General features: G+C 36.8%; 6 protein-coding genes and 2 long non-coding RNA genes across 14 annotated transcripts; 4 read left to right on the top strand and 4 right to left on the bottom strand.

Annotated features, from left to right (window-relative positions):
- The first annotated feature begins 34,461 nt into the window (after positions 1 to 34,461).
- On the top strand, positions 34,462 to 48,448 carry arsa (arylsulfatase A). Its single transcript, XM_073853774.1, has 7 exons — positions 34,462 to 34,877; positions 36,018 to 36,258; positions 36,375 to 36,593; positions 42,286 to 42,580; positions 43,102 to 43,229; positions 44,524 to 44,626; positions 44,736 to 48,448. The coding sequence occupies exons 1-7, from the start codon at positions 34,654 to 34,656 to the stop codon at positions 45,029 to 45,031; spliced, it is 1,506 nt and encodes a 501-aa protein (XP_073709875.1). The 5' UTR covers positions 34,462 to 34,653; the 3' UTR covers positions 45,032 to 48,448.
- A 1,422-nt stretch (positions 48,449 to 49,870) lies between these two features.
- Positions 49,871 to 52,575, bottom strand: LOC141349742 (uncharacterized). Its single transcript, XR_012357750.1, has 2 exons — positions 51,815 to 52,575; positions 49,871 to 51,757 (listed from the first exon to the last, which is right to left on the bottom strand). It is a non-coding gene; the product is annotated as an uncharacterized lncRNA (long non-coding RNA).
- A 1,970-nt stretch (positions 52,576 to 54,545) lies between these two features.
- Positions 54,546 to 103,577, bottom strand: mapk8ip2 (mitogen-activated protein kinase 8 interacting protein 2). 3 transcript variants are annotated; one of them, XM_055174485.2, is made up of 14 exons: positions 103,489 to 103,573; positions 103,176 to 103,372; positions 79,087 to 79,192; positions 67,257 to 67,487; positions 67,091 to 67,169; positions 66,796 to 66,981; positions 64,214 to 66,574; positions 61,033 to 61,108; positions 60,654 to 60,826; positions 58,685 to 58,794; positions 58,479 to 58,601; positions 58,301 to 58,371; positions 58,125 to 58,223; positions 54,546 to 55,620 (listed from the first exon to the last, which is right to left on the bottom strand). In XM_055174485.2, the coding sequence occupies exons 2-14, from the start codon at positions 103,238 to 103,240 to the stop codon at positions 55,548 to 55,550; spliced, it is 3,753 nt and encodes a 1,250-aa protein (XP_055030460.2). In that variant the 5' UTR covers positions 103,241 to 103,372; positions 103,489 to 103,573; the 3' UTR covers positions 54,546 to 55,547. The 3 variants fall into 3 exon arrangements, with proteins under 3 accessions (XP_055030460.2, XP_055030459.2, XP_055030461.2); XM_055174484.2 differs by having other exon boundaries at positions 103,176 to 103,577; XM_055174486.2 differs by having other exon boundaries at positions 66,889 to 66,981; positions 103,176 to 103,577.
- A 3,211-nt stretch (positions 103,578 to 106,788) lies between these two features.
- Positions 106,789 to 116,718, top strand: chkb (choline kinase beta). Its single transcript, XM_055173663.2, has 11 exons — positions 106,789 to 107,455; positions 107,726 to 107,834; positions 108,022 to 108,135; positions 108,263 to 108,396; positions 110,501 to 110,605; positions 111,745 to 111,803; positions 113,366 to 113,450; positions 113,551 to 113,659; positions 114,592 to 114,686; positions 114,799 to 114,880; positions 115,187 to 116,718. Exons 1-11 carry the CDS (start codon positions 107,034 to 107,036, stop codon positions 115,241 to 115,243), a joined length of 1,371 nt encoding a protein of 456 aa, XP_055029638.2. The 5' UTR covers positions 106,789 to 107,033; the 3' UTR covers positions 115,244 to 116,718.
- Positions 116,719 to 117,457: 739 nt separating this feature from the next.
- Positions 117,458 to 121,847, top strand: LOC129418785 (kelch repeat and BTB domain-containing protein 11). Of its 2 annotated transcripts, none has more exons than XM_055173662.2 (4): positions 117,458 to 117,685; positions 117,797 to 118,522; positions 119,906 to 120,206; positions 120,468 to 121,847. In XM_055173662.2, the coding sequence occupies exons 1-4, from the start codon at positions 117,458 to 117,460 to the stop codon at positions 120,809 to 120,811; spliced, it is 1,599 nt and encodes a 532-aa protein (XP_055029637.1). In that variant the 3' UTR covers positions 120,812 to 121,847. The 2 variants fall into 2 exon arrangements, with proteins under 2 accessions (XP_055029637.1, XP_055029636.1); XM_055173661.2 differs by having other exon boundaries at positions 117,458 to 117,718.
- Positions 121,848 to 123,174: 1,327 nt separating this feature from the next.
- Positions 123,175 to 135,328, top strand: cpt1b (carnitine palmitoyltransferase 1B (muscle)). The gene is made up of 19 exons (XM_073853773.1): positions 123,175 to 123,455; positions 124,468 to 124,629; positions 125,510 to 125,649; positions 126,015 to 126,186; positions 126,402 to 126,503; positions 127,784 to 127,921; positions 128,003 to 128,080; positions 128,464 to 128,571; positions 128,682 to 128,766; positions 129,385 to 129,580; positions 129,752 to 129,937; positions 130,767 to 130,872; positions 130,974 to 131,090; positions 131,558 to 131,723; positions 133,325 to 133,458; positions 133,893 to 134,045; positions 134,133 to 134,246; positions 134,367 to 134,459; positions 134,783 to 135,328. Exons 2-19 carry the CDS (start codon positions 124,489 to 124,491, stop codon positions 134,864 to 134,866), a joined length of 2,313 nt encoding a protein of 770 aa, XP_073709874.1. The 5' UTR covers positions 123,175 to 123,455; positions 124,468 to 124,488; the 3' UTR covers positions 134,867 to 135,328.
- LOC129418789 (uncharacterized) lies at positions 125,795 to 134,191 on the bottom strand. The gene is made up of 2 exons (XR_008636238.2): positions 134,083 to 134,191; positions 125,795 to 126,208 (listed from the first exon to the last, which is right to left on the bottom strand). It is a non-coding gene; the product is annotated as an uncharacterized lncRNA (long non-coding RNA).
- Positions 135,329 to 137,114: 1,786 nt separating the features above from the next.
- sephs1 (selenophosphate synthetase 1) lies at positions 137,115 to 143,215 on the bottom strand. Of its 4 annotated transcripts, none has more exons than XM_055173664.2 (9): positions 142,900 to 143,215; positions 141,459 to 141,721; positions 141,251 to 141,354; positions 141,019 to 141,126; positions 139,472 to 139,626; positions 139,005 to 139,095; positions 138,696 to 138,795; positions 138,409 to 138,621; positions 137,115 to 138,116 (listed from the first exon to the last, which is right to left on the bottom strand). In XM_055173664.2, exons 2-9 carry the CDS (start codon positions 141,649 to 141,651, stop codon positions 137,902 to 137,904), a joined length of 1,179 nt encoding a protein of 392 aa, XP_055029639.1. In that variant the 5' UTR covers positions 141,652 to 141,721; positions 142,900 to 143,215; the 3' UTR covers positions 137,115 to 137,901. The 4 variants fall into 4 exon arrangements, with proteins under 4 accessions (XP_055029639.1, XP_055029642.1, XP_055029640.1 ...); XM_055173667.2 differs by having other exon boundaries at positions 142,828 to 142,913; XM_055173665.2 differs by lacking the exon at positions 142,900 to 143,215 and adding an exon at positions 142,002 to 142,440.
- Positions 143,216 to 144,179: the final 964 nt, after the last annotated feature.

Below are 144,179 nucleotides of genomic sequence, written 5' to 3'. Positions count from 1 at the left end.
TGGATTGCAGTAAAAACTCATCATTGGCAGGGAAGTGCTTTCTCTTATTTAACAAGATAACTCGTCAAAGGCGGGAAAGAGTTAAGAGTCTAGACAGTTTCAGCAGTAACAACATAAACAAGCGGCTTTCGTGGTCAACACGTAACTTCCAGTAAACTCCGCTAAGAATAAATAACAACAAAGTACTTAACAAGCAAGCAAGTTTATATAACAAGCAAAATAAACAACATGCAGATTACCTAGGAAACCAAAACATTTGTTATTTTCGACGAGGTATTTGTTCAGTTAAGCAACTAGTCAGAGCATTAAAACCGGAAGTAAAGTTCGGACCAGGCGCGTATCGCGTCACCGCACGTGCGTCCAATGAAACTGTCTATAAGGCCACGTTTACATTGCATGTTTGAAGTGACTTTAATTCAATTTTTTTTCTTTTATATGGCACAGATCGGATATGACCCACGAACGTATTAGCAGGAAAAAAGCGCATCGATTATGATATTCTCAGATCAGTTTCAGGCCTCCTTCATATGTGGAAATAAATCGGATATGAATTGGATACATGCATTCACGTTCGCAATGTAAGCATACAGATTGGATATTCCCATCCATCTCAAGACATGTCGTACCGTACGTCATTATTAAAGCAACGTTTGGCAAATGACGGTCACATGACACTTCTTAGTATCGCAATGCAGAGTGACAGCTCCGCTTAGTGGAGTAATGCTGAAGTTTCATGTCTTGTCACAAAAATAAAGCAGCATAATCTTGTATTTAAACATTGTATAATAATTTGGTCTATGTCTATTGCATATGACAATGTTTTACTTCCTAAAAGTGGTTTAAGCTGTTCTGAGTCAGTATGTCTACCTTGAATTGTTTGCCAAATGTTAAGTGTAAATGTACTTGGATACGAGTCGCTTTAAAAATATGATGTAAGCAGGTCGTCAAAAAAAAAAAAAAACTGATAAAGGCAACAATTGGAAATTTGCCATCAAGATTTGCAGCCAATAGTCACTTAAAATACTAACCACTGCCAATATCAGGATGGCTGGAAATCACACAAAATAATTGTCCAAAAATATTAAATGTCCAAAAAAGCTTTTCACCATATAAATCTTCTATGAATGACTTCATGGTAACAGTCAAAAGGCTTTACAAGATAATCTTATGAAGTACCGTAGTACTTTGTGAAGCATACCTGCTGAAGACCTCCTGTGGTTGACTCAGAAATCTCAAAGCTGGTTTTCTCCCTCAGGACAGCATGTTTATCCATTCAGGAAACATGCTGCGAGTGTGAATGAGGTACTATGAGAAAGATAAACGTGTATTAAACACTATTTACTTTATAGGGAGTTACACACCCAGACACTCTCATCTCAAGAATCCCGTGTGTACAAAAACACACGCATCCAATCCTCAGTCAATCAAATGTTAATCTTTGGTAATCTTTTCATTTAACACACCCTAGGTGTTCAAAAACATGCACGCTCACACACACACACTAGTATTTGTGGTTTACAGGGACTCCCCACAGACATGACTTTTATGCTGTACAAACTGTTTATACTGTTTATTCTAACCCCTTACGCTAATCCAATCCCTAAACAGTCCTTTTGTTACGAGCAAAAATCCTTGATCTTGCGACACGTTTTCTTAAAAAATACGATGGCATATTTATGCAATTTTATGCGGTGAAATTGCAAGAACTTGCCAAAATTGCGCAAACTTGCAAAAACTGAGCTTTTCATTGATGTTCGCCTCGCGTAATTATGTCACTTGCTAACATTCCCATGGCAACAGGGCACATGGCTGTGCATGTGTTAAGTAAATGCAACATTTTTCAACTTTCTGCCAAGATATATATGACTTTTGCTACAAAAATGCTGGGATTATGAAATCATGCATCAAAAATCTGCAATTTATGCAGCGAAAGTGCGGCGTATTTAAAAAAATGCAGCCCCCGCATAAATATGGACTACAGCTGATTATGCATTTAATCATGCGATCGCATAATCACGTTTTTCTAGAGGGACTGCCTAAATCTAACCACACAGAAAACATTTGGCCTATTTTTAAAAGTGCTATAGAATGTAAACTGTATTTACCTAGGCATGGATTAATAATATATGGTAATGATATATTTAGGGTGGCCATTCGTGCCAGTTCCGCCGGACACGTCCCGAACATGTTTTCGGGTTCGTTCTCCGGAAGTCGCGTTGCTCGACCGCATACGTCATCGAGGTTCTCACATTTCTGTTAAAATAAGATTTATTTGTTTTAAGACATACAATCATTGTAGTTTCATTGTTACCTTGAAATGTAACGGTTGCTTTTCTGAAATTAAACCCGAAATATTGATGACGTATGCGTTCGACCAACGCGACTTCCAAAGAACGAACCCGAAAACATGTTCGGGACATGTCCGGCGGAACTGGCACGAATGGCCACCCTGGATATATTGTGAGCCTCAAACACGATTGTTTCCTCCTCCTTATGTAAACCTTGTGCATGCAAAAGACCGCTGGAAAACAGGCCAATCTCAACATAACACCAACTGTGACTTTAGAGTAGAGATGTATGCCCCCAACATTAAATTACACATTAAATTAACTACAATGCTGAAAACAAAGCTGTGACTGCTAAGTTAGCGCTACATGCTAATTAATGCTATATTCTAACCATTAAGCTGAAGTTCTACTATTGACATTACAATTACGTTTTGCAGGTCCATACTGAAAAAAACCACAAACTTACATTTAATTATTTCTTAATTTTCATATATTCATCTGATATAGGCTCAAACATAAGATCTGAACATTCAGACGCACACAGAGCTACTGAAAGGAGCTGCTCTATGAAACAGCCAATCAGAGCAGAGCTCAACATTATTATTCATGACCCTTTTAAATAAGGTAATAATAGACCATTTTATTCTAAAGACAAATCCTAGGGTTGTAAATGAACATGTAAAACCATATCTGGATCATTTTTGGACTTTATAGAGCCCCATACATTTTATGTAGATATCAGAGAGCAGTTTAACATTTTTTCAATGCATTCTTGGGCACCTTTCATTTATTCATCGATTGATGACCAGTAGGCGGCAAGAATCATGCTGTGCAAATGCTGTGCAAATCACAAAGAAATTGATTAACGTTTTACAATATCCCTAAAACCCTGAGCATCGTCAAAAATGAATTACTGCTATCAAGAGGATATGGGTCATTCTACAAAAAAGGTGGAAATGCTTGTCCCTTGCTTTTGCAGACCCCTTAATCATTTAATTTGACCCAATAATCCCATAATGATATATATTTAATAAATATAGACTGTCCTTAACATGATGAGAGAGCTTATTTATTTAAAAAAAATCATTTTTTAAACTTTTTTTTTAATGTCTGGTCCTGAAAATTGCCCTGTCCCTTTGATCATACATGGAAGTTGAACTGTGTACTTATTATGTAAAACCATGTTTTTTTATAAAACAAATCTAATTTACATTTACCTTTAACCTTGTATGAATTTACTACAACACCGAAATGGTAAAAATACACTATTAATATGAATAACATCAAATAAAGATTTGTCCCCCAAATTTATGTCATTGGTGTTACCCTACCCAAAGCACCTTTATTTTGAAACAATGCATCAGATCTTTGAAGTTTTTCTTGGGTCAAGAGGTCAGTGGAAGAAGTGCAGTGGAGGAAGGCAAAAGGTTTGTGAGATGTCTTACCTTATTTGTCTAAAATATCATGATATATCTAGGAATTTTGAGATAAGATTTTTTGGATGTCATTAGTGTTACTCTTTTTATAGCTGGGAGTGTTAAGATCTTTACATAAAAATTAGTGCTGGGCAAAGATTAATCGCAATTAATCGCATACAAAATAAAAGTGATTTTTTTGCATAATATATGAGTGTGTGCTGTGTGTAATTATTATGTATATAAATACACACACATTCATCTATGTATTTAAGAAAAAATTACATGTGTATATATATTTATTTATATTTTTATATATTCTATATGATATATAAATAAATAAATAATAATATATAAATTAAAAATTTCTGAAATGAATATATGTATGTGTGTGTGGTTAAATGTACATAATAATTTCATACTGTACACACACATATATTATGCAAAAAATCACTTTTATTTTGTATGCGATTAATCGCGATTAGTCTTTGCCCGGCACTAACAAAAATACATTATATTGAATAAGTATGTGATTGTTACATCTATGATGAAATAGCACATGGCTTATTGCAGCCATTTTGTTAAAATGTTAGTTTTTCCTGTAAATTTTCATTGGTGTCATTGGTGTTACCATAATTGTTGTTACCGTCATTGGTGTTACTTCTCTAATGATTACTTCCTAAGCACTATTCCTTTAACTGACCAACATAAAAGACTTAAAAACAAAACAAGATGGAAAAAAATTTTAGTTTACAAGTTTTATCATATTCATTATCTATTATTATATTCTCATTTTGTCAGGTATTGAAGATACAACGTCATGGATTCTTCATTAAAATGTATTAAAAGTTAATCATAGATTAAGCTCCCCGTTTTGCAGATTCATAGATTTGACAAGTTAAAGGAATAGTCTACTTATTTTCAATATTAAAATATGTTATTACCTTAACTAAGAACTGTTGATACATACCTCTATCATCTGTGTGCGTGCACGTAAGCGCTGGAGCGCGCTGCGACGCTTCGATAGCATTTAGCTTAGCCCCATTCATTCAATTGTACCATTTAGAGACAAAGCCAGAAGCGACCAAACACATCAACGCCCCTCCTATTTAAGACGAGTAGTTATACGAGCAAGTTTGGTGGTACAAAATAAAATGTAGCGCTTTTCCAAGCGGATCCAAAAGAGGAACTATATTTTATGGCGTAATAGCACTTTTGGGAGCACCTCGACTCGCCTGAAAAGTCCGCTCCCCTTCTCACTCTCATAATGGGAGAGGGAGGGTGTTACTGCGCCGAGTCGAAGTACTCACAAAAGTGCCACCACGCCACAAAATACAGTTCCTCCCCCAAATCCGCTCAGAAAAGCGCTACGCTTTTATTTTGTACCACCAAACTTGCTTGTATAACTACTCTTAAATAGGAAAAACGTTGATGTGTTTGGTCACTTCTAACTTTATCTCTAAATGGTACAATTGAATGAATGGGGCTAAGCTAAATGCTATCGAAGCGTCGCAGCGCGCTCCAGCGCTTACGTGCACGCACACAGATGATAGAGGGATGTATCAACAGTTCTTAGTTAAGGTAATAACATATTTTAATATTGAAAATGAGTAATTAATTTAATTAATGCCTTTATAGAAGTTTTTGGTATTTTGAAAGAAGTTCCTTTAAGCAGATTTCCATCCCCCAAATTCCACCTTTTCTGTAGAATGACCCATATATACTTGGCTGCATTTACATTAGTTACCTGTCACCTACATTTTGTAAAAGTGCTGCTATGTAATATTGTATACTGTTAGTGACAGAGCTAGTATGTGCACAGCTGTAAACATCTAAGAAACTTTCACACTCGTATAATCACAAACACAATCCAATCTTGCCTTGTAAAAGCAGTGTTTGTTTTTCTCAACAAGGGCTCCCTTGAGAAGCACGTTTTTATTCCACTGTTGAAGAATTCAGCACCCATCAGAGAATACACACTTCCTTCACGTCCCCATGCACGTGGCCCTGTCTCAACATCATGCTAACCTGCCAACAGAGAAGTTAAACAGCAGTAGCAACACTACCAATTTATAAAATCATGCTGCTATGCTTACATTTACAGAAATGCTTGAATCATTCATACCAACATCTGAAGATGAAGTGAATGAGAAATTGGTTGAAAGGGGCGGGATGTTGAACAGCAAGGAGAAAGGGGCAAAGGGAACTAGAATACGATTGCTGTTATCAAGTTGGACAGGTAGAAATTGAATCAGCACTGCTACCGCTGGAGGGGTAATTGATTCTTAGATGAGGCCGCTTTGGGATATAGTGCGTGTGTGAGAGAGGATGAGAATTGGGAAAAGTTGACTAAGATAGATTAAACGTGGAAGATTTTTGTAAAAGATACCGCAATCATTTGGAGCTACGAGCGTATTATGTGTGAATATAATAAGGGGTGGGTGGATAAAAGAATATGCATGAAAGTCATCACGATGGGTGCGTGTGTGTTTACATCTTTTGCCTTCTTGCTGGACTGTAGAGACTCGTATACCCGAGTTCTGCTCAGCTGCTCTTAATGAGCTTATAATGTTGCTTAAATCTCTTAAACATAAACAAATGCACACAGGATGAGAGTCAGATATGGATAAAGGAGAAGAGGGCCATTTGTTCATCTAAAATGAAATTAACAGCCACGTTTTCTGTTTCATAATTCACGTGTCTGGTTTTAATTTGCATTTACAGTAAAGAGACTGAATGATATTTGTTCATATTCTCAAATCCTTTTCTTCTGCATCTTGGTTTTATCTGAGGGATATTCATGAATGTTAGGGATGGGACGATTACCGGTTTCACGATTAACCATGATAAAATGTCCTGACGGTTAGTATTATCGTTTAAAATTTCATTATCATTACAACCGTGTTTGATTACCGTGATTTTGAAAACTTGCGATAAATCCTGTCCAGACAGAATCAGTTTGACACAGGCGCGCACATGCAACATAGTTTTTTGCTCAAGAAGGCTTTAAGCGATAATGTATTGTATTCATTCAAGGTAAACTTATTAGACAGATTCGTTTATTTTTTACCACAGAAATAATTTCAGGGACATGAAATATTAAATTGTGATTTTCAAAAATAAAACATGTTTAAATGTTTACAGTGTGTGTATCAGTTCTTTTTGAACATTTCCATCTCATTTTAACAAAACCATGATCAAATTGATAACCGTGATAACTTTAGTCACTATAACCATGATATGAAATTTTCATACGTCCCATCCCTAATGCTTATTTTTATTTAAGCCCGACCGATTTATAATTTTGCCGATTTTATTTGCGGATATGAGCCTGTCGCAGATATAATTTTGTATATGCCACAAATATGCCGCAGATATAAGTTTATTTTACAGAAAACAATAAAATGCTTGTAAATGGTACTTGTTTGTCCAGCACAGGCGCACCATTGTTTGCTCCTGGCGACCCAGATCACTGGGTAGTGACGCCAGCCCTTCACTTTAATCAGTGAGTCTCTTGTTAAGGCGACAGAAGTCAAGTGGTGTCTTCACGACATTTTACACGACAATTTTGGTTGATCGGATCACATTTTAATCCGTCTCTTTCGTCTACTTTTTTCGACCACTTCTGCCCTGAATACTTTGAGGGGATGGAAGTAATAAAGTGGTAAAAACTAGTGCAACGGGTTTCCTCGCAAATTTCTATTGTCAACTAATCTGGGTTAACAGTCCAAGAATATTTGAAGAAATTAAAACACTAAGGGCTCTATCATACACAGGCCCAGCGCCACGAGGGGGCAAAAGGGGGCATTGCCCCCTTAGATCTGATTTGTGCCCCCTCTGTTTTATTTTTGTTTTTATGGTTACAAATAAAATTTTCATCCTTTTGAGTTAAATAATAATTTAACCTTATCCCCATACGGGATTTTGAATGTTCAGTGACTTGACATTACTGCCAGATTCAAACGTCTTTCGCGTTGGTTGACGCTGAGCCAGACGGACGAGCTCAGCGCTGTCATATATCAACAGTGTTTTCAACCTCATAATGTTTATTTTAGATTTCAGACATTTAAATACACAAGCACTGGTAAAACAATAGCCTATAGTTTGTAAATACACCCTGATGTCTGTGGAAGCAGCAATAAAAATCTATTTAAATAAGATCATAATTTGCAAATAATAAATAAAAATTGTTTTCAAATAATAATATTTTGCCGACGCGAATATTTTGCCGACGCGTGTTATTCATATCAGACAAACACAGTGGAAGCAACTATAAAGTTTACTCTATTATTATAAAGGTTACAATTATACCTGTTTGAAAGACGAGGATGCGCACCTGTCAAGCAGCTATTACATAACAGAGCGAGGCCAGAGACAAACGTGCAGGAAATAATAGGCTATATGGAATAATTTGTGCATCTTTGAATAACTGTAAGAATACATTTCCTTTAAATATCATTTTTGTCATATAAAGCTTAATATGACAAAAATATAATAATGTTTTATCCACTTTTATTTAAACTTGCGGTTAACAGTGTGTGTTTGGCGCATTTAGCCTACCTCAAGAGTTTATTTCAGTAATATTGCTGTTTTTCCGGTAATAATAATACAATTCACATGTCAATCCTGCTTCCTTCTCTGTTTATTCATTTTATTATGCTGTTATGTTAAGTTATAGCCTATGTGGATATTTATATGAGACGTCCATTGCCGTTATATAAATTCTCTCGTCTAATAATCAAATCATATCCGGAATATTTAAAGTTTTGAGAAATAATGTAGTTAGGATATTTATTGCAGACGTTTATTGCCGTTGAATACTCCCGTCTATATGGAAATCACATAGGACATATAATGTGGTATACTGCACAGTTACCCTGCTAATTTTAATGCTGATTTGATCCATTCATGTCCTGACCACCAGGCTAGAGATTTTAAACATTCTTAATCCACACTTACTAGCAGGGCTTGCCATTAACACCCGCCAAATGCGGGTAGATTTCGTCTGTGGCGGGTAAGACAGCCAATCCCACTAGCCACTTTGGCAGGTTGAATATAATTTTTTAATTGGAGTTTTCTTAAAAGTTATGCGAAATGATAAACAATGCGCAATGCGACACCCGAAACTACAACTCCCATGAGCACTCTGCACCCAGCGCAACAAATAGAGACCGTTGGTTGAGACGCGCGCGCGATCAGCGGAGCGTTGCGGACCAAAGCGCCACCTTCCAGAGCGCGCACGCGAGCTGATGGATTTGCAAATGCACAAGAGGACGCAGTCTGAGCGCATAAACACTTCGGGAAAGATAAAACAAGTGCATGGAAGTGATTGAAGAGATATAAATTGCGTGCGGAGAGAAATTCATAGCGCATACCTGAATGCACACGAAATCAAAGGAAACCCGCCAGCTAAGAGGTTCGAGCATCATTTTAATGTAGGCTACTTTGGACAACAATAATTCACTCTCGACATTTGTCATTAAAAGGCTTAAATCACTTTTAACAGAAACCATGATCAAGCATATAAAATACAATCTGCATAAACAAGTTGAGAGTAAAAATCATATACATTTCTTGACAGTATTTACTGCTGTTAATAAATATTTAAAGTAGTTGTCGAGGGGTTTTGTGTTCATTTTTTCAGTTAATCTTCTACACCCCTGCTCCACTTTTAATATATTCATTTAAAGCTAACCTATTTATGCCTTACTAGCATGTTTTTCATGGACCTAAATATATGATATGATCTATACTAATATACCTGGTATATACCAGCTAATAAATGTAGTCTTAATTTGGGTGGGCACACTGCATTTGAAATTCAATCTGCATCTAATATAGCTAAACCAAGTAAATTTGCTCGAATTAAAGTCATTTTATGATTAAGTCAAGTTTAATCATAAAAAATGTATTTTACCAGCAACAAAATTGTGGACAGTGAAAATGCTGAGTGGCTAGTAGCTTTGGAAAACAACTAGCCACTTTGGCTGGTGAGCAAAAAGTTAATGTCAAGCCCTGCTTACTAGTCTATCAAATAATATCTCATGCTCTATCATCATTAGTAAGTTTCTGGTTACCTGTGCTGTGCAGTTGCATATGGAGTGTTTTATTGACTGCTGCATTTAAATATGTCTTTTCAAAGCAAGATCTCAGTGTATCATTGATGGTATAAAGTTAAGCCCCCTCAACAATTTCACATGCCCCCTCAGTCATTTCATCCTGCAGCCGGGCCTGATCATACACGCGGCACAATGCAGCGCAATGCGCGACGCAAGTGTCATTTGCTATCTGTAACCCTGCACAATGATTATTTTTACGTTTAGCGCCATGTTGTTTAAATAGCAAATGCATTTGCGCCCATGGGCGTTCTGGTCTGAAAAGGAGATGTGTTTAGGTGCATTGTTGGCGCGTTGCTATTTTGAGGCAACTAAAATAGACTACGACATTGGCCGACAAAAACCTGGTCTAAAGTCTAAAGTCAATGGCGCAATATTGTTTTTGTTATTTAAAGAGCGCAGTAAATTATGCGCATATAAACGGGACGACAACGCGAGTTTGCTTATCACACACATGAATGCGCAGCAGCACAAAAACGCTTTTAAATATGAAAGATTAAAGGATTGAATGTAAAAGATTATTATTGAGTCTCTTGGACATAAACGAGGATCAATTATGAGATGTTAGAAGGCTTAAAGAGCTGCTTCACCTGTAGCAAGGTAAGTAATTAAATGCTTTGCCTTAAAAAATTCATCTATTTTTAAATGTTCCATAAATCCATATCAGTCCGGCTTTCATTTTTACAATATCATGGAGGGAGGCTGACATGACATCCGTATCCAATTCTATGCAGACATGTACTTTGACTTTAGGGAGGACTAAGGGCAGAACCTAAATCACACGGGTATGAATAATAGAGGACAAGTAAAGAAAAAACACATCCTTGAACTAAAAAAGGTCCTTCTCTGCTGTGTCCTGGCACTGTCGTACTAATGAAGTGATGAACAGATGACGGGGAAGGAGAACAATGAGAGAGCTGAGACAAAATACACAGGGTACATCATGACAGTATCCATTACAAGTACAGCTCACACCAGGCTTACCTTGCCACAGTATGATAAAGCTGGGTAATACAATATATGTTTCCATTAATATGGAAATGGAACAAAGGATTACTTTGGCAGACGAGGAGAATGACAAACAGTTAAAAATAATAGATGCTGGCATTCAAGATAATAGACGCTGGCAGAGTTATTTACAAGATGGGTGAATGAGTTTAATCATATTCAACTCTACTGGACCTGCTGAACTAAGGTTGTCCATCCAAATGCGTGTCTTTAATTCAGACAGAAATAAAAACTGTGAACATTTACTCAGCCTCATAACCTTTAAAATCTCAAAAATTAGAATGTTTGAGGAATCGTCACGCCTATGTTTTACATGCATTGAAAGAGAAAGTCTGCCATGGCCTGCAGGGTTCAAAAAATTGATATATCATAAACAAAAGATAAAAAACACATACAATATTCCAAATTCAAACCAGCCTGTGAAAACCCAGCTAAAGTCATTTATTGGGATTTACTGTTTTCTACATAAAATCTGATGAAATAATGTAAAGAAAATTTAACATTGAATAAGTAATTTCATGTCAAAGATTGAAATAAATGATTGATATTAAACTTTAATGCTCCTAATTTCAACATTAGATTATGAGACTTTAGACTTAATTTCACAGACAAGGTCACATTTATTTTCATTGCATAGGACTTACACTGCCAAAATTATTCTCAAGAAAAAACTTTTAAAATAGTTTTCAGTAAAAATATCTTAAAATTATTTGATGAGCAAAACGACCCAAGAAAGTAAATCTAGTTTTAAGACCAAACATATCAAATTTAAGTGATTTGTGCATAAAACAAGCAATCTTGAAAATGTTTCTTAAACACTAAATTCAAGAAAAATGTAAGAAAAATTTGCATACCCCATTGGCAGATGTTTTATGCACAAAATCACTTACATTTGATATTTATGGTCTAGAAACTTGACTTATTTTCTTGGGTCGTTTTGCTCATCAAAAAATCATCTTAATTTAAGAATTTTTAGATATTTTAACTGAAAACAAGACAAAAATACTAAGACATTTTTGACTTAAAAATCATTTTTTTGCAGTGTGGGCACTGAAGTATTTTTAGACAGTGCAAGTGGTTTTCACTTAAAAAAATGACTTTCTTACTTAGTATTTTTGTCTTCTTTTCAGTAAAAAAATATCAAAAAATTCTTAAATTAAGATTTTCTTAATAAGCAAAATGACCTAGAAAAATAAGTCTAGTTTTTAGATAAAAAAAATATACAATTTAAGTAAATTAGTGCTTAAAACAAGCAAAAAAAATCTGCCAATGGAATAAGAAACATTTTCTTGAAATTGTACTTTTTTCATAAACACTAAATTCAAGAAAAAATTATTATTCCATTGGCAGATTTTTTGCTTGTTTTAAGCACAAATTCGCTTAAATATTATATTTTTTGTCTAAAATCTAGACTTATTTTCTTAGGTAATTTTGCCCATCAAAAAAATACATCTTAATATAAGAATATTTAGATATTTTTAATCAAAACAAGACAAAAATACTAAGTAAGAAAGACATTTTTTCCACACTGCAAAAAATGATTTTCAAGAAAAAAAGTCTTAATTTTTTTGTCTTGTTTTCAGTAAAAATATCTAAAAAATTAAGATGCTTTTTCTTGATGAGCAAAACGACCCAAGAAAATAAGTCTCGTTGTCAGACCAAAAATATCAAATGTAAGTGATTTTGTGCAAGCAAAAAAATCTGCCAATAGGATAAGCAAATTTTTCTTGAATTTTTCTTGAATTTAGTGTTTAAGAAACATGTTCAAGATTTTTTTGCTTACCCCATTGGCAGATTTTTTGCTTGTTTTATGCACAAAATCACTTACATTTGATATTTTTGGTCTAAAAACTACACTTATTTTCTTGGGTTGTTTTGCTCATCAAGAAAAATCATCTTAATTTAAGAATTTGTAGATATTTTTATTGTAGATATTTAACTGAAAACAAGACAAAAATACTAAGAATTTTTTGCAGTGCAGTATTCAGTTTGGACAGCTCCTACATTTATTTTAGTCTAGGACTAGTCTAGTATAATCCAGTCCTGTCCGGGAAACCGCCCCAAAGTGTTTAACATGATCTGCAGTCTATTATAAATAATACATTGATTTAAGAAGGCAAGTAAATCATTTTCATTTTTTTATTTCTCGATTGCTTTAAATAACATGCTGAATAAAAGCAGCAGGTGTGTGTGATATGCAATAGTGTATATCCTGTATAAATTGTTCTTGGATTTCACAGCAGTTTAAAATTTGAAAAAACTAGACCCAGGAAAGCCACTCATAACTGAACCAATGCATCTCTTTGCACCCCCACCCCAAACAAATCATGGCATATCACGATCTTAAACTTAGAATGAAACAAAACATATTAGATTAACCAATGTCATAAAACTGGGCCTGCCTTGCACCTTACTGCTCCCGCAAGGGGGCCTGCCCTACAGTTTGAGAACCACAGCCTTACTGCTTAGTCCAATTTGTGTTGTCAAAATAAGTGAAGGACCCAAAGACTGACCCTGTAACAGCTGAAACCCACAAGTGCAAAGGAACACCTATTACACTCCAAACTGACTGTGTGGGTGGCTTTAAAGCTTAAAAGATCTCCTGTAAGAGAAACGAGTTTGTTATGGGATGAAGCTAATGCTGTTTCACACTTCTTTACTCTTCTGTATGCTAAAAGCCTCTCTGTGGATTTGTTGTGCTTTGACAGAGAAACTAAGCTCATCTCTTTTACATCAGTCTCTACCTAAACTTACCTGAGTTTTACATTTTGTAATTGGTGCTCTCCAATGCAATTCTAGACAGGGAAGGATTGTGGGTGATCGTGGCTTGACGTTGTTATGTCTGCTGCACGGTGTGGAATGAGATAGGTGACAAAGTGTAATAAAGGGGCCATGGCATGAAAATCTGACTTTTTCCACGTTTAAGTGCTATAATTGGGTTTCCAGTGCTTCTATCAACCAAGAAAATGTGAAAAAGATCAACCCAGTAACTTTGTTTTGGTAAACCATTCTCTGCAAGCAAGTGAAAAAATAGGTCATTGAAATTTGGCTCTCCTTAAAATGTCATAAGGAGATCTTATTATAATAGTACTTCCCCTTAATCTGCACTATCCAACCACAGCACAGCCATTAAGTGCAAAGAGAAAGAAAAAATAATTGACGGCACAACTGAGTTTTAATTGCATCAAAACACCATCATTGTGATCAGTGTTTGGACTTCATCCGCACTTTTGCATTTTAAATGACACACCCAAAACGGCACATTTTTGCACACACTTACAAAGTGTCAATTTAAACATATTATAATACATTATCTATATGGTATTTTGAGCTAAAACGTCACATATGTGCTCTGGGCACACCAAAGATTTATTTGACATCTTAAAAAATTATTGTGACCCTTTAAGAGTATTTGAACAAATCCCTAACCCTACATACAAGGAGTAAGAGACATGCTTGCCTTAGTAAACTTTACTAACCAAATTACACCAATATTAAAAGTTCAATGCTGTCCTTGCATATATTTGGTACTATGGTAAAGTGACTGCTTTTTGAAACAGCAGTATTATTGCATGGTAAAAAGTAGGTACCGTGGTATGTGCTGCGCGGTATTATGGTATACAATTGCAGATTTTTCTATTCCATATATGGTATGTAAATAAATGGGCTTGTTCACATGCAGTGCTCGTGTACATTTGGCCAAGTGAGATGATGCACGAGACTGAATGTTGAAAAAGAAACATGAAAAAGTCAATTATACAGATCAAAAAACCCAACAAACCAATCCAGAGCCAGAGGAGGGGCTTATTTTAGAAGGGGTGTGGCGTCATACCATGAAACAGATCAGGGCTCAATAGTGCGACCAATTTGTTAAATGCAGTGCAGTCAAAAAAATTGGGTGCACCTAAATTTTGTGCTGGTGCACCTAAGAAAAAAAGTCAGCCGCACCAGTGCAAAAATTAGTGTAGAGCCCTGCAGATTATTGGTCATAGCGCCCACCCTTACACTATAGTACATGTCAAAGTCGAAATAAAAAAACAGTCTAAATAATATTAGTCTAGAGACACGTGCCATACCCTGATGAGACCTACAAACTTCTAAATGTTATTTGACTAAAAAAAAAGTTTGGTAATCAAGACAGCAGTAGCAAACATCTAACATGGGGAATCGACTTTTCCACCATCCAGTAAATTAATGAAGTTGTCTGTACAGGCAGATGGTAGGTTAATTTGGATGATAGCTGATGTTGGACATGAGGTAACATCTGGAGTTAGGTCATGGATTAAGCGTTGTACCCTTTCCAAAGCCCCCCATAGGAAGTCAAAGAGGTCACAACATCTCCCCCTCTTTTCAGACACTGCTGGTCAGATATTTCAAAGATATTTAAGGTGTTGCATAATTACATTTGGACACAAAAAATTACACAACATTAGCTGTATCCTGAGTGCCTCTTGCTTCACACCTGTACATAAAAGATAGCTCGCTCGCTCTCTCATGCACGCACATATAAATCCTAGCTTCACGGCACACCAGAGTCAGATTGAGAAAATGATCCATGTTAAGTGTCAGGAACTGAAGTTAGCTGAAATTGCTCTTGCTACCCAAATGACTCTTTAAACATTAACAAGAGCGTGCTATTGGGCTTGCTTGCATAAGCCCGCTCCGAGCGCCAGAACCAGCCAATTATAACCAAAAATTACACTAATGGATCTATGCCACGATATGACGATGCACTGTGCAGCGGAGAAAATCACATCTCATTCCTAAAACAAATAACATCAGTATGAAGCCTACCCGTGCAGAATAATGTAACTGTATAAAATCACATAACAATTGCATTTCTTGTTGCATGTTTAAATACCTAAAAGAAGAAATATGTCAGTATTAACAATATTTGTTCAGGTTAAAGTGATCGCCTGGGACATTTTGCATGATTGTTTGGTTTTATGAAAGCAGCACTGGGTAGAAAGTTTCAATGTTATTAAAAGGATGTCATGCAGTCGAGCGGTCTGATATCTGTTTCTCAAAAGATACACTTTTTGATAGATGACTGTGATTGAGAAACATTGCCATTTTTGATTATGTCCCCTCATCTATATCCGTCACATCTTGATCTGATGAAGCAGCTCCATCTAGTGATCCAACATACATATACAATTATCTGCCACTGCCAAATGGATATTTTCATTTCTAGCAATGATGGAACCAACAACCTCCCTAGACGACTCAAGATAATACAAAACATTAATAATAAACATGATGTACATTACATATAGTGTCCAAGTTAACATACCATTTACAGAACCATTTCCAAAAAAAAAACATTTCCATAAGTGTTGGGTTATTTGCAAAAAAACTACAGCTTACATATAATAAATAAAAAATACAATGATGCTTTTTAAAACACTCTCAAAAAAGATTCAAAAGCTGCCAGTGAGGCTGTACCCATTCTAAACGTACACCTTTGTCCCTAAAGGGTGCATATTAGTACCTCAAAGGTACATATTGGTAACTCCAGGGTACATATCTACACCAGTGGTTCTCAAACTGGGGGCCGCGAGATGGTGCCAGGGGGGCCCCGGTTTTATGACATTTTATAAAATAATTTATCATGAATTCTGTCCAATTAAACCTATAAAAATTAGGCTACTAACCAACAGCACTACTTTCTATCATTTAATATGTTTTGTTTAATTAAAAGTTGAGTTTTAGAACAGTTTTTTGGGTTGCCGGTAAAAGCTAGGCAAAATCACGTTCATAATTGTGGAAAGTCGTCTTCGATTATGAACGCGATTTTGTAGATCTTGGTGAAATACAGCTCTGTGTAGTAAATGCCGCTCCATCTGAAAGCAGGTGATGGCGATTTACTACTAATCACCGAACCGGCTTTACTGATGAGACACGCATGAGAATCACAGGCAATTTTTTGCCCAGCTCTATAACTCAGTGTCATTTTTTATATGTTTTAGCTATGAAATATGAAATAAGGTAATCTACTTGTTTGTTTTGCTTGTTATCACAAATAAACTACTCTAAAAGGACTTTTGTTGTTGTTAGCGGAGTTTACCGGAACTTACGTTTGTTACACAAAAGTGTATTTTGTAAAGATCTTTGAAGTAAAAATGTTCAATTGGAAATTGCCACTCTTTTTCTGATTTGTGCCACCAAATGTCTGGCGTTTGAGATATTAAAAAGTGGCCATTAAATTCCTTCTCTTTAATCTAGCCTCTTCATTTTTAATCTTTTGGCGATACAGACTGTCCCGCTATTCCTCCTGGTAAGCATTAGGAAGAAGAGCAAAAGGGAAAGTGTTCAGGTCTTATCACACTTTTACTACAAGAAATAAACTCTCTCCCCGGTGTCGGGTTGGAGAGAGAACCATTTCCTGATGCGCTCAGAGAGCAAGATTGACTCCGCTAATGTAAACCCATCCGTTACAATGCCATGAGGGAATCGCCAACAGGAAGTTAATTTTTCAACACACCACCACACCCTTGCAAGCGAGAGAGGGAGAATGTGTGTGTGCGTGTGATTCTCAAAGGACAGATCTAGACAGATTGGTCTATTCCTGCGGACACACACCCCCAACTGCGAAACATGAGTCAGACACGACTAAACTGTGATAACAACATAGAAAACCCCTTGAAGTCTCGCACACAAACACCACACATAATAATTAGCACCGCAGCATGCACACACAAACATTTGTGCATTGCCACTATAATAACTACACTTTAACATTTTATGTAGAAAATATGGATCGTGCTTGCCTGTGAAAAAGTGTTTATTTACTAGACACATGCATTGCAATGCGGTTGCTATGGTATTCTTTACAGTTAATATGTGTTAATGTAGTGCAACTAGTAGGGCATTGCACTTGCAATGGAAAGGTTATGGGTTCGAACCCATAGAACATGCATAATAAAGGTCTTCACGGGTCCACTTAGAACCGAAAACCTGAGGTCCGACCCGAGCGGGTTCGGGTCTAAAACTGTTGTGTGCCTCAGACATGTGTTCGGGTATAATAATTCCACCGGTTTGGGTATTTTAAAATTAATGTGTTTTTGCTGAACGGACTCGAGACCACCCAAACTATCTCCTGTGTGTGCATGAGTCCTTTTTCAACCAGCCCCCACTCCCGTTTGCCAAGAGCGCGACATCGTGTGGCTGGCTGGTGGTAGGTTAATTTTCATTGAGACAGACCTGTCAATCAATTTTGAATGCACATTTTAGCGGTGACACTGCAAAAAAATTACTTTCTAATTCAGTATTTTTGTCTTGTTGAGATGCTTTTCCTTGATGAGCAAAATAAGAAAATAAGTCTAGTTTTTAGACCAAAAATATCAAATTCAAGTGATTTTGTGCATAAAACAAGCAAAAAATCTGCCAATGGGGTAAACAAAAAATGGTTGCACTTTATTTTACAATACGTGTACTTACCTTGTACATATATGGTAAATAAGTTGTACTTACCGACAAATGTGTGGTACTTACTTTTAGGTATCTACATGGTAATTAATTTGTATCATTACTGTACTTACCAGTAGTACATACTTGGTAGTTATTATGTAACTCTAGGTAAGTATTGGGTAATAACATATACATACTTATAGTGTAAGTATACTGTAACTTAGAAAACATTACTGTACTTAACTACTGGGTACATTCACTAGTATGTCCATGGTAACTGCATGGAAACAGGACTGTAAAATAAAGTGTTGCTTTTTACACAGTTATTACATAGGACCTAACACCTAAGATATAGCATCATATACATGTTGTTACTGTGAGGCAAACCCAACCATTGACTGTCATACGCATAAACTACTGGGTACATTCACTAGTTCACACTTATTGTATATACAATTTGTAAGTACAGAACTGTTTGATATTAGTTATCATATATGTACATTATAAATACCTGTCATTAACCCTAACTTGCCTGTAAATACTAAATACTTATATTGTACATTTATTTGTAAGTACAGTAATGTTTCTCGTTAGTTACAGTATACCTACACTATAAGTATGTATCTGTTATTACTCAGTACTTATCCAGAGTTACATAATAACTATGTATGTATGTACCACTGGTAAGTACAGTAATGATACCAGTTATTACCATGTAGATACCTAAAAGTATACCACACATTTGTCGGTAAGTACAACTTATTTACTATATATGTAGAAAGTAAGTACACGTACTGTAAAATAAAGTGCTACCCAAAAAATCTTGGACATTTTTCTTAAACACTAAATTTAAGAAAAATTCAAGAAAAATTAGCTTACCCCATTGGCAGATTTTTTTGCTTGTTTTATGTACAAAATCACTTCAATTTGATATTTTTGGTCTAAAAACTAGACTTATTTTCTTGGGTTGTTTTGCTCATCAAGAAAAAGCATCTTAATTTAAGATTTTTTTTGATATTTCTACTGAAAACAAGACAAAAATACTAAGAAAACTTTTTCTTGAAAATAATTTTTTCCAGTATGACTGGTGCATGTGGAGATGCAAACTGTGCACACATTGGTGCCGTTTACATTCGGGGCCAGTCGAGTCAAAAAAACTGCCAGTGGTTCGGACTTGGGTCTAATTTTCTCGGGTTTGTCTCAGGCCGAGTCTTTCTTTAAAAAAATGTGATTTGGGTCATTTCGGGTCAGGTACATTTCTTTGGACCCGATAAGACATCTAATGCATACTGATTAAATGTATGGCTTGAATGCACTGTAAGTTGCTTAAGATAAAGTCAAATGCATAAATGTAAATGTATGTGGTTGCTGGCATTTTCTGGAACTTTGCTTATTGGAACCCACTCCAAGTCTCTATCTAGGGCACTCGGAGTCCCCAAATTAGGCTTAAGGCTCCTCTCTTTCGATGTACAGTAAGTTTATGAAATGTCTTTGCTCATTCATCATCCGCTAGGCAATAATTGTCATGCACTTGGAAAGTAACAGTACATCTCCCCTTAACAAGCCATGCAATATTCGATTCGAGGTGTTATTCATATCTGTAACATAATACTGTGTAGCACTTAATAATAATAGTGGCGGTTGCCTTAGCAACACTCCATTAAATACAATTATGAAGAACATTTTGTCCACATGTAAGGACGCAGATACGCACAAAAATAGTCTGTCAAAGTAAAGATCTACCGCTCGGCACCGAACACTTAATATAGCTGTCCCAAGTACAAAGCCTTAGGGATGACCGGGCAAGTTACTACGGTAATAACACACAGTGACCTTAAAGTCTCCCTGCTTTTAAAATAATCAGTTATGACTTTATTTCCCATGTCTGACACGATCCACACGAAGCCCAAGCATGTCACTAACTGCCTTTATTTTAAGGCAGTCGAGTGATGGGTATTCCCAAACAGCGATTTTATCCGTCAATGTCCTCATATATACATCTTTAAAAGGTCAGTGTTGTAGTTTTTGTCACACGGCCCTGAAGAATACCATCCGGACTGTTATTCGCCCCTATCATACCTGTCGCAGACCCTGTTCAATCGCTCTCTTTCTGGTCTCCGAGTCACCGTGACATTTTATCACTGTCATGTCAATGTGCCACTTCATGTCTTGCTCATAGCCGAACAGTTTTTTCCTTCCTGAATCATTTTGTCATTTCTGGGTCACTCCAATGCGTCACTCGGACATCAAAGTGAGCATTGTTGGTGCCTGTAACAGAGGCACAAAGACACATCTATGTCCAGCGATAAAACCGGCCCAAATGTGTGTCACAATGACAGCGAGTGAATTAGCATTTGTATAATACACATACGCGTGTCGCTGCAGGCCAGCTCATTTCTTTAGGCATGTGTCATGTTTAATGTACCTTTCTTTCTTCTGCTTGAATTCAGATGTTATTAGTGAGGTTGAATAGGTGGCATAACTAACAAATGGAAAGCGTGTGACATCATATGAGAGCATTGCGACAGTCGTGGATGGTGAAAGAACCGTCTTATATATGGATAGCTAGATGTTTCAGTGGAATAGATGAGATGGGAGTTTAGGCTGAATCCTGAACCAAAGAACCAAACCAAAAGATTTTTAAGAGACCACAAACATGATGAAAAAATCTATGATTTACCAGTTTTGTTCCTGTAGTGTGTGGATTGCCGCTACACTGAAAAAAATGAATCATTGAATTTAATCAATCCCTTCAAGGCAAGTGGTTGCAATCAATTTATTTAAGCTACATTTAAACAAAAGTTTTATATTTTATTTTACATTACTAATCTATTTTGTTTAAATGTAGCTTAAATAAATTGATTGCAACAGCTTACCTTAAAAAAATTGATTTTATTCATGAATAATTTTTTTCAGTGTATGTGGTCATCACAGCACAACAAATATCTTCAAATTCCCTTCACATAAGTTCACAAACAATGCGAGTCTTGACGGAGAAAACAGGAAATCTCACGGAAATCTTGCGATGTCTCTTGTGGTCAAACGTGACGTCACAGTAAAAAAAAACACGACGGGACACTCCACGTTTTTTGAAAAGATGCTAATTTTTTTGGAATCCATTTAACTGATCTCCGGGTCTGGCGCTACCACTTTTAGCATAGCTTAGCACAATCAATTGAATCTGATTAGACCACTAGCATCGCGCCCAAAAATAACCAAAGAGTTTCAATATTTTTCCAATTTAAAACTTGACTCTTCTGTAGTTACATTGTGTACTAAGACCGACAGAAAATTAAAAGTTGTGATTTTCTAGGCTGATATGGTTAAGAACTATACTCTCATTCTGGCGTAATAATCAAGGACTTTGCTGCCGTAACATGGCAGCAGGAGGCGCAATGATATTACGCCGCGGCCAAAAATAGTCCCTTGCCATTGAAAGTTACTAAGGGGACTATTTAGCTATGCTAAAAGTGGTAGCGCCAGACCCGGAGATCAGCTGAATGGATTCCAAAATGGTAAAAATATAATGTTTAACTCTAGGGGAGGTGGAAAATGAGCATATTTTCAAAAAAGTGGAATGACCCTTTAACACAGTACGCTACTTTTTACATCTCTAATGTCCATCTCACTTCAGACTGTGCCTGCTGTGCCATGACTGTGGTTGTTATGGTTTCGTCTTTCATCGGCTCGCTTTCTGATTGGGTATCGTTTTGTTTCATGTGACAATCTACAGTGTGCGTGTGTCTCTGAGGTTCCCCCTCACACAACAGGATTTCTGATCGTAAATATTCAACGTTAAATATTTCCAATTCGCGCCTCTGACATGCTTCCAAGCCGATTCAGACGCTCTTAGCACACCGCACACCACAGGAAAATCTAATAAGATTATAGGTTCAACCACAAAGATGATCAGGACTTTACCTAGGATTGTCGTAAGGGGAACAATCGACACAAATTTAGCCTGATTATCTTTTAGTGTGAACCGGGCTTTAGTATCATTATAACTGATTAGAGATGTAACGATTACCTGTTTAATGGTTAACCATGATAAAAATGTCCAATGGTTAGTATCGCCGCATCATTTTTCAATTACCATTTAACCGTGACAGTGTCATGGCTTGAAAACCCCTTTCCAGCATCATTCCCGTCTGCTCTCGCATGTTTATGATGACAGTGCTTCACATTTAATCCCAAAACAATTACATTTAAGAAAATCTAGACACCTTTACTTAATATTTTTTTAGATAGATCAATTTTTCTATTTATTTTCCATTAAATGATGTGATCTGATGAGTTTAAAGCTTCTTTCTACTCTGTTTGTTTCTTCCGCGATTGCTGTGAGTGCAGGTGCCGTGCAGCTTATTTCTGGGTCATAAAGTACACCTGATTTTGTCACAACATATGCAGACATATGACTTTCTGCTTTGTCCTGAGTTTATATGAAAATTTTACTTTTCATTCACTTGTGTAATGTTATTTATTATATGTTTGTGCTAACAAAAGGGCACTTACATTTAAAATCTATTTTAAACTTGGTTTGCATCAGTACTTTTTTTACATTTCTAGAAATTGTTTCGCAAAACCATGATAAAATTGATAACCGTGGTGATTTTGGTCACTATAACTGTAATGTAAAATTTTCATACTGTTTCATCCCTATAACTGATCCACCCCATTGATATTTAACACTATAATTTAATTACCAGCAACACACCTCTGTTATACATTTAGGTCACATTTTTCTCTACAAAAAATGGTGGATGGTGTATCTCTCTGCATAGCTGTTTTCTGGCTCTCAGTCACTTCTCTTTACCTTTTCGTGCCACCTTAATTCCAGAGAAGGGGCTAACAGCCAGACACAGACGAGGGGAGATACTCAATACACCCTGAATTATTCAACAGCTTTATCTGCTGTCCCACAAAAGAGAGAGAGAGAGAGAGAGAGAGAGAGAGAGAGAGAGAGAGAGAGAGAGAGAGAGATGAGTAAATGAAAGAGTATAAGATCTTTCTCTCTAGTCATCTTTTTTGTCCCTTACACTTGTAAATAATTCATTGATAGCCAGTGGGGCAGAACACAAGTCTTTTGATAAATGGTCATTGGCGATCAATAGACTCATAGAGACAAACAAGCACACACACCCTAGTGAGAACTGAAACTATCATGCAGTTTCTCAGAGTAGTCTAAAGTTCAACACATGCCAATGTCAACTCATTCAGAGTGATCATTTAAAAGTCAACTAAACTATTGCACTTTACTCCAGCAAATTGAAGACCTCGAGATTCACCTGTCCATTCCCCTCTCTTATATATCTCTTATAAAACAGAGACCAGCACACATCTTGAATATAAAATTCTTATTTAAAGGCATCACTGTAAAAAAAATCTGTAGAAATTACACTATTACTAGGGCTGTGCAAAATAGATACAGCTAACTATCATGAAAGTTAGCTGTATAGATAGTGTATCGATATTTCAAAACCCATCAAATTCCTCAGAACGAACTCCTGACGCGAAATGTATTATGGGAAACTTCGCTGTCATAAGTCCACACAAGTCTCCTCTGATGCATCCTCGATAAAATGGGGGGATCAAGAAAACATCCGGGGATTTTATGTGAACTTGGGCTTGATGCGAACTTTGAATTGGAACAGTACTTGGGCTGCGACTGATGACGTTTCACAAGAACGCAAGTACAGACAAGAACGCATATTGAGAAACGGCTATTATCATAATTCCTCCTGTAAGTTAACTCCTGTTAGCATTGCATTGTGAGCGAATCTTTCAAACAAGAGCGTCACATTTCCTGCTGACGTCAGAGGTATTCAGGCCAATCACAACGTACAGATTAGCTGGCCAATAAGGAAACAACGCTTTTCTGATCGATGAGTTTTGTACAAAATCAATGCGTTTGAGGAAAGCAGTATATCTGCAGCTACAAAAATTTACTGTATGTGGAAAATAAGGTGTTTTGAACCATAAACCACGCGAACACATTGTATTATTCCAAATACACAAAATAACATTGTTTTGAGCAATAAAAATGGTGGAATTTAACAGTCTTTATTTTTACTGAATAAAACTGAAATAACAGCCTAATGCGGCTTTCACATAGGACGCGGTGCGCGCTGCGCTATGAAACCCATTCATTTCAACGGCTTGCGCCGCGCGAGGGTGGTTCGTTGTTGCGTTGAGCAAAGCGCGAGCGCAGCTTGCGCTCACGCCGCGGTCAAAGTTCAAAATAGTTTAACTTTTGCGCTGCGCTCTGTGACGATTACCCGCGCAGCCAATAGAAACGGGGTGTCCAAACAAAATGGACAAAGAGTTTATACTCGGGTCTGGCCAGCAGAGCACAAGCGGCGAGCACTAAGGCATTGCTAGGTGGTTGCAAAAAGTGCACTATTGTTTCCTTAAAGGTACATGTCTGTATCTATATGGTAAATATAAGGACATTTTAAAATGTACCGCCCCAGTGACAAAAAGGTACAACTTTTGTACTTTTTTCTGAGATTGTACTGTGGGGTGTTCTGGATGATTGCATATTGGCCTAAATCTCTGTGATTGTCCCTAAATAGGGGTCCATTTAGTGTAACACTATGGGACTACATGTTTGCAAGATGAAAATCTTTAGTCAAACTATGTTAAACGGTGATGGTTTCATAAAACCCCATTTCTTAGTATAGTATAAGCAATAATGGGACCCTGGACCGCAAAACCAGTCATAAGGGTATTTTTTTAATTGAGATATATATATCATCTAAAAGTTAAATAAGCAAGATTACCATTGATGTATGGTTTGTTAGGATAGGACATAGGATATTTGGGCAAGATACAGCTATTTGAAAATCTGGAATCTAAGGGTACAAAAGAAAATCTAAATAATGAGAAAATCGCATTTAAAGTTGTTCAAATGAAGTCCTTAGCAACCAGTGTTGGGTAAGTTACTTAAAAAAAAGTAATCCACTACAAATTACTAATTACTACTTTAAAATTGTAATTTGATTACATTACTGATTACTACATGCAAAAAGTAGTCTAATTACTAATTACTTTACTTTTAAGTTACTTTGACAACATCAAATGTAAAAAAACTACAAAGTGAAACTGTCAGAAACAAGGACGGATGAACCCAAACGCAGGCGATGACGGGGGAGAACAGAAAACACTTTATTATAACACAGACAAAACAAGAGCCCACGTGGGGGCATAACAAACACGGAATACTCACAGATGACTTAAACTAGACTTGACTATGATTCTAACACTAAACAGAATCACACAGTAACAGTACAAAATGAACGAGCACAGGACTAAGAACACAATGGCATTAAATATGAAAAACTAAACAGGATAAGGAGAAAACAAGTGAGGGTAATGAACTAATGATTAAACTTTTAACAGGGAGAAGAAGGGGGCGGAGACAAGAGCAATACAAAGTCAATGGAGACGGTTGGATTGCTTTCCCCCCCGGTGGGCGTGGTTTTCAGGTTATGACGCGCTATAGAGACAGAGCGCAGTTATGCAAATTTGAAAACCTCGCCCACCGGGGGGGAAACGCAATCCAACCGTCTCCATTGACTTTGTATTGCGAGAAGCCGCCTCCTTGTCATTTCTGGCTTATAACAAAAAACTGAATAATGCCTAAAAGCTGCTGTGTGACAATATGTACAGCTAACAAGCCAAAGAACCCAGAAATACGTTTTTATAAGCTGTCGAGCCGTAAAACCCAGCCTTTAAGGAGAATAAAGTGGATCCCCGACTACGTTTCCCCCTAGTGGACGCAATTCTACTAATAGAAGTACTATGAAAAGTTGCCTGTGTCAATTTGTGTGTCTTTGAACGCTTGTTTTTTGGGGTCGACAGCTTATAAAAACCTATTTACAGATTAAACTTAAAAACAGAATAATACATAAAAGCTGCTGTGTGACAAGGTGTATATCTAACAATCCAAAAAAATAAAAATACGTTTTAATAAGCTTTCGACTTCAAAAAACGAGCGTTTAAAGACACAGAAATGGAAACAGGCAACTTTTCCTGTGGATATGGTGAGATGAGAAACATTTTTAAATAATGCTTTTTTTTTATAAAAAAAATGGCGCTGTCCGAGTGCTGAAACGGCTCTTCGCACGTTTGTAAATTCTTTATCTCTTATTTGTATTTTTAGAGTACAAACCTTTTCTTGCATATTTGCAAAATATTATATGATATTACAATGATTATGTAGGATATCAATACATTTACAGCAATTAAAAGCCTGCTGGCTCAACTGGCTTTTAAAGAGGATGAAAGCTGAGACTCTCATTGGGTTATTGCATGTTATGCCCAAAACACACCCATTACTCATTATGAGAATATGAACAACCCTTTAAGGCCGTGCGCTTGGCGCATAAACCATTTTTCCCACCATTAAATTAGCAAAAGTGGAATTGGACACGCAAATTTAGACCGTGCACTGTGCGCTTTAGACAATGCGTTTAGATCGTTAAAATAGGGCCCAATGTATTTTTGGCTTGCTACAAATATACCCATGCAACTTATGACTGGTTTTGTGGTCCAGGGGCACTGATAATAATCATGCTTACCTCTACCTAGCAAGCACAACTTAAAATTACATCCTGAATGAATATTTTTCCATCTTTAATCTTTCGCAGTCCTTTAGCATCTGAAGAAATATATCATATGTTTGGGAGTCTTTGAGTTCATCTTTCTTCAGAGCTCATTTCCTTTTAGGAAAGTATGTCAATAAAATGAAATTAAGGTTCTCCAGAAAAATGATTTGATGCTATTGAGCTACATTTTGCTTGAAATTAGTCTATGCTGCCAACATAAAAAAAGATTGTACAAACATAGGTCACCAACTTAATTTAAGTTACACAACAACCTCATTTCAGTATGAATTTCTATGTCCTTAGATTCCAGTTCTACTAATAGTCAAATGATAAAAGAATGTGCCATGCATCTTGAATTCTCATTATCTCAAAAAGAAGAAATGATAACAAAGGAAAACGCAGAACTGAAACAAAACTGAAGGTCAAAATAAAACAAAAGAAGGGAACTTGCTTGTTAATAAGCATTTAGCCTCAGGCAAAAGACCATGGAGCGGATTTACCTGTCTTTCCTCTAGTCTATGTTTTTTTTAAAGTGCATCTTAAACTAGCTTAGGCCTGTGACACGCTAGACGATTTTTTAATTTTAACCACAGTTTAGTTTTAAGACCACAGACAAAAAGACAGTTTAAAGCAATTTTAACATTTTGATCCTTTGAACACTGACACTAGATTCGAAGACAGCAAGGCAACACACATGCTGACTGTATTAATGATTTTATAGCTTCACGATAAAAAAAACTGTACACAGCTTTTTTTTAAGAGTACCAATGGTCCGATTCACAATTTAACTTTTTCCTTTGGTGTGTAAGTGTGTATTAGTACATGTTAACGATATGCAAAAGGTACAAACCCCACAGTAAACGTTAAAGCGAATTATCGTTTCCAACGTAATTCTTTTTTTTTAAACACACTGGTTGTAGTCAACAGTTTATTTCCTGGGATTGGTGATGTAGACAAGACCGACATTATCATAATTCCTCCCGCTTAGACTCACAGCCTGTAATTTAACTCCTGTTAGCATCCGAATCTTTCAAACATGGTAAGGAGCGTCACATTTCCGGCTGACGTCAGAGGTATTCAGGCCAATGGCAATGTACAAATAAGCTGGCCAATCAGGGACACAGAGCTTTTCAAATCGGTGAGTTTTGTACAAAATCAATGCGTTTGAGGAAAACAGTATATCTGGAGCTACAAAAATGTACGGTATGTGAAAAATAATCTGATTTTTAAACCATAAACCAAGTTAACACATTGTATAATACCAAATACATAAAATGACATACGGTGCACTTTAAAGCGACACCATGTAATTTTTCAACCTTCATAATAAATTTTCAAGACCCTTGTAGTAGTACATCGACTTTAAATAGGTTGAATGACATGTCTACCATAGCCTGACGGAGTCTGTATCGCTTTTACTCGCACTTTAAAACTTAAGGTTTCTGGTAGTAACCAGAGCACAAAAAAAACTAGAAAATTCGACTGCTTTAGCAGTCAAACTTGCTCAAACTCACACAGCGTAAAACCAAACCCTATTCATTCACCAATCAGATCCGAGCGTTTCTCTCTTCTCTCTTCCTCATTTGCTGCGTTCCGCTGTCACTCGCGTGACGTATTACAAAGCGGCAGACCTAAACGGTTTACTTGGATTTGGAGCGGCAATTTTCACACAAAAGAGAGGAAAAACGAGCGCCATTGCGGAAAGCGAGGGAGAGAGAGACGATGCAACAATATTTGTTTGGAAAAAGGCAAGGAAATACTTCTGGTCGTTTCTCAATTGGAAGGCTGCAGCCTCCGGAGGTCAAATATGCAGGCTGCATACGTCATCAAGCCTGGTTTAGTAAGGTAAACTGAGCATTACATTCGCAAGTCATACGCATATTACAACAATTTACGATTAACTAACAATAATAGTCAACTTTATAATTCTCAATATTCTGAAATAAGACAGTCTTGATGACGTATGCAGCGTAGAAATACGACATCCGGAGGCTGCAACATTCAGACTGAGAAATGGCTTCTGCCACGAGTTCCTCATCAGAAAGTTGTAACATGACTGCGTTTCTCCCTGTTGTCTCAAAATGTTGATCTTTTAGCGTTTCAAATGTATAGTTTTTAGTTTAGTTTTAAGGTTGGCCAGTTCTTTTCCTTTGCGACAGTGCTGCGGCGCTTGTGGCCTCTAGGGGCGCTAGGCGTGAAATATACATGTTTAGCGCCCCCTAGTGGCCAAAAAGTTCTGCGGTGTGCCTTTAAGTGAGAAATCGCAAATAATAAGCAAACTTAAGACGCTGTGGAAAGAAAATCAACCAAGTGCAGGAGTTGGCTAAGCCCACCCAAAAGTCGGTCTTGCCCACCCAATCAGAATTTAGTCAAAGGCATCATTCAAATTTTCTTTTACTACAATTCATACACAGTGGCAGCTCGTGACTGCTCATCCGAGGGGCGCAAATTAAAAAAATGTGTTTGGAGTGTCATGTGTGTTGCTCGTGTTTTTAAAATATGTGTTTGTTGTGTCATGTGAACCATGTGCATCACGTGTTTTGTCAAAATAAGCGCACGCGTCAAAACCATAAATGATAAAAGAGACGCTCACATTCACAAAATACACGCAGGACACTCCCTTAACAGTTAACTCTGATTACGCATGAGATTATGCAAGTATCTGGCAAAAACACAAGCATCTCTTTTATCATAAACCCTTTAGACGCATCCGCAGCAGGCACTTATTTTGACAAGACACGTGATGCACATAGGATCCCTCGACGCGCAGAACACATATTTTGAAATTACGAACCACACACATGACGGGCTACATACATGTTGTGAAGAACTTCACATCGAGCGCCCTCTAAAAAAAAACTCACCGGCCGCCACTGTTCATACATTGGTTATAAGCAATCTGAGGCAGGCTATGTTTTTCAATGGCTCTGGTTAGGATAGTTTACAGCCCTTCCTCAAACCAATCAACACCAGAAATGTCAGTATTTTTCTGTTTTTATTGGCTAAAAGCAACTCACGAGGTGGCCTCTGTCTGTAGCGGAGAACCTAACTGATGTGACACAAGATTTAAAAGCAGAATTACTTGTCTACAATATGTAGCCTGTTGTTTCCGATGATCCGGAAAAAAAATAAATTTTCCACAGCTCCCGTTTAATAAATCCACCTTTCTCCACCTCTCCCAATTTCCCAAAATCACATTACAGGGCTTGACTTAAATTTAAATGCACCGTCCCAGTCATTTGATTCCATTTGATGTTGTATAGTCCGTTCACATCTCATGGTCGGAAAATTAGGGCTTTGGGCAAAAATGCAACCAAGATGAATAAAAATGCCCTCTTAATTCAAGACAAGGGACAAACATGACCCTTTACAATTAAATTAAAAAAATTATATTAATGTGAAAATGAATGAAGACAAGTGTTGATGACAGCATTACATTTAAATTTGCTCACCATGTCATTTGGGGACAGAGTTTTAATGATAATATATCAAAAGAAAAACAATAGAAAAGAAAATGTGTAGTGACACCAATTACAGTGCATTAAAATACTGGTGTGGCATTACTCAAAGTAAGGTGTGTAACAGGCATCAGATGAACAGAAAGGAGGGTCAGTGGGGTTGTTAAGATGAATTGTTTCTGTATAAATTGGCGGGGTTGGGCAATAAAAAGATTCAAAGTGCAATAGACTTTAATGAGCATCTGCCCGCAGGAAATTCTCAAAAGCGCTGGCAGTTCAGATCATGCAAATACAATCCCAATAGATCCTGAAGCACCAAACATTGAACTCATTAAAGAAAATAGGCATCATCTGATCTTTGATCTTTGCTAAATCTTTACTTTCTGCGATGCTGAAATCCAAAAGAAGTTCTTGCAGCTTTTTTTACTACTTAAAGCAAATTGGTAAAGTCGGATTGCCTTGCTCACAATTAGTTAAACAAACCCGCTAAAACGAGATCTGAGATCAAACAGCGGCCAAAGTTTGGCTATATAATACGATAAGCCGGGCATTCTACCCCTCAGGTGCTCAAGCTGACTCCATGCCACGGCCAAGATTTAACATTGCGGCGTGCCAAATGTATCAGTGGCGATGCGGGTGCGATGTAAGGGCGTGCTCTTCCTCATCCTTCGCCAGCAGGAACACAGCCAGACTCAGATAAAGCAATCTAACATGGCCGCCAGTCAGTAGGACAAACATAATTGTCTTTTTAAGACATGATAAATAAATGGCAAACATGGGAAGGTCGTGAACAGGGTGTGGTTGAAAGAGGGTGATTCTTGAGATGACAGAGAATGTGTCAGGAAAGAAAGTTTGCTAAAGGGCACAAGACAGATATTTTAGTTATGCTCACCATTTCATCTTCTCTTCCTCGTTCGCTGTTTTATTTTCTCTTTACCTCCGTCCATTACTCTTACAACACACACACACTTGCGCTCAGACTGAATGTAGGTCATCTCTGGAGGGGCATCTGAAAGTGAATGGTAAATCAAAACAATCTATCAGTGTGCATATACCCAGTAGAGTACAACAAAACTGACCAAATGCCTCAGTTATAATGCACGCTGTAGCTCCTTTCACACATACAAAAATGCCTTTGTAAATTACTAAAAAAGCATGTAGACTGTGTTGTGGTCAGTTTGCTGCTGTGTGAACAAAGCGACAATAGCCAAAACTAGAAACAAATGATGCTCTCCAACAGTGAGTTAAAGGAAAACACCACAGTTTTTCAATATTTTACTATGTTCTTACCTCAACTAAGATGAATTAATACATACCGATCTTTTTTCAATGCGTGCACTTAATCTTTGTAAAGCGCGTCGTGAATGTGTTAGCATTTAGCCTAGCCCCATTCATTCCTTAGGATCCAAACATGGATGAATTTATAAGCCACCAAACACTTCCATGTTTTCACTATTCAAAGACTGTTACATGAGTAGTTACATGAGTAAGTATGGTGGCACAAAATAAAACGTGGCGCACAGTAACATCATCACTCCTGACTACTCCATCTCTCGCTCAAACTTCTGTCAATATTAATGCGCCTGAGGTCTGCACACTAAGTGCTCTTCCGCCATACAATATAGTTCTCATTTTTGATCTGCTTAAAAAAACTACTCATGTAACAGTCTTTAAATAGGGAATACATGGAAAAGTGTTTGGTGGCTTCTAAATTCATCAATGTTTGAATCCTATGGAATGATTGGGGCTAGGCTAAATGCTAACAAATTCACGTTGCGTTGTACACAGATTAAGTGCATACATTGAAAAAAGATAGGTATGAATTAATTTGTCTAAGTTGAGGTAAGAACATAGTAAAATTTTGAAAAACAGTGGTTTTCTTTAAGCTTTGATGCTTGCCATAGCAAACAAAGCTTTGCGTTGTGCCTAACAATGCCATTCAGCCGTGACTTATTTCACGATATAGCACATTCAGCCGTGACTTATTTCACGATATAGCACAGTCTCTAGTACCTTATTGTTTTTATAAAATGATTACCTCACAATACAAATATTAAAGCAAATAAATAAGTTATAAATGCAACTTTCATGAAGCAAGATCACTAAAAGCCTTCCTTCCACTTAAAAAATAGTCCCTGGTCGACTGTAAACAGCAACAGAAATGCTGCTTTTCGAGGCATCAAGGCACGTCCGAATCCAATGTTTGGCTAACTTACTGTCTCCTTAGATACTTTCATCGTTGTCCCACAATTCTATCCTTGGGGTGCATATAATTGGTCCAGCCTGGTCGATTTCGAAAAAATAAAATGGCAGCCACTAAAGTGAGTGAAGCACAAATTTAAATTAAGTTATATTTTCTTTTCTTTTTCCGAGAAATTAGTGTTGTATTTTTTTAAATATGCAATTAGTTATCATAAATGCGCTCTCCGTTTATATTTTTAAAAGAATTACGTTACGCTGCCTATAAAGGCTGTCCAAATGCGTTTCCTCATGCCGCAGAGGTCAGCTGGGACGCAGCCAATAGGTGTGTTCGACTTCATGCGGCGCCACAAGAACCGCCAGCCTGATGATGTCGAAGTATCGCGAGAGCGAGACGAAATTAGACTTCGTATGATTTCTCTAATTGTTCTCGCGGTACTTTGACGTCATCCGGCTGTCGGTTCTTACGCCCCGCATAAAGTCGAACAAGCCTAATGTTTCACATTAATAATCTGTGGAATACTTAATTCTGATTGGTCAGTCGTGTCATGCCGATGTCTGTTATCCCCCAAAAAATCTAATTATTTACTCATGTGGTAAGCATTTGTGTATTGTTCATCCAGTCAGCTACCTTAAAATAAATCCTAACAAGGTGATATGAAAAGATCGGGATTATTTTGCGATAACCGGCTGAATGTGCATTATCACACAAGCTCACAAATGTTTACATCGCATAATTTGTTTGCATTGATGTTGTAATACTTAACACCCATTAGCAGATACCTGCTGCAAGTTGAAGGATTTTCTCTGCTGTGTGTGAACCGTGAAGGTAGTGCGATTCAAATGCACAGCGTGTAGGACTTCCAAAAATCGCCTTGACGTCTATCTCCTCCAGCCAGCGGAGCAATCTATCTCACCTTCATTCAGTTCATTGACTGATTGTCACGTTGTATCTCAAGCAAAGCTTGAGAAAGGACGCCGTAAAGGACAACGGTGGACTGCAGCAATGCTCTCACTGTTTTAATGAGATATTAATGATTGAACTTAATCACTCACTACAGCTCCATTGCGCTGCAGGCTTCCACGTCTTGTAAAACAGCGACCCGCAGTGGTGAAAAGCTGAAATTGCACCGTCACGCATATTGCTGGTGACTTCTTTTGCACAGTGGTGTTATGTGATGCCAGAATAAAGCGTAAAACCTCTTCTGATAAACAAACAATAATAGTTACCTGCAAACAAATGAGCCCAAATATCACTAAATAAATGAAGTTTGTAATAATGCCATGTTAATGCCTTAAAGGGATAGTTCACCCAAACATTTAATTCTGGCATTATTTAGCCTACTGACCCTCATGTTGTTTCAAACCTGTATACATTTCTTTGTTCTGCTGAACACATGAAGATATTTTGAGCAATGCTTGTAACCAAATCGTTTTGGAGAACCATTGACTTAAAAGTATTTTAATTTCCTGCTATAGAAGTCAATGGTTTCATGTCTAATTATAGATATCTTCATAGAAAAACAAAGAAATTGATACAGGTTTGTAACAACTTAAGGATGAGTAAATAATCACAGAATTTTCATTTTTGGATGAACTATCACTTTAATACAAAACAAACTGATTAACAACATCTTTCTGAAATGCAAAGTTTCAGACAAATGTTAATGAGTTATGGGGTTATGCCAATAATGTAATTTATAATAAAAAACTAAATGTAAAAAGCAGCGGACGTTTTGATTCCATTGTATTTTTTTTAAACATTTTGTTGTTTGTTCTGGAAAATGCTTTTGTTTACATAAAGTGATTATTTGTTACTTAAAAACCAGCACAATAATACATAAATAAAAAATAAATTTCTATTGTGATCCAAACTCGTGCGGCTTATCATTCAAACGGGTTAATAATAATGGACTACAGTTATTATAGGGGAAAAAACTACATATCCCATCAGGCTGCGTCACATGACTGTCATCATATGAGCCACGCGGAAACAACAAAAGATTCTGGTTAAATGACAGCTTGATTTATAAGGCAATATCTTCGAAAAGTGAAACTCACAACACGCGTTTAAGGACAAGGTACAGAACCGATTCGGATCTGTCATGCTGCGGTTTGAAACTATTTAACGGTGTGTAGCTCTGTAGCAGATCATGGATTCGATTCAGATAGTCTTCATTTTTGCTTTGATGACAGCTAAATGTGTTCGTGCGAATCCGCCGAATTTCGTGCTTCTGTTCACTGATGATTTGGGTTACGGTGACCTGGGATGCTTTGGGCACCCGAGCTCTCTGACGCCGAATCTGGACAAGCTCGCGGCAAACGGGCTACGCTTTACCGACTTCTACGTCACGAGTCCCGTGTGCAGCCCCTCCAGGTAAAACCAAACCCACCTGTTTAATGACCAATATCTAAACATAATCAACAATCTATGATATACAATCATAATTGTATTTAGCAGTCTATTATTATTATTATTATTATTATTATTGTCATCAGATTTTTGTGCGTCAGTAAAACTATCTTTTGATTTGAAGTCTTGATTTCTTATCTAATCACAAAGTTACATAATTGATCATTTAGTTAATGATTTACGTGTATTGCGCCACAATACACGTTTAAAGGAATGCAGTCACAGTGCAGTATGTATTGTATACTATTCAAATAATGTATAGTAGCCTATGTACAGTGTTGGTTAAGTCACTCATAAAAGTAATTGATTACTAGTTACTAATTACATCTTCAACCATGTAATCAGATTACTGTACAAATTACTCTCTCCAAAAAGTATTTAATTAGCCTACTTAATAATTACTTTCTAAATCCTATTTTATAATACAAAGAGAAGAACAGCTTAAAATCATTTAAAATTATTCTAGTCACACTTTTTAAAGTCCAATTCTTGCTATTAACTAACTATTAACTAGTTTTGCCTCAATGTAGACCTAGTCCTAATTACTGCTTATTGCTTATTAATACTTAGTAAAGTAGTTGTTAAGTTTAAGTATTGGTAGGATTTAAGTAGGATTAAGAATGTAGAATAAGGTTTTGCAGAATCAGGCATTAAGATTAACTTTTTAAGTATTAATAAACAGCCAATATCTCAGTAATATTAATCCTAATAATCAACCAGTTAATAGTGAGAATTGGAAACTACAGTGTTACCATTATTCTTGTTAACTCACCAAAGTATTTAAAGTGAGAATGATACATAAAAACATGCAGTTTAGCGTTAAACTTTTAATTTTTGATGTTAAATCCACTATTGTATTATGTATCATTGATCTACAGTCCATGCACAGTATTTAGTTAAATTACATCAGAAATAACTGTAATTAAATTACTGGAAAAATAAGAGTAATCCCTAAGGAAAAACTAATTAAATGACAGTAACTAATTATTTAGTAACTAGTTACACCCAACACTGAGTACAGTATGTATACTATGTAAATGTTTGGAATGTCACAGTCACATGCTTGTTACTATGCCAAACACGTCCGATGTTCATTCTGTTTAGGGCAGCTCTGTTAACGGGTCGGTATCAGACTCGATCCGGGATCTATCCGGGTGTGCTGTATCCAGGATCAAAAGGGGGTCTCCCTCTCAACGAGACCACCATCGCAGAAGTGCTGAAGTCTCAGGGTTATTCAACAGCCATAATAGGAAAATGGCATCTGGGTGTTGGGCTGAACGGCACTTACCTGCCCACCCGACAGGGCTTTGACAATTATCTTGGTATCCCGTACTCTCACGACCAAGTAATTATGAATGACTTCTACACTAACAATACAAACAATGTTTGCTTTTGCTTTTCTCTCTACCCATGACACAGTGTACTGTATATACCAACAGTTACATTTTTTCTCCATCAAAGGGTCCATGCGAGAATCTCACCTGCTTCCCTCCAGATATAAAATGCTTTGGGCGTTGTGATGTGGGTATGGTGACTGTTCCTATTTTCTTTAATGAGACTATAAAGCAGCAGCCGGCAGATTTCCTGACACTTGAGGAGACCTACAGCAACTTTGCCTCTCAGTTCATACATGATGCTGTCCATAATAAGCAACCCTTCTTTCTTTACTACCCTTCACATGTAAGTACATAACTATAATAAGCATGCATTTAAATTTTGTGGCCAAAATGTCTAAATAAACACATTGTATTATGGGATACATCATCCTACACAATGTGCTCTGATTAGATACTACGCATTTTGGCAATTCAGGTTATTCCATCCCTACACTTAATTTGCATACTGTGCAAAGTATACATACTACTATTATCTTAATTAAGGGGCACTGTCCCATGAGTGGGACAGATGAGTTTACTGTAATATTTTGCATGTTAATTATTTATTTATCACGACAAACTATGTATTATTGAAAAGGTCTAAGCCTCTAGAATACATATGTCAGCAGTGTTTTATAAAATAAATTATGTAGGTAGAGTTATTGATAGATTTATGAAGAGAGTGTGCCTCAAAACATTTATATTTTGCTAAATGTCACTGTCCCGCCAGCGGGACGCCTACGTTTACTTCAGTGTTTTGCATGTAAATTCTTATCCAATCATAACAAACATTATATCGTTTGAAAGCTCTAAGAGTATAGATTTCATTTATCATCACCATTTTGGTAAAGGAATTATGTTTTGGGAGAATTATGACGTAGTGAGAGTCAATTTCTAAAATGTCACGGGCCCACAGGTAGGCCAAATTTGTTTTTACATATTTATAACACTAAAACCCTACTCTTAACCTAAACAAATCATGAGAAAACTATATATCACCGGAGGGCTATTTCATAAAACTAGATTACAGAATAAGCCAGGCTTATTTTGTTAAGTCTGGCTTATTGCCGGTGGATTTCGTTTCATAAAACAAACTTGAACTAGTTCAACCCCGGTTACTATGGAAACTTATGCTTGCAAACTAGCCTGGTCTGGAGCAGGCTAACTGTCAGGCTAAGCCTCAGTTGTTGCTTAACTAGACTTCCACTGACACTGAAATGTAAATGCAATTATATTACAGCTGACTTTTTGACATTTTATTTGACTTTATTAACCACTATTAATCTAACAATTCAAGAAAATCAACTTATATAATAAATTTGATAAATTGTATTACAATAATAATTAATAAAATATAGACATGTGTTTCATAATATGGTATATTATAGGCCTATCAAATGTTGAATATAAATGATAATCTTAACTACCCCAATATAAGGATAATAGTTTATTAACAAATTTAAGATGTATCTAAATTCATATAATTGCAACGTATTGATGATATATATATATATATATATATATATATATATATATATATATATACAGGGAGTGCAGAATTATTAGGCAAGTTGTATTTTTGAGGATTACTTTTGTTATTGTACAACTACAGTGCTCTTGGTCAATTCAAAATGTTAACAAACCCTCAAACCTGAACATTTAAGTAGTAAAAGTGAAATTTTGGCTTTATTAAGAGAATATTTCTATGTACATCATTATTAGGCAACTATTAGTGTGCAGAATTATTAGGCAACTAAATGAAAAACAAAGATTTTACCATCTCACTTGGGTTTTTTTCAACTGTTCAAGTGAGAACAACCAACAAACTCCACATTTCCAAAAAAACCAACAAAACAATCAAAAACAAAAAAATATACAGACTCAGTGACCAATATAGCCACCCTTCTTTTTGATAACAGTCACAAGCCTTCTATTCACGGATTCAGTCAGTTTCTTGATCTGGTCTGAACCAACATTTTGTGCAGACGCAACCACAGCCTCCCAGACACTGCCCAGAGAGGTGCACTGTTTACCTTCACTGTAAATGTCCTGCTTAAGAAGGGCTCAAAAGGTCTCAATAGGATTTAAGTCAGGTGAAGAAGGGGGCCATGTCATTAGTTTTTCATCTCTAAGGCCTTTACTGGCCTGTCATGCAGTGGAGTACTTTGATGCATGTGATGGAGCGTTGTCTTACAAAATAATCAGTCTTCTTGAAAGATGCAAACTTTTTCCTGTACCACTGCTTGAATAAAGTGTCTTCTACATTACAGGCAGGCAGGCACAGACAGGTATTATTAAACATGAGCTTGTTGGACCTTTTTGGGTTGAAAATGGAAATAAAAAACAACTCTCAGACCTACTGCCAATTTTTAGAAGACACTTTCTTCAAGCAGTGGTAGAGGAAAAAATCTGCATCTTTCAATAAGACTTTATTATGCAAGACAACGCTTCAGCACATACACCAAAGCACTCAACCGAGTGTCCGGCCAGCAAAGGCCCCAAAGGTGAAAAACCAGTGACATGGCCCCCTCTTCACCTGACTTAAACCCTATTGAGACCTTTTGATCCCTTCTTAAGCAGGACATTTACAGTGAAGGTAAACAGTACACCTCTCTGAACAGTGTCTGGGAGGCTGTGGTTGTGGGTGCACAAAACGTTGGCCCAGACCAGATCAAGAAACTGACTGAATCCGTGACCGGAAGGCCCGCGACTGCCATCGAAAAGAAGGGCGGCTATATTGGTCACTGAGTCTTCATATTTTTTTTATTTTTTATTGTTTTATTATTTTTTTTTGTAAATTAGAGTTTGTTTATTATTCTCACTTTAACAAGTGAAAAAAAAACAAGTGAGATGGTAAAATCTTTGTTTTTCATTTAGTTGCCTAATAATTCTGCACACTAATAATTGCATAATAATGATTTACATAGAAATATTCTCTTAAGAAAGCCAAAATTTCCCTTTTACTACTTAAATGTTCAGGTTTGAGGGTTTGTTAACATTTTGAATTGACCAAGAGCACTGTAGTTGTACAATAACAAAAGTAATCCTCAAAAATACAACTTGCCTAATAATTCTGCACTCCCTGTATATATATATATATATATATATATATATATATATATATATATATATATATATATATATATATATATATATATATATATATATATATATATATATATATATATATATATATATATATATATACATATATATATATATATATATATATATATATTTTTTTTTTTTTTATTCAGATTGTCTGTCACACAAAGAGGAAATTTAATTTAAATATACAACACACAAAAGTCAAGTACAGTCATTTAATTTTTTTATGCTTGGTGTGCATAAAAATGCACATTATTTTAAAGATCTACAGTATTTGTATCTTTCTCTAGTTGTAAAATTTTTCTTGAAATTAAAAAAAATTATGGTGTCTGCATGGCTGAAGGAATACAATATAATTATGTGATGGTATGCTCTTGGCATTTTGTTGTAATGAGTTAAAATTCTTTTTTTTATCACAGAGAAGATTGTTAATGTCCAGCATACAATAATTTCAGCTCCCAAGGCTTGTACTGTAGACTTACAGTATAATGTACTTATACCTCAGGCTTTTCTTCAACTGATCCTCACCCTGTAACCATTCATAAAACTCTGTTTATCTATCAACACCTAACACTACACTTTTAAAATTTATGTAGAACTTACAGTATTACTGTCAGCTGTTTGCCAGTAACTTACTGTAGATTTATATGTATGTTATTTACTGGCAACAGTTTGTTCAAAGTTAAATGAACATTAAACATTAACAAGTCTTTTTATTTACAGAATAAAACCATCAAATAACAGCCTCATGCAAAGCATTCTGGGAACCAAAATATGAAGGAAACAACAGAAAAAGGTTCATGAGGATTTCTGGTTCACAAAATGCTTTGCATGAGGCTGTTATTTTATAGTTTTATGCTGTAAAATCATAGACTTGTTAATGTTTAATGTTGATTTAACTTTGAACAAACTGTTGCCAGTAAATAATAAACCTTTAAATACATAAGTTACTGGCAAACAGCTGCATAACTACAGCTAATTTTTTAACAGTGTGATAATAACCCAGTGGTTTAAAATCTCTCATAGTCCCAGGGTTTAACATGATGACTTGTGGCTCTATAACGCACACATTATTTGCCACCAAAAATGTTTTGAGTAACATGTCAAGTAATAATGATTGGTCAAGAATATGTGTAACATATATGATTTTACACAATCATTTCTTGTACTACTGTAAATTCAGAAATGCATATGCTGTTCACCCACCATGCTCTCAGTGACCCCATTTTTTTCTTTCAAACACACTTCATCTGCAGGAGTAAAGCTGTGCTGCTGATAGATGCCAGTGCTCTCCTCATTGCCAGTCAACATCTTTGGCAGCTAACATTATGAGATTAGACACTTCTTCTAGCATATGATTATGCTTAAATCAACTACACTTCTTATGAACAATATATTTATATTTTATTTTCACCTGTTACTTTATTGTCCACTCAAGTTGCTGCTTTTGAAATGTACCCCCAAATAAAAAATAAATAAATTTAAGTTACATTTAAAGTTACTATAAATGTATTAAAATCATTCATCTGCTAAATATGTATTATATAGGTTACTTAGTAAACTACAAATTGTCTTTTAAAAGTTAAGATTTGTGTTATTTTTAAAAAGTACAGCATATAAAAATTACATAAGCATTGACGGGGCTCGAACCCGGATCCCCGCATGCGCTGCTGAGAGCACTAACCACTGGGCCATCATTTTTAACGGTGTTTCATGCTTTTAATGTGATCACTTTAACAACAAGACAATATATTTAAATTTAGTTTCTGCGTGCAGGGATTTAATCCATAAGGACTTTCCAATTATTTTATGGGTTTGTTTATTGCAGCAGTATTATAATTTTCAGTCAGTAGTACATTTTCATACATTTTTTATCAAAAATTACCGCTTTCTCTTTAACTTTGATCGATTTGATCCACGCTCGACCTCTAGGGCTGCCCAAGAATAGCGTGCACGCGCAATTATCTTGACTAGGGAAATCTGGATCACATTAGTTGGATTGCGTAAGCTTCATTTGCCTTTTTTGAAACCGCTTTAGCCTCGCCTCATTTGTTAGGTTAATTCAAGTCGAGTTTGTAACTTTAATCCTCGCTTTTCCAAGCGAGTTTTATGAAATAGCCCTCGGAAAGCTCTAACAATGTAGTTTTCATATTTCAAGGATGATAGAAATAATGTAGTGACAGTTTTTTGTAACATGACTTCCCCCCATAGGAATGCATATTAATTATTATTTATTCATAACTCTATATCCTATTATAAACTTTAAAAAACATGGACAAACTATGTATCATTGAAAACTCTAAGAATGTAGTTTTTATATTTTAAAACCTTTTTGCATCAATAATAATGAAGTGACAGTAATTTATTAATTTGTGACAAGAGTGTGCAGCAAACCGTTGACACCTAGTGGCCGTTGTCGGTAAAATCACTAAAACTGTGACACAAACCACATTTTTTGTGATCACAACTACTTGAGAATTATGGCTTCATGTTTGCATTATTACATATTTGTGAAATATTTACATTTTTATAATTTTATTTATTAAAATATGATGTTATTGAAATATTTTTATTTCTTAAAACAAATTTAAACTGCTATACCAATTTTTTATTTAAAAAAAAAATAATAATAAAAAAATTATTTATTTATTTAAAAAATTATTTATTTATTTAAAATCTAAAGTATCTTCTTTAAAACAAGACCAGGATTTGGGCTTTTAGGACAAAAAAATTTATTTGAAGGTGTACATCACATTTCCCCCCACACTTAAAAGGGATTTGCGCCACATAAGTGGTTAAAAATAGTATGTGGTATGTACGCCAAATATACAAACCTAAGATTTACAGTATTATCTTACCCTTTTTCTATGTCTTCTCCATCTCTTTAGCATACACACTACCCTCAGTATGCAGGTGAAGAGTATGCAGGTAAGTCTCTTCGAGGGCCATTCGGTGATGCTCTGATGGAGTTTGATGGCACAGTGGGGAAGATTCTGCAAACTTTGGCGGAAACAGGTGTGATCAACAATACACTCGTCTTCTTCACCGCTGACAATGGGCCCGAGCTGATGCGGAGGTCTCGAGGGGGAAACGCAGGACTGATGAAATGTGGCAAAGGCACAACTTACGAAGGAGGAATGAGAGAACCAGCCATTGCATATTGGCCTGGTTTCATCAAACCAGGTGCTAAGAGAATATTAACAACCTATTGAGTCATTAAAAACCATTAGGTCTCATTAACTATATATTACATATAAGTGAGAGCATGAAGCCAAAGTGGGGCAGCAATGGCTGAGTGGGTACTCCGGGTGCTCCGGTTTCCTCCCACAGGCCCAAAACATGCAAGTTAGGTGAATTGGAGATACCAAATTGCCCCTCGTCAAACATGTGAATGGATTACGTGAATATAGCCATAGATGATGGAATGGTGTGAGGAATAAAGAAGTGATTTATCATAATAAACATGTTTTTTTTTTTTGTATGCTAGATTGGCTTAATATTATTTTTATTTCATGCAAAATTTATCCTAGTCCGATCTATCGTTTTTGAAATCATTTAAAAAAGAAAGTGATGTTACTCTGCATCTTAACACATTGCATGTTTTTAAAGGGCACCTTTTATACGTGTTGTTCTAATTGTTACTAACAATAATGTTTGTGAATTACTCACAGCTCATGAATGTGGTCCGATGTGTTTGTTCACAGGTGTCACTCATGCCCTATCCAGTTCTTTAGACATCCTGCCCACCTTTGCCAAATTGGCTGGGGCTTCATTACCTGAGGTGCAGCTAGATGGAGTGGAAATGACAAATATCCTGTTCAGTCTTGGACCGGTAAGACACAACATTATGAAAAACATTAACTCTTTCCCCGCTAGCGTTTAAAAAAAAAAAGTTGAAAGCCCGCACCAGCATTTTTTATGATTTTTACAAGTTTAATTCCTTCTGGAATTTTTTTTTAAAAATATATATACATACAATTTATCAAATAAAAAACAGACCCTCTTCTTTCAAACAAAAAAATCACTTTGTATCCAATCTTTATGTGTTATCTTTTATCACCTCTCAAATATGGGTAGCTTCTTAAAAAATACAAAATTTTGAGCAAAAAACTTTTGTGAAGGACTTTTGATGGAGATCAGATTCAGAGTCATGAACAAAACATACATGGGTCAATGACGTGACATTAATTATTTTGTGTCCGTATGGTTCAATTAAATGTAAAAGGGTAAAATTAGCATATTATTTGCATACATTCACTTTTTTGAGGACCAAGTCTAAAATTTCTGGTTTTATTTTGTTTTGAAAGAATATTTGGGGGATAATTGCAAAAATGTCAATGTGGTATAACCGGGCTGTATCAACTGGTGTAACTAGTATTTTTTTAAATGAAAATATAAATATATTCATAAAAAATGTGGAATATATATCATCTAGTTTAGTTTAATATGATTTTTTTTACATACATGTTTACATCATTTGCCAAAGATTATTTAAAAAACAGAGCTGTTTTCAGCATATGTCCGGACAAATCGCATTAAAATTTACATTTGGAAATAACTAGTAAAATAATATTTTAAAATGATTTTTTTATGATTATGCTTACATGCCATCAAGGTAAAAATATTTAATATTTCTCATTCTTTGGCGCAATTGGCGGTTACACCATTTGACATTTTCAGGTCTATTAAGTCTTAACTTTCATAAAAATGGTGCAAATGTAATTTTTTATTGCATAAAATTAACATAAATGCACTATGTGCATTGAAATAAACCTGATGCATGCTTTTAAAACAAGTTTTTTAAAAAGATTTTAGAATTTCTCATTTTGCCAAATCGTTTTTGTCACTGACCGACATACATGCATCTTCAAAATTAAAAGAAACACAATTTTAAAAGCAAAATGGCTTCTTCGGGTAAAAGTCAGTATTTAGTGTTGAGTAAATTGGCACTAAACAATCAATAATAAAAAATAATAATAATCTTGAACTCTTTTGAGGAGACTGAAGTCATTAGATTTCATTTTAATTTAGCAATGTGTATTTTTTAGTTGTTGGACTTTGTTCACCTGTGTCTATGTGCTTTTTTAATGGAAGTGACATTTTCAAATTTGCGATTGGTATTTCAGAGTGAAAGGCAGGCCATGTTTTACTATCCCACCAATCCAAGCGAGAAGTATGGTGTGTTTGCAGTGAGATGGGGGAAATACAAAGCCCATTTCTACACGCAAGGTATGCAGTTCCTTCTTAAGGCTCTTTATATAACCTTTACCTCTTTCCTAATTTTTCTAAAGCATTCTTTTCATTATGTCGTTTCGTTCCTTTCATTCCTGTAATTTAGGTGCAACTCACAGTATGACGACTCCAGACAAGGACTGTTCCTTTTTAGCCCTAAAGTATTATGACCCCCCTTTACTCTTTGACCTGGAGGCAGACCCCTCAGAAAACTATAACCTCACTGGTTCAGACTGGGACCCTGTGCGCCAGCAGATCAATGATTTAAGGGTGCAGTTTGAAGCTTCTATGGTGTTTGGAGAGAGTGAGATTGGAAAAGGGGGGGATCCCGTGCTAGAGCCCTGCTGTACACCCGAATGCTCCCCTAAACCCAAGTGCTGTCAATGCACTTCTGAGCTGTGATGAGGCAGAAGCCAAACGGCAGACTGCCAAGTATTGCCAGTACATACTTTTACACAAGGGAAAATGGTTTTTAGACGATGTTTTAAACTTGAAGTATGCTGCTTGTTGACCTAGACTATAGTTTTATATGTACCCTATGGGGTGGTTTCCCGGAAAGGATTTATGCTGCATACACACTAAATACAAATTGGAATTTTTCGCTTGAGTTTAATATTTTTAAAGCGTTACCGCACATTTTCGCGGCAATCGCACCACCCAATTCGCATGGCAGATCTATTCATTCGCATCGCCAAGCTATTCATTCGCATCGCGTCTATTCGCGTCAATTTGCGTCTTTGCATTGACTTTATATGTAATCTACTCGCGCAAATCATTGAATTCGCGCTTGGTGTGTACACCCCAATTAGATTGACTAGGCCTTATGCTGCATACACACCAAACGCGAAGCATAGCGTTCCTCGCTCTAGATTACTCATGGGATTTAACTTCATGTCATGCAAATTTTTTGCTTGATTTGAATATTTTCAACTTGCGCGAGGATGCATTTGAGGCAAATAGCATGTTTTTGTGGCAATCGCGCCACCCAATTTGCGTCATTCGCATTGCCCCGTGCGAGTTTGCGTATATTTGTGTCTTTGCATTGACTTTGTATGTAATCTACTCGCGCAAATCGTTAAATTCGCGCTTGGTGTGTACACCCCAATTATATTGACTAGGCCTTATGCTGCATACACACCAAAAGTGAAGCATAGCATTTCTTGCTCTAGATTACTTGCGGGATTTAACTTTGTGTCATGCCAATTTTTCGCTTGATATTAATATTTTCAACTTGCGCTAAGACGCGTTTGAAGAAAATAGCGTGTGTTTTCGTGGCACTCGCGTCGCCCAATTTGCGTCATTCGCATTGTCCAGTGCGAGTTTGCGTCTATTTGCGTCTTTGCATTGACTTTGTATGTAATCTACTCACGCAAATCGTTGAATTCGTGCTTGGTGTGTACACCCCAATTAGATTGACTAGGCCTTATGCTGCATACACACCAAACGCAAAGCATAGCGTTCCTTGCTCTAGATTACTCATGGGATTTAACTTTGTGTCATGCCAATTTTTCGCTTCATATTAATATTTTTAACTTGCGCTAAGACGCGTTTGAAGAAAATAGCGTGTGTTTTCGTGGCACTCGCATTGTCCAGTGCGAGTTTGCGTCTATTTGCGTCTTTGCATTGACTTTGTATGTAATCTACTCACCAAATTGTTGAATTTGTGTTTGGTGTGTATGCCCCATCAGATTGTCTAGGCCTTATGTTGCGCACACATCAAATGCGAAGCATAGCGTTCCTCGCTCTAGATTACTCATGTCATGCAAATTTTTTTTGTTGAGTTGAATATTTTCAACTTGCGTGAAGGCGCGTTTGCTTCACATCGCCCAGTGTGAGTTTGCGTCTATTCACGTCTTTGCATTGACTTTGTATGTAATCTACTCAGATTGTTGAATTTGAGGTTGGTGTGTAGCCCCATTAGACATATTAGGTCATTTAAGTAGTTTTTAAACAAACCTTAAAAAAATTTAGATGTGGATCTTGAGACAAAACGATAGCACTGATATATGTTAAACCGTAACTAAACCCCTAGTAAGAGCCTGACTCCACCCACTTGCAATATTTGAAAAATGCAAGAAAAGTGGGCAGATCCCAACGGAGATAGAGGGGACGACCCAAGTGTGTAGTGAAATCGTAAGAAGGGCGTGGTGAGCTTGAACCTGCTTACGTCACGAGTTATTTTTTGGACCCAACATCCAATAGGAAAATTCAACTGCAGTAGCCACCGTTCAACCTGAAGAGGGCAGCACTCAGACGTTTTTACACCATATATTGTAGTATTGAAACACTTTATATCCAAATGTCAAAAAACTTACTAAAATGAATGAACAGCACTAATAAAGCATCATTCTTACAGATCTTTAACTAAAATAAGTTGGTTTAGGGTTTAGTTACTCTTTAAGATATGTCAGTACAATGTACTTTTAAATGTATGCAACTCAGACAAGCATTTTATACGCCATGTCCAGGAAACTGCCTCTACAGATTTTAGGGTCTGCTCTTTTTAGTCAAAGGTTTGTTTAATCTGTCTTACAAAACCTGAAAACAAATTTCACTCCAACATAAAAAGAGATAAATAATGGTTTATTTATTCTTTTTTAATTTATGCTGACTTGCATTAAAAAAACTTTTACTGTAATAAGAATGGCCTTTAAGAGTAACTGGAATTAAAAAGTTTACACCGGATGCATTGCAGTAATCCGAATGTAATTAATTGTTATGAAAATGGTGTAATCTTAATGGTCCTAAAACTCTTATTTTCTTTACACAAAATGTCTTGAAGTGAAATGTGACCGGGTCGATTTAACAAAGCAAAGAAAGGGAATGTTAGTGTATCCTGTCATACATTATTAAAGAAGATTAGGAGGATAGTTCAACCAAAAATGAATATTTGGTAATTTATTCACCCTCTAAACCTGTATGGGTTTCTTTCTTCTGCTGAACATAAGAGAATATGTTTTGATAAATGATAACTGCACAGTTGACAGCAACCACCGGGAAAAATATTATGGAAGTCAGTGGATGCCATCATTTATCAAAATAATGTATCTTTGGTGTTCAACAGAATTAAAGGTGCACTGTGTAACTTTTAGAAGGATCTCTTGACAAAAAAGCAATGTAATATACATAACTATATTATCAGTGATGTATAAAGACCTTACAAAATAAACAGTTGTGTTTTTATTATTTTAGAATGAGACATTTTTATCTACATACACTGCGGGAATGAAAGTCGCCATTTTCGCCGCTATGTTTCTACAGTAGCCCTAATAGGACCAGCTGTCTACTTTGCTTTTGTATAAAGCAAATTGCCAGAATGTTATGAATGTTTACCTTCCTGTTTATATAGAGGGTATGCATTGACGTCACTTTTCCACGTGACTACGTCGGAGCTCGCCTTGTTGAGTGGCGAAACATTTAGCAAAATGGCTGGCTGTTCTAGCGGCGGCCGATTTAGTTGGACTTGATAGTGACCCTAGCAACTTGTCAACCCACCTGTGGTCAGTGGACGTTGGCATGGACGATCAATTTACTTCTCCTTTTGGTGTTTTTGGCAGTCTGTTAAACGATAGCTCCAAATTCTTGGTAAATCTGTTAGTACAGTCTATCGCACAACAGCTTTTTCCCATTTAGACGTGTTTTTCGTTGATTTCACACTGTACACAAATTCTGCCGCTCTGTCTTTTGCCACTCAGTGGGCGTAACCGCAGTCATTTTCGCCAAAGGTGACATCACATGCATACCCTCTATTCTACAGTATTTTAAGATTCATTCTCTGTAAATCTACACTGATTTTTTGAAATAAAGTAAAAAAAAACAGAGAGTTTCTTATAAGTCTGTATTCAAGTATGTTTACAGGACCTGCTGTTCCCCCTATTCTGCACTGTAAAAATGTAGCATAAAGTTAAAACAGCGTTGTAAAAATGTAGCATTACGTTAAACCAACGTTGTAAAAAATGTAGCATAAAGTTAAAACAGCGTTGTAAAAATTTAGCATAAAGTTAAACCAACATTGTAAAAATGATGCATAAAGTTAAACAACGTTGTAAAAAATGTAGCATAAAGTTAAAACAACGTTGTACAAAATGAAGCATAAAGTTAAAACAACGTTGTAAAAAATGTAGCATAAAGTTAAACCAACATTGTAAAAATGTAGCATAAAGTTAAAACAGCATTGTAAAAATGTAGCATAAAGTTAAACAACGTTGTAAAAAATTTAGCGTAAAGTTAAAACAGCGTTGTAAAAAATGTAGCATAAAGTTAAAACAGCGTTGTAAAAAATGTAGCATAAAGTTAAAACAACGTTGTAAAAAATGTAGCATAAAGTTAAAACAACGTTGTAAAAAATGTAGCATAAAGTTAAAACAACGTTGTAAAAAATGTAGCATAAAGTTAAAACAACGTTGTAAAAAATGTAGCATAAAGTTAAAACAACGTTGTAAAAAATGTAGCATAAAGTTAAAACAACGTTGTAAAAAATGTAGCATAAAGTTAAAACAACGTTGTAAAAAATGTAGCATAAAGTTAAAACAACGTTGTAAAAAATGTAGCATAAAGTTAAAACAACGTTGTAAAAAATGTAGCATAAAGTTAAAACAACGTTGTAAAAAATGAAGCATAAAGTTAAAACAACGTTGTAAAAAATTTAGCATTAAGTTTAAACAACGTTGTAAAAAATGTAGCAATGTTAAACAACGTTGTTTTGCAAGTCAATTCAACCTACTATCTTAAGTTTTGGCTTGTAAAAAGTTGACATGACTTATCAAATCAAGTTTAAATTGTTAAAGTAACATAACAATTTTGATTTGACAAAAATGTTGCATGTTTTTTACAGTATGTGAAGATGTAATGCCACATAAAGCCTGTACTAAATATGCCAGCTCTGAACTCACCTCTGTCATTGTATGGAAAACCTTCATTACCTTTTGAAAGATTAACATCATGCTTGGAAATTGGTTGACTATCATTATACAAATATCAGAAAAAAATTTAAAAATTCTTAAAAAATGTTGGGTTATTTTCAACCCAGTGTTGGGTCAAAAAGGGATGAACCCAACATGTTGAGTTGTAATTTAAGCTGCTGGGTTGTTTCAGCCCAAAATGCTGGGTCAAATATAAAAATTGTATGGGTTAATTTAACCCATCCGTTGGGTTTGTCCTTTTTTGAACCAACGCTGGGTTGAAAATAACCCAGCATTTTCGATAGAGTGCACCTTTAATAAACAAACAGCAACACTGTGGTGACATCAAGCATATAGTATTTTATTCATAAGACCAAATCCATGACAAGGCAGTGAGATTTTTTTTGTTGTTTTTTTTACAAGTTGTCATTTTTAAAGATACAAGATACATAGTTTGTCATACTGAAGCTGTTTCTGTTATACACTGAAGGACTGAATTATGTTTAAGTCCAGAAGTTTGTTTGTATTTGTATTTCAGCTACCCAAGCTTAAGTTATCAATGTATTAGATGCTCCGCCTGAAGGTGTTAGGGGTTTCACAGCCAATTTGTCACTACAAATGGCTAAAGAGATTGCTAAAACATTTAAGATATTCATTTACCGCATGAACACAAAAAATGTAACAGTCATAACTAAAGGATACAGAGCTCCGAAATAACCCATTCGTATGTTCTCAGCAATGCGATTGCCGATTCGACCCGTTCGATTTTACCATATGGTGAAATGCAGATGATGGTGTTTTTGTGTGTGTGTCAATGAAGTTAAATTACACATCTGATTGACACAGCTGATCATGATCTGGCCACAAAGTGACAGCACATCCAACGAACAGATGTAAAGCGGATGAAGGAAAGATACAAATACTAATTCAAAGCTTTTGGTTGTGAGATTCTTATCATCAACATTATTAGTAGTATTTCTTTTAAATTTACATATTTATCTCAGTAACATACTCAACAGAAAGGACACAGCATGGCGATCCTGACTCTAGATTATTTACAGCCATCTAACCGAAAACAAGCCACATACATATTCGGTAAATGTCGCACTTTGTAAGAGTGTCACCACCGTCACCAATAAATAGGTCAATGTGGAAACAGATTGCAGGCGGCTGGACTTTCCAGTTGTGTGACATTTGCAGGGAGTGTCGTGCTTAAGCATCTGTATGTGCAAAAACACACACAATTGGATTAAAATGCTGACATCATGATAACTGGATGGTGCTTGCTTTATTAAGCACGCCACATAATGAGGTCAGGTGATGGGAATGTTGCATACTACAGTACTATTTGCAATGTTTATTGTTGCATACTGCAAGACTGCTTGTTGAGGGCCATCATCCTGCAGTTTCATTCTAATCCTCACTTTGACACAAATCCCTCTCATTATCAAGTAATATTAAAGATTAGCTTATTCAGATGGGTTTGATGGAGATTACAACCAAACTCTGCAGATTGGTGGCTCTATTGAAAAAGCGATTCACATACTATTTGAAAATAAAGTATTCAGCATGCAGTAAAGTTTATGCTAATATTCAATTCCAAATTTAGGCCCAATCCCATTTCTCTGTCTTACCCCTTACCGGGAATTGGGCTTTAGTCTTAAAAGGATAGTTCACTCAAAATGAAAATTCTGTCATCATTTACTCACCTTCATGTTGTTTCAAATCTGTATACTTTTTGATAAGACTGTACTTGAAGGGGTGTTCACAAGACTGACATGACATCCCCACAATCACGACACGACACGTGCCATGAACACGAAAGAGACCCTATGCACGTCCACGACAACTGCCATCAAGTGTCATTCGTTCAATTATGTAATTTTTAATGCAAAGATGACATTGTTTGAGATGTCTTTGTTATGACAACTTGACATTACCAAGACAACATAACTGACCACTTTTAACAGTGATACAAATATAATTTGTCATTATAATGTCATCAAGTGTTAATACTCTTTCATATAGTTTTAATAACAGCGTCATGAATATTTTTCTTGACCTCAACTACAGTGGTACAAATATAATTTGTCATTAAAATGACATGATGTGTTAATACTCTATCAAGTCGTTTTATAACAGCATCACAAATATTCTTCAGTTCATAATGTTTCATAAAGTTTCCTTTATGTATTTAACAAATAAAATCAATCATTTAATAACAATACTAATACTAATAATAATTAAAATTGATAAAATTATTTTTTATTGCATTTCGATTCACCTAAAATTAAATGAAAACAGTACAATAATGGGTTAAGCTGTGCAGCGTTGGGTCCATATCGCTGCAAAGTTAATTACATTAAATTAAATTGATTAAATAATTTATTCATTTTTAATTCTATGTCAGAAAATTTCAGAATCCTCTGTGTGAGGAAGAACAAGTTTTGTTGGTGAGTATAATCTTTTGACGTGTCTGTTGCATTTTGTTAAGGTATTTAAAAATATTTTACATAGTTTTAACACTTAATGACATTTAAATCACAGTTTAATGTCGTGTTAACCCATAAAGCTAAGTAGTTTCTTAAGTTTGATAATTATTCTGCTATGTCATGTTTATGACAGATTTATGACAAGCTATGATGTATTGGTTTAAGTCAAGTTGTCATCTCAAACAATGTCATCTTTGCATTAAAATAATATAATTGAACAAAATTACACTTAATGGCACTTGTCATAAACGTGCATAAAATCTCTTCCACGCTCATGACACATGTCATGTCACGATTATGAAGGTGTCATGTCAGCCCCACGAACACCCCTTCAAATAAAGTGCTACCGAATTTTTTTGTTGTTGTTCTACTGAACACACAGGAAGATATTTTGAGCAATGTTTGTAACCAAATCGTTTTTGAGCACCATTGACTTCCATAGTATTTTTCTTTCCTACTATGGAAGTCAATAGTGTTCTGTTTCCTGCTGTATTCAGCAAAACAAAAAATTATTCAGGTTTGTAACAACCTGAAGGTGAGCAAATAATGACAGAATTTTAAGCCCCTTCAATGAAAAAAATGATTCATTGAATTTAATCAACTTTTTTAAAGTAAGTGGTTGCCATAAATTTATTTAAGCTACATTTAAACAAAAGTTTTATATTTTATTTTACTTTACTAATCTTTTTTGTTTAGATGTAGCTTAAATAAATTGATTGCAACCACTTACCTTAAAAAATCTTTTTTTTTTCAGTGTTCACATCAAAAGCAATAATGAAAATGACAACTATAAGGGTACCAACCCAATATCGCAATGTTAGGAAGTGATGAATGATAAACATTAAGACTAAAACCCATTTGAATTTGAAAAGTGCATGCACATTTACAAACTGCATCATGCAGAATAAACATAATGTTACTTTTCAATGGTGTTAACGCTAATTTAGTTATCGTTATAGTTATCATTCTTGGTGTGAATGGACCTTTATCTCTGTTGTCAAGTCCTTAGGGTAGGTCACCCTACCAGACTGCCTAATTTGTCTTGAATCAACTTTCATAAGAAATGGCTTCACTGCTGATTTAGCATGTCATTATTTGATTTTAATACACTAAATTGACTTGTAATAGTCACTAAATGTATTTGGGTCCTATTCTTGATTGTCAGCATGTTGTCGCTGTTATAAGGTCCTGGATTGTATGTATCAGTTTGTTTTAGTCCTATTGGTATATACAGTAAGGCCAGCAGGGGGATCTGCTCTACACAGCATCAACAAACTCAGACAAGGCCAGGACAAGGACAAATCAGCCGGATGAAAAGGGATTTTCTGTAACCCCCAAATTTTAGAGAATGAACTGAACAGGCTTTTTCCAGTCAAATGGATCGATGCATTGGATCAGATAATGGTGAGGCTTTCATATTTGTAGAAAAAGTGTTTTTGAAAGATTGAATGGGACTATCCTGAGTGAATAGCTTTTCAATGTTTTAAAACAAATAAAGCATTACATAAAGAAAATGAAGCCTAGTTTTAAAACCACAATGACATGGCAATTCAGCATAATTTACCCTAGTCATCCTAACACAAATAAATATGAATCTCATTACCATAATGCAAAAAATAATGGCATTTAATAAGAACATATGATAATCGTTATTAAAGGAATATTCCATTTTCCTAAAAGAAAAATCCAGATAATCCACTCACCACCACGCAATCCAAAACGTTGATGTCTTTCTTTGTTCAGTCGAGAAGAAATTATGTTTTTTGAGGACAACATTGCAGGATTTTTCTCATTTTAATGGACTTTAATAGACACCAACAATTAACACTTAACTCAACACGTAACAGTTTTTTTCAACGGAGTTTCAAAGGACTATAAACGATCCCAAACGAGGCATAAGGGTCTTATCTAGCAAAACTATTGTCATTTTTGACAAGAAAAATAAAAAATATGCACTTTTAAACCACAACTTCTCGTCTAGATCCGGTCGTGATGCGCCAGCACGACCTCACGCAATACGTCATGACGTCAAGAGGTCACAGAGGACGAACCCGAAACTCCGCCCCAGTGTTTACAAGTGTTGAGGATGAGGAAGTTGTTGTATGTCAACTGATACTAATTAATGTCTTTGTGTCAGTTTATTGTTTACAATGGTCCGCAAATTTGTGTTTTATATATGTAACACGTGACCTCCCTACGTCACTACGCATTTAAGTTAGGTCGCGCTCGACCGGATCTAGACGAGAAGCCGCGCTCCAAAAGTGTACATCCGTTATCTTCCCTGTCAAAAATGACAATCGCTTCGCCAGACAAGACCCCCACGCCTCGTCTGGGATTGTTTATAGTACTTTGAAACTCCGTTGAAAAAAACTGTTACGTGTTGAGCCAAGTGTCAATTGTTGGTGTCTATCAAATCCATTAAAATGAGAAAAATCCTGCAATGTTCTCCCCAAAAAACACAACTTCTTCTCGACTGAACAAAGAAAGACATCAACATCCTGGATGACATGGTGGCGAGCAAACCACCTGGACCCCTCTTCCAAGAAAATTGAACATTCCTTTAAGAATAATGACGATTATATACTTAAAAGGTTTGTGGTGGGATATGCTCAGTTATAACAAAAAAATTGCAATTGCATGAATCCTAATGGTTTTTAAAAAGGCTTTTTCTTCTTTATGTAAACTTTTATTTTCTTTAGATTCGTTTGTGTAAATATAAATAAGTTTGTGACAGAATTGGTTTCATTCACACATACCAATAGATCCAGCCCATCACCTGCAATCTGTCCCACTATCTCATCCACAGACCGGTGACGTGGGATACTCACATATCCTAATGTGTAAAGAAGATCATCTGTATTCACCTACAATCCACTCTAATTATACATTATTTACACTGCGGTAAAATCAGAAACGTACAGTAAACATTCAACTACACTGGAACAGACAATCTGTAGACCCATCACCGATTCCAGGTCACGTCCTACTGCCTAATCCTTTAAGTACAAACCTAATACAGTAATGTATCAGATTCAGAATCTAACAAATACATATTTACAAACGATCCGCGTCTTCAGATTCAAACCCTTCATCACTATTCGCCTGTATAGACTTTATTGTATTCTTCAGTGTGTGCACGTGTGTGTTTATGAGCATAACCCTCAAAGCCATGCATTCAAACGTGTGAAGTCATATTACTATATAAAAAATGAAATGTAACCAATGTATACGCCCCGAACCATGTTCCTGTAATTATATAGTAGAAAAGTTAAATAAACAAGCAATCCGTCTCGATGAGGAGAATAAATTAAATGGATAAACGATGAAATAAATAGACAGACCACTAAGAGCCTATGTAGAGTATTCAGCTCAGTTCATGTTGAGAGAAGACAGAAACCGAGAAGGAGAATAAAGACACGAGGCCTATGTTACATCTGAAAAGGCTGGCAGGCGCCCCGTAGTGGCCGAGCCCGGGAACAGACGTCTGTCGTGAAGGACAGCAGTTGCCATGGTTACCCGTTTCCTCTACTCAAGGTAGATATCCTCGGTGGGACAGGCATATTCGAGGTGCTCCTGATAGTACTCCTGGAATGCCCGCCTAAAACATAAAAAAAGGGATTAAACACTGCAATATAAAAGGAATTGAGAATGAATTGAATTGGGAAATTGTTGTCTCTGTAACGGTTGGAATGTGGGTTGGGAAGGAAATAGGTTTGGTGATAAATATGTTATTATTGTCAACCAAATATTGTTTTCTGATTTTAATTCAATTCAATCCCAATTTATTTCTATAGCATTTAACAGATTTTTGCATCTACCGCGTCTAGTTTGCTGCTTGAACATTTTGGGGTGGTTTCCCGGACAGGGATTAGACTAGTCCTAGACTAAAATAAATGTAAGAGCTCTCCAAACTGAAAACAACTTGCACTGACATATCTTGAAATACATCAGTGCCCTTTGTTTTGCCTCAAAATGCACTCATTAGTAAGGCATGTTTGTTGAAACTAGTTGTATTTCCTAATTAAACTAAGGCCTAGTCCTGGTTTAAGCTAATCCCTGTCCGGGAAATCACCCTTTTGAGTTTACTCGCTTCATTCACGCTTAAAAGCCACACGTGAAATTCTAGTCATCGAGACATTCAAGGGGAAATTCGCGTCATGGGAGGAGCTTTTGCGACTCTGCTCGTTTTCTGTAATCACGTCACTAGAGTCAGCTCCTGATTGGTTAACGTGCCACTTTTTCCACAAAAGTTCAAATTTACTCATTTGCGCCGTGAGACCTCCAGATGTGCGTCAACGCGTCTTCACATTGACTTAACATTGAAATCACTCGCGCTTGATGCCTCTACCGCGGCTGGTGTAAACAGACATACATGTAATGCTCTATAGAGCATGTTTCGTCACTACGTTGTCTCAGATGATGACAGGTTTGTCCTGTGCCGGCTTCTGTAGCTTCTCTATGCATTTCGAAAGGGAGGGTGAGATGTGAACTCGTTTTTTGCAATTCACAATCTCGCCACTAGATATCGCTAAAATCTACACAGAGCACCATTAAGAGGATTTCGCATCTGAGCTTCCTATACACAAAATGGTCAAAAATTGGTCATTAGATGTCACTGGGGCGGTACTCTTTCAAAAAGGACACCTTTGCACCTAAAGAGTTCATGTTAGTACCTCAAAGAGTGCATATGGGCTCAAGCAAAAAAACTAAATAATGTATGTGTTAATAAAGCAATAAGCAGTGGATTGCCAGTGCATTTTATAACAGCCAAGGGGCGTTGTTAGGCACGACGCGAAGCAGAAAACCCCCTTAGCTGTTACAAAATGCACTGGTAACGCACTGCTTCGCGGGGGTTATTGCTTTTATAAAACGGTTACTTCATATGCATAGCAGGATTTCATAAAATAACACACAAATAAGTTGTAATTATATTAGTACAAATATTACTCTTCCGCCAAACAAAGTAGTTCCTCAGAATTAAGTGTGGCTGCAACAGAGCGCAGTTCACAACCAACACAGATGCAGCGAAGACACAATGAAAATATGATTTAAGGCTGTGGTGTTTATTTTCATAAATCAACATTCATCTAATTTATACATTAACATTTATATCGTGCAACTGTTGAAATGGATCAAATATGCTTGGAAGCATGCTTAACTCTTTCCCCGTCAGCGTTTATAAAAAGTTGCCACTCAGTTTTGGTTTAATGGCTTCCAGAAAAAATTATCTTTAAATAAACATAAAATGAAAGAACAGATCCGCTTCTAAACAAAAAGAATTTTTCATCCTACCTTCATTTGTTCTCTTATCACCTCTCAAATTTTCAGCTAAAGTGGAGATAATTCAATTTTTGTGGAGAACTTTTGATCAGATTCCAAGCCACGATCAGAACGTACACACAGTGTTTTTATTGTTGAGTGAATGCGTCAGTGTTTAAGTTGGGTAAGATTGCCATCTAGTGGATAATAGCGGAAATATCAATTTAAGATAGAAACAACTCAGAGAACGTTTTCTCTTTATTGATGAAATGACTCAACAATATTTATTGACATTTATCTGGATATCGCCAAAATTGTGCAAATGTAGAAAAATAAATAAATAATTAAAGACTGTGGTGTTTACTTTCATAAATCAGTACGTAGCAACATTGGCGCAGTGATACTTCTGTAATGCGGTCTGAACCGTGGGGTTACCGGGGTATTTTATCACGGCTTAGAACGTGTTTCAACCAATCAGAATTAAGAACCAGAACGGTCCGTTTTATAATAAGGTAATATTATATAATGTAACAGGGCTCTCCATCTCTTGCTGTGGTCTATAACTCACGGTTTTCTGTCTGAGAGATGTTTTAATTATTCAGACTGCAGTCGTATAATGAAGCAGAGAGCGTTCACTCTCATTTACATCCTTTTTCTTGTCATCTCTCATCTCATCTCTGTGACGTGTAATATTGACATCACTGTAAACATCACAAACACAACATCCCCACGGGACATCTCTCCTGTCTCCATGCTTTACTCTATAGATGCTGTTCTCTGTCTCTCATTGGTTTAATTTCGTGTGCAGGAGCATTTGATGTGTATTGAGGGCATTGAACTCACCCCACACACTCGGCTACATGTCTCATAGAGTCCTGAGAGACGAAGACGTGACATGCAAACCTGTTCAGCATTGGGTGCTTGGTGATGAAACCGAAATAACTACAGATAAACACAAAGGTACACGTTAGCACGGCTTATCAGAAAAACCTGTAACGTTTATGTGTATTTGTGCTTACCAGTTGTTTTTCGGATGGCATCCACAGAAAGAGATGTTCTTCATTTGGAAGAAGTGACTACATCTGTCAAACTAGGATGAGATAGGAGCACATAAATGATAGTAAAACTCATAAATCATAATCTAATAATAAGATTAGGAGCATCAAAGTTTGATTTCAATCTTTGGCATGACCTTACCTCTCCTGAAAAGTCATACTCATCGTCCAAACTCATGACCAGTTTGACTCCTTGCAGGCTTATTTCCAGCTCACAGATAGATGGAGGGTGAAGATGCACCGTCCTCTTCCTCGCCATTGCGATCTTCAAACACAAACACGTTAGTTCCTCTTTGCTTCGTATGTAAAAATGTCAGTTCAGTAAATAACATTTCATGTCGATTGTACCTTTTGCATGGCAGCACAAAGGATGCCGTTGCCTTGGTGATAAGGAACCTCAACTGAACCCAGGAATTGCACTCGGAAACTTTCCATCCAAGCAGGATTCCTCTTCATTGCTATGAAAACACACAGAAACAGACACTACTGATTCACCACACCTCCTACAAAGAAATCTGTTGTGAAGGCCATAGAAGAAAAACAAGAAAACGTGTGACGTATTGACCATTTCTATTATTTCTTATAGAAATCATATTACAGTCTATATAAAATCTTGTTCTTATGTAGATGCTGTCAATGGTGATTGAAGATTTTAGCTTGACATCACTGCCCACACACTCGCAGACAAAAGGTAAGTTGTCACTGTGATGGTATCTTTTAAAAAGGTCCTAATATGTACCTCTATGGTACCTTTAAAGTACCATAATGCACCTTTTAGGTACAAACGTGTACTTTTTGACCCCCCCCTAGAAAACTTTCTACCTTTCTTTTTGAGAGTGCAAAATAATTTAAGAAAAAAAATTCTTAGTATTTTTGTCTTGTTTTCAGTAAAAATATCTATAAATTCTTAAATTAAGATGCTTTTTTGATGAGCAAAACGACCCAAGAAAATAAGTCTAGTTTTTAGACCAAAAATATAAATTTTAATGCTTTTGTGCATAAAACAAGCAAAAAAAATCTGCCAATTGGGTAAGCAAAAAAATATTGAACATTTTTCTTAAACACCAAATTCAAGAAAAATTCAAGAAAAAACTGCTTACCCATTGGCAGATTTTTTTGCTTGTTTAAGCACAAAATAACTTAAATTTGATATTTTTGGTCTAAAAACTAGACTTATTTTCTTGGGTCATTTTGCTCATCAAGAAAAAGTATCTTAATTTAAGAATTTTTTTTACTGAACACAAGACAAAAATACTAAGATTTTTTTCTTGAAAATAATATTTTGTAGTGTACATTGTAAAAAATCTTTGCTGCCTTAAATTTTTTTGTTTAATCAACTCAGATTTATCAGTCATTTTAGCTTTTAAAATACATCTTTAGCTATTATTTATATTGACTAGTGATTAGTTGGTGTAACTTTTAAAATATAGCTAAAATAAGTCAACCTTACCTTATAAGTTGGAGCAACTCATCTCTTGTCCAAAAAAATAATAGTAAATTGAAATTACTTGTATATCTGAGTTCATTCAACAAAAAAATTTAAGGCAGCAAATATTTTGAAAAATTTAAATATTTTTTATTCTGTCTTAATTTTCTTGTCCTCGTTTAAAACCTATCTGATGAACTCAAAAAAAGATATTTCAATAAACGATGGTAAGCACACAGATGATTATAACCATTAACTTTCATAGTAGGAAAAAAAATAAACAAAGTTGACATAGCCTGGAATCCCAAGGTCAACATATGCAGAGATCAAATCTATAAATCCATAAATTAAAGAACTATAAATCAACTGGATAAAAGTGAGGGCCAATTAAAAAATATATGCAAAATAACCAGAAGAAGTACATTTCTAAATTTAAAAATATTAAAAATATTATTTAAGTGATAAATGATGAAGAATATCTTTTTTTAAATGGTGGTAAGTGCACAGTTGACGGTAGCCATTGAATTCAATCGTATTTGTTTTTCCTACTATGGAAGTCAATGGTTACCATCAGCTGTGTGCTTACCATCATTTATCAAAATATCTTCTTTTGTGTTCATCAGAAAAAAAGAAATTCACACAGGTTCAGAACATGAGAATAGGAAAATAATGGCAGAGTTTTCATTTTTGCGTGGACTATCCCTTTAATTTTATAGCTTCAAATTCTTATAATGCATTTAAACTATTATCTTTTGTTTCTATATTTATTTATTATTTTATTTATGTTTCCATTTTATCCTGAGATTGAGTTAATACATGAAACAACTAAAAACTGAGTACAGAATTACAACTTCACAAACATAAAAGATTTCTTAAAATTAATTATCTTACTTATTAGATCTTTCGGTTGACCAACGACCTCATGGGCGTAATACGCTGGGAAAATCCCTCTAGCTCCAGTGCGCATGTTGTACCCACGGTACCAGTAATCGTCCTCTTCTTCCTCAACAAAAAGTGGATCGTCAACATCCAGCTCCAGCTCATCTGCATGGCGTGGGATGAACCTGTGGTGTAGGCGTTTGTATTATTTGCATCAGACTTTCTACGCAGTCAATTGTAGATGCTTCAAAATAGACTAAACACAGAACTGATAATATTGGGTTAAGTGTGAGCCAACCAAATGTTTTTGATGGTTTGAGATTATTTAAACATACCGTCAGTAATTTTAGCAAGGACTTTTTAGGTTACTGGTGTCCACGGTATTACTCACCTAAAGACCGCTCTGTGAGTCTGATCTCTTTCCTCTCCGTTTATAGTACATGAGAAAAGCCCAAAGGATTCTGTGCCTGAAACAAAGGTAGCATGTACAGTATGTATTAGGTGGAGGTGAATTATGGTTGCCCATACTCAAGAAGTCACCTCAGCATATAACCCATCCCAGTGAGAAGTGAACACACGCACACCCCGAGCAGTGGGAGAAATTAGTGTAAGGTGCCTTGCTCAAGGGCACTTCAGTCGCAACCTGGTGACTCCAAATGGAGACCTTCGAGTTTTAAGGCAGACTTTCTAAACATTTGGCCACGACTGCCCCAAAACTGTACCAAAACTGTGCTGGCACTCTCAAGTATAAGGTGTACTAAAACACGGCACGCCAAGCAAAAAAAAACTTGCAATGCAAGGTCAACATATTATGCACAGATAAATTGTATATTATAAAAGAACTCTAAATCAACTGGATAAAAGTGAGGGACAAAAAAAGCAAAATAACCACATACAAGGGTAGACGCACATATCTAAATTGTCTGATTGCAGTTGCTGTTTGATAAAATCTCTGCCAATTTTTTTAATATAAAATTATTATGAAGAATATTTATATTTTTCACCGTTGATATAGTGGATAGTGGTATGAAGTGAACCAGTGTCGCATGAAAAAAATTAAACCAGGCCAAATCTGGTATGGTCATTGTTTGTTGCTGGTTTGGCCATTGGGTAGAACATTGAACCGTGTTTAAGTGTGAGTCACAATGTAAAATCAAACTCTTCTAATGTCATCTCATTAGGATTATTAAACATCCTTTCTCATTTAGTGAGGCACCCTCCTAAACGATGTAAAATGATCATCTAAATCTCTTAAGCTGTACTAAAAAGCCTGAAATAGTTGGATGAATGGAAGTGAATTTAATTCTGTGCAAAAAGCTTTTACATCTTATTTAGGTAGCCTAATACACATTTTTCACGTTATTGTCCCTTTGGTGCATTAAAATTTTGTATTATTATTACTATAAATTTATCTAATCAGCCTTAAAACAATTTGCTTTTAAACTAAATTTTGCTTGTTTTAAAGACATTAAAGGGACACTCCGCTTTTTTCAAAATAGAGCCATTTTCCAACTTCCGTAGAGTTACACCAAACCAAAACTAAAGGAGTCGCAATAATATTATGCAGCAGCAAAAAAATATCCCCCTAGTATCTTTCAATAGCAGGGGACTATTTTCGGGCACTACGTAATATCATTGCGCCTCCTGCAACCATTTTACTACAGAATAGTCAAGTTTTAAATAGGAAAAATATCGAAACTCTTGTTATTTTTTAGCGTAATGCTAATGGTCTAATCAGATTCAATTGATTATGCTAAGCTATGCTAAAACTGGTACCGCCAGACCCGGAGATTGGCTGAATGGATTCCAAAATGGTAAAAATCAAATGTTTAACCCTAAGGGAGCTGGAAAATAAGCATACACTGCAAGGAATGACTTTCTTGCTTGGTGTTTTTGTCTTGTTTTCAGTGGAAATGTCTGGAAATTCTTGGATTAAGATGCTTTTTCTTGATGGGCAAAGTGACCTAGGTAAATGAGTCTAGTTTTAATACAAATAATATACAATTTAAGTGAAATTGTCCTTAAAACAAGCAAAATTATCTGCCAATGGGCTGAGAAAAAAAATCGTGAAATAAGATTTCTTTTTTCTTAAACACTTAATTCAAGTAAAATTTTCTCACCCCATTGGCAGTTATTTTTGCTTGTTTTAAACACAAATTCACTTAAATTGTATATTTTTTGTCTAAAAACTAGTATTATTTTCTTAGGTCATTTTGCTCATCAAGAAAATACATCTTGATTTAAGAAGTTTTTGATATTTCTACTGAAAACAAGAAAAAAATACTAAGTAAGAAAGTAGTTTTTTGCAGTGTATTGTATATATATATAAGTGGAGTGTCCCTTTAATCAATATAATTAATTTCGTCTTGTTTTCAGTAAAAATATCGAAATATTCTTAAATTAAGATGCTTTTTCTTGATGAGCAAAACGACCCAAGAAAATGAGTCTAGTTTTTACACCAAAAATATCAAATTTAAGTGATTTTTTGCATAAAACAAGCAAAAAAAATTGTTCTTGAATTTAGTGTTTAAAGGAACACGCCCACAATTTGGGGCGAAAATCCCCCTGGTGAGGAGCAGAGAGCTCAGTCAGAGTTGTGCAAATCACTCCGCCCAAGTAGCAGTGCGGCGCCTTCTGAGAATAAAGTTCCCAGTATGTATGCTGTTAAAAGATAGCTGTGTCTCATATGACCTTGTTATTTGTACACGCTGTGACTTGACAAATTACAACACCTAAATAGGAAAATGTTCGCATTATTTTGTCACTTATTTGGAGCAGTATGCTAGCTGGAGCCATTTACTTCCAGTCTTTGTGCTAAGCTAAGCTAACAGGGGCTGTGTCAGACAGAGTTACAGCACACACGGAGATGAAAAAGATATGTATGGACTTATCTAACTCTGGGGGATACCTTGAATAAGTTAAAAATGTGGGCGTGTTCCTTTAAGAAAAATTTTCAAGATTTTTTGCTTACCCATTGGCGGATTATGCTTTTTTATGCACAAAATCACTTAACTTTGATATTTTTGGTCTGAAAACTAGACTTGATTTCTTGGGTCGTTTTGCTCATCAAGAAAAATCTTAATTTAAGGATTCTTAGATATTTTTACTGAAAACAAGACAAAAATAATAAGATTTTTTTTCTTGAAAATCATTTTTGCAGTGTATAAATGCACTATGTTATTTAAAGTAATGCTTTTGAAAATTATACAAATAGTCAACAAAATACAGAAAAAATGAAAAAGAGAAATATCCAGATAAAAAACATTAGAATGCAAAAAAGAACAGACACAAAGTAAAGGGTGATCAAAAAGGAAAATGACAGAGGAAAAGACAGGCAGAAGTGAGGGGGGGGAAAGAAAAAAAAATTAAAGTTAACTTAACATGACAACCACCATGAGGACAGACAGAGAAAATAAAAATATGCACTTTGAACAGTTTTTATGTTTTTTTCCAGTTTTATATTCATATAGCAATTCATATCATAATAATAAAAAATGAGTTGTGTTTGTGGGGTCATGTTCTCAGGGGCCTAAGCCCTGGCAATGCCCTGTGTGTATGTGCTGCTTACTTACTGGAGGACCTCGATGTGCCGTTGACAAACACATTAAGAAACTTCTTGGAGAAAGGCATGTCTGCCTCAGGTGAGGAGTCTTCTTCAGAGGAGCTTAACAGCAGATTGGGTCTCATGCCTCCTACCATATGGCCCCGCTCATATACATCTTCATCTTCCTCCACCTGATCTTCATCACATATTGTTGAAAGTCCATCGCTGTCATCACTCAGTACAGAAGTGCAGCGTTTCAGACTCACCAACTCGAGCGTTGTGTTTTCATCTACCACTAGTGTGTACTTCATCGAGTCGTACGCCAGCGAGTCATCGACCGGCCGCCCGTTCACAAGATCAGAAGTCGTGTTCCTCAACTCTCGCACACTCTCATCGATAGGTGGTGAGCTATCCAAATAAGTCTCATTTCCGTATGGTGAGGGTACCTTCTCAAGATCCTCCAGGAATGGAGAGGTATCCGGTTCATCTTCATCATTATCTGTCGAGTATGTGAGACTGAAACAGTGATTGGTCTGTACTGCTGAGAGATCCAAGGTAAGGCTGTTTTTGACTTCTGTAATTCGCTGCAAACTGATCTGGTCGACCCCTGTTTCCCGACCCTCATCCTTGTCGCTTATTATACTCTCGCTCAAACTGGGAGAGTCCAGCTCCTTCATTCTCTCCATCATCAGGTCATTATTTGGCTCCTCCTCTTCTTCATCATCATCTTTCTGTTTGTTTTTCAAAGAGTTCTGGCATGTGAAATCCACCGATTCATAGTTCTTTAATCTTGTATCGTATCTTTCCATTGGGGTAATGGTGTCATATGTGGGGTTGCTCATGTACAGACAAGACTCAGTCCTCTTAGCATCCTTCTGTCCTTTTTCAGACATACCGCTGGCTTCCTTCTCTTTCTCTTCTTCCAGCTTCACCTCTGACATTTCACAGGTTACATCCTGGGACTTTTCTTCACCATCATGCTTTGGCAAACAGCTGTCATCAGTTTCATTAAAAGCATCCGTTTCCAGGTCAGACGAAGGTGAGATGGTGTCAGAGATGGACGTTGAGTGTTTGAAGCACTCTTCTGGGCAGCTGATTGGGTACGAGCCTTCTGAGATCATCCTGTTGACCAGATTGCTGAGAAGCCAAGGAGAGTCTGAGTTTTCGCTTAGCTCATCCTCAGACTCCGACTCTGAATCTCCCTCGCTGTTGCCATCGTAGTCATCCACAGAGGGCATGAGCCTAGGGCCAACGGGCAAATAGAAAGAGCGTTTGAAGCTTTCAAGGCTGTGATCAGGCTCAATCTTCAGCAACAACTGCTGAGAGTTGCCATCCTCACAAGGGACAGAAGGGGGAAGAGTCTCATCTGGATCAGCTTGGTGCTCATAACCCTGTTCATCATCTACGTTCTGCAGACCCATTAGTGCCTGGCCATCGTCCAGTTGCAACATGTCCGGGCTTGGAACGAGAGCAGGTAGAGGGTCTTGTTTAATTGGTTCAGGTTGGCCCAGAAGAAGAGATGTCTTCAGACCCACAATACCACTGTCCTGCTCTACGTCCAGTTCCTGGTCCAGTTCTGGATCCGAAGTTGGAGAGCTGGCTTCTTCAATAGAGTTGGTGAGGTGCGAGGAGCGTCCACTGCTGGAATCACTGGTCAGGTCCAGCTCTGTCTCTGAGATGGAGGAAATCATGTTACTAACAAGTGGACCACCACATGCAAATGCTGCCTCAAGTTCCCCTTCAATATCAGAGTCTGATCCAGGCGAGCTAAGGTCATCGCTGTGGCGATCTGACTCTGTGTAGCGCTTGGCGTTCATATCTGCGATACCAGGATCGGAGGAAGGAGAAGTGGAGTCATTTGCAGCTGCATCAGGTTGACCCAGAAGCACGTGTCGTGGTTCGTCCACAGCTTCAAGCACGTCTGATCGACTGGACGATACGTAGCTACAGACTGAAATCGACTCACTGGGTTCAATGCATGGAAACTCGATGTACGAACAGCCATCAGTTTCCTTGCAGGCTTGATCGTAGATCTCCTTGCTCATAAAGTCAATATCGAACTCTTTATCAAGCTCTTCATCCGATAGCGGAGTCTCAGCATCATTGCCAAGAGGTGCCGTTGAGGATAAACACCTACTTGTGCCATCGTTTTCCAAGTCTGGGTCATCGGCGGTCTCTGTGGTGACGGTGTAAGTGTCGTTTGATGGTCGAGAGCGGCAGGGTTGACGTCTGGCGTGACCATTGAGATCGTGGTCCACTTCGGTGTCAGAGCATTGAGAGGTGCAGTCATCCACAGAGGTGACAAGCTCACTAAGAGTGGATTCCTCACCCTCAGGTTTGACCACAGGCACCTCAGAGCTACCAGATGAGTTATGTTGACCAAAGGAACCTGATTAGAGACAGAAAGAAGAAGATAGGGGGACATATTAGAAACGCTGAACAGGATAAAAAATATATGAGACGTAAGACATTCAATGAAAGTCACAAAGACTTGAGAGAACTGTGAGAACAGGAGACAGTAGAAAACACTTAGGACGTCACGGTCACAACTTGCTCATGGATGTTTCATGGATTTTGATTGGCCACTAACAACAGCGTCTGTCTTTTTACCATATTCAGGCCGTTCTCGTCTGTTGCCCTCACAGTCATAGAGCAGGGGCCTGCCAGGTGACTGATGGTTTCCTGATGGGTTTGAGGGTGTACCTTTGGGAGAGCTGGTGATGCCAGGTGCCGCTGGGCATGTGGAAGTCACATGGGAGCCATCGTCAAGGCAAGAGTGGTTAGGAGACAAACATCCTGAAATACAGAGTAAAACCCTTGACAGTGAAATGCAGGTATTGCATTTAAAATATCTTGTACGTGACATATGAGTGATGAAGCAAAAGAGGCGGTTGACAATAATTACCCTGTGAAGTCGAGTTTCGAAGAGAATCCTGCCAGCTCGACTTTTGAGGGGAGACGTTACTGTTATTGTTCAGAGAATCCTGAAATCAAATCAAATAGAAGACATTTTAATTACTGAAATTAGTTTAAAATGTGTTGTAGATGAAGGATGTGTTTGATTTATATACCTGCGAAACCGCTGCAGTCAGGTTTAGAGTGGTTGGGCGGCTCTTAAGGGTGCCAAGAGTAGGGGAGGGAGGAGGAGATGGAGATGGTGAGGGAGGGGCATCAGGATCTGCTTCTTCTTCATCATCGTCATCATCGTCATCTTCATCATCGATCATCTCAAACTCTTGGAAGTCATCTTGGAATGAGCACACTGGGTGGTGGAAATCATTCTTTTCCAAAATAAGACAGTCCTTGAAAAAAGAACGAAAGAAAAAGTAAAATCATGGCTCATTTTTTAATCAATTGCATCTATTTGCAGATGTCAAGTGTGACAAGTTAAATGATAAAAATCTGGTAGCTGTGATTTATATAGAAAAGTTGTAAATCACAAGTCAATAATGCACCATAAAAACTGGATAGACAAGATTAATTAAATTCACCAAAATCAGATATCAACAGTTATCTGTCAAACTGTATGTTTATGTCTACATAATTCAAAAATGAATCCTATTTCTGTGTATGTAGAGAGGAATGAGGTTCACTGTTCATTAGTTTGGTCATATGTTCACCACAGACTGGATGTACTCTTGACTGTAAGCAAGAGTATTGTTCTGTACTTAGATGTTGGCAGAAAATAAGCATCATACACATAATAATTTTGTAAAACAAGCCAAGAAATTGTACAGTACTAAACAAAAAAGAAAAAAGAGGTGCACCAATATATCCGCCAATGATGTTTGCTATGCTTCTCAATGAATTATGGTGAAATGCCGCTACATCCAAAATCCAGGGGGCGCTCTCGTGCAGAAACTCAATATGCGCTACAGACGAAGAACCGTACAAACGCAGCTATGAGTATTGCTGTTTCTCAATGTGCGTTCTTCAGCGATCTTGCGTCCTTGTGTTCTCGCTCTAGGTCATCATTAACCGTCGAAGTTCAATTCCAATTCTCACGAACACAAGTACAGAGGACGCATGAAAATACTCAGATGTGTTCTTGATATCGAGGATTCATCGAGTACAGACTTGCGTGCTGAAATTGCTTTGCCCCCCAGAAGTCATTGCAGCAAAACAATGGTGGAGGTCAGGTGACCAACAGGAAGATCGCACACTTTCTGTGTTCTCGTGACCTTATGAGTTTGGTCCTCCAAGGTCCCCTGGCAAGACCGATCTCTACGAGAACGCAAGCCGTTCTTTGCATTTTTGGAATTAAGAAACAGCCTTTGACAAGCAGCTCCAGGAAATGGTTTAAGGATATATTTATATTGTTATATTGTACTTCAAACCTTTTCAGGTATTTTCATGATAATATAGAATATGAATAATGATTATGTTTGACGAGTGTTGCTTTTTCAAACGCATTTTATAAACGACTCAAACTAACAGTGATTTAGTGATTTAATCGATAAAAAGCTGTGAATATTATCGGCTGTACGATTCAGAATTATCAGCCACGTATTATTAGTGAATATCGGCATTTAAAGGAATAGTCTACTCATTTTCAATATTAAAATATGTTATTACCTTAACTAAGAATTGTTGATACATCCCTCTATCATCTGTGTGCGTGCACGTAAGCGCTGGAGCGCGCTGCGACGCTTCGATAGCATTTAGCTTAGCCCCATTCATTCAATGGTACCATTTAGAGATAAAGTTAGAAGTGACCAAACACATCAACGTTTTTCCTATTTAAGACGAGTAGTTATACGAGCAAGTTTGGTGGTACAAAATAAAACGTAAAACGCTTTTCTAAGCGGATTTAAAAGAGGAACTATATTTTATGGCGTAATAGCACTTTTGGGAGTACTTCGACTCGGCGCAGTAACACCCTCCCTCTCCCATTATGAGAGTGAGAAGGGGAGCGGACTTTTCAGGTGAGTCGAAGTACTCCCAAAAGTGCTATTACGCCATAAAATATAGTTCCTCTTTTAAATCCGCTTAGAAAAGCGCTACATTTTATTTTGTACCACCAAACTTGCTTGTGTAACTACTCGTCTTAAATAGGAAAAACGTTGATGTGTTTGGTCACTTCTAACTTTATCTCTAAATGGTACCATTGAATGAATGGGGCTAAGCTAAATGCTATCGAAGCGTCGCAGCGCGCACCAGCGCTTACGTGCACGCACACAGATGATAGAGGGATGTATCAACAATTCTTAGTTAAGGTAATAACATATTTTAATATTGAAAATGAGTAGACTATTCCTTTAACAAAATCATTTAACAAATTATGAAAAAATATATATTTTTATATGTTTATATATTTTATATATATTTGTATATTTTTAGCAATAGCCAACAATACTGTATGGGTCAAAAAGTATTAGGATATTAAGTAAAGATCATGTTCCATGTAGACATTTTGTAAATGTCCTACTGTAAATATATCAAAAATGTATTTATCATCAATTTTATTCATTTTTGGATATTCATTTTGGCGATTTTCTCCTTATTTTCATTTTGAATATATATGTTTTTTATATTTTTGATATTTTTTGCACCGTCAGAGTCCAGATATTTTAATAGTTGTATTTTAGCCAAATATGGTCATACCTCCAGGCCAGGGGCCTTATTTATTTATAAAACCTGCGTACGCACGTTTCTAGACCAGTTTTGTGCGTACGCCAGTTCCCATGCGAAGGTTTCGATCTATAACAAAACAAACTTGACAGGAGAATGGCCTTGAAGGGTGGGATCTGAGGATAATTCATGTACGCACACTTGCAGGTGATCTGTGACTTATAAAGGGAACATTGCTTTGTTTAATAAGTCTTAATATTTTTTGGCTCATGCCATTTTTGGCTTTTGTGCGTACGTAGACTTTTAGTAAGGATTCTACGCACAGTTTTTTAAATGAGACCCCAGATCTGTCAAAGTCAGCAGCTCCGGTGTGGATCCGGCCCAGAGTCGTCTGCTGTCGGGGATCCTAACAAACCATACATCAATGGAAAGCTTGTCTTATTAAATCTTAATAAAAAAATTACCCTTATGACTGGTTTTGTGGTCCAGGGTCACATTTAGTTTTGCAGAAATATTACAAAAGAAGAATGGCTTCCTGATTCTGACTATGGTGTGTTGAAAACGAAATAAACTAAGCAGTGGTTGTGAGACAGCAGATGGTGATCGATAGTACAGCTCCTCAGGTTTCAAGATTTTTCTAGCACTTAAACGTCTGATATTCACTAAGGGTACAAAAGATTCCTACAAGAGACAAAATTCCCATCTTTCTGTTGCTTGACATATGTGTGTAACTATCATCAATAATAAAGTCGCACACCGCATTGGTTACACAGCCAGCTGGCACTGCAGGGACCTGAATCTATCAGACATCTACAACAATCCAAGCATCCAAACTTACTGATAACCCATAACTACATCTGAGAGAGACAGAACCGCTATAATGGTCTGTAGTTTCCGGCTGTCCGGCATGAGTGAATGAATGGAGATTCAGCTCTATAGTTCTCATATATCCAAGGACAAGGCCTCACCTCTGACCAGCAGAGATTTATCTGCCCTACTCGGAGAAAGCGTCAGCATTACGGCAGCAAAAAGAGTTTTGCTGAGCCAGCTGAAGTCATGCACAACTCATGAATGAACCCAGCGCTGACCGCATGCATGCAAGACAGAGCAGGGATGAGAAATGAGAGCAAAAAACAAATGAAAGATGCAGTGTTTGTAGATGAGAAAGCAACACAATAGAAAGAGAAGCACACACTCATATCAGATAGCAGCCGTATACTGCAGTGGATGCAGAATGGAGGCGGGGCAGCAAGGCACTGATGCTGTTGACAAGAAGTATTTATACTAATGCAGGAACATTACAGCATTGCGTAAATACAAGTTGTTTCATACCCATAGGAAGACCTGTACATCAATCCACATTTTAAAGGTCAATACAAGGAGCAAGTGCCCATGTGCTTATACAGCAGCTCCGATTCAGCTCCTAACACTGAGCTAATGACATCATTTAGGTGATGACATCATTTAAACTATGGGCTTACCGCTGGGGTTTTGAGCTACAGTTTAGCTCAGGGCTATTCAAATCTTACCCTGGAGGGCCGGAGCACTGCATAGTTTAGCTCCAACCCTGATCAAACACACCTGAGCAAGCTAATCAAGGGGCCCTATTTTAACGATCTGAAACGCAAGTGCAAAGCGCAAGTGACTTTGTGGGCGGATCTTGGGCGCTGTTGCTATTTTCCCGGCGGGAGAAATAACTCTTGCGCCAGGCGCAAATCAATAAGAGATTGGTCTGAAGTAGGTTCATTATTCATAGGTGTGGTTTGGGCGTAACGTCAAATAAACCAATCAGAACGCTATCCAACATTCCCTTTAAAAGCAAGGGCGCAAGTTCCATGGCGGGTTGCTATTATTATGACGGATTTACCAGGCGCACGCCAGGAGCGGTTCACAGCCGAGGAGACCGACGTTCTTGTAAGAGCAGTCAAAGACAGAGAAGTGTTTTTGTATGGGGATGGGAGAAACCCGCCCAAATCAGCGTCGGTTAAACAGGCGTGAGAGGAAATAGGCACAATTGTCTCATCAGCTGGCATCCCCATCTTTGCGCCAAGCGCTACAATGATGTCAGGACACGGGGAATCCCAAGCTTGCCAGCGTAAATCGGGCACGCTGGTAACGGGAGGTGGATCTGCCTCTACACATGACCTGACGCCAGCAGAGGACATCGCTGCGTCCACCCTCACCGCTGAAAGAGTTTGGGGGCTTTGAAATCGGACCCAAGAAATGCAAGCAAGGTCCAACCCCAAAGTACACTTACAAATCAAGTTCATATACATTAAGGTTTCTTATGAAAACATTTTCATTATTATTTAGATAAAATAAACGTAATACAGCCACACAACAAACTTATGAAAATATTTTAATCGTTATTTGCATGAGAATTTTTTAACGCAGCCACACAATAAATAAAAACTATCACCACAATGCTCACCACTGTGATTTCCCTTATCTCATGTGTTAATATTTTTTATTGTAACAGTTTATGATTTGCAAAAATAACTGTTGCATCTGTGTAGATTAGATAAGCAAAGTGTGTGCGCGTTGTGCAGTAGTCAGTGGCGCAATTGTTTTTTGAAACTGCAAAATAGCATTAGAGATGGTTTGCGCCGGAACACGTCTCCTTTTTTGCGCTAAACCGCCCAGGGAGCGCAAGTTCATTCCCTAGTTTGCCGACGTGCGTCTGTGGAGGGAAAATTCCGCTGTGCGCCAGTGCAAAATACGAAATGATACATGTGTCACTGACAAAGTCAATTGCGCTGGGTGCAAGATAGGGCCCAATGTCTTCATGATAACTAGAAAATCACAGGTGGGTAAGTTTGATTAGGGTTGGAGCTAAACTATGCAGTGCTCCGGCCCTCCAAGGTAAGATTTGAATAGCCCTGATATAACTTATTAAAAACACAATATGTCTGAAATGTCAAAAAGCACATTAATAAAATTATTTGTACATGAAGGAAGATAGGAAGCAGATGTGTAACCCCAGACAGGTATTGTAACTGTACATACGTATACGCAGCTCATGCATAAGAAAATTATTCTCTTTTCTCTAATTCTAAGCAGTTTAGACAGACGTTTATACGTCACATTTCTGCTTAGCTCACCAGAGACGTGCAAAAAATATATATTTTTTTTACGTATTATGTGCTTTTTATTATGTTTAACTATGAAATTTGTCACATTACACTGTGTGTCAGAAATGGTCAAAAAATTCCCTAGCTGTCACTGGGTTGGTACCCTTTCAAAAAAGTACACCTTTTGCTCCTAAAGAGTTCATATTAGCACCTTAGAGGTGCATATTGGTACCAAATGTATACATTTATGTACCTTAATGGAACATATTAGGGTGATTCTCTCAAAATCGCAATGAGTAAGTAAATGCTATTAAAATAAGAAGCATAAAGTTACAAGCATCTCTTCATGTACTATTTTGCACATGATTTCAAATGACATCATACAAACCAATTTTGTTGTTTTTTCCACATTTAAAGGGAACATTTTCATTACCACAATGTATCCATGACTGGATTTGGGTTGGATTTGCATGTTATACTATAAACATTTACAGTAAAGAAATATGTGGTATTTGGTGATCATTGGTAAATGTAGAGACAATAATACGAAATATAAATGTGTCCAAGACCAATTTTCTCATCCTCTGCAATATAATGTAATATCATGTTGCGGTAATGATCATTTTTGATAATGATAATCTAAAAAATGTAAATAATTTGATAGGAAATCTCTAAAAATAATGGTTATAGTAAGTTCAGACCTTAATCTTATATGTGCAGAAAAAATGGCTTCAAGGGCTTTTAAAAAATTCAAATGCTTGACACCTCCAAGTTTGGATTTTGTGAGAATCACCCATTAGGACCTTTTTAAGGGTTGTTGGACATTTTTTCTGACTGTATACTACTGAAGTTTTGTTGTCTCTGCTGAGCAAAATTTATCAGCAGCATACTGTAATATGCAAAACCCCAGAAATCTCTGAACTGTGGGCCAGAATGAATAATTTATGAAGGAAGTGAGAGAGAGTAAGTGAGAGAGATGAAGAGAAAGAGTGTTTGAAAGGACGGAAATCGCTCCTACGTATTTATACTGCTTTTGGTTGAAAATGGTTTTCACGTGCATATCCCATAAACATACATAGCAAAATACATTATATATTTATTTCAACACTGTGGACATAAGGTATTAAAGCATTATTAGACATTAAAGAGCGAATGCTCAGATATTAGTCACTCTTTTCCCACTTAATGTCAGGATCCTGCCAGATCCTTGTTTGTATTTAGATTTAATTCAGCATGGCAGGGTTCTGACAGTACAATGTTTCATGTTGGAGATGCGTGGTTTTAGTATTGGTTAATTCTGACCACGCATTTCCCGGGTTTCGTCACTTTTTCCCAGATCCCTTACATGTAATGATTTCCAGGTGTATGTAATTTATTTTCTCCCTATTTAAGAGTCCTTGTGTTTGTCGTCCAGTGTGGACTATGGCCGAGGACCCAGTGTGGTGGAATGCCCTCATTGCCAAGTCATGTTCCGGAATGGGGATGTTTCCTCCCCAGAGGGGGCGTAGTCTGCAGGACTATGCCCAGAAGGTCTTGGACAGAAGGGCTTGCTTCTCTGACAGTATGGTCAATAGATACCTCCTGGCTGGTCTCGATAACGCTCCCCCTATCTCAGAACTAGCGGGTCTCATCTCTCTGCCATTTTGGGAAGTGGTGGACCATCTCGACCGACAGCAACGACCCCAGGATGAGGAGTCGGCAGTCGCCCAGCGGTAATGAGCATGTGGCAGAGTATTTTTTTTTGAATCAAGTAACGCAGTTACAATTACTGAAATTTAAATGAGTTGGTTACTCACGTTACTCTATTTTGTAATAAATGAACACTTGCAGACAAGACATTTCTGATTTAACATCGCAGGACCGTGGTGAGCGGCACAATGAATAATAACACAGAAGGTGTGTTAAAATGTGAATTTCAGTCATTGTAACTGCGTTACTTGATTTAAAAAAAAATACTTCGTTGCATGCTCATTATTGCTAAAAGTAGTGGAATTACAGTAACGGAATTACTTTGTAAAACATTCCTCTCGTCACTGTTTTTAACACAACTTGTGTTGTCCCTTTCATTTATTTTAACATGAAATAACCCCTTAAATGGCATGACACACACACATTGTGTAAAAAAATTAACAAATCATTTATTGCAGTGTAGCTGTTGCGAAGAAATAATGAAGTCTGACATATTACATGGCCTGATGCCTATTTTCAGCTCAACTGACCAATCAATAACAGACCAGCCTGTGGGTCGTCCAATCACCAGCCTGAACCAACTAATCAATTTGTGTTTGCTGAGGTCATCGCACACTAAGATGCTTACTGAGCATGTGATGTGTGAATCATTGTATTTAAATCAATTTGGCACATGAAGCGTTTTGCATGCATATGTTTGAACCTTTCTACAGTAAACACAAACCAGAACCCAGCCAATAAGAAATGGGGAGAGTAATGAAGAAGTGTTATAGAATTGAAATGCAGAAAGCTGATGAGTCTGCATAGCAGCAAACTTCAATGGGTCACAAACCTTCTACTGCAGCCGTGGCACGCAGCCACTGCAATGAAACATTTCAAATCCCTCAATGTAGCCAACGCACATACACTGACACAAACTAATACATTAGGGAAATTTAATAAGAGTACACGTCAACCACTGATAGTGTCGTTTTAGCTCCTTGATTCCTTGAAAAATTATTTTAAAGTGCACCTATTTCATTGCTAAAAAACAAAGTTATCTTGTGTATTTGGTATAATACAATGTGTTCACGTGGTTTATGGTTAAAAAAACATTATTTTCCAAAATTTTGTAGCTCATTTTACTTTCTTCCTGAAACGCACGGATTTGAAAAGCTCTGTGTCCCTGATTGGCCCGCTAATCTGTAAGTTGTGTTTGGTTTGAATACCTCTGACGTCAGCCATAAATGTGACGCTCCTTAGCATGCATGAAAGATTCGGTCACAATGCAATGCTAACAGGAGTGAACTCTGAAGGTGATGAAAAAAATAAAACAAAAGGAATGCAAAAGGAATGCAATGTTTCATACACACTTGATCCATATTAACTCATAGTGTAATGAAAGAAAGATATAGGCTATGTTCACACTGTAGGCGAAAGTGGCCCAATACGACTTTTTGCCCAAATGGGACCCATATTTGATTTTCGAATGGCACAAATCTGACTTTTTCAGATCAGACACAGGCCTCTTTCATGTGCTACTAAATCAGATACATATCTGATGTATTGCAATGCAAGTTCATATAAATCCGCATTTAAAGGGGACATATCATAAAAAAATTCCAGATCTTGCTATAATTGGGTCCCCAGTGCTTATATCAACCTAGAAAATGTGTAAAAGATCAACCCAGTAACTTTTAGGTTTTGGTAAACCATTCTCTGTAAGCATGTGCAAAAATAGCTCATTGAACTTTGGCTCCTCTTGTGATGTCAGAAGGGGATAATACCGTAATCGGCACTATCCAACCACGGCACTGCCATTTAGTGCAGAGATCAGCTCATTTGCATTTTAAAGAACACACCCAAAAATAGCACATTTTGCACACACCTACAAAGTGGAAATTTTAACATGTTATAATAAATTATCTATATGGTATTTTGAGCTAAAACTTCACATACGTACTCTGGAGACACCAAAGATTTATTTTACATCTTAAAAAAGTCTTGTGAAATGTCCCCTTTAAATGATAATGTGAACAACAGCGCAAAAAATCAGATTTTTGCAAAAAACGAACTGGGCATTAGGACCTGCATTGTGAACTAAGCCATAGTGTGCTTAAAAAACACCTAAATGCTCCTAAATCCTTCTAAAGAAATGAGCAAGAAACATCAATAAGAATCAAAGTGACTCGGATTGAGTCAGATGTTCAGTTCCTCTCTCATTAAATTCAACACAGTACTGTCATGAGCACACATGAATATATATATATATCATGTCATCCCTGGAGGCTTTTTAAATGTAAATGAGCTTTTTGTCATGCCTGGCTGGAGACTCATGTCATTATTTCCAATAGTGGGATGAACCACATCTAAATATAAACATTAAAAACAAACACTATATACTTGCTGCTCAGCCTCCAGGCATTGATAGCCTGTTGAGTTTGATTCTTTGAAAGAGATGTTGGCTTGCATTTTCCTCTCTACCAATATTATACTGAGCATACTTTAATGAGTAATAAAAGACATCAGTAAACTTTAGAAACTAAAAAACTTTAAAGTCTGAACTGACTTATGACTAATGGATGTCTTGTGATGTTATAACAGAACCACACTGGGCATCAATGCAATGCGAAGGCCATTCACACCGCAGGTGATTCATCATCACTATGCCCCTCTCACTCCGAAGGGCAGAGCACTTAAAGTAAAATCTCAGATGGGTGTAGAGAATTACATGGCTCACACTTTGAAACATACCTGGTTGATTCTCACGAAACCATTGAAACACCACGGCACTAATGATTTTAGCTTTAAAATGTGTAATATAGTAACATTAAAAAGCATCAGAATTAACACAATACTGTGTTCTACCTTGCACAATGTGTGATTTCAACATAAGAATTTATAATTGTAAATTTTATCTCATTTTCTGCTGAAATTCTCATTACCGGAATGTGTCCGGCTGTGTTTGAACATGCGTTATGTTGTAATTTAATCAAATTAACACAAAAATATTAAGAAAAAAAATAAATGGATGTTTTGCTAGACTACTTTAGATGACAGAAAAAATATTTACTGAATATTCATGTATAATAATAATGAAGAAAAATTAGGAAAATTATGTGTCCATGTCTGATGTTCTCATCCTCCGCAACACTTTTTGAGAACAGTTTAAGCACACATACAGAATTTTAATAAAGTTTGATTTTGAGTGACCAAGCACATGGACCAGTTACTTCAAGATGGCTACCAGGTGATAATTTTTTTACAGTTAATTTGAAATATTGTCTTTTCAGAATGCTTACACGACATTTTGATTATCATTACCGCAACAGATGCTTATTAAATGTTAATTTAATTAATAGAAGCATAATACTTTGATTTTAAATGCATGTGCAGAATCTCCAAATTATGTTCTTTCAGGTTTGTCATGTGATTTTGAAAATATGTCAGTGTTGATGTTTTCTGACTGTTGCGGTAATGAGATTTTTTAGGACTAATTTTTTTAATTATGTTACAAAAAGTGTTAAATGATAAGTAAAAGTTTTTAAATTAAAGTTCCCATTTACTCCAGACTTTGTTTTTCAATGTCTGGTGGTAAAAAAAAAGGAAATTTAAGCAATTTTTACATTTTCATGCTTGACATGTTTAAAACCAAGTTTTCGTGAGAATCACCCACCTAAAGTAATATACATCATTTTTATTTCAAATCAGAAAGGTAATTTGACTCTTTTGACTGGGCATCAGCTGTTACCCCTAGTAAAACCAAAGTCTACTTAAGGAAGTCGCGCCACACCACCGCCATTTTTGCATAAGAGCATGACAAACAAGACCTGTCAATTCAAAGTACCTCTCTCAGAGGATTCTGATTGAGGATTGGCTCTTTTTACTGGGAGGCAGGACTAGAGCAGCCAATCTGCCTGTTGCCATTTCCCCCGTACAGTGATGCAACTTGTTAATAGTAAATATCTTAAAGAAAACTGTTTAGCGCTATTAAGATTACTTTTGTCCAAATAAAATGCATATGTACTGTCACTTCATTTACTAGGTAGGAGCAAATATATAAATTAATGTTTTCCAGGTTTCAATGGAGACATCATACTCATAAAATATAATGAAGCTGTATACATTGCACCCTTTTCTTTTATACAGTATAATGTTTTGATTTTTGTTGTGTACATCCTTTTAAATTGTATCAAAAAGTCTTACAATGACTCTCCATGTTGAGAAATGTGAACATTTCGGCTATCAGGCCTTCTTCAGTGCATACTCTCTAAAAATACTGTGTTATTTTCAACCCAGCATTGGGTCAAAAAGGAACAAGTCCAGTCCCTTGGGTTGTAATATAGGCTGTTTCAACCCAAAATGTTGGGTTGTTTTAACCCATTGTTGGGTCACATATAGAAATTTTCTGAGTTCATTTAACCCAACGACTGGGCTCGTCCCTTTTTGACCCAATGCTGGGTTAAATATAACCCAAAGTAATGGCCAATCCCCAAAACTGACTATTTGAACACGATAGCCCTAAAGAACGTAATAAATGTTCCTCACAAAGAGTAGAACAGATGCATTGTAAATAGTACAATGTTCGTACCTTTTCATAAGGGTCTGAGTCGTAGTTGAGGCCTATGCCACAGTCATCTGTGATCTCAGACAAATCTTCATCATCAAACTCCTCCAAACTGATGTCATGAGCCGGCCTACAGACAGAAACATGACATAATGCATTAGTTCATAAAACATCCAAAATTAACAAATGCATTATCATTACAATCTCCTAAACTTGAAATTCAATAATTACTTTTGTATAGCGCAGGAAGAGCACTGCATTAGCAGTGCAAAAGGTCATGGGTTTAAACACATACTGATAAAAAAATGTAATGCACCACAAAGTTAAAGCATCTGTACAATGTAAAACAATAAGTATTGATTTTCTAAAACAGCAAAACCCTTTATTTTAGGGGTACTGTATGTTTGGGGTTGGAATTATACTAGTGTAAATATTTTTACTGTATATGTATATACACACACACACACACACACACAAAAGTGTATATTCATTTATATAACGTGATCATCTGTGTGTGTGGCCATGATTTATGAGTTGCCATAACATTTTATCCGCCCCTGCTCTCCATGTCTATACTTTACCTTTAAATATAAAACATAAAATTCTTCAAATATTTATATTTTTTGCAATTTTGTCATAATATTTTAGATTAAATGCACATTTTAGTCATGTCCCCAGGATTTCACTTAGTCCTGTTACCCAACACGTTCCCCCCTCTGAAAATCTAGTCCCATTTTCAAGAGGAAGTTAAATCTGAAGGCCATGTGAAGATCAAAAATATACTTTTTTTTATACAGTTTCTTTTCTGTATAATTTATGATATTGATTCTATGACTGTGAATCTTAATGTTCAGTACTGTTACCAAAATGCCTCCATCTTCCCTTAAGAAACCATGTTTAAAAAATAAACTAGCTATCTGAGATTAAGCAATACTCATTTTGAAAATTAGAATGTGTGTTATTAGATTTAGTGTTAAAAAAGTTACAAATGGCACCGATTCAGTGAAATGGCCCACAATTTATCATATACATACTGTGTATGTTTTCAATTATACCTGTAAATACACACGCACCCATTCACTATCCACCCAGACAACCAGCTAAAATGTTGCCAGGTGAGCACACAGATCCTTTCCACAAAATAACACTTTATATGTGTGATATAAGGGCATTGCCTGCATGTATCCTATCTTTATATTAGCCTGTACAACTGTACATTTTATTAATCCATGCATGGGAATTGATCCTATGACCCTTGTGGTGTTAGCTCTAATGTTACCCATATAAAATGGCAGCACACTATCATAAAATAGCCAGTTTTAGTAATAATAACTGGTTCAGTAATATTGTTTATTAGCCTTACCACAGGCTGTATACAGCTTCAACGCAAACCAGTATTAACCTGACACACAGATGTGCAATGGCTTTTTTACAAAAGCTAAGATGGTGGCTCGTCTAATCAATTGTTACCCAGTTTATAATGCTCTACCTTCTCTATTAGTCTGTAAAACAACATAAACATTGAAACCTTTAGTGAACAAAATTGGTAGTGTAATAGATGTACACAATTTTTCACACTAACAATGTTTAACAATTTTTTTTAATATATATATTACACAGGGCCTTCTGCTTTTAATCCCAGATTTATATTGAAAAGATTAACATTGTCAGACAAATTCACTCTCTTCTCGTCTTCTGTCTGTGCTTCTCTATACGTTACGTTTGAGATCTCAGTGATATTGTGGATCTATGGTCTTGTGACTGTGAAAAGCTGCATTGCAGTACTGCTCTCAGCTAAGTGAGGTTTCGGCACGATGAAATCCTCCCTGTGTTGGTGGCTGGCATAGAATTCGGGTTAATGCATTTTGCAGAGCCAAAGTGCAGCCGAATAAGGCAATATAGAGGCAGGTCCTATTTAACAGCATGCATTTAACCCACTTCTCAATAAAAATGAATGGGTGGAAGAAGAAAATTACATTTAAAGGTGTAAAGATGACAGTGTGATTTTGAGTTTGATTTAAGAGGGCGGCATAGTTTGTGTTGGTTTTTTAACATCAATGACAGAGAAGCACAAAGGATCATGGGTCTAAAAGTGAAAGCAAGGGTCACTGTAGGGCAGAAGGTTTCTTTCTCTTCTTTTTACAGTGTCAATATTAAATCAAAACGTGCGCTTTTGCCAGGAGAACCAACAAATCCCTTATGGTCCTTTATTTCTCAATTATGTCTACGGAGGTGAGCACACAGATCCTTTCCACAAAATAACCCTATACATGTCTTACTATACTACTATACTATACATCGAACCTTAAATCATGGAAAATAAAGTTTGTATAAAATCTCATAATATTTTATTATCTATTTTTCAATCTATGATGTACAGCATGTGGGTCTGATTCTAGGGGAATAGGCAGGAGATGTCAAACAATTGTGGACTCACTGGCCAAGTCTACTACAGTAAAGTAAAACCACAATGGTAAAGCTTAAAGGGATAGTTTACCCAAAAATGAAAAATGAAAATAATATCATTAATACATTCTGGTCCAAAATGACCAAAATTATGACTTTATTCAGCATTGTCTTCTCTTTCGTGTCTGTTGTGAAGCGCATGCGTGAGACTAAAGTCACGTGACTGCAGTGACATGGATGACGTGTTATCCTTAGACATGTTTGCAAAGTCTTTTTTTTCTCCAAACTTACAGCGTGCATTTCTCTCAGACTGTAAACGAAGCGTGCACAAAAAAAAAAACAGCTTGGGCGCACCAGATAACACGTCAGTCGCGTCGTACATCAACCGAGTCACTGCAGTCACGTTACTTTAGTCTCACGCATGCGCTTCACAACAGACAAGACAATGCTGAATAATTAATTTTTGTTATTTTTGGACCAAAATGTATTTTGGATGCTTCAACACATTCTAACTGACCCACTGGTGTCACATGGACTACTTTGATGATGTTTTTATTACCTTTCTGGATATGGACAGTACACTCTAAAAACAAACGGTGCTATATAGCACCAAAAGTGGTTCTTTGCTCGTAATCATAGAAGAACCGTTTTTAGTGCCATATAGCACCGGTGAAGCACCAGTGAAGCACTTGTGTAGAACCATATAGTGCTATGTAGAACCATATGTGGTGCTATATGGCCCCTATTTGGTTCTACACAGGTGCTTTACAGGTGCTTTACCGGTGCTATAAGACACTAAAAACGGTTCTTCTATGATTACGAGCAAAGAACCACTTTTGGTGCTATATAGCAGTTTGTTTTTAGACGTAGATTTTCAATGAAGGGTCAAAAAGCTCTCGGACTAAATCTAAAACATCTTAAACTGTGTTTCAAAAAAGAACGGAGGTCTTACGAGTTTGGAACGACGTGAAGGTGAGTCATTAATGGCATTACTTTCATTTTGGGGTGAACTATCCCTTTAAAATAACATTACTAGCTAAAAACACTGTTCAAGTTTTCAGTGGCTTTTACTTGGTAAACAGCAATCTGCTTTGACCTTCACAATAACCCGATACAATTTCTCCTCTGCAACTAGCTCTAGTGGTCAGGTAAAAGAAAATAATACGCTTTATAAAACTATTAACTATTAAAAGATGTTTACTCTTAAAGCAAATACAATATTGTTATTATATACAGATTTTAAAGTCCCCCTGTAGTCGATGATTTTATCACTTAAAACTTATCTTTGAACATCATAATACCATGTGTAAAAAATTTTCCTGTGACAGTAATTTCTTCATGCTTTAAAACAGCTCAGACCATAGATATATACTTAAATAGATGCTACTGTACATTCTAAAGTTTCAAACACATAACTGCTAAGTTTGGTCTCACACAAGTGTAGTGGAGGACTTTTATTATGCTTTTATTTTCATATTATTCATCCTATTTTTCATTTTTTAATTACAATCATAAGCTCATAAATTGTGATTCATATGAAGATCATGTTTTTCTGCTAACGTACAGAATTATGCTCTTTCTGTCTTTTGAGCAAAGTACAATGTCCAAGGACTTAAACATCATGTACTGAGAACAAGACATACGTTTTATGATTTTACTAGATTTGTGTTTAACTGTTTATGTTCTTAATCACTGACAGCTGAAGGCTATCTTCTAAATGACGTAGAAACGGATGATTGTACGTATTTCAGCATCTTACTATAAATGTGTGTTCAACCTTGTGATCGGGGCTCTTGGGTTTAGACTTCTAGCACCAGGGAGTGAGAGCCTATTCTGCAGAATATATAAAATTCAGACAAAGAAAATTCTGTCGACAGTGTGTCTGTGTGATCCTTGACTTTGACTCTTAGTGAGTATTATTTGATGCGGCTAAAATTCCACGACAATAATGGCGACGAGGATGCGGATTCCACAGCTGAAGACTTCAGAAGGTTTGGGAGAGACTGACTGATCACCCCTGAGACGAGAGGTCTCGGGCTCCGTACCCCAGGCCTAAGGGAAGGGAGAGTCTCAACCATTTCTGAAGTCAAAGCTGACGGAATCTGGAAAAGAACCGTTGTGGTGGCATCTGAATAGATAATACGGTAAGCGTTATTTCGTTCATGACCATGGGTCAGGGTAATTCGAAAGGGAGTACAAAGTCAATGGATCTGGAAAATGGTGTGTATGCTCGAGTGATCAAATCAAAGGGCACGGGGGCGTTGGAGAGCGTAAAATCTGGGAGAAAAGGTATGATTTTCCTCCTAAAGGAACACTGAGTGTAAAAGCACTCGTTTTATTAAGGGAAAAATCATTGCGGATGGCAGAGAAATGAGAGCACAGAGTAAGATAAAGACCAAGGACGAACTGACTCAGACTAAGTCAGAGCTAAACATTAAGCAAATGTTTTCCTACATCAGATTCATTACATGATGAACCTAACTTTCTGTTTTTTTTTCCTCCTCCCTATGCACCTGCACGTACCCCACCTGGGGTACATTTTCCAATACACAAGGGTACCGCTTCTGGACGATGACCTCCAACCCCCTCCACAACGTCGCCCTCCACCACCACCTGCTCAACAAATCGCACAGATACAACGACCAGCTCAACAAGCCGCACAGATACAAAAGCCAGCACGACAAGCACTACTTGATTGCACCCCCGCCACCGCCACCGCCGATGCAAGAACTGCCACGTGGACCAGAATCAGAACAAAGATGATGTTCAGATAAAGACGGAACGGGAGGCAAGGCCTAAGGAAACAGCAGAGAAGCCGTTCACCAGAGAAACAGCTATCTTCAGCTTTTGCCAAGATAGGAGAATGGGCACAGCCACAACATAACCAACGCAATTTCTCTTCACAAGGACAACACTCCCGAGAGAACGGGCAGCAGAGAGAATGAGAGAAGAGGAGAGGAGATCCGAAAGAAAATGTTTGCTGGTATTGCGGACAGAAAGGACATTTGAAAACCCAATGTTTCCATTTCCTGAAAACTCAAGGGACACCGGAATCCCAAGGGGGAATCCCAAGGGGGCGCGGGAAACCTGAGTAAAGAAAGGGGCGACTGAAGCCAGGAGGGGGAAGGGGAGCATCGTACAGAGGCGGGTAAGTCCAATCTTGTTTTTTCTGCGGTTCAAATGCCATATTATCTGCTTGCTGATTCTGATTTTTCTGATGTGTATGATAGGGAAAGACACGCTCTGTGCAATGAAGAACTTGCTTTGCTTGATATTGATAAGAAATAATGGTTGAGGGACAGGTATTGTTGTTTATGGTAGACTCTGGATGCAACTGACTCTGTCATACGCAAAGATGAATTCCCATTTGTCACCTTGAGTGGGCAGTTTAACTCATCTACTGTATGAGTGCTACGGGGCATATAGTGAGGGAAGAATTTACTGCTCCACTCTGTTGTATGCATGACGGTAACAAGTTTATGCATATGTTCCTCTTATCTGACGCGTGTCCGGTAAACCTCATGGGGAGGGATTTGATGTGTAAAATTAATGCTAGCATCTTATGTAACAACCAAGGCCTGAATATTTCTTGTTGGGATCCCAGAATGTCATCTATGTGTGTGTCTCTCTGTTGTATGTGTATGAATGGGCCTGTCAGAGAGAAGAGTTGCATGTTGAAAGGGAAGATAAGATTGCCACAAGCCAGCGAGGTCATTCCAGCTGATAACATGCATTGCACAGCTCATAGAAATGGTTCTCTGTAAAAATAGAAGGTTTGACTATAACCCATATATGCTGGAATGATTCATGGTGTGTGGCACTCGTTCAAATTGACAGAAAAGCAAGAACAAATTTTTGATGTTGAAAATTCGGTACCCCATGTTTCTATTGCAAAAAATACCAGTCAGCCATGGGAAAAAGCAGGTGAATTTGCAAAGGCCTGTAGCGAGGCTGTTGATTGGGAAATGTTGTCAGAAAACGTGCAGTTCTCAGTGCAGATAACAGCACACAGGAGAAGTTGTGTTTCTTTTTTTCATTGCTGAGAGAGAGAGAGTTATAATACAGAAAGCTGTTTCTGCAGATTCAAATTTACAAAACATTTTGCCAGCACACATGACGTGTGCTAGCATTGATTTACCGCAAGAGGTTCTTGACAAAGTACCTGACTACCTGTGGGCTAAAGATAAATATGATGTGGGTTTTGATTAAAGGGTGTGAACCAGTAGTTATCACCCCAAAGAGTGATTACAGACCATGTAAACCTCAATACCCTCTGAAAAGGGAGGCGCTTGAGGGAATAAGGCCAGTATTTGAGGCCTTATTGGAGAAAGGGATAATTGTTCCCTGCCCAAACTCACCTGTGAGAACACCCATTTTTCCTGTACAAAAGGTCAGAGATGCAGGTCAGCCCACAGAGTGGAGGTTTGTTCAAGACCTCCAAGCAGTAAATGCTGCGGTGCAGGTAAGGGCACCAAACGTGCCGAACCCTTACACAATTCTCTCACAGATACCAGCTGACGGTCAGTGGTTTTCTGTAGTGGATATTTCAAATGCATCTTTCAGTGTTTCCTGTCCATCCTGATAGCCAGTTTTCGCTTACTTTTACATTTGAGGGGTACAGCGAGAGCCCCACGATTTACAACTTTGCATTGCATTGTTCATTACAGAAACTTGTGTTGGATGATGATGTTGCTTTATTGCAGTATGTGGATGACCTCTTGGTGGCGGCACCGACTCAGCAGTCGTGCACAGACAACACCATACGGCTGCTCACTCATCTAGCTGAGGAGGGCCACAAGGTCAACCCCAAGAAGGTACAGTGCTCTGTCCAGAAAGTAACCTTTCTAGGACACGAAATTACACCAATGGGTAAGTCTCTCTCTCCAAAGAGAATAGAGGCGATAGCTAACGTACCAAAACCCATTACAAAGAAACAAGTAATGTCATTTTTGGGTATGACATCTTATTGCAGGACTTTTATTGCTAACTATTCTGAGATGCAACAACCATTGCATGACATGATTTATGAGAAACCTTTGGCACCATCAGAGAAGGTAAAGTGGACAGAGAAGGCTGAAAGGGCATTTGTGGAACTAAAACAGACATTACAGCAGGCACCCACTTTGGGGCTGCCAGATCAAAAAAAAATCCTTTTATTCAAACTGTGGATGAAAGAAATGGCTGTATGACATCTGTTTTGTTGCAAGAACACGGTGACAAGTTGAGACCAGTTGCATATTTTTCAGGTCGTCTTGATGCGGTGGCCAGGGGCCTACCGGGATGTCTCAGGGCAGTGGCAGCTGCAGAGAAAGCTGTACAAGCCAGCAGTGAGTTTGTGGGATACGCACAGCTGCGTCTGTTGGTTTCCTCACTATGTGTCTCATATACTGCTCGAACAGCGCACATCTCACTTGTCTGCAGCAAGATGGCTGCGTTATTCCTGTGCATTGTTACAAATGTCTAATGTCACAGTTGAAAGATGTACAGTGCTAAACCCGGCGACATTGTTACCTACACCTGATGAAGGTACACCACATTGTTGTTTTGTCTGCTCTACGGGAAGTATGTACACCAAGGCCTGACCTGGCTGACACACCCATACCAAATTGCACCCTCACATACTATGTGGATGGGTCCTCTTCCAGAGATGACAGAGGTATAAACAGGGTGGGGTGGGCAGTTGTGTCTGACTTTGAAGTTGTAGAATCCGGATGCTTACCACCTCACGCAAAGGTGGCTGAATTGCATGCACTAACACAAGCTTGTAAAATTGCTACTAATCAATCTATAACCATTTACATTGACTGCTTGTTTCTCTTTTAGAGGAAATTTTACTCCTTTCTCAAATAGCTGTGTGTAAACTCAAAGCACACACCAAGGAACAGGACGTGGTATCCAGAGGGAATGCACGCGCAGACGCAGAGGCAATGTACGCGCAGACGCAGCGGCAAAGCAAGCATCTCTCATTTCTACTAACGTTGATTTTTCTCTTACACAGATTTCCCAGGAAAAGGAAGCTGAAACAGCACAGGAGTAACTAATAAGCATGCAAACATTTTCTCTCCCAACAGAAATAGCTCTATGGAAATCGTGTGGAGCTACCAAAACTCCTGAAGGGATTTGGATGGGTCCAAATCAAAAACCTTGCTTACCTAAACACTTTTATTCCCATTTTGCTAGGTTGACACATGGCTTAGACCATGTGTCCAAAGGAGGAATGCTGACAGCCAGGGCACAGAATTGGTTCACAAAGGGTTTTTCTCCTGTAGCACAGAGACATTGTGAAAACTGTCATATATGTCTGGGTAATAATGTTGCAAGAGGGGTAAAAACCGCACCTGTGGGGCATCCCATTTCCTGAGGGACCATTCACACATGTAATGATGGATTACATTGAATTGACACCAGCAGAAGGTAAACGTTACTGTTTGGTGATGACAGACATGTTTTCAAAGTGGACTGAAGCCACGCCCACCAAACATGCAGACAGTGCTGGGGTGACAAAAATGCTGTTGAAAGACATTATTCCCCGATGGGGAATCCCAAACAAAATTTCCAGTGATAATGGAGCACACTTCACTGCTCAGGTGGTGAAAGATGTGGGTAAATTTTTGCAAATCAATTTGACCAATCACTGTGCCTACCATCCACAAAGTGGAGGTGCAGTGGAAAAAGAGAATGGCACCATCAAGGCAAAACTAAGCAAAATGTGTGAAGAAACAAAATTGAATTGGGTTCAGTGCTTACCACTGGTACTCATGTACATGAGAATGAGGGTCAGAGACCGAACAAAATTGTCCCCATTTGAAATACTTTTTGGTACACCACCACATAAGGGGTGGGAGCCACACAGGGCGACAGGTGATACCCTTCGAAATGAAAATGACATGTTGCAGTATTGTATTTCTATGCCTTCTATCCTTCAAAATATCTCAAAACAGGTTAAAGCAGCACTACCACGCCCCGCAAAGGGACCTTTGCACAACATCAAACCAGGAGATTTCGGGTTGGTGAAAAACCTGAGGAGGAAATCCTGGAAGGCGAGACGGTGGGAGGGGCCATTTCAGGTTCTGCTGACGACCCACACCGCCGTGAAGGTCGCACAGCGTGCCACCTGGGTGCACGCTGCCCATTGCCGGAGGGTTGGTCCGAAACTGCAAGTTGTGAACCAAAGGGAGGACGACTAGTGGAATGCTACGGACCACTTTTCCGCATTGGAGGGAGCCACAGACCCCTGTATCCTGCAAGTTTGTACGAAGAACGATACGAGAGAACTGCAACAGCTCACAAGGTGTTGGAGGACGACTCCAGTATTCTGGGTTTGGTTTGGACACACGCACACGACATCTTTAATGTGGGTAATCGACACGACGCTTGCAGCTTAATAACTGTAATTACAACACCAGCTTTGAGACCCCACATTAATTTAGACACTAAGATAATTTCATTCAAACAAGAAAGCAGGATAGCTTGGCACAACTGCACCGTGTGGTCCTACCAAACCCGAACCTACAAAGGAAATTAATCAACAAGGGCTCACGACCCCAACTCTAACTGTGCTCAGGGCTCATGACCCCAACTCTAACTGTGCTCAGGGCTCACGACCCCAACTCTAACTGTGCTCAGGGCTCACGACCCCAACTCTAACTGTGCTCAATCCGGAATCATCAAGGGCTCACGACCCCAACTCTAACTGTGCTCAATTTCTTCAAGAAAACTAACTATTTTTCTTCTTTCAAAAATGAGGTTCATGATCATACTATGTGTGTGCATTTTTGCTTTTACAACTGCACAGAACTCTATGTACACTATAGTTAAGGGTAATAACTAGAGCTACGTAACGATGACAGTAAATGAAGTTATGAATAAATCATAAAAAGGGAGGAGTGTAGTGGAGGACTTTTATTATGCTTTTATTTTCATATTATTCATCCTATTTTTCATTTTTTAATTACAATCATAAGCTCATAAATTGTGATTCATATGAAGATCATGTTTTTCTGCTAACGTACAGAATTATGCTCTTTCTGTCTTTTGAGCAAAGTACAATGTCCAAGGACTTAAACATCATGTACTGAGAACAAGACATACGTTTTATGATTTTACTAGATTTGTGTTTAACTGTTTATGTTCTTAATCACTGACAGCTGAAGGCTATCTTCTAAATGACGTAGAAACGGATGATTGTACGTATTTCAGCATCTTACTATAAATGTGTGTTCAACCTTGTGATCGGGGCTCTTGGGTTTAGACTTCTAGCACCAGGGAGTGAGAGCCTATTCTGCAGAATATATAAAATTCAGACAAAGAAAATTCTGTCGACAGTGTGTCTGTGTGATCCTTGACTTTGACTCCTAGTGAGTATTATTTGATGCGGCTAAAATTCCACGACACACAATACATACATGAACTGTGTGTTTGCAGCACTAAAAGAAGCATCAGTGCTGTGAACGTTTCGGCGCCGAGTCTATGCGGCATCCATACATAATTGGGCAGTTTCACAGACAGGGTTTAGATTAATCCAGGACTAGGCCTTATGAGGACATTTAAGTGGTTTTTACAAAAAACCTTACAAAAAACAATACTAGTGTGCATCTTGAGACAAAACATTTGCATTAATATATGTTAAGATATGTCATTGCAAGGTGTTTTTAAATTAAGGCAGCTCAAACGTGCGTTTTAGTCTGGGATTAGCGTAAACCCTGTCCGTGAAACAGCCCCCATAAATTCAACTTTGTTGATACGATTGGTTACATGTTTCAATCTGCGGGAATGAGACTGTCTTTGGAAAACTCGGAAGCCTAGAAAATACTCAGCAATGCTGTTGAATGATGAATGTGCACATGGTTTGTCGTAAAGCATATTAAAACACCACATATACTGTATAAACAACAATAAAAACTTGATTTTTACCACAAAAATACAAAATATTGTCCCTTAAACAGATATTCAACTGACTATAAGTAATTTTGCAACTACATGTCAACTTTTTCTATTAACCCTAACCCTTTTCCTAAACAGTCTACAAATGGCGGCCGGTGACTTCTTTTTCGAAGGCGCACAATGCAAAGCTTGTCAAAACATGTATTTAGCCCCTCATGTGTGTGGCTTGTCATGTCAAAATATGTGTTCGCGTATCATGTGCACCTATGTGCATCATGCGTCATGTCAAAATACATGCCTGCTGCAGACACTTCGAAAGGGTTTACACACACTTGAAAATACGTTGCGTTTATTTAGAAAATAACTCACAAAATCCAAGCTCAAGAACAGACATTTAATCTAGAAAGGCAAGTTATTCAACTGAACAATAGCACACAGAACAGCAGAATGAATAGGTGTCCGTACATGTTAAAGCAGTGCTTCTCAAATAGTGGGGCAGGACCCCCAGGGGGGGCTCGAAGCGACACCAGGGGGGGCGCGTGAGACCCCGGGGAAAATACTTTTTCAGGAAGTGATTTTTTTGCACCGTCACTTAAAGACATTACACCCCAAACACGCTGATAAGCCGCTTGAGTTTTTTAATATTAATTATTGATTATATTTACTTTAATTTTTCAGTATCAAATGGTCAAAAAATATACTGTAAATAAGGATTGATTTTTTTATTTCAGGCAAATTGATGCATTTTAAGTCTTTTCTGTTACAGACTAAAAAACAATGTTAATAAAGTTATTCTTTGTTGTAAGTTGATTGATATTTCTTTTTTTGTGTTTTCTTTAATGTTAATAAGGATACAATGCTTTGCAGATGTGTAATTTAATAGACAAATTATACTATTTACAGTCGCGGCGGAGAGTTGGGGGGGCGCGAAATGTTTACTTCTTCCTAGGGGGGGGCGTGACAGAAAATAATTGAGAAGCACTGTGCTAAAGTAACATTAACAGTTATTTACACGATACACAATAGCATACAGAACATATCTGGAAGGCTGAAAAGGCTAAATTAACATAACAAGCCAAATCAAGTTCACCAATCTCCCGAAGTCATTCCACATCACTGAATCCATTGAATTACATAAATACAGGAGCAGCATAGCGGACTCTCACGGCTGTAGACGGTAATAGTTTCTCTTGGTTCATATGTCATAAGTGGCACCTGACTATAAGTCACGGGTCAGCCAAACTACGAAAAAAGTGTGACTTACAGTTCGGAAAATACAAGAACAATAAGATCTGAGATTAATTTGTTGCAACTGCAAATCATCAAACCAAAGAAATTAATATTATAATTCAACCAATATAAAGCTCTGACTGGTTCAATGCATACATTTTAAACATAAATAAAATGTACGATTGTGAATGCTTCCAGAAAAACGTCTCTTACAGTCTGCCATCCTGATCAGAGCACAAGATCCATTTACAGGGATTACAGAGTCTCCGAAATGACCTTCACGAGATGAAACATATGGAAGTGTGGGAATAATCTCAAATACACGAGAAGGATTCAGTCAGTGGATTGTACGAGTTGAAAAGCATTTTAATGAGCTTCTGCCTATTCACTGCCATACCAGAGGATTTAAAAGATCGTTTCTCTTTTAAATTTAAGTAATTCAACTGCAGTCTGAGATCATACACATGCACGTGACGTGCCATTATATATTGTTTAGCATACCAAGATGTATCTTATTAAGATTTCTCAAACTGATGCCCTCATCATTACAATATACATGTATGTCTCATGTGGTTTCTCTGCATACAGGAGGCTCCTGTAAGAAGCTTTGCTCTAAACTCAAAACCACTCTGAGATATTAGTTACAGGCTCTCGCTAATACATGAATTATAAATGAGCTCACAAAAACCAGATTCACAGCACTGCATCAGAGTGCATCAACAAACACATTTAGTTTCAGTATGGGTGCCCGAAATTATGAAATTTAAGCATTTATCAGTTGCAAGTATCAGGCAAATATTGAGACAATATTATTCCCCATATTTAGAGTTAGCAATTTGTACTGATCACCTAAACGTAGACATGAGTTATATCTGAGGATTAAAACGATTTGGGTAAACACCAAACACTCCAAAATCAATACAGAATAGCAGCCATGCCCCAGCAACCACCCAACATTGTGGCAAGTTTTGCATTGGCATACAGTATGCTGCTGCAAAAATATATTTGTAAAGCATGCATGTTTCGTGATGATAAGAATTTGGCTTTCAAGGTCCTTTAGGAAATCAAACTAACAGTGTGAGTGAATAGATAAGCGGACTGTTAGTCACGGCACAAAAAGATTTTATTTATTTCATCTTCAAGGCCACAGACGGGGCGTTATTATTCACCGACCAAACACCTGTTTTTCTCAATGAACCATTAACCTCTCCATAGACAGCCTTATCAATCTCATAAATGAAGAGATTATCACGATTCTTTATTGATGAGCGTTTGAAAGATCCCAGTGTCTCCCTCTGTTCGCTTGTCTACCAAAGAGCCATTTTACCCGTTGTTCTCCCCACTAACAAACAGCTGGCTCCTCCTAGCCCATTCATCCTAATTACAAAAGGTGGGGCATGTTTCGAGCCCTGGGGATGCGGGAGAGCTGCCAATCAACAGCTGTTGCCATAGTAGCCGGCGTTGAGCAGGGGTGATGTCACACCATTAACTGAACACCACTGAGACACAAAGCAGGTTAAGTAGGGTGAGGTCACCTCTGCAGCTGTCACCATGACAACCGCATCCTACCAGAGATGGGCTTAATTTGCTGAATCATGTGGATATTTACTGGGGCATACATTCAGAGATGCAATAAAATAGTTATTGTGTGAAAATATAAGATGAAAGTAAAAAATGATTATGAATGAAAAAGAGGTACCACATGTGATAAAAGTGAAATTTTATCATTTAAATAAATAAAAAAAATTATTTGGCATATCACTATCACTAGTGATCATATATACTGCAGCTCAGTGGTTAGCATTGCATGAGCAGTACAAAAGGTCCAGGGATCAAACCCAGAGAACACACATCACATACTGATAAAAACAATTTATGCATCGCTTTGGATAAAAGCATCTGCCAAATGCATAAATGTAAATGCAAACATGCACTGTTTGCTAAATGATATCATGCACTTGAGCTTGGCATGGACTCCACAAAACGTGATGATTCATGTTATCCCAGCATGATCTCAACATTTTCCAGAAAGCATCTTATGTGCTTCAATAGAAATCTGAGTTAACGTGGCCAATGTAACACAAATGCCTATTTTACTAATTAAAATAAATTGGACACAAATTTCACATTACGGCATAACAGTTCATCATTCTGAATCATTTAAAATACGTATTATTTCTTTCTAAGAAAATAAGAATCCATATTGCAATGTTGTATATTGTATATTTTTTTATTTTTAGTATGTTAATAAACATTTAACTAACAACTACAGATCTGAACACCAATTGTGCCAACATGTGCCTTTCCAATCACACCTTTGTTCTTGTTTTTTCTCCCTACAGATGAAAAAAATTAAGAGATGCTAATAAAGCCACACCACAGGAAACCCATGCAAACACACACACACACACACACACACAGAACAGGAGAGAGAACACTGTATGAGTCTGCATTAATTATGAATAAAGGAGAGAAAGAGGAAAACATAAGAGTAAATGTGAAAAGAATGAGAGAGAGGAAGAACAAGACGAAAAGGTGAGTTGGGTCAAGAGAGGTTTGGCTAAATGAGAGAATAAAATGTTGGGTATAAAGGACAATGAAAAAGCTGTCAAAATATACAGGTGGGTATATTTGTAAAGAATGTAAAGAACATTCTGTGAAAACATAACCTTGATATTTTTACATAATGGCAAAGATTGTAATCAATAAGTGAATTTAAACTTTGATGCTCCTAATTTCAAAATTCGATTATGAGTCTTTAGCCTGGATTTAAACATCTAAATTAAAATTCTATATGTATAATGTATATTATATGTATATCATTTTCAGTGTTAACATGGCACACTGATTTGAAATAGACATTGAATTAAAATGATAAATTGCCATTTCAATTCAATTTACTATGTTAACATTTGTATGTTTAAAAATGATCTTCCTAACCAAAGAGTACCAAAAAAGCATAAGAGTAATATGTTTTTACATTAAAGCATTGAGCAGAGTATAGCAAATGTAAACCACACTTTACAAAATAGTGCAGAACTTAGAGTACCATGTAGTACAGTAATTCAGTAACACTTTACAATAAAGTTCATTAGTTAATGTATTAACTAACATGAACAATCCATGAGCAATACATTTGTTACAGTATGTATTAGTCTTTGTTAATGTTAGTTAATAGAAATAAAGCTTTTAAAGGCGGAGTCCACGATGTTTGAAAAACGCGTTGGAAAAGGAGACGGGCCGACTACCAAAACACACTTATAGCCAATCAAATCAAATCAAATGCCGGGTTGCGTATGTGTGGGGCGGGTCTATCAACAGAAGGTCCAGATTCTATTGGGGTAGGGGCGTGTTTGTTTAGGTGATTTCAAATATAAACATTGGCTTTCCAACATCATGGACTCCACCTTTAATTGTTTGTTCATGTTAGTTCACACTACATTAACTAACGTTAACAATATTTTAATAAAGTATTACTAATTGTTGAAATTAACATTAACAAAGATTTAATGCAGTTCCTTATTAGTTTATGCTAACTAATGTAGTTAACTAATGTTAACTAATGAACCTTATTCTAAAGTGCAGAGGTGGAAAGTAATGAATTACATTTACTCACGTTACTGTAAATGAGTAGTTTTTTGTGTACTTTTACCTTTTTTGAGTATTTTTTAAAATCTGTACTTTTACTTAAGTATGTTTTGTTTGAAGTATTGTACTTCGCTACATTTTAAATCATATCCGTTACTGAGTAATTAAAAAAAAAAAAGCAAGGTGATAAAGACGCGCAACGGATGATTGATGGGCGGGGGAACGCGCAAAAAGAAAGAAACTGACGCGAAGCGAGTGTTTCATTCCTATGAAAGGTAGGATTCATGCTCTCGAGTACGAAATTGCAGACCGGGTTTTACCGCTCATCTGCACGACGCGTTTTTAATACAATGCGCATTATTATCCTCCGCAGTCCAGCAGCTTCGCGTCCTCGTGAATGCGCAGGTCATTAGACATGAGAGAGAGAGAGAGAGAGAGAGAGAGAGAGAGAGAGAGAGAGAGAGAGAGAGAGAGAGAGAGAGAGAGAGAGAGAGAGAGAGAGAGAGGGAGAGAATAAAGGTCTGACGTCAGGTACCCAGGTCAGGGAAGACAATAAACGTGTCAAAAGTATGACATGGCACTCATCTCATTATATGCTCATTTAAACTAGCTATATAGTTTAATAAAATAATGTATGTTACCAGCAATACATCAATTACAACCTTACTATAGTGATTGTATTTACAAGCTGCTGACCACCTTCAAAAGTGCATACCTCACATGTAAAATCATTAAATAATTCCATATATGTTTCTTAGTTTAAAAAAGCTTTTTATTTTATTAAATTTTTGTTATTGCCCTTTAATTGTAAAGATGTTCCTACAATTAAAAACAACTAGTTTGAGATGTATATTCCCTTGTCGTTTTTCAACTATACTAAAATCCTCCACCTCTCCCCGCTGTAAAAAAAAGTAACTTTTACTCTGAGTAAAGTTAAAATGATTTACTTTTTACTTTTACTTGAGTAGATTTTTAGACCAGTAACTTTACTTTTACTTAAGTAAAATATTATTAAAGTAACTTTATTTTTACTTGAGTACAATATTTTAGTACTTTTTACACCTCTGGTAAAGTGTTACCAGTAATTCTTCCGCTATTGCAGTTGTTCTTAAACTTTTTGGTAGTGCTTACAGTGGCCCCCACTTGTGTCCTGAGTCACGTAATTTTTTGATTCTTTTTTGTGAAATTATCACGAATTTCGTTATCGTATAACGAATTCCTGTTTTCGTGTGATTATCACGTATTGGTTATTCAACTGTTTTGTCCTATTTTCTTACCATTGTTGCTTCGGTTTACGGTTAGATTTACATAAAATGACATCCCTACCCAAACCCAACTCTAACCCTAATGCCGGGCAACGTATGAAAAAAATAAATGAGAAAAAACAGTATAAACCAATATATAAAGTGACATTCTAATGCAAGCACCAAATCTAACCCTAAACCGAAGCAACAATGGTTAAAAATAGGAAAAAGCAGTTGAGTGACCAATACGTGATAATCACACGAAAACAAGAATTTGTTATACGATCAAGAAAAAAACTCAGAAATTGGTGATAATATCACGAAACCCAGTGAGACTGGGTAGCATAAACGTGCTAAAACATAAGATTTTAATTAAACAAAACGTTTTAAAATATACAATGTAATGCTGTTGGTTAGTAGCCTTATTTTTCTAAGGTTTAATTACACATATTTTATTATTAAAAAAAATGTCCTAAAACTGGGGCTCATTGGCACAATCTTGGGGGGCCCCAGTTTGAAAACCACTGAGCTATTTTACTGTATATTATCACTATGATATGATATCATCACCATGCCATTGTGGAGTTTTGTTAGATCATACTACACCTTTCCAAGAAATATAAGAGACATATTATATAACAACAGTTCAGAAACGATCATCCTGAGGGCATTCGGTGTCAACACAGCAGAAATCCCTGTGACACACACACACACACACACACCTCCTCTCGTTACTCTAAGAAGCACATCGGCTGAGATTTAGTGAAGGTGAACCTTTCACCACAATCAATATTCTGATCATCACATCGATTACATCATTAGTCACATGACAAACTCATGCAACAAACACACGGCAAAAAACAAGAATAATCATTACATTCTGAAACATCTCCTCAGAGAGCATTATAAATCACTAAGTTAGTATTACTATGCTACTGTTAAGTGGTATTACTATCGGCTCGTTGAGAAATACAAAAGAAAAGATCTATATTTTGCAGGGGCGCCGTAAAGGGGGGAAAAGTTAGGACGATTCTAAGGGCCCATTAACTTTTGAGGGCCCCAGCCAAGGACTGTGCCGCAAACGCAACCCCCCTTAAGCTGAGCCCTCTTAGCTCCGCCCCCGTCTTTACTCTGCATGTTAGCGCCGTCTTCAATCCACGGTCTCTCACAGTGCTCGTGAACTTCACAAGAGAGCAAGGTGTGTGTATTTACTGCTATTTGCTATGATATCTGCATATGTGCGCATCCTTACTATAAATGACGCTGGAGCAATACAATGCAGTTTTCTTTCCACTGTAAAGTCTTCGCTCTGTTCACCTCAGTTTAAAAATAAACAAGGTGATTTACGTTCCCTGTTTTATGTTATGATTCTAACGCGAAGTCAGCCCTTATAAGCTGTTTTAATTAACGTAGCCCGTATAAGCTAATTAACATAAACTAGAAATGCGATCGGTTACACACTCCAATTTTTTGTAACGCAGTATGCCAAAGAAGGATTTTTATGCAGTCGTGAATCGAGTTGATTATGATAAAACTGAAATGCAACTAAGGTTAAACTAGTCCAGTTATGTATATTAAAGCTTCTCACCTTGCAACAGGTTTAAGAAATCAATGGAAATCTATGTTGTAATCTGCTATAGTTGTCATTCATTTCATTTTAGAGTCCCGTTGATTAAAAACAGTCTGAAGAATCATTTAATAACAGTATAGCTGTTTTCTCAAGTTCACAGTTTCAATAATCTGTCGTTATTTTCTTTACCTAAGCTGCTGGTGTGTGAAACTTGTTCTTTACCTTATAAATAATGCTAATAATTATAATACAGGCTTTGATCAAGCATTTTTGACCCAGTCTTATTTGAGGCATAAGGTATAGAAAAGATGCATTGTTGTTGTTCGCCATTTTTAAATGTTACAATGTTGTGTGTGTAACAGCTCAAGTATGTCACTGAGACTGCATGTGAAAATCAGACTAAAGTCTCAAATCTTATTGTGAAATAAAAAGCATCACAGTTTAATTTCAAGCATTCATTTCACTATGATTTCAATCGCTGACATGACATTACTCAGTCAATCCGTGTGTCTCAATTCGTTCCCTAGCTCCCGAGGTCGTGAATCAGTATATCGTGTACACAGGTTCGGGCACTGGTAAGGACCCTAGCTCACTTCACATTGGGACGATGTTCACTTATTTTTCTGTCACGGCTGCTTAAGCGCGTGTAATCACTCACAGCTGTTACTCATCAACAACCGGCAAAACCAACATCTCTCTGACTTAATTTTAAAAACAGTACATTGTGAAAAATGCTGTCATTATTCTCTTACATATCTGTGCATAAAATTGGAGGCATATAATTACATTTTAAATGTAATAAATATATTTACAATTTTGAATAAATATTATTCTTTTAAATATTGAGTAGATTGTGGTCCCTTACTGTGTAGCAATGTGTGTTTATATTTACAACTAAAACAAACGTTTGTCTTTATAAAAGTTCTGTAACATTTCATAAAGTTTATTGAGTTGGATCACGTGATGTTCGGTTGGCGAGCTTCAGAAAAGGTCACGTGATTTCCGGTTAGGGAACATAGGGATCATCGATGCTCACTGGTTTTTGCGTTGCATTGTGGGAATTTTTAGGGAACGAACGTTCCAGTGCACTGAACGGATTTTGCGATTGAGACAGCCCTTAAAATGGCTGACTCCCTAATCAGTGCCCTGACTACTGAACAAGGGAGCTGATTGAGACACACGGAATATTAAAGATATCAAGTTTATATTTTATCAAAATGTTCTTTACATTACGTAGGATGAATTTATGTGGAAAACAGTAAATCACAAATAAATACTTCAGCTGGGTTTTCACAGGCATGGTCACATTTATCTTTAATCTTTAGGAACGTTGCATTTTCTCTGAATATTCGATTAATGTACTGTATTGTTCAATTAAATTTACATTGGACAATGAATTATCTTAGCTGCAGACATTGTAGGTGTTTATAAATACTAATAATTGTGGTCATAACAATAGCAAAATAAATAGTTCTGTATTATTAAATTACAGACAACGATTTTGAATAGCTACAGTAGGTTGGATTGTATGTTTGGTGCGAAATGGGTATGGTGGGGGCCTGACCCCCTATTCTTTCATAGGGCCCAAAATTGCTAGCGGCGCCCCTGATTTTGTTATGCATTAGGTATGCTCCGATCGATCGGCCCCCGATCTGTATCGGCCGATAATGGCATTAAATGACTCGATCGGTGCTTGCTAAATCTGCGGATCTCATAAACCGATATTTGTGTTTACTTTTGTCATAAAAGGGATCCTGAATGCGGCTGCAATTAGTGAAATTTTTTACGAAGCGCAAGCATTTTTACAACCCGTTGCTCATGTGCGACGTGCAGATTTGTCTCTTTAAATATCTCTTTGCAGAAGAAATATTTGTTGTGCTTATTTATTTAAGTCTCTATAAAAAAATAATATACCTAATTACTGCAAGTATTACTTTATCTAAAAAAAATGTTAACAGTTACAGTCATCAAAGAGCTTGCATATCAGCTTAAAAAAATGGTATCCGTATCAGCTGATCACAAAGATAACAAATCGGTATCGGCTGCAAAAATCCTGATCGGAGCATTCCTATTATACATGCATTAAGCACAATGAGATTTCTTCTCACCACCTATGAATTTTAGAACCGTGAACAATTGCGTTTAAAAAGTACAAATGATCATCATCTACAGTGATTGCTTTATTAATTTTTTTTTTGCTTATTTACTAAATCAAACTTCGTACAACCGATGGCAATTTCTTTGAAGTCCCGTTTAATGATGACATCAATGTAACGATTTATTCAGACACATATGTGTTTGATATTGCAGTATTCCAAAGGGAGCAGCCGTGTGATTACATAACAGCTTAAATTGGGTGTATCTTCTCAGTGGATGTGCTCTTTACCGCATTAGTATGTTTGTGTGTTTTTGTTGGTTTATCTATTCGGTGTCTATGCAAGAAAGCTTTGTGTTTTGTAGAGAGCATCACTCCTGAGAGACACAGTACATTACCTTAGAGTACTGCTGAGCTGAGCCATGCTACCACAACACAGTCAGTGAAAATCCCTGCTATTCTTTAACATCACATGACACACATGAAAGAAAATTGGGAAATGCCTTGCTCATGTACTATTTCTATTATTGTAATTAAAATTTATTTCTAATTTAATTCATGTACATAGAAAGAGATACATGTACAGAATACATACTTACAAATTCACCATGGTTTTGCTACAGTAACCATAGATTTTCCATGGTATTTACAGTGAAGCCATGGTTATACATATGGTAATCAATACAGCAAACAAAACACCATATAAATCAATGCTAAATTTCGTAAGGGATCTCATACTTTAGATACTAACTGTAGATGGTATAAACTGTAAATTTACATCAGAGAGAGAGAGAGAGAGAGAGAGAGAGAGAGGATGTTTTTTCTTTCTGATACAGTATAATATCTTCCTAAGGCATTAGAGAATCCAGACTGCTGCCCACAGTTTTTCTAGATGACAGGTTTATGAAAATACCCAGACTTATGGAAAACAATGAACAAATTTAAACAAAATAATTTGAGAGAGGGACTGCTAGTCAAAAAGAAGGAATTTTATAAGATGACACCAAACCCATCACTTGCAGCTTTTTTATTATGCTGTCACTTCCTGTTTACATCATAGCTGATATCATCTGCCCTGCCCTGTTACAGCACGTGCCTTCAGATCTACGCATGACCTGACAGTGTCACACTGTCAAATGTGATATGAGCTGACTGACTCCTCTGATTTATGATGCTGAAGGCCATTTTAAATGTTTGATGTTCTCTCTTGCCTGTTCATACTGGTGGCGATGGGCAACAGAGAAATTTGGATATGAATATCACCAATGCAACGCTTTTTATGGGTGCACAGTGCATACACTGCAAAAAATGATTTTCAAGAAAAATTTCTTAGTAATTTTGTCTTGTTTTCAGTAAAAATATCTAAAAATTCTTAAATTAAGATGCTTTTTCTTTATGAGCAAAACAACCCAGGAAAATAACTCTAGTTTTTAGACCAAAAATATCAATTGAAGTGATTTTGTGCATAAAACAAAAAAAATCTTCTTGAATTTTTCTTAAATTTAGTGTTAAAGAAAAATGTTCAAGATTTTTTTGCTTAACCCTTTGGCAGATTTGTTTTGTTTGTTTTATGCAAATATCAAATAAATTTGATATTTTTGGTCTAAAAACTAGACTTATTTTCTTGGGTCGTTTTGCTCATCAAAAAAAGCATCTTAATTTAAGAATTTTTAGATATTTTTACTGAAAACAAGATTCAGTACTAAGATTTTTTTTTGAAAATCATTTTTTGCAACTGAAACTGTTACCTGTGAGCGAACATTATTTCAGGAATGAAATGTGATCCCTGAACTAAATCAAAATTTTACAGGGTCTGTCAATATCATAGAGAGACACTAATATAAATCGAAAGAACAGGAAGTCCAGCTATAAGTCCAGGTCAGCTATAAAGAAAATTAATGTTGTAGTATTCACACTTTGGCATGCTAACAGTAAAAAAATCATTACACTTTGTTAAATAAAAACTAAAGTTTATATTTATATGTAACATAAAAAATAAAATAGTAATGTATGCCAAAATCATGCAGAATTGGTAACTCAGTAAATGCATGTTCACTACAGTGAAAAAACAAATGATTGACATAATGTGATATTATTGCTCGATTTATACATTTAAAGAGATTATAATAAATTCAAGGTACACTCATAACAGATAAACAGAGATAAACTGAGTATTCACTAGAAATTCAATTTGCATGTGAATTAAAAGCAACCTTTAAATTATCATTTAATGTCTAATTTGCATAAGATAAAGTGGTAACACTTTATTTTACAGTGTCTTTGTTACACATGTTACATGTTGTTATTATTATAGTAATAATAGTTAATTATGCATAATTACATGCAACTAATCCTAAACCAAACCCTAATCCTAACCCCAACCCTATAGTAGCCTACATGTTGTTGATGATTATTACTACTTAGTACTTAAATATATAATTACACTGTAACAGTGACACTGTAAAATAAAGTAACCAATAAAAGTTAATAATAAAATAGCATTTTCCCTTATTTTACCAAGCACTTTTTAATAGACTTTATTGGTTAAATATAATTAATATAGTGATTTTAACAATAATGTGTAATTGCAAGCAAGCTCCACAAATACAGTAAAGTATGACGTAATGTTAGGGAGTATTAGGGATTACACAATTATATTACTACTAACTAGGCCTATAGCGCAACCTTAAGTGTGATCAAATATTAGCTACATTAACAGGGCGTGGGGCCTCTCCAATACGCCAATTACCAGAGAGGATGCGTCAGGCAATGACAAAAACAATCGTCCGTCTTTCTCACAAATATTTAGTACCATATTACATACAAATATATGCAATAAAAACCATTTATTTATATAAATCCTAAATCCGTGCAACAATATACGCATTATTGATAATTCACTGTGATGCTGAGCGTAATTGATTTCGGATGCTGATGGTGCTCTCCGGATGAGAGGATGTAAGGACGTTGAAGATACATAAACATATGCTCGAGTCTGGTCGGGTTTAATGAATAATCCGTCCGTTTTGTGAACGATGGAAAGGATGGCATTGCCCATGAGAATTTTTGAGGGAAGCGAAATGATGTTGTGTCTTACCTGCATCCTGGAGGAGAGAGGGAGTGGAAGGTGGAGAGAGAAAACATCTCTGCCCTGTCCGCCATCTTCTTAGTGACTCAAAGCCAGAGACTGCAGATGTCCGCAGCCCATCCACAGACACCGGAGACGCGCGGATGTTAAATATGATCTCGCTTTTATTCTCTCTCCTCTTCTGCCACGCTGACTTGAGATATCCGCTGGAAATCAAACCATCAAATCTGATAAAAACTCCAGTTAACGATCCAAAAAAGACAGTCAGATATAACGACCATAAATAGGTGGTGATGTATAATCTTCTGTTATAGTCACACACCTGCTGATAGATAACCAGTGCGCTGTTTAGCGTGATCTGCGCGCATCTGATGATGCTGCTGATGCTGATGAGAGGGAGGGGGCGAGGTGATGAAGACGGGGTTTCTCATAGAAATAGAATAAGCAGGTAGAAAAGCAAATGTAGATTCAAAAAGGGGCGGAGTTTGGTGGTACATATGTGGTCGGTGGAATTTAAAATATTTTAATTCTTTATATGTTTTCAATAGGGATGCATATCAATTAATCGCGATTAATCTATAGCAGAATAAAAGTTTTTGTTTACATCATATATGTGTGTGAACTGTGTATAATAATTATGTATATATAAATATGCACACATGCATGTATAATTTTAAGAAAAAAATATATTTATATATTAAGTATTTATATTTATATATAATATAAATTATACATAAATATACAAATGTATATACACATGTAAACATTGCTTAAATATATACATGCATGTGTGTGCATTTAACTATACAAAGTTATTATATACAGTACACACACATATATGATGTAAACAAAAACTTTTATTCTGCTATAGATTAATCGCGATTAATTGATATGCATCCCTAGTTTTCAATCACATTCTTTTTAAAGTCGATATCGAGACTTTTTAAAGAGAGAGAGAAATAAGAATGGCTCACGTCGAAAAAACTTAGAAGTCTAGTAGAAAGTATTAAAGTATGCATACGTCACTCATCTCATTATGTTAACTAGATAACTGGATACAACTTATTGTAGGCTATAGTTTAAAATAATGCATTTTGATTATACAAATCAATTACGACCAAACTATAGTGATTGTTTAATTAACTGCTGACCAGCTTAGGGAATCTCTATGGCTAATTTATAAGACATATGTCTGTATGCAAGTCAAATAGACAAACAAATTCAAAGATATTTTGTTAATTGTATAATTTTAAACGCTAAATGCTGTATAAATAAATGTAAGGTCAGAAACCGTGCTTATTTGTGATGAATTAATTTTAACTAATTTGGCCCGCCAAAAAACAAAGCTTTTCTGATTCTACAGGCACATAGGCGATTATTTTTCTTGTTTTTATGTGATTGTTTATTTTCTCTAAATGTGCTTATATTTGGTTATGCTTTTGTATTGTCTCTGTTCATGTTATTCAACATCAAAAATTAAAATAAAAAGCTTTGTGGTTAACGAAATATTTTCTTGTGGTAACTTTTCTCAGTAGTTTCTGTTTAGACATATATGTTTGATATAAAAAGTCTTTATCATCATCTTATAAAAATTGGTCAATGCCTAATACAGAGAATGCAGATTTTTTTAAAAATTATATATTTAAGACTATTTCTTGAAGAAGGTTTCTGCTTTCTGAGCCGTAGTGCGCCCTCTGTGTCTTGTCTCTTAAAACTGTTATTATAAGCTGGTAAAATTTAATTCAACATGATGGGTCTGCGTGTCCCCTTCGAGACCCACACAAGGTTTTGCAGTACGATGTCGCGTGTGGGTAGAAAAGCCTGACTGCAGTTTAAAAAAAAAAATTCTAAAAGTTTCTAAAGCTCACTTGACTTATACAGAAATGTACATAGTTCTACTATAATAAAACACAATAATGAAACAATGGTTATATCATGTTTGTGTGGTTATGGTTTAACCATGCACCATAGCACACTCCTTTAAAAGGCTTAGAAAAGAAACTGTTCGTAAAAATGGTCATCAATTCAGTAGGCTACCATGGTTTATAACAAAGTAACATCATGAAACGTTATCCCACCAACTTCACAAACACCCATCCGACACCCCACTGTAACGAACAAACTTTGTTTCCGTCAATTTAACGTACAAAATTGTAATTTCCCCCATTTCTCCATTTAATGTTTAGAATTTTAATTTAATTATTTCCTCCGTAAACTTAGTGAAACGTATCACTGCATATTGTGCCTTTAGTACCCATTTATTTTTACTTTATTTAAGGCAGCAGTTAACTTGAGAGCACATTATGATTGTGTTTTAAGGTGTTATATCAATGCACATCTGTGTATGTGATTGTCAAGATGTAGGGATAATAATTTCTATAATGTGAAGAATACCACTATCCTCTACAGAGGAGCTGTTTAGTGACTGGTGCTGATCGCGTTACTGTATAAGAGCGCCCCCAGTGGTCAAAACAGATCATGCAGGGAACACGGTGTCCTTGAGTTCAATCGATTCAAAGAAATAATTGATTACAAATGCATAGAAGGCCGTTTAATTCGATGGACTTACTGTGTATTTGCTGTCAATATTATTTTGGTTACACTTTACAAGACGGTTGTATTTGCTAACTTTAGTTTATGCATTAGCTAACATGAACTAACAATGAACAATACTTCTACAGCATTTATTAATCTTAGTTTATGCTAATTCCACCATTTACTAATAACTTTTTAAAATCAAAACGTGTGTCTGTTAACGTAAGTCAATGCACTATTAACTAACATGAATCAATTTATTGGCATTAACAAACATTAGACACACAATCATGCCAATAAAGTACACTTAAATTGAAAGTAGGAATAAAAAAATATGATGGAATTTAATGGTACCGTCAATTGTGTGCTTATCATCATTTATCAAAATATTGTCTTAGTTATTTATCACAATACTTCCAGAATATTTTTTCCTACTATAGAAGTCAATGGTCACTTACTGGTGTGTGTTTACCATCATTTCTCAAAATATCTTCTTTTGTGTTCATCAGAAAAAAATAATTCATACAGGTTTAAAACAACATGAGGATGAGTAAATTAATTTTCATTTTAAAGTAAACTATATGCCTTTAAACGTTCTCTCAAATTCTTTCAAAAACTCTTACACAAGTGAATGCACCCTTATATGGAGGCACATACAGTAGGCTAAGGTAAAGATAACATATAGTAACACCATTGAAATGTGATATATACCACTGTATTACCTTATTATTAACATATATCACTTCCATAGTAGGTATTTCCGTGTACAAAAATCCATGGTCTGGTCAATTTGTAAAAAAAAATACAAATATATCTATATATTACTTTAAGATAATTTTTGCTTATTATTAGACAACAACATTTTCGTAGTTAACAATTACATTTAACAGTGCTTAAGTTTGAAACTTGAAACATCAGCAATGAAACGTACAGTATGATTGCTGGACTACAGAAAACCTAAGAGGTTAAAAAACTCAATTTCCCACAATCCCTTGCGCGTCAAACCAACCACTCAGCGCTCAGATCTTAAGGTCACGGACTTGACATCTAAAACCTGATTGGTTAAAATAACGTCAACGTTTTACAGTCCTCGTGCTGCTGATATGAGAACGTTAACGGTCAGTTGTGCTCAAGGAAGTAGAGGAAGTTGTAGTGCGACAATGTTGAATTAACAGCTGCTACATGTTATTATTTAGTGTGATTATGTACAATAACAGTTAGGGCATATCACGAGAAGCAATACGTATGTATTTTTTTGTTAATTTGAATCCAACAGCCGATTCTATCATTGGAACGATCTTGTAATCATTTCATTGTGCGCTCGCGCTACGCATGCATTTAATACCGTTGCGTATATTCAACTGCAGCGGTTCACGTTCGGTTCTCTCACTCTCCTTAAGGACAGTTAGATCACTTGTGGGCAATATCATGCATTCAAGCCAGATGGCGAAGCGTATGGTTGATGGAGATGCAGATTTAGGTAAATGCGTGAAAGATTACCCGGTCTCGGGTAACCATGTGGACGTACCGGGCTGCGGAGATTCACTGATTGTGACCGACGAGAGGCATACGAGAGCGGGCAGTCCCCGCGGAGCAAACGGGGATGAAGACTCGGAAGCAGAGTCCTATCAGGACGGACGTAGCGTGGATGTGGACCCGGAAACAAGGAGAAAGGCTTTTAACTGGTGCCGTGACTTTCTGTCCGGGTCATGGAGAACTATTTCAGAACATGACTTCAAAATCAACATTGTCAGGTGAGTTGAATGTTTATAACTTGAATGTTTACAGGTATGTTAAATGTATTGCCAAAAAATTGATATGATGGATATTGTTAAAAAGGGAAGGGTGATAGAACAGACTTTTGTCATTTAAAGTTTTTAAATATCATTGGGTCTAGTCTTATCTGTCTATATCTTAAGATATGAAGCTGTAATACCTCTTTGTTTATTGCTTTTGTAAATTAACACAAATAAAACTAATATAAAATTGTTTTATGTAATTTATAATCTTTGTTGTCCCTGCAGTGGAGGTCTAAGTAACCTGCTGTACATGTGCAGTCTACCCAACCATGTTCAGCCCACCGGGGTTGAACCTCGAAGAGTTCTGCTGCGAATCTATGGGGCCATTCTTCAGGTGACACATGGATCCACACATTACATGTGAAATAGACCAACAACGTGGAAAAATCCAGAATCGTACACAATAAGTTTACTGTATGGTTATGAAAGCTTCAATGGCTCACGCTTCTGAATGAAGCATTTGTCACATTATCACAGCGCTTTTGTGTGTACTGATATGCATCCCGATCCCATACCCACAGGGAGTTGATTCTCTTGTTTTGGAAAGCGTGATGTTTGCCATTTTAGCGGAGAGAGAGTTGGGTCCACGTCTCTATGGCATTTTTCCAGAGGGCCGTCTAGAGCAGTACTTGCCTGTGAGTCTCAACTAAAACACCCTTAAAGTTATGATTCAAACAGATTGTTTACACTAAACACAGACAGAAACTGTTTACATTATCCACATATCCAAATTATGAGTAATAAGTCTGATCTGTTTCACAGAGTAATCGCTTGAGTACAGAGCAGTTGGGGAACCCTGACATTTCGGCTGAAATAGCCAGTAAGGTGGCACGATTCCATGCCATGGAGATGCCGTTCAATAAGGAACCGAAATGGCTATTTGGAAACATTGACCGGTAAATCTCTCATATCTCGGTGTCCTTAAAGCGATACTCCAGCGAATAATGAAATTATTCAAAACTGGGTCTGTTTCTCTCAATGTCCTCGGGTTCGAGGACGAGACGGGGAGAGAGAAACAAAATCCTATTAACGTAGGGGACGTTCGGATGTAATGCAAGTGTCACACAGTGTTGTGTTTAAATATATGCTCGGTTCCAGACAGGCTAGCTATTGCAGCATTAGTATATTACCCAGACGATTTATGTGAATGCTTTGTTTGAAATTACCCCATGATATACACGATTATCTTTATTCAGATGAACACAATTAAGAGAAATATTAAAAAAATGTCTTTGCTCTTCCAAGCTTTATAAAGGAAGGGAACAACTTCTGACTTTGAGGCCCAAAAAAGTGCATCCGTCCTTCACTCACGTAATCCACACGGCTCTAGGGGGGTAAATAAAGGCATTCTGACTGTGCATTCATACCAGACGCGAATTAAGCTAATGTCCCATTTTTCAAACTTTGCTGTTAGAGCATAAATAATACCTGCAAAAAAGTTCATTGCCAGGCGATGTATTTTCTTTAACAGAATTCACTTTTCAAAGCCTAAAGCGAACAGTTGGTTTGGACTACAGCCCTCTACTTCCAGGTTGAATTACGTTAATATTAGAGTTTTTGATTAAGCTCCGCCCACAGGAATACGTCAGTCGCCAGCTAAGCTCAAACGGCTCTGCTAAGCTAAGCTGCTGTCGAATCACAACACACTAAACAAACTACACAATCAGAACTCGTTACGTATTTCTGAAGGAGGGACTTCGTAGAACAAGGAAGACATCAGCCCGTTTTTAATACGTGTCAAATTGAGTAGAGAGCATTTTTTACAGCTTACCAGATTGTCCGACTCAAATTCGTCCAAGCAAGATCCTTTTTATTCCTGTTCCTATAAAAGTAGAAAGATGTGTCGTACAGGTCCGGGTGTCCACATACAGGGTGTTTCACAAACGCAAGGACGCGCTCCATAAAAGTTGTTTCCTTCCTACTACAATCCTTCTGACAGTTTAAGGTTAGAGTCCTCCACAAATTTAAATTGTGGAATAAATGTTCATGCCAAAGTCATAACGGTTCCCACCCCCCTGGTCTTGTCATGAAAACTTTAAAGTGAGAAGTTGAAGATAATGCAATGTATAATCACAAAGAGTTATTACGGCTTTCCAGTAATTCAGTACTCTGAAGCAAAAATCATATATAAACCATTTGTGGCTCTATACAGAATTTGCAGTTTGACATTGTGACTAATTTACCAAAAAATAAAGGGAAACATAAATGTCTTTGTGCGTAAAAAATGTTTTGGTCTTTCATTTCATACTGAACTCTTTGTTCCCACTCATTTCTTCCAATATTTTAGAATGAAATTGGGTGATGAAAGTGCCAGTTTGATTTTGTGCAAAGGATTGTGGGGGATTTAAGGGGAAGGAAAGATACAGTTTATGCACCCTTTAAGAGTGGCCGAATGAAGAGCATGAGACAAAGGCTGCCTTCGAAGCATCCTTAGGATTAAGATGTCCTTCAACCATGCGTGCCTTCCTAGGACCAATCATCGCCTCTAAAAAAACACCCACAGTGATGATGATTTTGTCCTCCACCCGAAACGCTCAAATTGCGCCACGTCGTTTGGATTTCAATCGTGTCTTTGCATTGACTTAACACGTAAATCACGCTTAACGCTTTCTTTGCACCATAAGGGTATTTTGTAAGAAATGCAGAGACACAGAGGAGAGACAAAAGCAAAACTCCTGTCACAAATAAGAAGTCGTCTAAACCTTTTTTTTTTCTTTTGATACAAGACAAGAGGATATGGAGTTATCTCTGTAGCTAAAATAACTCACAACGCACGATTCTTATGAGAGTCAATTCTCACCAGATCTTACGCAATGTACGCTATGCATAATGTGCATTGGCTGCTAATGGAATCTAGTTATTATAGTTTAAAAAGTTTTAAATATGGATAATTTCTCATCGATTGACAAGACAACATTGTGTGATTGACAATTAAATCATATGTGGACACATTTGTAGTTTTGCATCTTTTGACGTATATCTGTTCCTCTTTCCAAACAGGTACATGGAACAAGTTATGGCAATAAAATTTGTTCGTGAAGCACACATCAAAAAATTCAACAAGCTGATGAAATATGACCTTCCAGCAGAACTGGAGAGTCTGAGGTGAGAGAGAAAATATAGAAAGGGAAAATGTAAGTAGATGACTGGAAGAGGAAAGTTGTCAAACTTGAACTTCTAGATAACAGCGGTTTATAGGTCGCAGGCATGCAGCAGTGTGCCAATGATCAGCCAACATGGTCATGAACGCATACTAACATGCACACAGAGTATGGCATGTTCAAATGACTACCATCTCTGTGCGTCTGCGTGTGTATAACAAGATTTACCAAGCTTATGTCATTCTGATGGTCTTATCATGTGTTTTGCTGACAGTGTATTGTCAGCTCAATCCCATCAAACAAATGAAGGGTTTGTGTGTCAGTGTCAGGAACACATGGGAAACACTTTAAGGAAACAATTTATCGAAATCAGAGGTTTTCAAACTGGGGTGCGGTGAACAAGAACAAGAAACATCCAATCAGCAACAATACCAGACACCAAATACAGGAATCACAGGGGTATAGGGATACTTATCAGATAGAACAAGACACATGTGAGCACAATTTGGATGGGGACACAAGAAAAAAACTACAAACTGGCTGTGTCCAAAATAGCCCCCTATACCGTTGAATAGTGCACTTTGAGGGAACATTTATTTCTAGTGGTGTCCGAAATCATAGTGGACATTATTGAGTGCACTCATTCAACTCGCAATAATGAGTGTACAACCTCACAGCTAGCCGCTAATCGTCCACTGAGGTTCACGCAGAATGAATTCTCACATCTTCCGCCCACACTGCAAACTAGCTTCCAGTGAGCTCAAGTGCCCGAATTCACTCGCTCGCTTTCATTCACTGCATGATAAATAAATTTGAACTGAAAATGCTTCATCCAATATTTGACGTGTAGTTGGTTATTTAAGTTTGAGAAAAAAATGTTGTCTTAATAAAAATCACACTTACTACACTTATCTATCTATATATATTTAAGGAAGTCCTTCTAAAAGTTCAGCTACTTGGCATTATAAAGTTTAAACACCCTTGCATTAAGTAACCTGCTTGCCCATGGTGTGTTTTATCCAGCCCAGTGCAGAATATGTTGTTAGGTCTATTTTAAAAACATGAAAACAATCATTTTAGAAGTAAGTTTATAAGGAAATATAGATTTAATACTTAATCATTTCTTCTCTTTCTCTCTCTTAGGTCACTGCTGGCTGCAACTCATTCACCAGTAGTGTTCTGCCATAATGATGTACAAGAAGGTAAATTTTCTCTCCCTATATATAAACCTGTTACTTTGTCTGTGAGCATACTTATACAATTTGGGAAACGTTTTGGTGGTTGATATATTCAGTTTCTGTTTATAGAAGTACAACAAAATAATGATTTTTTGGAATTATAATTTGGATCACACACATAACAGAACTTGCATATGTAAACTTTAAAGGATACAAGACAGGACCAGGGATGGGTTTCCCGATAACGATTGAACTTAGCACTTAAGAGCACTTTCTACGAGCTACTTAATGTTTGTTGTTCATTTACATGCGTTTCCAAAGATGCACGTAAAACGATGGCTCGCAGCTGGGTTTTAAGTGCTACTTACGAGTCGCTATACATTTGTCAAGTGCTGAAATGTCACCAATATAGACCCCTTCACAGTTCACGTCACAAGCGGATCCCACTGCATATGTTGGGGTCAGAAAAGTCATTACAGCAGATTGAGTTGCGTATTATTCGGTATCGTCAAAAATGCCTACTTGCGTCGTGGGCTTTGAAAATCGCACCAGGTCTGCCGTTAAGTTTTTCGGGATTCCTGCAGAATCTCAAAAACAAAAAATACAACATCTGTGGCTGCAAGCAATTAATTGTGCAGACTTGGACAATGCAAAGATCAAAGAGGCTTGTGTTTGTAGTGCTCACTTCATTTCAGGTATTAAGTCATCATTTTTCAGCCATGTTAGATTAAACTAGAAAGCCTAAATGGTATGAACAGTTTGACCCCATGCTGCGCGCGCACATGATAGTCATTCAATGTTTACAAACTTTGAAGGGGTCTTTATTGACTAGAATTTTTAGCAGAAGCTTGTTTAGGCTAATGATCTTCAGTTGATGTGCACTAATTTATTTTATAATATTTTTCATTATTGTTCAGTGACTTTTTAAATGTTTTAATAATTTGTGCTTAATGAAATATTCTTTTCCGTATTTAGTTAGGACTCGTCCCACTCCGAAATGCCTTCTGCATTCTATATTACAGTTTAGATTATTATTATTTGTTGTTTATTATCTATGTTTATTTATTATTATGGATTATTGCATTGTACCGTAAATATTTATGTGGTTTCTTTAATCAGATGCCATTTCCCTTCAAAACATTTTTTTACTGTAGATGAATAATAGCAGCAATTGGTAGGAACCATTTATCAATTTACTAGTACCAACTTTTACCCAAAAAGGAACCAAATACATTTTCCATCTATAATTAATTAATGTTTAGTCATTTAAATTTGATTTCTCATTTGAATTTTAAATATATTAAAGTAATTTAAACAAAGAATAACCCAATAAGTTCAGTATTTCTCGGCCGTGAATACGAACGCTGAACTTATTGACTGTGCTGTGCTGAACTTTTTGTACAGTATGGAGGAACGGCACATTGAAACATTTCATCAGATTTTGGATCCCATGTAAAACATTCTTGGCATCGCTACCAGCAGGCTCTATCTCTAATGTGGTGATCTGATAAAGGTCTGCCAGTTGTGTTGTACCCTTATGTAACACGTCAGCCCTTTCACCTACATACTCATACTTTGTTCTTTAGGAAATATCCTCATGTTGGATGGCAGGGAAAATTCATCCGACAAACTAATGCTCATTGACTTTGAATACAGCAGCTATAACTACAGGTGAAACAAATTACAAATAAATGAGTGCCTATGCAATTACACCCAAATATTAAATGTCATGTAATAATTGTTAATTCTGAAATTATTAATAATGGTGCAGGGGTTTTGACTTTGGGAATCATTTCTGTGAATGGATTTATGACTACACCCATGACCAGTGGCCATTCTTTAAGGCAAAGGTGGAAAATTACCCCAACAGACAACAACAGGTGAGTCATGTGCCCTCGCTTACACGACACGTATACAGCGTTTGATCATTTATTGTCTTCAAACTTCAGATATAAGAAATCTTATAGCCTTTATGTACCAAGTTTTCGTCCATTGCAGAATCAATTCCAAACATTACATAATGCAAACTAAAATCAGAAAATGATGATTACATGCATGATTCATATTATTATTTTACATTAAACAATGTTTACATTTGGCCGTTTGCCATGTACTTCAAGGTCAGTTGTATAAACCATTTGTTTTGATCAATGTTATGGTGTTGACAAAACTGCCACCTAGTGAACGGAACTGACATGTCACAAAAAGTATTCAAAGGTTGTCACAATAACTTTGACATGCTAAGGTCAGAAGCCTATCTGATGTAATGTTAATATTTAATAATATCGATCAAGTCAGGCAATTAAATAGCATACTAAGTTTTTAGAAATAATTTTCAGGGAATCATGTAAACATTTCAAATACTTTTGTACTTGTTTTTTTCTGTTAATATATTTCTAATGACCCATATGTGACCCTGGACCACAAAACCTGTCATAAGGGTATATTTTTTGTTATTAATATTTATAATTATATATATCTAGGACCATATTTGACGGAGATAAAACTATTTGAAAATCTGCAATCGGAGGGTGCAAAAAATCTTATTATTGAGAAAATTCCCTTTGTCCTGCATCCTTTCACAAAAGTAAAAGTTTTTAGATATTTCCAGTAGGAAATTTACAAAATATCTTTATGGAACATGATCTTTACTTAATATCCTAATGATTTCTGGCAATAAAAAAAGCTATCATTTTGACCCATACATTGTATTTTTGGCTTTGCTACAAATATACCCATGCTACTTATGACTGGTTTTGTGGTCCAGAAACATAAATATTTTTACCTCAATCTCTGTTTGTTTGTTGTTCAGTTACATTTTATCAGACACTATCTGTCAGAAAGAGGAATCGTAGCTCCTGAAGATCAAGCCAGGTTAGAAGATGAGATGATCATTGAAGCAAACCGGTACGAATCTCATTCATAAGTCTAAATGTATATATTTACATATCATACACTTTTATTTCCACCTACTGACCTCCTGTTTGTCTTCCAATCTGTCAAAATGACACACATCTAGGTTTGCCCTTGCATCTCATTTCCTCTGGGGTTTGTGGTCCATCATACAAGCAAAGATCTCCAAAATCGAGTTTGGATACATGGTGAGCTATACTTTAGATTTGCACAAGACCATAACAGATCTTTAAATTAAATTTAGATCAGAAAATGAAATTACTTTGTTAGTTTTTATTTTATTAGGTAGTTAGAAATGGTAAAACATATTGATTTGTTAACTACCTATAAACAGATGAATAATTCAGCAGGGAACTTAACCAACTTCTGGCATCACAGTGTGTTTATAGTAAACCAAGTGTGTACAGAACAAATAATTCCTGAACATTACTGATCTCTGTGATCTCATTTCTGTTTTTTCTGTATTTTTTGTGTGTGTGTTTGTTTGTCTTCAGGATTATGCACAGCACAGGTTTAGCACATACTTCAAACAGAAGAAACTCGTTTCTTAAGCTCTTCATCACATCTAAAGCTCATACTGTACTTCACATGGGCATCTCTCTCAATATCTTTTTGTTTGTTTTTCAAAACCATTAAGAAAAGGGCACAGACTGAGGCTTTTTAAAAAACAGAATGGTTCATTCTGAGGAACATTATTCTTGAATATTGAAAATATCCAAAGATATCCTGCCTTAATCTCATGTTTTGTAAAGCATTATGGCTGCTTTTCTAGGACTGTATGGTTGCTTGTGTCCCTTGCAAAAATGAAGCATGAAACAACTAGCAGCTAAATACTTAAAGTAATAGTTTACTCAAAAATTAAAATTGTCATCATTTACTCACCCTCAAATTGTTACAAACCTGATCTCCTGAACACAAAGGAAGATATTTGTAATCAAGCAGGAAACAGGAGCACCATTGACTTTCATAGTAGGAAAATAAAGTCAATGGTGCTCAAACTTTCTAGTTGCATGCATTGCTCAAAATGTCTAATTTTTTTTATTTATTTATTTTATTAAATTTATCACCAAAACTTGAGGACAATTTAATTTTTTTGTGTGAACTCTCTCTTTAAATGTGTTTAGTTGATTCATGCACCGTTCAAACGTTTTCATGCTAAAGTCAAACTATCAGTAATTTTATTTATAATAATTTATCTTTTCGAATTATATAACCGTTTACATTTTCTCTGGCTTGTGTTATTAATGTTATCTCTATATTTTTGTTATCAAAAGTCCGTCCATCAATAATACTGTGTAAACCACAGGGTCCAATTTATCTCATACTTTTCTAGTTTCACTTGCTATGATTTCTTTGTTCAATAAGCATAGTAGCTTGTTTCCGAAAAATCGTAACATTTTGCATCCCTTTTACTGTGAAAAAAAATAACCGAGGTGATCTGTAATTGATTTACTCTGGTTAATGGCACATATATTAACTAATTTGTTTCCATGTGTTAAATGGCTTTGTTTGCGTTTTTATATTTGATCAAAAGCAAAAACATACTCCTGATACAGACTGGAAAACAATTCATATTTTTAGCAATAACTTCAGTTTAACCTAAATGTATCAATGTAAACAGAAGAAACATATTCAAGAGCAGAACAGAAATACAGGATTGTGTTATAGGATCTAAAAATGGCAAATATTAATATTTTATTGATTTTGAGTAATCAATTGAGTTAAAATACATTACCATACATTTACAGCTATTACACCTGTTTGTCATACTGTATAATTTTTTATGTATTCAGAATATCAGAGTATTTTCCAGACATGAGAAAGTATGTGTTTCTTGCAACTGTAAACAATTTGCTTGTTTTTTATTTTAATTGTTGTTTTATGCTTATTTATAATTTTCTTTTGTCAGAAGCAAGATTTTGCTTTAATGAAGCTTTGTTGAGTCCCTATTTAAAAAAACATGAATGTGAAATAGTAATGTTATAGCATTGGTTGGTGGCGAAGTTTTCATTTTAATGGCCAAGGATTTTTAGTATTTTGACAATGATATTGGGAGCATTAGAATTGCTATTTTTGTTTAAATGAATGTATTTATCATTTTTACAATTTGCATGTTTTTCTGTTGTACTAGCGTCTCCAAATTCAGGGGCTAAAGCACATGGCAAGTACCATGAGAGATTGGGACTTGAGCCACAAAATTCTTGCTGGTTAAGAATCTATGATTCTAAATATTGATAACAGATGCAATGGCACTATTAAAACCAATGTACTTTTAAGTTATACTGTAAACCTGCCTCTCTGATATAATACCTCTGTTTCTTCCTTTGCACATGCAACTTGTTTTGTTCATTAAAAAGTAAAAAAAAAACTTGCCATTTGTGTGTGTGTCAAATTTAAAATTGGTATTAAAAATCCTGAGCAGTGCTGTAACGTTTACAGATGAATATAAAAGTTAAAATCATCATTACCTCATTACAAGCAGAGTGGCCCAGCAAGCTTGTTTCCACTCGCAGTACACCACTTCCCAAAAATAGCTCTGCTGCGATCGCTCTGGCACACGGGTGCCATATTGAGCTTCGAAAACCTCCATGATCAACCATCAGCTGAATTTCTCCTTTATTTACCTGGGAATGATACAATCTCACATGATACTGTGACTCAGGTTTGCTTTGAATGATAGTCTAGAAGAGTTTTTGTGTTGTGTTTCAAGGTAAGGCTTACAAGGCCAACATCTATTAGAGCTTGAGGCCAACACAATCGAGAAGATGGCTAATCCTTTGCAGATTTTAGTCAGTGTCTTAATGTATTTTTGCACATGGCTAAAGAAATCCGTAGAGGACATTTGGAGGCGTTTGTGCTTCAAAAGTAGCTGGCCTCAGTTCAGACAAGCAGATGCTGATATTACAAAGCACAAGTCTGAAAACCAACAGTTGGATGTCTGGAGAACACATCAAGACTACAGGACCTACGGAAACCAGAACAGCGGACCAATGGTGATGGTGAAAACCAGCACACATACATTCTTTGTGAGTATCTAGTATCAATCTTGGCCCACAAATATTTGTACAAACACGAGTGTCATGTTTATCTGCACTTACTTTCAGGTGGATTTGGAGAAGCTAGCAGACTGCAGTGAGTACTTCAGGGCTTTGTCCCACTCCTGTATGAGAGAGACATCTGAACGGCTGGTGAATCTAGAACACGTTCCATCTTTGGTCTTCCACAACCTTCTGGAATTCTGCTTCCTACAGCGGTTCTGCGTTCCTGAGAACCTTTTAGTGGAACACCTACGTGTAAGCAGCTACCTGCTGGCTTCCAGCTTCACGGATCGTCTACTGATCACCCTTTCTCAGGTCTTGACGGAGAACACCTGTCTGGGTTATCTACAGCAAGCTGAGGAACTGTGCAGTGTGGAACTACGAGACACCGTACTTGCCTACATGAGCAAGCATCTACTGGAGCTTCCACACCTGAGAAAAAGCTTGGATCCACACCTTCAAACTAAGGTTCTCAGATTCAGGTCAAGTGGAACTCCACAGTTGTGCTGCCTAAGGAAGGAGAACCTGAACTCGAGGAACGACCCGGAAACAGATGCTGCCCGAAAGCTTTTTAGACTGGATGGAGAAGGGGATTGTGGGAAATGGAGTTCTCTCAACGATCTGCCTTTTTGTGCAGATAAGTGGTGCTTTACTACAGCGGTGCTATATAACTATCTTTATCTTATTGGAGGGTACAGACAACGTGTGAAGAAAGGTTATGAATTCAAGATGGCGTCCTTCCGCTACAATCCTTTTACCAATCAGTGGGTGTCGACAGCGCCTATGATTAAGGTATGGATGGTGCCTTTCTGATTTTAAGTGAAAGATCAACATTATTGTTGACCATGGGACAATATATCAACCAATCAGATTCGAGGAATTAATGTGATGTTAAGGATCATTTCCCTCGGCTTTTAGAGATTTATAAGGATAGGGTTTTTCTACAGAAATGTTGTTCCGGGGTCAGCAAACTAGGAATATCTCACAATTCAAAATCAGGTCCAGCTACCTCAACAAGCAATAGCTGTCATTACAGTCTAGGTTAACTATAGACCCTATATAGTCCAACTATGGGTAACCCACTTCTAGCCCAAATACATTTTAATTTGGTTACCAAAATAACGAATGAGATGTTTGATATTCCATCATGTAAGCAAAGTCAAGGATTACAAGGTGTTTGGTCACTTATTTCATTTATTTTGGGCTATAGTCTATAAAATTTTTACTGACACACCAAATTTTCACTTGTTTCAGCCTAGTTGTCTGGGACACGTTTGGACGTTATGCTACGTACACACCAAACATGTAGCATCGCGTTGCTCGCTCTAGATTACTGGCGGGATTTAACTTTGTCATGCGAATTTTACGCTTGAGTTGAATATTTTCAACTTGCGCGAAGGCGCGTTTGAGGCAAATAGCGCATGTTTACGCGGCAATCGCGCCTCCCAATTAGCATCATTCGCAACGCCCTGCGCGAGGACGCGTCTGATCAGGTCTTTCTTTGCATTGACTTTGTAATGAATCTACTCACGCAAATCATTAAACTCGCGTTTGGTGTGTATGCCCTATTATGCTACGTACACATCAAACACGGGGCATCGCGTTATTCGCAGGATTTAACTTCGTGTCATGCACATTTTTTGCTCGAGTTGAATATTTTCAACTTGGGCGAAGAAGATGCGTTTGAGGTGAATAGCGCGTGTTTTTGCGGCAAACACATCGCCTATATCGCGTCATTCGCATCGCCCCACGCGAGGACGCATCTGATTGCGTCTTTGCATTGACTTTGTCATGCAAACTTTGTTGTTAAACCTGCATCTGGGACAGATCATATGACTATTGGCAATACTCTTAAGGGTGGTTTCACTGTCAAAACACAGAAGAAACACCCAAAAAAATTTAACATGGCCATTGGTTTTGAATTGTTGAGAAACAAACAACTGTCAAATTCACATTTATATTGATGCATTTGGCACTTTTATCCAAAGTCTCTTACAATGCAATCCTTTACAATCAAGCTACACACATCAGTATGTGTGTTACCTGGGATTTGAACCAAAAACCTTTTGTGCTGCTAATGCACACGTTGAGCTTCAGATTATCATGGTTATATCCCATTCATTGATCAAAGGTAAAAATAAATAAATGAATGTGTATGTTTGTGAAATCTCTCAGCACAGGCGTCACTTCAGTGCAGCGGTATGTGAAGGGAGAATCTACGCTGTGGGTGGCTGGTATCTGGATTCACTTGTGACGCCTGACTCCAGTACAGGTGTGTACACCGCTGTGGAGGTGTACGATCCCTGGACGGACACCTGGGAATTCGTTTCTTCCCTCCCTCTGACGGATTTCCAGTTCACCCTATCTCTATCCCATGACTCCCCACTCACCACCAGTCTGGGGCACTGCCTTTATGTACTGGGGAACATCAAGAGAACTGGAGAGAAACTGGTGCTGCGCTATGATACAAGAGAAGGTACAGCGTGTGATGGTGTAGCCTTGTGCTTAAAGATCTGAGTTTTTGCCATTATAAACATTGTATGTGTATGACTTACAGTGATTTCAATGTATTTATTTTATCAGTATGTGTGTTCCCTGGAAATCGATCCCATAACCTTTGCTCTGCTAACACAATGACCTACCATTTGTGCTACAGGGACACTGAGATCTATTTCATGTCACATTTTTGATCGAATAACCTGTTCTTCTATCTCACATTTATTTTCTTTCGGTTCAGATTGCTGGTGTGAACTGCTCCCTACACTCACCCGATCGAGCGCTGACCTCACCGTCCTGCATTTTTTGGGAGCCGCCAATAGTCAGTTGATCGTAATCGGGGGTAACAATACTGAAACCCTGGTAACATCTTTCTGTGTGGAGTCTAAGAAATGGGGTCACATCAGAACAATGAAGAAGAGCACTTTAATCGGGCAGGGCGTCGTTCTCCATAATGACCTCTACATGTCTGGAACAAAGAACAACTCGATGGTTAAAGTGAACCTGGAATCCCTTTCTCTCTCTCCTCTTCCTTCACTTCCTGTCTCCACCTGCTACGAGAGCCTCTTTCATCTCTGCTTCTGAACAGCTGTTTCATTTTATTTACTGATGTTTAGAGAACAATAATGTAAAAAATACAAAACTGTATTTCCATTTAGATTTGTGACCCTGGACCAGGGTCATAAGGGTCAAACAAGTCATAAGTAGGGCTGGGTATTGGCAAGGGCCAATTTATCAAATACTATTTATCAAAGCGGATTTTTTAAATTACTTTTTTAAGCCAAAGTCCTTCCACACGTCGGCTTTGAAAGCTGCAGGTTTTTTTAATTTTCTGCCATTTTCTCACTCCCACTAACTTCTGAGACATTGGCCGAATGACCGTATATGACGGCAACGACAACTACAGCGGCGGAGGAGGTCATGTGACGCACACATATGGATTTGATGGGTTTTTATAACGTTACTAAAGATTGAAATATCGATACATTGTCATGGAAAATTTTATCACGATAGTTGGCTGTATCGCTATTTTTGCACAGCCCTAGTCATAAGGGTCATTTTTTACAAATAATAAATACAAACAAATATGCTTCCCATTGCTGTATGTAGGGATGGGACGATAACTCGTTTCGCGATTAACTACGATAAAATGTCCTGGCGGTTAGTATTATCGTTTAAAATTTAATTATCATTACAACCGTGTTTGATTACGGTGATTTGAAAACTCGCGGTAAATCCTGTCCAGCCAGAATTAGTTTGACGCAGGCGCGCACATGCAACGTAGTTTTTTGCACAAGGCGGCATTTAAGGGATAATGGAATGTATTCATTCATTCACGGTAAACTTATTAGACAGATTTATTTATTTTTTACCACAGAAATAATTTTAGGGACGTTAAATTGTGATTTTCAAAAATAAAACTTTTTCAATTGTTTTCAGTGTGTGTATCAGTTCTCTTAAACATTTCCATCTCATTTTAACAAAACCATGAAAATATTGATAACCATGGTCACTATAATCATGATATGAAATTTTCATACCGTCCCATCCCTAGCTGTATGGTTTATTAGAATAGGACAATAATTGTGCCGAGATACAACTATTTGAAAATCTGGAATCTGATGGTGCAAAAAAAATATCAAAATATAGAGAAAATCGCCTTCGTCCAAATTAAGTCCAACTGCATCCACTCACAAAAATAAAGTTTTGATATATTTACAGTTGGAAATTTACAAAATATCTTCATGGAACATGATCTTTACTTAATATCATAATAGTTTTTGGCATAAAAGAAAATTCGATCATTTTGACTCATTTTGGTTTTGTGGTCCAGGGTCACATTCATGCAATAGGCAGACGCTTTTATCCAAATTGACTTACAGTGCATTACAAGCAGTGTTGGGGAAAGTTACTTTTAAAAGTAATGCATCACAATATTAAGTTACTCCCCAAAAAAGTAACTAATTGCATTACTTAGTTACTTTTCATGGAAAGTAATGCGTACGTTACTTTTAAGTTACTTTTGCGTTACTTTTTCATACTTGGCTGAGGCTTGATCTCTTTCAGGCCTTGCAGGTGTTTTTTATGATCGCAAAAATGTCAAGCTCTGACCTGCCTTCTCCGTTTCTAACTCAAACTGTTCCCGCTCAAGCGCACAGAGTATGAAATTTTACGTTAATATTTTCAGTTTAATTCAGTTCATTATTTTATTTTTAAACCGAAAAGTAACTCGCATTACTTTAAAAAAAAAAGTAACTCAAATATTAATGTGTACATTTATAAAGTAATGCGTTACTTTACTCGTTACTTCAGAAAAGTAATATTATTACGTAATGCGTGTTACTTGTAATGCGTTACCCCCGACACTGATTACAAGGTATATTTTTATCAGCATGTGTTCATTTGGTTCAAACCTGTGACTTTTGTGTTAGCAGCGTTGCTACAGCAGCTAACTGCTGTATACATTTTTTTATTATACATAAATTTAAGAATTTCAAAATAAAATATTTTGTGAACCCCCGCTATTGTGTGATGATCTTAACTGCATTTATGCATCTGATGCTTTATCTTAAAAAACGTAGCTAAAGTCACTTTTGTGATTTAATGTTTTCTACATAAAGTCATCCTACATAATGTAAAGAACATTCTGTGAAAATATAACCTTAATATCTTTAACATTGACTATGGTCATATCAAAATTGAAATTAAACATTGCGACTTTAGCCTGGATTTCACAGGCAGGGTCACAATTACATAAGACAATCACATTTTCAGGAGACACATCCATTTACGTACATAAGACCTCTCAGCAGCCTCTTTCAAAGCTTTGGCATGTAGCCGTGGGATTTTCCATCTGTTGTGATTTAGGTCTTGATCATACAGTGTGTACAGCCACCCGTTTAACTTTGCCCTAAAAGTATCCAGTTACAAACACACACACACAGAATGAGAGAGAGGTTATGAGTGTCACTAAATGACAGGGGCAGGTAGTGCACTGCTCAGATACCAAAACCATACAGGCAACAGTCAAAATAAAAAGTAAGAGAGAGACGGGGGGAAAGCATGTGTGGAAGGAAAGCTCAACAATGAGCGACAGATTCCTCTGAGAGCGCTTCAGAAGTTGACTGAAGGATACAGGAGTTTCTCAAATTTCTCAAAAAGGACATTTTCATCCACACTGAACCCTCTCATCTGAGATACAATAACTGAGAGACACGTTACATTAAAGGTACTGTAACATTATTATATGCTTATTAAACTCTGTCACTAATGCAAGAGTCTTTAAGTCTAATAATGATTTATAGGCAAAATTATGTTTGGTTTCTTTTCTATCAATATTTGCATGTATATTTCATAAGAAAAGGTTTTTTACCAGAAGAGCAAAAGGTTGTGGGTTCGATACTAGAGAACACACATAGTGATAAAAAATATACCTTGTAAGTCGCTTTGGATAAAAGCATCTGCTAAGTGCATGAATGTAAATTTATGTTCTATTAAATATTTAGACACATGGCAATTTTTATAAATATTGCTTTATACTGTAATTTTTACAGTGTACATTTGCGTCACACAATAATGCAAAAAAGTATTAAATCAAATTTTGACCATTTCTGTGATTGACACCATTTATTTTCAAACTGAGCGCAATTCTGAACAATTTGATATTCTGTTTGTTAGTCTTTTGTTTAATATTATTTCTATATCTATCTTCTGTATGTTTGCACAAGTTGTACAAGTACAAATGTTTCCATTCTTTGAGGTTGTGCGTCACGTCACGTGTGTTTTGGCCAGTGTCACAGAAACCTCACCGCTCACCTCTCACTATGTTATTTCTGACCAGTCAACTTTGCCCCACTTCTTGTGCTTGCAGTCATATGACATGGAAAAAGAAACATAAGCTTGATGCCGTGTCATAGCACAAATGACTCGGTGCCTTCAGAGTAACATATTTCTTAATAGTTTCCTTTCAGGTTGTAGAAAATGACCTTTTTGTCATTTAGCAGAATCTTATGAGCCATATGAGACTCGTATGAAACTTATTACAAGGACACAGTACAGCTTGGGGTGAAATGAGAGCCTGGAGTGCTGATAGATTTTTCTAATACTGTGGTTCATAAATCCCCAGTCAAATTGACGACCTTCACAAACAGGAAAGCATGCGAGACACAAAGCAGGGTTGGAACCCACAACCTTTCATTTACCAGCCATTATTATGATTAATATGAGCTGTTTCTTATCAGGCTGTGCTTTAGGCCTGTATAATGGCAGAAGCACATCAGGCCGTGGGGTTTCAATTCACGGTTACACCTGATGGTATCGACCTACAGCTGAGCCGTGAGGTGCTCAAACACATTTACCTGTCTGGAGTGACATCATGGAAGAAACGTGCCATCCGCTTCAAGGTAACTATATTGTATTTATACCCATCTTATAAATTTGCAGTGCACTAAAAAAATGCTTTGCTATTCAATCCAGCATTGGGTCAGAAAGGGACAAACTCTTAGGTTGTTGGGTTACATTAACCAAGAAAATGTTTTTATTGATCCAACAATGGGTTAAAACAAACCAGAATATGTTAAAATTATGGGTTTGTCCCATTTTCGATCCAACACTGGGCTGAAAATAGCCCAGCATTTTTTAGTGTGTGTAGCTCACCTGGTAAAGCAGTTGCATTAGCAGTGCAAAGCTCATGGGTTCGAATCTCAGGGAACACATATACTGATTTAAAAATGTATAGATCGAATGCCTTGTAAGTTTGGATGCGTACATGTAAAGATGTAGTAGCATGGTGTGTTACTGTAAAAAATGATTTTCAAGAAAAAAAAAGTCTTAGTATTTCTATCTTGTTTTCAGTAAAAATATCTAAAAAAAAAATTAAATTAAGATGTTTTTTCTTGATGAGCAAAACGACCCAAGAAAATAAGTCTAGTTTTTAGACCAAAAATATCAAATTTAAGTGATTTTGTGGAAAAACAAGCAAAAAATCTGCCGATGGGGTAAGCAAAAATCTTGAACATTTTTCTTATTGTTATTTTTTCTTAAACACTAAATTCAAGAAAAATTCAAGAAAAATTTGCGCACTTAAATTTGATATTTTTAGTCTAAAAACTAGACTTATTTTCTTGGGTCATTTTGCTCATCAAGAAAAAGCATCTTAATTTAAATTTTTTTAAATATTTTTACTGAAAACAAGACAAATACTAAGAAATTTTTTCTTGAAAATAATTTTTTGCAGCGTAAGAGCTTAATACTTGAACTTGATTTTTGTTTTGTTTTGAACAGAACAGTGTTCTTACAGGCGTATACCCCGCCAGTCCTTCCAGCTGGTTAATAGTAGTGATCGCGATCATGAGCACCATGTATGCCAGGATCGACCCCTCCATGGGCATGATTGACAAAATCAAGACATCTCTACCAGTCAGGTAACTTATTAGCAGATTCCTGGAAACTTCAGATACTAGAACATACGTCATGGTTACATATAAATAAAAGGTACATAAGCCGAAGCCAATGACATTCATGACTAAAACAGCTTATAAACATTTAGTCCAAAACAAACTTAATGTGTGAATTTATACTTTTATATAAACATACAGGTACAGTAAATTGGATACTTTGTAAACAGTGTAATTTTAATTTTCTTTCAAGGCACACAAAAAGTTATGCCTAAAAGTGTATTTAAAATGTGTTCGTGTTGACCTAAAGCAGATTATACAATAATACATTATCCATACTCTGCTATAACTTGGGCTGTTTTGAATTTTTATTTTACCTGTTTGCTATGTAGTGAATTTATGACGGTTCAGACCCAGACGGTGTTCAGCGCCATCCTGTTTGCAACGGCTGTGTGGTATTCCTTCATCCTGCTGATTCGTTACATCCTCAAAGCTCTTCTGTCCTATCACGGCTGGATCTTTGAGTCACATGGCAAAATGAGCTTCTCCAGTAAAGTCTGGCTGGTGCGTCACCTTCGAAGCATAACTATAGTGTAGAGCAAACAGAAATGTGGTTAGATTTGACAAGGTCTATAGGTCTGATGTTATAGAGAATGTGTGTATTATATATTGGTCATTTTTGTTTGCACACAATTGATGTGATGTACTGGAGGTTTATTTTGTTATTTGGAATGGTGAACAACCCCTAATAAGTGATAACTACTGTATGCCTATTTCAGAGTCTTGTAAAGCTGTTGTCTGGCCGGCGACCACTGCTGTACAGCTTTCAGTCATCTCTGCCCCGTCTGCCTGTACCAAGCATTGATGATACAATCAGCAGGGTAAAAGAACAACAGTTAATGCAAAAAATGTACCTCTTTTTACTAATGCTTGTAAATTGTCACAATGCAAAAACTATGAATAATCTACAAATTTGCTTCATTTACTTAATGAAATAGAAATAAAATATAAAATATATTTATTATTATTATCATGATTTTTAGGGGTGTAATATAGTGATAGACCGATACATCGGACGATATTTTTAATTGTTTAAAATGTCGCCATAGGCCGATTAAAAATATTTATCTGCCAATGCCAGAAATGGGCTTAAATACATGCAGAAAAAAATTATTTGAATACAAATATAGTATTCACGAATGGCGCGAATTGAGCGTTGCCGCAGAAATGCGCAAGTTGAAAAATTTTACAGGAAGCGAGCGGAGTCGCAAAAGCCCCTCCCATGACGCAAATTTCTGCGAAAATGTCTTGATGACTAGAATTTCATGCGTGAATAAAGTGAGTAAACTCAAAATGTTCAAGCGGAAAACTAGACGCGGTAGACGTGAATTTGACGCCTCAAACGCGGCTGGTGTGAACACACAGTAAAAGGACGAACTGTTCTACAGATCGCGTTTCGTCCCTACGTTGTCCCACATGTTTGTCCTGTGGCGGCCACTTTATGCGTTTTGAAATTGAAGGGTGAGCTATTGGTTGCAATTCGCAATCTTACCACTAGATGCCGCTAAAATGTACACAAACCACCTTTACATTTTTCCAAAAGTATTTAAAATACAAAATAGTATTTTGTATTTCAAATATGTATTTTATATACATGTATCTGAAATACTACCCATCCTTGGCCAATGTCGAATTTATTTATTTTTATTCAAACATATTTATATAAAAATATAAATCTTTTTCTTAAATTAATTCCTAATGAAACAACATTCAAAAACTAACACCAATCTCTAAAAGAAAAGAAAATTACCTATCATTGTTCACTTTCTTACGTGACGGTTGTGAGTACATATAAACAGTACTGTAAGATGTCTGATACACAGTAGTATTTAAATTCAAGTATTTAAAATGGTATATTAATGAATATTATCCAGACTTAATTTGGTGTTTAGTTCCACCAAAATTCTGTTTATCGCTCATTTACTGTATTTATTTTTGTGTTATATCGGCCTCATACTGGCAAATCGGCCACATTGGTTCCTCAATATGGGGATCTACCATTTAAAAACAATTCGGCCACTAAATATTACCATTGTCTTTCTGATGTTTCTGTATGATTTGTTATGACTAACTTCACATACTCTCTCGTTCACGGTTTTAGTATCTGGAATCTGTTCGACCTCTTCTGGATGATGAGCAATACAAACAGATGGAGGTTGTTGCTAACGATTTCAAAATGGACCCTGCACCCAAATTCCAAAAATACCTGGTACTCAAGTCCTGGTGGGCCACCAATTACGTGAGCAAAAAACCCTGCATGAGCATAACAGAGAACAGTGATCCCTGCTAAAATAACAGACTTGTTATTGTGTGTTGAAAGGTGAGTGACTGGTGGGAGGAGTATATCTACCTGAGGGGGCGGGGCCCTATCATGGTCAACAGTAATTTCTACACTATGGTAAGCAAAATGACTCATAAGTCATAAGGCATACAACTCTCATACTGTAACAATAAGGCCAGACTTCTGGAGGTTTGAATGCATATCAATGCAAAGAAAAATAACATCCTATTAAAACGAGAAGTTGGGGCAGGGCATAGCAAATGGCCATTAGTTTATGCCAAAGCAATGAGTGCAAGATGAATCATAGATGAGTAATATTGAGTAATATAAATAATTGAGTAATATTTTAAGTTTAAGCTAGCAATCACCTATATACAAATTCAGAACTAAGATGAATACTATTCCAGTGGTGCCATCTACTGTCTAAGGGAACAAAAGTGGACCTTCATAAACATTTGTGTGTTTCATACTTTATGTTTTTTATAAACTTCTTTCATTAGGATTTACTCTACGTGATCCCCACAAACAGACAGGCCGCGAGGGCTGCGAATGCTGTACATGCTATGCTGCAGTACCGGCGTAAGCTTGAGAGAGGAGAACTTACCCCGGTACACGCACACACTTGTATACAAACACATATCAGATATTGTTATAGCTCATTCAAAAGTGTAAAGCACTCGCTTCTACTTTCCCATCATGCTCTCTTCACTTCTTTTAGCTGAGGGCTCTTGGCATCGTACCCATGTGCTCTTTTCAATATGAGAGGATGTTTAACACCACCCGTATCCCTGGCATTGACACTGGTAATGATATTTTTAGTATTTTACATACACTCACTTAAAGGATTATTAGGAACACTTGTTCAATTTCTCAATGCAATGGTGTGGGGGATGTTTTCTTGGCACACTTTAGGCCCCTTAGTGCCAATTGGGCATCGTTTAAATGCCACGTCCTACCTGAGCATTGTTTCTGACCATGTCCATCCATTTATGACCACCATGTACCCATCCTCTGATGTCTACTTCCAGCAGGATAATGCACCATGTCACAAAGCTCGAATCATTTCAAATTGGTTTCTTGAACATGACAATGAGTTCACTGTACTAAAATGGCCCCCACAGTCACCAGATCTCAACTCAATAGAGCATCTTTGGGATTTGGTGGAACGGGAGGTTTGTGCCCTGGATGTGCATCACACAAATCTCCATCAACTGCAAGATGCTACCCTATCAATATGGGCCAACATTTCTAAAGAATGCTTTCAGCACCTTGTTGAATCAATGTCACATAGAATTACGGCAGTTCTGAAGGTGAAAGGGGGACAAACACAGTATTAGTATGGTGTTCCTAATAATCCTTTAGGTGAGTGTATATGGAATATGGTCTTCCCTGTTTTTACATCTAGTTTTGTTTATGCTCAGATTTTGTGCAGCACCTGAAGGACAGAAAACATTTGGTGGTCTACCATCGGGGTCGGTTCTTCAAGCTGCATCTCTATTATGGCGGCCGTCACCTTTGGCCATCAGAACTTGAGATGCAGTTTCAGCGAATACTCGATGACAAGACTGAACCTCAGACCGGAGAGCTCAAACTCGCTGCTCTTACAGCTGGAAACAGGTAGAGATTTACAAACTACTGTAGTATTGTGAGCACTTACTAGGTTAATATATTTCTTGCAAAGAATTCTCGCTTATGCTGATCCAAATGCATTAATTATAATTCCTGCATCTGCATGCATTGCACAAATTATAAGTGAGCTATTAACTTTAATAATATTTTTACTTTCAGGATTCCCTGGGCCAGGGCTCGCCTGAAATACTTCAGCGAGGGCATCAACAGGGCGTCTCTGGATGCCATTGAGGCCGCAGCATTTTTCCTGACCCTGGACGATGAAGCACATGGATATGATCCAGAAAACATACGATCTCTGGACCTCTATGCAAAATCTCTACTGCATGGAAAGTGCTATGACAGGTAACAAGATTTGTATGTCACAAGCTTAAAGGGACATTCCAATTTTTTTTTTTTTAATGCTCATTTGTCAGCTCCCCTAGAGTTAAACATTTGATTTTTACTGTTTTGGAATCCATTCAGCTGATCTCCGGGTCCGGCGCTAGCACTTTTAGCATAGCTCAGCACAATCCACCGAATCTGATTAGACCATTAGCATTGCGCTAAAAAACAACCAAAGAGTTTCAATATTTTTCCTATTTAAAACTATACTCTCATACTGGCGTAACAATCAAGGACTTTGCTGCCATAACATGGCTGCAGCAGGCATGGTGATATTACGCAGTGCCCGAAAATAGTCCCCTGCTATTGAAAGTAACCAAGGGGACTATTTGCGGGCAGTGCGTAATATCACTACGCCTGTTACAGCCATGTTACATCAGTAAAGTCCTTGATTATTACGCTAGTTTGAGAGTATAGTTCCTAGCCATATCGGCCTAGAAAATCGCAACTTTCAATTTTCCATCGGTCTTAGTACACGATGTAACTACAGAAGTTTCAAATAGGAAAAATATTAAAACTCTTTGGTTATTTTGTAGCACAATGCTAATGGTCTAATCAGATTCAATGGAGTGTGCTAAGCTATGCTAAAAGTGCTAGCGCCAGACCCGAAGATCAGCTGAATGGATTCCAAAACAGTAAGAATCAAATTTTTGGGGAGCACATTTTCAAAAAAAGTGGAATGTCCATTTAAGAGCCTTAAAACTTCATCTAAATCTGATCGTGGATAGTTGTCCCACTTGTTTGGATGTATAGCGAAGACACACTCACAACTAGCTTCTCTCCCCCTCAGGTGGTTTGATAAATCCTTCAATCTTATTGTCTACAAGAATGGGAAAATGGGCATCAACACTGAGCATTCATGGGCTGACGCTCCTATCATTGGACATATGTGGGAGGTAAACAAAAAGTCGTTATCATTTATAACACAAAATGCTTATATTGCAATATAGCACATTTGGGCAGTAGCAAATGACCCCCATTTCTCCTTGGTTTTCAGTATGTTTTGGCCACAGATTGTTTTCAACTGGGTTATACTGAGGAAGGACATTGCAAAGGAGATGTTAACAAAGGCCTGGCTCCCCCTACCAGACTACAGTGGGACATCCCAAAAGCTGTAGGAATTAAACCTTACTTTCACTTAAAAACTAACTGAAGTGCCTTGACAAACACACATTTTCTTTTTATGCGTTGACATTAATGAAACAGGAAGTTAGGGCAGTACATGCTGGGTTGCTTCTCCTCCTCACACATGATGAGATGCTGAAGTGCAAAATCATCGATCTGTATCGGCAGAAGCTGAATCCTTTTATCTTTTGAATGCAAATTTTGTGAATGTTTTGGACCACACAAGTTTATATACGATCATATTCATAAAGGTAAAAAATCACATTTGTTTTTAGTAGGACTTAGGCTTCTGTAGATTCCATTGAATTTTTGTTTTTTTTAATGGAGGGATTGAACTTGAATCCCTCTTAAGCATTTTTTATGTAAGATCAATTATTGTATTCCCTGATAACGGTCAGTGTGATTATTATTACGTTATTGTACGGTGATAAATGATTAAAGTTGCTTATCTCTCAGTGCCAGGAGATAATTGAAGGGTCGTATGCGGTTGCGAAGGGAATTGCTGATGATGTGGATTTCCACGGCTGTTTGTTCGCTGAATTCGGGAAGGGCCTGATAAAGAAATGTCGAACAAGTCCGGATGCTTTTATCCAGCTGGCACTGCAACTTGCTTATTACAGAGTATGTCACAAACACACACCCTTATGTACAGTTAGTTGTGCTCATAATCCTGTTCATAGCATTACATAACCTTGGTTAAAGTCCCACTGTAGTCGATATTTATCAATTAAAACATGTTCATGCTTGAATGTAACTACACCCTTCAAACTTGCCTCATATGTGACCCTGGACCACAAAACCAGTCATAAGTTGCATTGGTATATTTGTATCAATAGCCAACAATACATTGTATGGGTCAAAATTATACATGTTTCCTTTTATGCCAAAAATCATTAGGAGATTAAGTAAAGATCATGTTTCCTACCGTAAATATATCAAAAATGTATTTATGTGTTGCTACTTCATTTGGACAACTTTAACCCCCCTGTTATGTTCAAATTTTAGCAACGCTTTTAATGTCTGGGGTCAAATTGACCCCAAATAGTTTAATATATGCTGAATAACTTTATAATAAAATTAAATAAATTAATTTATAAAATATAAATTTAAAATTAAATTGTAGGAAAAAAACATAACTTTTTTATTTTTTAAATACATAAATTGTTTATTAAATAGATACATTTCTATGAAAAAGTATATTTTGAAGCACATAAATTTGGTGTATATTTAGTAAAAAAAAAGTAGTAATAAAAGTAATATACAACATTTATTTTATTTGGGAACAGTTTTAACAGTTTTTGACATATTAATAGTAATAATAGATTATTAATAGATAATAATAGTAATAATAGATTACTCGCGGGATTTAACTTCGTGTCATGGTAATTTTTCGTCAAGTTGAATATTTTCAACTTGGGCGAAGACGCGTTTGAGGCAAATAGCGTGTTTTTGCGGCAAACGCGACGCCCATATCGGTCATTTGCATCGCCCCACACGAGGACGCGTCTGATCGCTTCTTTAAATTTACTTTGTAATCTACTTGCGCAAATCGTTGAACTCGCGTCTGGTGTGAACCCACAGTAAAAGTAACTTTAAGCCAAAAAATATCAAAGAAAAATCGGTTTAAATGTTTAAAAATACAATAATCATATTTTTCAGAGACGTCAAAGTAACTTTGAGATCAATTTGACCCCAGACATAATAGGAGGGTTAAAGGCGATTTTCTCAATATTTTTTATTCGGCTTTCAAATGATGTATAAATCTCATTTTCAACAAAATTGACCCTTATGGCTGGTTTTGTGGTCCAGGGTCACATTTAGAGGCAGTTTCCCCAGACACGGATTAGACTAGTCCTAGACTTAAATAAATTTAAGAGCTGTCCAAAAATGTAAAACAACTTGCACTGATATATCTAAAAATACATCAGTGCCCTTTGTCTTGCCTCAAGATGCACACAAGTAATGTTTTTAGTAAGGCATGTTTGTTCAACCTAGTTATATTTCTGAATTAAACTAAGGTCTAGTCCTGGCTTAAACTAGTCCCTTTCTGGGAAACCACCCTGGGTAGTATACGCAGATCTATGAATATGCAAATTAGCCCCCGCCTCTACTCAACCGCACAGCTCCGACCATAGATATATATATATAAATAGATGCTACATTCGCCAGTTTCACAAAATGAAATAACTTTGTAAAAGTATGTATGTTTTTATTAAAACAGAGACAAAGGTGAGTTTTGTCTCACTTACGAGTCCTCGATGACACGCATGTTTCGCGAGGGCCGAACAGAAACCGTGCGCTCCTGCACCTGCGAGTCCGCTACGTTTGTCAGAGCAATGGAGGACAAAAACATTACGGTGAGAGCAATGTGAATTATAAAATCCCATGTTTAGAAATTAAGTGCTGGTCTAGGATCAGTTTTTCCAATTTGTATCTTCAAGAATATAAGATCTTAGATTTACAATATAAGACTGCAATCCTACCAGTGGAGGATGTAGGCGGCATGTTCGATTTCGTGCGGCGCCGCGGGAACCGAGAGCCAGATGACGTCAAAGTACCGCGAGAGCGAGACGAAATTAGACTTCGTTTGATTTCTATAAAAGTTCTCGCGGTTCTTTGACGTCAGCCGGATGTCGGTTCTTGCGGCGCCGTATGAAGTCGAACAAGCCTTGTTTCATTACATAACAGTCAATGTCTCATCTTATTTCGTGATTCTTAAAATTATTTAATGCACATTTGAGTTAGCACGTAAACCTCTAATTTGGAAAATGTGTCTGCTTTCGTTTACCAGAATGAACAGAGGCTGGCACTCTTTCGCCAAGCTGCAGAGAAACACCAGAACATGTACCGCCTGGCCATGACAGGAGCTGGCATTGACCGCCATCTCTTCTGCCTGTACGTTGTGTCTAAAGTAATGGACATCGACTCGCCCTTCCTCAAACAGGTGTGAGCATATCTGACTCAAGACTATAAATACATACCGGTTTATTCCTGTTCAAGCTCCTGTCCAAACTTCAACATTGTTTGATAGGTTTTGTCAGAGCCCTGGCGTCTCTCCACCAGTCAGACCCCGCAACAGCAGCTTAACCTGATTGACACTCAAAAGTTTCCTGAATATGTAGGAGCAGGTGGTGGATTTGGGCCTGTGAGTCTTACTGCCCCCTACAGTACACTGCATGTCATTACAACAGCCTACATACATAGTTATGTATTGCAAATAGTAGTTCTGTAAAATGCAAAAAAATTATCTTTATATTATATACAGGTTGCTGATGATGGTTACGGCGTTTCTTACATCATTGTAGGAGAAAACCTCATTACATTCCACATTTCCAGCAAGTTCTCCAGTCCAGAGACAGTAAGGACTTTCTGTTTTTATCCTGCACAGTACTAGATTCATAAAATTCAACTAGACAGACTACAGGACTTATGACCTGTTAGATACAAAGCAATAAGTAAAGATAATCCACTATGAACTATGGACTGTAGTCGCATTATGTGTCAGATTAGTAATACATACAATACTAACGTAAGTAAACAAAACCAAGGTTCAGATGCTGAAAATTAAAGCAATTAAAATACCAAATACATAATTTTTAATCTCAACTGCACCCAAAACCACTTCATGTATTGCTTACAAAAATGCAACCTGCTCCTGATCTGAGCTGTTTTTATCTGCAGGATTCATATCGATTTGGGCAAAACATCAAACAGGCCATGCTGGACATCAGATCTCTGTTCAACCAGAAAGAGAAGAAGGTTTAAAGGCTTCAGTGTTGGCCAGATGAAAGCACAAACAATTTAAGGGACGGTTTCCCGGACAGGGATTAGACTAAAATAAATGTAAGAGCTGTCCAAACTGAAAACAACTTGCTCTGACATATCTTAAAATACATCAGTGCTCTTTATTTTGCCTCAAAATGCACACAAGTAATGTTTTTAGTAAGGCATGTTTGTTTAAACTAGTTATATTTCTGAATTAAACTAAAGCCTAGTCCTGCCTCAAGCTAATCCCTGTCCTGAAAACCACCCCCGAGTTTTATTTTTTAAAGCACTTTTCACCTAGAAAGTTTTTCCACCAGCAGACGACTCCGGGCCAGATCCAACCCACACTGCAAAAATGATTTTCAAGAAAAAAAATCTTGGTATTTTGGTCTTGTTTTCAGTAAAAATATCTAAAAATTGTTAAATTGGGATGCTTATTCTTGATGAGCAAAACGACCCAAGAAAATAAGTCTAGTTTTTAGACCAAAAATGTCAAATTTAAGTGATTTTGTGCATAAAACAAGCAAAAAAAAACTGCCAGTGGGGTAAGCAATTTTTTCTCACTAAATTCAAGAAAAATTGGCTTACCCCATTGGCAGATTTTTTTTTGCTTGTTTTGTGCACAGAATCACTTGAATTTGATATTCATGATCTAAAAACTATAGACTTATTTTTGGGTCGTTTGCTCATCAAGATAAAGCATCTTGGTTTGGGAATTTTTAGATATTTTTGCTGAGGACAGGACAAAAATATTAAGAACATTTTTTCTTGAAAATATTTTTTTGCAGTTCAAACACTGCAAAAAATGACTCTTACTTGGTATTCTTGTCTTGTTTTCAGTGGAATTATCTAAAAATTCTTATATTAAGATGCTTTTCCTTGATGAGCAAAACGACCCAGGAAAATAAGTCTAGTTTATAGACAAAAAATATACAATTTGGGTGAATTTGTGCTTAAAACAGGCAAAATTATCTGCCAATGGAGTGAGAAAAAAATCTAAAAATAAGTTTTCTTTTTTTCTTAAACACTTAATTTAAGCCAAAATTTCTCACCCCATTGGCAGATAATTTTGCTTGTTTTGGGCAAAATTCACTTAAATTTGATTTTTTTTTAAACTAGACTTGTTTTCTTGGGTCATTTTGCTCATCAAGAATAAAGAATATTTAGATATTTCTACTGAAAACAAGACAAAAATACTAAGTACGAAAGTCATTTTTTGCAGTGAAGTCAGCAGCTCCAGTGCAGATCCGGCCCGGAGTCATCTGCTGTCTGGGATTGCATTGGTATCAAGTTACTCTGCATGTAAAACATTTAAATGTGAAGAATGTATTTTCAAATTCATATTTTTAAGCACTCCAACCTGTCTGTCAACCTATCTGGTTGATTTTCAAACCAAAGCATCACATTGTACCTTTCAGGAAATGGGTTTACACTGCAAAAAATGATTTTCAAGAAAAATGTTCTTAGTATTTTGTCTTGTTTTCAGTAAAAATATCTAAAAATTCTTAAATTGGGATGCTTTTTCTTGATGAGCAAAATGACCCAAGAAAATAAGTCTAGTTTTTAGAACAAAAATATCAAATTTAAGTGATTTTGGGCATAAAACAAGCAAAAATGCCATTGGAGTAAGCAAAAATCTTGAAAATACTTAAACACTAAATTCAAGAAAATTTCAAGAAAAATTTGCTTACCCCATTGGCAGATTTTTTTGCTTGTTTTATGCACAAAATGACTTGAATTTGATATTTTTGGTCGGAGGGCTGGACTTGTTTTCTTGGATCGTTTTGCTCATTAGGAGGGAGCATCTTGATTGGGGAATTTTTGGATATTTTTACTGAAAACAAGAAATAGATACTAAACATTTTTTCTTGAAAATTATTTTTTGCAGTGTGTGAGTGTGTCTGCAAAGTAGGTTAAAATTTATAAAAGCATTTTAGCCTAAAAAATTACAGCATCTTTTTAATTTAGTGACAATATGAATAGCGTGCATCTTTGAAATATGATTATGACTGATAATTGTTGTTGATAATGTTCAAAATAATATTTTATTGTAAATACCTGATGATTTTAGCATGTATGGTTTCTTTTCATGGCTGTAAATATTTATTTTGTGCACATTTGTTTTTAAAATATTAATTTAACCTGTATAAAGTGAAAGTTTAACATGAGAAAAGGATTTCTGAAGAGTGCATTTTCATCCAGCACAGTCCTTTGAGAGAAACCAACAGATCAACCAATTTTCAAGAAATTAAAAAAAGATTTGAGATTTATTGGAAGGGGAAGGCATATACATATATAACGATTAGCAAATATGGGAGACAGAGAGACGTATGAGCTTTGTACAGAATATAAAACCAGCGCTACCACAGAACAGAACTACTGATGTTCATGTCATATCTTACAATATAAACTGCATCTCCATTGTTAAGTACACTCAGTGCTATCAAAGACAGCAAAGCTTATTCCAGAATTTGAGGACTGAGCACAGGCACTACCTTAATTTCTTCAATCCAATAATTGGGGGGATTTATACAAAAGTAAAAAAGTAACTCGTAATGGATTTCTGAAATCATTCACGCTGCAGATTTATTTGCTATTGTTAGATTACAGGCATAGATTATAATCTGAACTACCAGACGGGTTGTGCATTCTAACTAGAACGTCTAAAACACGTCATGAAACCGCAGGTGATCCTTTATATCGGCGGGACAGAGAAAGTACATAAAAAACAAAAAACGGAAGTGATCAAAAGTATCAAATGCGAATTACACTATCATTTATACTTTCTACTTGAAAGCTGCCTTACAATCAGGTGCATGTTCAGTTAATGTAACAGAAAACTATAGACACAAAAGGCAATCGATTTTTCTTCGTTGAATGTTCGTATCACTTCTGCTTTATAACCGTGTCCATGTGTAAAGTCTCGCCCAAAGATCGTGGGCAGACCGTGCATATATCAATGTTTTGATATATGCTCAGACGTGGCCAGAGTATGCTAGCTTTTCAGGGTTGTCGTGAGGGTCAAGGAGTCGGATTTAAGACGTGGTCCCTGGGGTGGTGTTGACGTTCTGCGTGGCCACCTGAGGTGCGACCTCGATGATGCGGGGTTTGTCGATGATCCGTGCAGAGCGGTTGCCTTTCTCCACGATGCCTATGATCCACGCCTGGTGACCCTCGCCATATTTGGGAGATTTGATTTCGGCGCAAAAACGGGCCGCTTGCTCACGAGGAAGACAGATCAACAGACCTCCTACAAGATGAGAGAGATGGAAAATATACATCTTATTGCTACAGGCCAAAATAGGAATGTGTTGCAGTAAATCGTGGCACTAGCAACACCAAAGTCCCAATTCACGAATTAATAATACGTAATGCATTTAATTCACATTTGACAGATGCTTTTATCTAAATATATAAAAAAGACCTGAAAATAAACAGAGTTTAACATGTTGAAATATTTCGTTAACGCCCTCCGACTCCTGTGTGCTTATTTGGAAAAGAAAACAGAACGACAATAATGTGCCACAAGTCTGATCCTATACCTGAAGTCTCTGGGCAGGTGCCGTGCATAAGACCAAACATATTCCCGCAGGCTTTGCTGACGGCAGCCATCTTGGCAAGAACCGGCAAGTTGTGTATGACGAAAGAGACCTCTGTACGCTGTTGCCGCGCCAGGTTCTGAGCGTGCCCCAAGATCCCGAAACCTGTGATGTCTGTCGCTGCGTGTGCATTGAAGGTGTGCATCAACCCGGCCGCTAAAAAGAGAGCAAATTTTAATGTTTGCTTGAATACTGCTGCGACATTTGCAAACAGTTTGTCATGTACCAACCTGTTCTGTTGAGTCGAGCCATGTTTAACATGGCCTCCTGATAAGCTAGTTCAACATCTTCTTGAGTGACTACTAACTTGATCTTATTCCATTTCTCTGGCTAAAAAAGACAGACAGGGAAAGACGTCTTGAATCAAATTTACATTTAACCATTTTTCCAAAGTGACTTACTATACAGTGCATTACAAGCTATACATTTTCATCATACGTGTTCCCTTAACCTTTTGTGCTGTTAATTGAATACTTTACCAAGTAAGCAACAGGGAAATTGAGAGGCATTTAATAAAAATGATAAATGAAAGCACTTACGATGTCCAGCCACTGGTGCACTGCTACTGCAACCTGTGTACCTAGAGGTTTGGTAAGAACCAGCACATCACCCGGTACTGCGTTATCTGGCCTACAATGTAGATGTAAAAAAAAAATAAGTGCATTAGTTTATTGTACATAAGCAGACAATTACACAAATTTCAATGTATTTTGTAATGTAATGATTAGGGATGCACCAATATCTGCCGATACCGGTAGTTTTGCTTTTAACGCCTTGTTTCAAATGATTATGTTCTGAAATCCTAGAAGTGCAGAGCTTACAAACTACAACTTTCAGTTCAAAATAATCACATAGCAAAAGTTCTGATTTGTTTTCCACCCTGTTTTAAACAATCGGCTGATAGTGAAAAAAATTTGCTTTTATCTGCCGATACGATACCAATTATAGGCCGATATATCAGTGCATCTCTAATAATGACACTTTATAGTCACAAGGAGAAACTTACATAATGAACTCATTTGGTTGGCATACTGTTGTGGCCACACCCCCAAGGACTATCCACGGATTTAAAACTGTCTGACCACCTGTAACGGATGTACCTGCCTCCTCTGATGCATCCTTAAAACCCTGGATGATTAACGGCATGACCTTATCACGCTCCTACAAACCAAAATCAGAGTTAATGGTCATTTCATCACTCTCCCAAAGTCATTCACTTATCTTCATGTCATTGTAAACCTGTGAGACTTGACTCACGAATCTTTTATGCTGCATTAGATCATTTTTGGAGCTCAAATGCCCGCGTGTTCATGTACTTTGTTTGTGCAAAGTTTGTTGTTAAACTGTAAAAAAACACTTTTTTAATGTCACAATGAAATTGAAATTAAAACTTAAAAATAATAATAATGTAATAATAAAAAATAATTATGTGGTTTTTTTTACAAATGTGCCCTCATAATCTTTAATCATAAATGCAAATCTCCTCCAGGGGCTCGAAATTAAAAAGAAATTTAGTAGGTAGCACTGGTGCTAGTTAGGAGCACCAGCACAAATTTAGGAGCATTCATTGAAAATTATAGGAGCACCACAACTTCATCATCCTGAAGATGAAAAGCTTAAACAATCAAACTTGATTTTGAATTTTTGCCACACACTTGACTTGTGCTTGGCCCATTTTAAACATAACAACTTTATAATTTATCTTTTCTAATATAATCAATGAAAAATTAAACAAATTAATTTTCATTAAGACACTGCATTTTTATTTTGTGTCAAAGTGCTGCATAATAAAATTCAAAATTTAAATTAAAAGTATAAATCTTTTGACTGTGATTATATTACTTAAGAAATAAAAATAATTGTAAAACATTATTTATTTAATTTTTAAGTAGATTTACTATACAATAGTAATATATTTCAGTCAACTTCATTACGCTGAACTGACTTTTATTTTGAAAGGTCGTCAAGTGTGTATTTGACGATCGCATTTCTCAATGAAACAATGAAATCTGCGTGAACTCTGACAGCAGCCCTAAATATGAAATTTGTGTCCTCGAATGCTAAAAACAGCATGAAACTGAGTCATCCGTGTAAAGTTTTATTGGTCTCTACGAGACGTTTGCAAATTATTCTATAATAAATGTGAACATTTCGTAAAGAAATTAAAACAGGTCGCACCACAACAATCATTTGCACTCGCACAAACGCTCCCAAATATATTTTAACGTCGCGCCAATTAAATTTCAGGACGATATGCAGCAGAAATGGTTGCAATTTCGGCCCTCGAAACGATCTTTCTTTACGTTCGGCCGCGAGGTATGGCAAGAGGGCGGGGCCTGGGAAAAGATCACAGCGATTAGCAAATAGCAACATGACCCAACTTTCAACGATCCAATCAATTCTCATTAGACTGAATCAAGTCCCAGCCATACGTTTTTTTTCTCATTTCAGAAAATAAGATAATCGCTACTTCTGTTTCATTGTGACTTTAACACATACAAATACACCTTGCTCTTTGGATTTACTAACAAGTGATCTTTTTCTTTATCTCACCTTTTCTGTGAGTTTGTTACTGACACCAAGTAACATCAGCATGTTGTCACATTCTGTTACGCCCATCGCATACAAATCACTCAACACATTGGCACAAGCAATTCTTCCCTGGAAGAAAACACAATTTATGGTAAAATGATCAGAACTTTACACCAATTATATAAAAAGTCATACATTTCCAGTATGTGTCATACTTAAATTATCATGTTATTCTCAGTAATGTATTCTTTACCATCATATATGGGTCATCCACTATGGGGTAAATATAGTCGGTGGTCTGTACAAGTGACAAGCCCCCGTGTCTCAATGGAATCACACAGGTGTCCATACCAATGCCTGTTTTAAAAGAATTGACAAACAAAAACAAGGTTTATTTCAAAAAGGGTGTGTAGTCTGAAGTTTATGTAATATTAAAAGCATGTGTGTGTGTGTTTTTGTACCCAGTCTGGGCATTACAGCTCCAAGAAATTGATCATCTTCCTGATAATGATTTTCCTGCAGGGATTCCAGAAGTTTTTGCAGGACTTCTTGAGGGACTTTGCAGCCTGTGCCTTTGAGCTCTGTGAAGCGGGTTAGCCTGAAGTTCTTGTCCAGCTCATAACTCTCTGGGTTAAAAGACTCCCGAACCGACATGTTTAAAAAAAACTAAACCTTACAGACACACCACAACTTAAGCACCACTTCACACTATGATTCAGGTAATCTGAAAGAGAGAGAGGGAACAGAATGAGATTATATTTAAATGACAACTTATATAAATGGACATCAATCCATCAAATGTGTGTTGAAATGTCTATGCACTGATGCCTAAGAGTTTATTATCCCCTTTAAATACATTAGATGTGTTCAAAGTTAAGCTGAATTCACTGTTCAACCTTCTTTGTTTACATGGTAACGTGTTTCCCTCCCAGCTCGTGCTGCTGTCCTGCTTATAACCAAATGCGTGTACACGGTTGTATGCATGCTTTCTTTTGTTTAATTACATTGGTTATTATAAATCTGACCATGCACGCATTTCTGTGCGCAGAAAACGTGGCCACGCTCATGTTGTGGCGGTGCGGTCGGATTCGATATTGTGGCGCGCGTTGTGCGTCCATCAGAGATTCGTTTGAACGAGCCGATTCGTTCGAAACAAAATCACTTCTGTCATCCGTCAAGAGTTCACAACACTCCCGCTACTAAACGTTTTCGCTTTCAGATGAATAAATATTTATTTAAACACTTCGGTTTATTACTGTTATTGTTTTATATAAATGCTGGTATTTCTTGGTTGATCAAACTTTCTGATTGCAGATACAATACTAGTATAATACTGTTTTAAAGATTTCTGTCACAGTTTGTGCTGCTATGATGTCATTAGGCTTATATTTTTACTTCCATTTTTTATTTTATTTTACAGTAACGTTAGGGTAATCGGTTATGAATCTGTTTAATGAATCGTTTAAAAGAACCGACTTGCAGAAACGAATCGAACAACAGTAGAACCGCTGCACACGCTGCTCCAATGCAACACCCACTTGTGTATGTGCACAAATTACATTTAAACGGTTTTTAATACACATCACAGATTATGCATTTCAATAACAAAGCGTCTAAATCGTAACTAAAATCATCTGAACGGCAGAAGTAGGCAGGCCGAAGTGTTTATAAAAATGTCGGCGGTGGGAAAAATTAACCCTTAAAGCGCCCGCGCCATGATTGCAGTGTGCAAAACAGACTAACAAAATAAGATTAAAATTATTTGATGCACTTTACGCAAACTTGGCTACTTATGGCCTCTACTGGGTTAAGTAAGATAGCTCTCCTTACGCGTAATGCTTTGTGGCACAGTTATATTCGTGTCCCATTTCCCCTTTAATTGTGCTGTAAGTTTCTGCTTACCGGTTTTGCTTCAGTGGCGCCTCCCGATACAAGAGACGAGACGAGACCACGATGCACCGCGCGCAAAAAGGGCGCCCGGAAAATGTGCCTGACGAGAATGTAATGTAATTCAATGCTCTGCTTTTAGGCTAATAACATCACGTTTATATTCACTTGTGAGGGGATTTGAACGGCTCGTGTGATATTTTGTCCCTTCCGAGCGAAAAGTCACGCAGATAAGCGTCCCAAGGACATATTTTCTCGAAAAAGTCTAAGATCAGAAAGGGTCCTTGTTTCCCGCTCTGACGTCATCAACTCCCCTTTAAGGATATCGGACTGTGGCAACAAAAAAGTCCACAGTAGTTTGTACCTTTAATATAGAAAAATGCGGACTGTTTTTTTAACAATATAGGTTTCAAATTATTACGAATAATAACTTGAAAGAAAAGAAAAACACCATTTTATAATAATAAAGTGTTTATGTTACTTTTTTAATATTTTAACTATATGTTTATAATAGTTTAATTATTTCCATACATTTCTATTCATGAATATTATTCTGTTTATTTAAATATGATCACGTGGGGGCATATGAGGTTTATTTTGTAATCTAGTTGTAGTTTCACTTCATTTGGCATTATAGACAGTTCCACATACAAGTTTTTAACCATTTAACCATTTTGGTTCACCATTTAGAATGAATACTATTAAATCCTTTTTTAAGGATTTAAAATTAAAAATCAATATTATTAAATAATTCATAAATATACTGTAAAAGTGAAAAAAAAAATTATATAAGTCTCATTTTAATTAAAAATTTTTAGTCTGTTTAAGATAACTTTTAGATTATTTAAAGGGATAGTTCACTTTAAAATGAAAATTCTGTCATCATTTACTCATCCTCACGTTGTTATAAACCTGTATGAATTTCATTTTTCTGATGAACACAAACTAAGATATTTTGAGAAATGATGGTAAACATAAAGCAGATAGTGACCATTGACTTCCATAGTAGGAATAAAAAATATGATGGAATGTAATGGGTACCGTCAACTGTGTGCTTACAATCATTTATCAAAATATTTTCTTCATCATTTATCACAATACTTCCAAAATATTTTTTGTCCTACTATGGAAGTCAATGGTCACTATCTGTTGTGTGTTTACCATCATTTCTCAAAATATCTTCATTTGTGTTCATCAGAAAAATGAAATTCATACAGGTTTAGAACAACATGAGGATACGTAAATGATGACAGAATTTTCATTTTAAAGTGAACTATCCCTTTAAGATCATTTAA

This window comes from Misgurnus anguillicaudatus, chromosome 15, assembly GCF_027580225.2.
Source record: "Misgurnus anguillicaudatus chromosome 15, ASM2758022v2, whole genome shotgun sequence".
Lineage (NCBI taxonomy): Eukaryota > Metazoa > Chordata > Actinopteri > Cypriniformes > Cobitidae > Misgurnus > Misgurnus anguillicaudatus.
This window is presented reverse-complemented; position numbering and strand designations above follow the sequence as displayed.

Excerpts from the sequence above, each read along its gene's own strand:
- arsa (XM_073853774.1), top strand. The coding sequence starts at position 34,654 with ATGGATTCGATTCAGATAGTCTTCATTTTTGCTTTGATGACAGCTAAA. Across the intron at positions 36,259-36,374 it reads TCCCGTACTCTCACGACCAA|GGTCCATGCGAGAATCTCAC; the intron begins GTAATTATGAAT and ends TCTCCATCAAAG. Across the intron at positions 42,581-43,101 it reads GCCTGGTTTCATCAAACCAG|GTGTCACTCATGCCCTATCC; the intron begins GTGCTAAGAGAA and ends GTTTGTTCACAG.
- mapk8ip2 (XM_055174484.2), bottom strand. The coding sequence starts at position 103,240 with ATGGCGGACAGGGCAGAGATGTTTTCTCTCTCCACCTTCCACTCCCTC. Across the intron at positions 66,982-67,090 it reads TCGAAACTCGACTTCACAGG|GATGTTTGTCTCCTAACCAC; the intron begins GTAATTATTGTC and ends TCTGTATTTCAG. Across the intron at positions 58,224-58,300 it reads TGCCATCCGAAAAACAACTG|TTATTTCGGTTTCATCACCA; the intron begins GTAAGCACAAAT and ends GTTTATCTGTAG.
- chkb (XM_055173663.2), top strand. The coding sequence starts at position 107,034 with ATGCATTTAATACCGTTGCGTATATTCAACTGCAGCGGTTCACGTTCG. Across the intron at positions 107,456-107,725 it reads TTCAAAATCAACATTGTCAG|TGGAGGTCTAAGTAACCTGC; the intron begins GTGAGTTGAATG and ends TTGTCCCTGCAG. Across the intron at positions 111,804-113,365 it reads CCATAATGATGTACAAGAAG|GAAATATCCTCATGTTGGAT; the intron begins GTAAATTTTCTC and ends TTTGTTCTTTAG.
- LOC129418785 (XM_055173661.2), top strand. The coding sequence starts at position 117,458 with ATGGCTAATCCTTTGCAGATTTTAGTCAGTGTCTTAATGTATTTTTGC. Across the intron at positions 118,523-119,905 it reads CGACAGCGCCTATGATTAAG|CACAGGCGTCACTTCAGTGC; the intron begins GTATGGATGGTG and ends GAAATCTCTCAG. Across the intron at positions 120,207-120,467 it reads GCGCTATGATACAAGAGAAG|ATTGCTGGTGTGAACTGCTC; the intron begins GTACAGCGTGTG and ends CTTTCGGTTCAG.
- cpt1b (XM_073853773.1), top strand. The coding sequence starts at position 124,489 with ATGGCAGAAGCACATCAGGCCGTGGGGTTTCAATTCACGGTTACACCT. Across the intron at positions 131,724-133,324 it reads GCAACTTGCTTATTACAGAG|ACAAAGGTGAGTTTTGTCTC; the intron begins TATGTCACAAAC and ends ATTAAAACAGAG. Across the intron at positions 133,459-133,892 it reads TGGAGGACAAAAACATTACG|AATGAACAGAGGCTGGCACT; the intron begins GTGAGAGCAATG and ends TTCGTTTACCAG.
- sephs1 (XM_055173664.2), bottom strand. The coding sequence starts at position 141,651 with ATGTCGGTTCGGGAGTCTTTTAACCCAGAGAGTTATGAGCTGGACAAG. Across the intron at positions 141,127-141,250 it reads TGGATGACCCATATATGATG|GGAAGAATTGCTTGTGCCAA; the intron begins GTAAAGAATACA and ends GTTTTCTTCCAG. Across the intron at positions 139,627-141,018 it reads GTAACAAACTCACAGAAAAG|GAGCGTGATAAGGTCATGCC; the intron begins GTGAGATAAAGA and ends TTTGGTTTGTAG.